The sequence below is a fragment of the Rhineura floridana genome, chromosome 5 (genome assembly GCF_030035675.1).
Source record: "Rhineura floridana isolate rRhiFlo1 chromosome 5, rRhiFlo1.hap2, whole genome shotgun sequence".
NCBI classification, from domain to species: Eukaryota; Metazoa; Chordata; class Lepidosauria; order Squamata; family Rhineuridae; genus Rhineura; species Rhineura floridana.
In genome coordinates, this window is record NC_084484.1 from 2790545 (window position 1) to 2933930 (window position 143386).

Below are 143386 nucleotides of genomic sequence, written 5' to 3' on the forward strand. Positions count from 1 at the left end.
AGGCAACCTGTGTCACACAGCGAAGATGTTCCCATACCAGTGTTTACCTCACTGCCTGACCTTCCATTGTCAGATGTTGAAGAAATGCTGGACGTGGAGTGTAGCACAGGTGGTAGCCCTGGAAGTGGATATGAAGAAAGCTTTTCAACACCTGAGCAGTTCTCCCAAAAGGAACTCAATGATCTGATACGAGACCTGTCTGTCAAAGCAAGCATCTGAACTTTTAGCATCCAGGCTAATGGAAAAGAACTGTCTACAGCCGGAAGCCAACATAACAGCTTATCGGACAAGAGAGGAGGGACTTCTTCCATACTTCAGCCAAGATGAAGAACTTGTATACTGCAATAACATTCCTGGACTTCTTCTCCAAATGGGACTACCGGAATATCGACCAGAAGATTGGCGGTTTTTTATAGACAGCTCCACCAGAAGCTTGAAATGTGTTTTATTGCACAATGGTAACCGCTATGCATCTCTTCCAATTGCTCACTCAACAAAACTTAAAGAAGAATATGAAAATATCAAAATGGTCTTGCAGAAGCTCTGCTATCATGAGCACCAGTGGTCTATTTGTGTTGATCTAAAGATGGTGAACTTCTTGCTTGGGCAGCAAAGTGGATACATGAAGTACCCTTGTTTCATCTGCTTGTCGGATAGTAGGGCAAAGCGAGATCATTGGAAAAAGTGGCATGGGCTTCAAGGGAACATATGACTGTAGATGCAGCGAACATCATTAACAAGCCATTGGTTGACAGAGAAAAAATCATTCTCCCACCACTCCATATCAAGCTTGGACTGATGAAGCAATTTGTTAAGGCCTTGGACAAAGATGGTGATTGCTTCAAATATATTTGTAGATCGTTCCTTGGACTGACTATGGAAGAACTAAAAGCAGGAATCTTTGATGGTCCTAAAATTCATAAACTCATCAATGATTTGAATTTCACTGACATTGTTTTAATCTTTTTAACATTTTAAATTTTAATGTGTTTTATATTGTTACATGTTTATTGTATTTTTGATGTTTTCTTGTTCTTGTGAACCGCCCAGAGAGCTTCGGCTATGGGGCGGTCTATAAGTTTAATGAAATAAATAAATAAATATGAATGATGTTGAAGCTTCTGCCTGGTGCAGTTAAGAACATTAGAACATAAGAAGAGCCTGCTGGATCAGGCCAGTGGCCCATCTAGTCCAGCATCCTGTTCTCACAGTGGCCAACCAGGTGCCTGGGGGAAGCCCGCAAGCAGGACCCGAGTGCAAGAACACTCTCCCCTCCTGAGGCTTCCGGCAACTGGTTTTCAGAAGCATGCTGCCTCTGACTAGGCTGGCAGAGCACAGCCATCATGGCTCGTAGCCATTGATAGCCCTGTCCTCCATGAATTTGTCTAATCTTCTTTTAAAGCCATCCAAGCTGGTGGCCATTACTGCATCTTGTGGGAGCAAATTCCATAGTTTAACTATGCACTGAGTAAAGAAGTACTTCCTTTTGTCTGTCCTGAATCTTCCAACATTCAGCTTCTTTGAATGTCCACGAGTTCTAGTATTATGAGAGAACTTTTCTCTATCCACTTTCTCAATGCCATGCATAATTTTATACACTTCTATCATGTCTCCTCTGACCCGCCTTTTCTCTAAACTAAAAAGCCCCAAATGCTGCAACCTTTCCTCGTAAGGGAGTCGCTCCATCCCCTTGATCATTCTGGTTGCCCTCTTCTGAACCTTTTCCAACTCTATAATACCCTTTTTGAGATGAGGCGACCAGAACTTTTTGAGATGAGGCGACCAGTTGTCTCAGTTGTCAAGAACTTCTTGGGTAACCACAAAGCAGACAATTATGAAGAATTGGTGCAAAACATGCTCACTAACTTTAAACATTTGGGTACTAATATGAGCATAAAGGTACACTATCTCCATAGCCACTTAGACAGATTTCCGGATAATCTTGGTGATTTTAGTGAGGAACAAGGGGAGAGGTTCCATCAGCATATAAAGGTGATGAAGGAAAGGTATCAAGGCAGATGGGACAGACACATGATGGCAGACTACTGCTGGAGCCTCCAACGTGATTGTCCTGATGCCCCACATGAAAGAAAATTGTACACACAGCGTTTTTCTATGCATTAATTGTGATTATCTGAATCAGCTTACTTTGTTTTAATGTTATTGTACTGAATACAACGCCATTACGTATTTCATGTGTTTACTTTTGTATGATTTGAGACAGTTTCCATGTCATTTGTAGGTAGGCTATGCCTGACCATTAATTTTTTTGAATTTGTTATGTTTTTCAATGGGGGCATCCATTATCTCAAAACTTAGAGCCAATCTAGTAAAACCGATGCCATATTCGGAATCAGCGACACAAAGTTACCCTAAAATCGATCAAACATCATTGGCAATAAAATTAATGTTGACCAGTGTTTTAGTAGTGAAGGTTAACACCTCCTTCAAATCCCCAGTTTTAAGAACAATGTAACATTTGACTGTTAACTAAGAAACAAACAATTATAAATAAGGCTTATGTTTATAGTCTTTATTAGCAAATCAACATCAACATGCAAAAATAAATGCTAAATACAAACTTCTACCATAAGGTTTCAACTACAATGGTTTTTATTTGGAGAGTGATAGGATGCGATTTGTAGCTGTTAAAATTGAACTAATCTCTGGTGAAATGAATACCCTAAATTACATAATTATCCTGCAAGGCATCTTCAACATTTGCCTGACGCTTAAAGTTACCAGCTGATTTTCATGTGAGTACATTCTCAAAGCAAGAAATAAGGCAGTAGCACTAATGGTTTGATACTGAATCCTATGGACATAACTAATAAATGAAGAATTTTAACACTATGGTCAACTGGAAGGACAGACATACAAGCAGTGCATTGTGCCTGTAATGTTCTCAGTTACTTGGTATTTATGTAATCTTCCCAAGGTAGTCAAAGAGTGGAGGGTTTTTGGAAAATAAACCCTTACAGTTCTCTTCATAGGAACTCCTAATTGATCAGAGTGTTGTCAAGCATCTATTGCGGCCCTATTATGATCATTTAAAAGGCAGAGTGTAAGAGGATATCAAACAAAAGGGCTTAGCCAATTGCTAACACAGAAAAAGGAAGCACACAGGTCTATATCACACTTTTGACATTGCAAATGCATTTCCAGTCTATGGGTCTCATGCTGACAACCACATTTGAAAGGGAGATCCACATGTGTGCCCATGCGCACACACTTGAGGCCACAAGGTCAACACATTCAGAGGCTGTGACTGGCCCCAGTTTCCTGGTGCATGAATCACAGATTTGCATATTTGGCCCTTTCAAATAATATGCCCTTCCACATATGAGCACATATTGGTGATGCTGAAAACAGGTATGGAAGTGCAAAATGGCCCTTTGAGATTCATTGTAACTTTTTCCCCCTCAAGTGAAACTGTCCATTTTTGAGTGAGCTTTTGCTGGATGAGTATTTGAGAAACATCCAATTACTGTAACAAAATCCAAACATTCAATATTTGTTCTCTTTAAGTACAACTTTTTAGTCATACATTCCCACTTTCTAAGTGTATATTGTTGTTCATGGATCTTTGGTCGCAATAAAAAATGCCACCAACAAATCTGATCCCCACCCCCTGCTCTTAGCTACACTCAAGATCTCTCTCTACAGGTCATGCCAAAATATATTGTGTCAAATTCCAGCAGCACTTCATTGCATGTACAAGGGGGTTACATAATGTAGACCTTCTCAGCTTGTGAGAAGTTGAAGACTTCTTTGGTTCTTGGGCAAACTACTTTGTCATCTTGACGAACAGAAAGCAAAGACTGGAACAAAAAGAAGATAGATCAATTAAGACAGAACCAAACTGAAATAAAGTATCCATTATTCAGCTTCTGTTATCTTAAAGTTAACTCTAGAGTTTTAAGAGCTGGCAAGGATGGTATGCATCATTAATCCAGGACTCCACAGTGTTCTATGCCAAAAGCACACACTGGCCAATGTCTGTCCAGCCTTTCTGTAATCCTATTATTGTTTTATTTACAATATTTATATTCTGCCCAATAATGAGGATTCTCTAGGTGGTTTACAGTAAAAACTTTAAACCAAGTAAGTGACATATGATTAACAAAATAAAACTTGCAACACAAAACCAAAGTAAAAATCAGCAGCAAATTAAAATTAGCATAAGGATCTAAAAAGCAAAAAACTATTTTAAGATTAAAAAGTATGGGAAAATAAAAAGGCTTCACAATGCAGGCATCAGACAAGCTTCTCTATGGAGGGCATTCCACAACTGTCTGCAGTATAAAATACACGTCTAAGCTAATAAAAGGTACTCCAAGCCACTGAAGCCTCTTACAGCAGTGCAAGAGCAGCCCAAAACTGAACACCTGATCCCTTAAGGCGAGTGCAACCACTTCTAGAACATGAACACCACTCAGTTGGGTAAACAAACCATCCACTAACAGCACCTCCGTCTTAAGTCTTTATTTATTGGTCCTCATTGTCCATTACTGTGCTCAAAACCAAAAACAGAAGGGAAGGCACCTGATGGGGGGGGGGGGAATGCAGAGAACAAGTTCTCAAAGTGCCCAAATGGTTTATGACGTTTTATTCATAATTAAGAAATTCCTTCATCAGGAGCATATTGCACTTCTTACAAGTAGCCTGCAATGATAAACATCTATAGGTTTGTCCTTCGCTGAATTCTATTCAAGGCTTAAATGATTTCTAAAGGTCTTTTGTAGAATTCATCCAGGCCTTTAGCAAAAAGCTAAAGCTTACAGAAGTTTATGGTGGAAGATTCAGTAAATTCGTTTCCAAACCAATTTAGTGCCAATTTAAGAAGTTACACATCACAATACATTGTATTACTCTATAACAAGCACTTACATTGTATCCATAGACATATCCATTTGGAAGCATCATGGGAGGATTATTTTCATTCATCACATCTCCTGAAATCTTGCAGACTAGTCGGGAGTTGGCACAATGTGCCATTGGCAGAGGCTGAGCCAGCTTATTTAGGGATTTGCTACAAACAGGGCAGTCAGGATTTTTTGAACTGCCATCCTCTTTATAACATTGACTATTTAAAAGTGTGTTAAAGGATAATAGTTTGAGAAATTAAACATTTAAATTATAAATATCAGAGAACTCAGTTGTTACATAGACGGCTTTGGGGCTAATATGAAGTTAGAGGATCAGTAAGTTTTTTTCAAGGACAACCAGTTTTATTTTGTGTACTTTTGAGACTCCTAAACAGAACTTCAGATTTACAATACGTTCATTTTCTGCAGGAGATGGAAGGTATCCTTGGATGAGTCCCCCCCACACACACACACTTGCTCTACTGGGCAGGAACATGAGGTAAAGATTACCCTCCAGGTGGCAGGGCAACTTTCCTCAGTTAGCAGATGCCCTAGCCAGAATAACTGGAACCAAAAACAAACAACATGGCAACTCTGGTGATAACTCCTAGCAGTGGCCCCAGATTGGGGCTGAAACAAGAAAGCAGAGATGAGAAGGACAGAAGGACACCCTCCCTCCTGGAGAGAGTTGGAAGCCAAAACCAAATGACTGACAGAGTGGGTAGACCAGAATCCCTCTATCCCCTGCAGAAAATAAATTATCACAGCAAGTCCAATGTTCTATTTTCCTGCAGTCGAGGGGAGAATCCTTGGATGGGATATACCATAGCAATTCCGAGCTGACTGGGACCCCACTGTAGAGAAGGGCAAAAAAGCCCTATGTCCAGGCACCTGCTGCTTTTATGAAGCATAAGTGTCAAGCTTATAATGGAGAAGGTGGAAGCAAATGATCAGATTGCTGCTCTGTATGTCTCCCAACGGGGTTTGGTCCCAGGCAGAAGCACTCCTGGTGGAGTGAGCAATGATCCTCTCTGGGGACAGCAGCCTCCTTGTAACATCTAGCAATGCAGAACTTTATCCAACAAGAGAGTGTTGCCAGAGACCTCCCTCCCCAGCATGCTGGGCTGAAACGAAACTAATAAAAAACCTAGTCTTTTGGAATTCCCTAGTGCAATTGATGTAGGTACACACTGGGTGTCTCACATCCAACAATTTTTTAAAAAGAATTATCCAGAGGTCCCAGCATGGATGGTAACAATTTTAAAACAGATAATTAAAAGAGCTAAAAATAGCCTAAACAACATAACAGAAAATAGGGTGGGTCCTAAAAATAAACACCTCAGGTGTCAAAGGCTAGGGTAAAGAGGTGTATTTCAGTATTCGCCAAAAGTTGTACAATGAAGTTGACAGATGCACCTTGGTGGGGAGGGAGTTCCACAGCTTATGGGCTGCCACACAAATGCCCTTTCCCAGGCCACCATCCCCTGAGCTTCCAAGAGTGGTGGAACCACCAAAAAGGCCCCCTCTGCTGATCTCAACGCTTGAGAGGGTCTAAAGGAAAGGAGGCGATCTTTCAGATATTTAGGACCCAAGTCATTTATGGCTTTAAAACACTAGCATGAGCACCATGAATTGGCCCAGGAATGAACTGGCGACCAATACAGCTGTTTTAAAATTAAGATTATATGAGTTCTGAAGGAACCCCCACCAGTAATCTGGCTGCTGCATTCTGGACCAGTTGAAGTTTCTGAGTTATCTTCAAGGGCAGCTCCACGTAGAGCACATTGGAATAATCCAGTCTGGAAGTTACCAGAACATGGAGTACTATGGCCTTCTCTGTCCAAAAGGGGCCAAAACTGGCAAACCAGTCAGAGATGGGAAAAGGCATTCAGCCACTGAGGCCACGTGAACCTCCAATGACAGTACTGGTTCAAGGAGTACCCCCAGGCTGTGGACCTGCTCCTTCAAGCAAACAGCAACCCCATCCAGAACAGGCCGTCCTCCCATCTCCTTGTGGTGAAATAGGAGGTCGATGGAGCACTGGACTCCGCCTAGAAAACACTTCACCATGGGGTGAGCTTGATGCTTTAGGTAAGATGAATCCCAGAGCTGTCACCTGACGTTTTAAAGGTATTCAGGTGAAGCCCTTAGTCAATGCAAGTCTGAGGAAGGCAAGAATTACTGAGACGCTAGCAGAAAAAGGATCATCCTCCTTTCTTCTACACCACCCAACGAAGGCATGCTTTTGCTGTTATGTGCCTTCAAGTTGATTACGTCTTATGGCAACCCTATGAATCAGCGACCTCCAAAAGCATCTGTCATGAACTACCCTGTTCAGATCTTGTAAGTTCAGGTCTGTGGGTTCCTTTATGGAATCAATCCATCTCTTGTTTGGCCTTCCTCTTTTTCTACTCCCTTCTGTTTTTCCCAGCATTATCTTTTCTAGTGAATCATGTCTTCTCATTATGTGTCCAAAGTATGATAACCTCAGTTTCATCTTTTAGCTTCTAATGATAGAACAAATTAGAACTAACACCCAATTATTGGTCTTTTTCGCGGTCCATGGTATGCGCAAAGCACTCCTCCAACACATTTCAAATGAGTTGATTTTTCTCTCATCTACTTTTTTCACTGTCCAACTTTCACATCCATATATAGAGATCAGGAATACCATGGTCTGAATGATCCTAATGTTACTGTTCAGTGATACATCTTTGCATTTGAGGACCTTTTCTAGTTTTCTCATAGCTGCCCTTCCTAGTCGCTAGCCTTCTTCTAATTTCTTGACTATCGTCTTTATTTGGTTAATGACTGTGCCAAGGTATTGATAATCCTTGACAAGTTCAAGGTCCTCATTGTCATCTTTAAAGTTACATAAATCCTCTGTTGTGGTTACTTTAGTCTTTTTGATGTTCAGCTGTAGACCTGCTTTTGTGCTTTCCTCTTTATTTATTTATTTCATTTCATTTTTAAACCGCCCATAGCGAATAGCTCTCTGGGCGGTGTACAAAAGATTAAAAGTATAGAAATACAAAATATCACAATAAATAAACTGAAACAAAGAGATTTAAAATTGTAACATTAAACGCTTTAAAATGCCTGGGAGCATAGCCAGGTCTTAACCTGGCGCCGAAAAGATAGAAGCGTCGGCGCCAGGCGTATTTCTTCGGGGAGGCTATTCCACAATTCGGGGGCCACTACAGAAAAGGCCCTAGATCGAGTAACTGTCCTCCGGGCTTCCCGATGGGTTGGTACCCAGAGGAGGGCCTTAGACGCTGAGCGAAGTGACCGGGTCGGTTCATAGCGGGAGAGGCGTTCCACAAGATACTGCGGTCCCACGCCGTGTAAGGCTTTATAGGTCAAAGCCAGCACCTTGAATCTGGCTTGGAAGCAAATAGGTAGCCAGTGCAAACGGGCCAGAACAGGTGTTATATGCGCTGACCGGCTGGTCCTCGTCAGCAGTCTGGCTGCTGCGTTTTGCACTAGCTGAAGCTTCCGAACTGTCTTCAAGGGCAGCCCTACGTAGAGCGCATTACAGTAATCCAACCTAGAAGTTACCAGAGCATGAACAACTGAGGCGAGGTCATCCCTGTCCAGATAGGGGCGTAGCTGGGCTACCAACCGAAGGTGATAGAATGCATTCCTTGCCACTGTGGCCACTTGCGCCTCCAGAGACAAGGAAGGATCGAAAAGAACCCCAAGACTACGAACCTGTTCCTTCAAGGGGAGTGTAACCCCATCTAGAACAGGGTAAGCATCCACCATCTGGGCAGGGAAGGCATTCACCAACAGTGTCTCAGTCTTGTCTGGATTGAGTCTCAGTTTATTAGCTCTCATCCAGTCCATTATCGCGGTCAGGCAGTGATTCAGCACAATGATTTAACTTTCATCAGCATTCATTTCAAATCATTACTGGTTTCTGCTAGTAGTATGGTATCGTCTTCATATCTTAAATTATTGATATTTCTCCCTCCAGTTTTCACACCTCCTTCATCTTGGTCCAATCCCACTTTCTGCATATAGATTAAACAAATAAGGTGATAAAATGCATCCCTAACTCACACCCTTTTTGATTGTGAACCAGTAGGTTTCTCCATATTTTGTCCTTACAATAGCCTCTTGTCCAGAATATAGGTTGCGCATCAGGACAATCAGATGCTGTGCCACCCCCATTTCTTTTACAGCATTCCATAGTTTTTCATGATCTACGCAGCCAAAGGCTTTGCTGTAATCTATAAAGCACAGGGCGATTTTCTTCTGAAATTCCTTGCTCCGTTCCATTATCCAACGTATGTTTGCAATATGATCTCTGGTGCCTCTTCCCTTTCTAAATCCAGGTTGGACATCTGGCATTTCTTGCTTCATATATGGTAAGAGCCTCTGTTGTAGAATCTTGAGCATTACTTTACTTGCATGGGATATTAAGGCAATACAGTAGGGCCCCACTCATATGGTAGGTTACGTTCCAGACCCCGGCTGTAAAGCGAAAACCACTGTAAAGCGGAACTCATTGAACAGAATGGCACACAACACCCAAAAACCGTCAGAAAAGCGGAACAAGCTCCGTATGAGTGGGGCTTTAGTCTAATTGCATCTAACTGAGACAGCTGCATTAGTGAAGCCCCGTAAAGCGAAGCACTGTAAAGTGGGGCCCTACTGTAGTTTGGTAATTACTGCATTCCCTGGGATCCCCTTTCTTTGGAACAGGGATGTATATTGAACGCTTCCAGTCTGTGGGCCATTGCTTAGTTTTCCATATCTCTTGACAAATTTTTATCAAAATTTGGACAGATTCAGTCTCAGTAGCTTGTAGCAACTCTATTGGTATACCATCTATTCCTGGTGATTTGTTTCTTCCAAGTATTTTAAGAGCAGCTTTCACCCCACATTCTAAAATTTCTGGTTCTTCATCATACGGTTCCTCCATGAATGAATCTGTCATCCTGGCTTCTCTTTTATAGTGTTCTTCAGTGTTTTGCTTCCATCTTCCTTTTATTTTGTCTCTGTCAGTCAGTGTGTTCCCGTTGATTATTCAACGTCCTTACTCTTGGTTTAAATTTCTCTTTAATTTCTCTAATCTTTTGGAATAGAGCTCTTGTTCTACCTGTTGTCGTCCTCTTCTATTTCTATACAAGAACTATTTCTCTTTGTCCCTACCCACTAGATGCTGTATTGTTGCATTTAGGAATTTAGGATTCTAACCGTGTTTCTGTCTCCTTTTGCTTTTGCTTTCCTTCTCTCTTTCACCATTTCAAGAGTTTCTTCAGTCACCCATTGAGGTCTTTCTCTCTTCTTAACTAGAGGTGTTGTCTATTTGCATTCTTCCCTGATAATGTCTGACTTCACTGCATCGTTCTTCTGGTTCTCTGTCAACTAAGTTAAAAGCCTCAAATCTGTTCCTTATTTGATCTTTATATTCTTCTGGGATGTTATTTAAATTATATTTCAGCATTATGATTGCGTCGTTGTTCTTTAGCTTTTTGATATTACCAGTTCATGATCTGTACCGCAGCCTGCTCCTGGTCTTATTTTCATAGAAAATATGGAACTTCTCCATCTTCTGTTACCAATTACATAATCAATTTGATTCCTGTATTGACCATTTGGTGATGTCCACGTGTACAGTTGCCTTTTCGGTTGCTCAAAAAATGTGTTTGCAAGCAACAAATTATTGACTTCACAGAATTCAATGTCTTTCTCCTGCTTCATTTCTGTCTCCTAAGCCCCATTTCCCCACAATTCCTAATTCTTCTCTGTTCCCTACTTTTGCATTCCAGGCCCCCATGATTAGCACATCTTGTTTTGGTGTGTGATCAATTTCTTCCTGTACTTCTGTGTAAAATCTCTCCAATTCCTCTTCTTCTGCATTTGCTGTTGGAGCATAGACTTGGATGGTTATATTAATAGGTTTTCCGTTTAACCTCATTGATATCACTCGCTCAGACCTTGCGTTGTAGCTCCTAATTGCTTTTGCTACATCACTTCTAACTACCAAAGCAACTCCATTTCTTCTTAATTTCTCATTTCCTGCATAAAATATTCTGTAGTAGCCTGATTGAAAATGTCCCACTCCAGTCCATTTTAATTCACTCACGCCAAGTATTGTAATGTTGATACGCTCCATTTCTTGCTTGACAATTTCTAACTTTCCCTGGTTCATGCTTCTCACATTCCGTGTTCCTTTTGTGTGCGTTGTGCAACTCCAGACTCTCCTTTTGCCTCTGTGCGCATCAGCCTCTGGGCTTCCTTTCGGCTTTGACCCAGCTGCGTCATTAGTCACAGCGCTACTCATACTTGTCCATTCTTCTTCCCCAGTAGCTCAGTGAGTGCCTTCTAACCTGGGGGTCTCATCTTCCAGCACTATCTTGTTGCATTTTGGATACTCTGTTCAAAGGGTTTTCGTGGTAAGAGGTATTCAGAGGTGGTTTATGTTGGAATAAGCAAGCTTGCATGCCCCCCCTTTAATAGGGAGATGTTCCCTCTAACTAGTATTGGGGTTATCTCTATGTGTTTACCATGATGTAACTTCCTTAAAAGGTGGGATTATTTACCTTCTTCCTCCTTTGTCTGGGGATATTGATCCTTTTTGCATATTCTCTATTAACCTCTAGCAGAGGGAGCAGGCAGATGTTCCTTCCAGGAGCATCCTCACCAATGACCAAAAATGGACTGAGACTACAGATTATTTCTGTCTAAGCTAGAGCCTATGTTTTTTTAAACATATGAATGTCGTGAGTAAATATTCTTTTATTCCTTTGACCTAAGAAGATTGTCTCAGTTTAGTTATTTGATTAACTAGTATGTCTGAGAGAAGGTGTGGGACTGGTTATTCTCAAAATCCGCAGTTGCATATATACTTTGCTAGGAAATAGGACTACATAGTGTTCCTATTTCATTTAAAAACCAGTTTACCATTGCCTTCCTCTGAGTTTGGATGCATCTTAGTCTGGTGTCTCAGCTTTGACCATTCTGCCTTGGGTGACCCTGCTAGAAGTTTAGCCTCTTGTTCTAGACTCCTGACGGCATTGTTCTCAGTTTCTGCAACATTCTCAAACCCCCTCACCACATTAAGGTGTTCATCCTAGAGGGGGGAAGGCATGCTAGGTGACATAAATCCTTTGGGTTGATGGCCTCCTTGATGCCAAAATGTTCATCACCACCTGGTTACTAAAACAAAAATCTCTCAAGTGTTGTCGAAGTATGAAGTTGCAGCCAGTCTAAATCTGGATGTAGCACCTCTCCCTGACTTAGCAGTTTCCTTCACCTGGTCCAGCAGTACTCTAGAGACATGGAAGCCAGGTCTCCAAACCACACTCTTTGAAACCAGAAGGGGCAACTAGAATGACTCATACCTTCTCCAGACCTTCCTGAGGGTTCTCTGCAAGACTTCTGTGGGAGGAAAAGCAGAGAGAAGCCTTCAAGGCCACACTGACACTAGGACATCCCCTTCCATCACCCACGGAGTCTGGAAGTGGGAGAAGAACCTGCTTGCCTTCTGACTGTCTAGGCTCACAAACAAGTCCACTTCCAGTGTGTCAAACCTGTCTAACACTTGTTGGAATAATGTCTGGTGGGAGGCTCCAGGGCATCCTCAGTTGTGCTACAGCATAGGGGTGATGGGGTTATTTGGGGAGCCCACATCCCCCATGACAGCCAAAAGCCTCACCTGGGCTAAGGGAGCCTTCCTGTAAGTCCCGGGCCCAATCACTGACAGCATGGGAGTTCATTGACCTTATTTCCCCACTTGGGCCTCTGTTGCTTGTTGGAAGCACAAGATTTGTTTTTTTTTAATGGTTGCAACCCTCAGGCCGTAGATCTGACCAAAAGAAAGAGAAAAGAGAAAAAAGGGAGTTGCCAACTCTCTCAGAGATCCCTGAGCAAAGTGCTGCAGTGGAGCTGGGCAGAAAGTGAATGGGGAGGGTTCTCCTCCCATCTGGAGGGTGACCTTCATTTATATGTTCCTGCCCAGTGGAGCAAGAACAACCCATCCAAAGATCCTCCGCAGGAAAATTTTAAGTTCCTGAAAACAGTGGCCAAATCATTTGATGATTCAAGCTTGCTCACTTTAACCAAGCATGTAAAAATACATGAGTATTTGGAATTCTGATCCACTATATTACAAAAAAAAAAAAATTGAATTCATATCTAAGTACATCATGCAGTCTGTATTCTTCAGCATACAATCTATGAAAGACAGCTACTCTTTTTTAAAAATCGAGTTATTCTGAACATAAATTGCAAAACACAGCTGAAGAAACAGATAGCCTACAAAAAAACCCTGAAGACATACATTTTAAAGACTAACAAGGTTTTAGCATCCCATTGTGATATATCAAAGGATACGGTGTTTTGATAGCTGAAAGCCCAGCCTGGAGTGTTATTGTAAAGACAGAGTTGTTTCCTAGCTGATGCAGCCTGTAGTTATCGTATCTAAATTGCTGGATTAGCATTCTCCACCGGGCAGGGTCCAGAAGATCCTGTTGAGAACACATACACAAAAAGCAAGACAGATTGAGCATCACATATTAGTTTCAAAATACTGAGAATGTAATTATGTATTGCACTTAGCTGGTCCTGGAATTACACCCCACCCCCAGAATGTAAAGAATACATTTCATTAACAGAAAACTGAGTATCTCCATGAACTGTGGGTTTTGCATCTTATAAAAATTCAGGATATATATGCATATAATTTAAGTGAACACATTACAGAAGGGTTGGTATACATGTGTAATATCAGGCCATGTAGAAACATTCTTATACGAACAACATTGTCTTGCATAACATGTATGATATTGCAGTCTTGCTAATTCAATAGAATTTATTTATGTAGGACACAGCAAAATGGTTACTTTCCCCCCATTTCCTGTTTTTAAACTGTATATTTTTAAATTAACAGTTCTTTAAAAAAGAATCTAATCATATTTGACTGGGCATCCTGGGTTCCAAGTATAGCTAACAGAGGTCCACTGAAGGGGAAATATGGGAGTTTTTGACCAACGCAACTATTAATCCAAAAGGACCCAATTCTTAGGGAGTCCCAAAAACATCTTCCAGAATTAAAGTATTTAAAATCTAATAAAAGATAACAAAGATAAACCATAACTCCCATATCTTGCCAAAGTTTTATAGCTTTGAGTGCACTCCCAAATCTCATGAACCAAATATGAATTATGCTCATGACAATGAGCATCACTAAGAAGGAATAATTTGACAGGGCACTAATGAACACAACAGGGTGTTGTTGTTTTCTAAGTAAGCCAGAGATATACATCTAAGGTCGTTACTTTACTAGACCAAAGAATACATTTGCCACAATCTCCAGTGGGAGTAGAATAAGGAGAGCCATTGTGAATGGTTATTCATACTCTACTAATATCCCATTTGGACCATTGCAGTGTGTTGTACATGGTGCTGCCCAGGCATTTTAATTTTAATTTTTGTTAATGTATTGTAATGTTTGAAACTTGATTCTGAGCCTTTGCTGTTTTAGACTGTGATATTTGATTTTAGACTGTGATGTTTTTTGTACCATACTGTATTTTATTGTATCTATGTTCACCGCCCAGAGAGCTATTGCTAGTCGGGCGGTATATAAGTTTTAAAAATAAATAAATAATAAATAAAATGGTCTGAAAACTACCGTTAGTAACCTAGCTGTTGAATTCTGTACTAATAGGGACTGGGCATATGGCACACATCTCACTAGTCTTGAGTGGCCGTTAATTCGGCCAGATAGGCGACTCATAAATAAAATTTTATTTTTATTATTTTCTATAAACAGCTTCACTGGAACCCAGTTTGCTTCTGGCCCCAATTCAAGGAGCTGGTTTTAACTGTCCAAAGTCCTGAATGTCCTAGGACAAGAAGCTCAAGGACTGCCTCCCTCCACACAAATCTGCCCAGTTATCTTATCCTAAGTCCTTCTGGAGGTTCCTGCTCCATATGTGGTAAGGTAGTGTGTGTGAGACCCAGCATAGGGCTTCTTCTATTGTGGTCCCCACCTCTGGAACTCGTTCCCCAGGGAATCTTGCCCAAGGCCATCTGCTATCTTTTGGGGACTAGGTAAAGATTTTCATTCATCTACGCTTTTGGTAATACCTAGTTTTGACTGATGGATCATCAATCAGTGCCAGTGTATTCTCTGGTACTATCTAGGAATCATTACTACATGTATCATTTCCAACATTTTGTAAACTGCTTTGGAAGGTTCTACACCGGAAAAGTGGTGTAGTGGTGCCTAAAAACAAACAAACAAAAATAGGTTTTTCATGTGCCCAACAAGCAGATTTTACACATGGAGTACCAAACTATAGCCAAGAAGGCCTGAATCCAAGCAGCAGCTGCTACTGCCTATGATGAACTATGTCAGTGGAATTTCTGTTCATGCAATCAGTAGAAACACTTTCAGTTTTGATAAGCGTTGGCTACTACGTTCTATCAAATGTCATGAATCCACCCTTGCTTAGCATACAGCAGCTGATCATCTTGCGATAACTGTGGAAGACACCTGATAGAATACTGCAAGATATCAAGTATCTTTTAGAGGAACAGAAAGAAGTCTAAATTAATGGAGTGGAGGAACATCTTGACTATTATAGCAACATATGCTAAAATAAGGATTGCTATTTTGCATTAGGTATGTTAGCAACAGAATTCCTGATAAAAATCACAAGATAGTAGTAACCACAACCCAGTCTGCATGCCAGTGGCTTTCAAGAAAAATCATGACAATTGTCTGTAGACTTTCCACATAGCACTAACCCATGCAATGAGCCCTTGGTATATCCACTGTTCAACCTTGGGTCCCCAAATGCTGTTGGACTAGAACTCCCACCAACCCCAACCAGCTTAGCCAATGGTCAAGGATGATGGGAGTTGTAGTCCAACAACATCTGGGGACTCAAGGCGGTGGCATATGCTACAAAGCCCCATCTACTCTGAATCATTTGTTTTTTGGTGGTAATCATGCTGCCACAGAAACCAAGTAGCTCTCCCATAAGGATATAATTAACCTGCTTCCATCCTTTGGGATATGGTGGGAAGGAATTCAAAATAAAATCCTTGTAGTTTCATTTGTAATTGTAATTACCTTAGAGAACTGAGTGAAGCCTAATCTTTGAAACACTACGCTTAGCAGACTAAGAGTAAATCTTAGTAGCCTTAGTTGACTAATCACTACAGTTAGTAGACTTATTTGGTCCCTTAAATTAGACCCATGTAGTCTATTACAGTCACCCCAGACTAGAAGCAGTTTTTTTTATTATTAATTTACATACCACTTACATGCCAAAATGGCTTCTAAGCAGTTTATATAAAGCCAATTATAAAATCCATACATAATTAAAATACACAATAAAACAATTCCATCAAAACATTAAAAACATCCATAAGTAAAAATTACAATAAAACAAGTCAATTAAAAAAGCACAACAATTAAAACAATTAGAGCGATTAAAACATTTAGATCAGGAAGTGCAAGTTCAGGAGAATGCTTGCCTAACCAGAACCGGCAAAATGCCAATACCAACAGGGCCTGTTATTTTTCCAAAGAGAGGGAAAAAGCCTGTCTCTGTGTTGCCATAAGCTGATAATTATCATCTAACCAGGCTGGGAACAGGAAGACTTTTTTAAGATAACCTGGCCCAGAGTTTACAGCTTTATATACAAGTAAAAAGATAAAGGTGTCCCTGCACTTGTAGTGCGAGTCATTTCTGACTCTTAGGGTGACGTCTTGTGACGTTTACTAGGAAGACCATATATATGGGGTGGGATTGCCAGTTCCTTCCCCGGCCTTTCTTTACCCCCCAGCATCTGCCGGGTACTCATTTTACCAACCACGGATGGATGGAAAGCTGAGTGGACCTCGACCCCTTTTACTGGAGATTCGACTTCCTCCTTCCGTTGGAATCGAACTCTGGCCGTGAGCAGAGCTTCAGCTGTGTTACCGCCGCTTACCACTCTGCACCACAGAGGGTCTTACATACAAGTAGCAGGACCTTAAAACCAGTTTGGTGACTAACAGGCAGCCAGTGCAGACCTCTTAGCGCTGTTGCAATATGTGCCCAATAAGGAGCAGCACTTCCACCCGGGTCTCAGTGTTCTGCACCAGGTGTAGCCTCTGGACTAGCCATAAGTAAAGCCCCATGTTAGTCCAAAAGTGTGGTTGCCAATGCATGTCACTGTGGCCAAGGTATCCCTAGCAGCAAGAGTGCAGTTGATACACTCGCTGAAGCTGGTGATAGCTGCTCTTTGCCACAAAGGCCACCTGGGCCTCCATGGACAGAGATGGTTCCGAGAGTGCCCCTAAACTGCATACCTGTTCATTCAGAGGGAGTGCTACCCTATCTACTACAGACTCCTTATTTCAGGACCTGGGAACCACTTACCCAGTGTCTCCATCTTAGCACAATTCGGCTTCAGTCTATTGGCCCTCATCTACTCCACCACTGCATCCAGACTTAATGGAAAAAGAGAGCTGGGTGTCATCAGCATATTGATGACACTGAAACCCGGGAAAATTGGAAAAACAAAACAATCCCCCCCCTTTTTCCAGAAGCCTTTTTTGTTTTTCCCCAAAAATTGAATTATAAAATATCTTCTTTTAGAATTATGACTTAAATGTTCAAGACAAAGTGTTCGCATATGCACTCCCCCAAAGTATTTCAAAAACCAAATAACAGGAATAAAAACTATGTACAGTATTCGATTGTTATAATTTCTGTACACTGAAGACAAACAAGTCCTGAGTTGTACACTAAGAGTCCAACTCTCAAAGGCAAGAGCAAGATATGTTTCTGCTTTAGGAGGCACTGCCACAAGAGAAGGGAGGAGGATTCAGGGCCTTCTTTGCTTGTGGGCTTCCTCATGCTGGCATAGCTGGTGAATCTGTTTGTCCTCTTGACTAGGCCTCAAAGGACTGGGAGAAAGTACAGAGCATCACCAAAGAACCAGGAAGTGATAGAGAAAATGAGATTGATTAAATTTCATGTAGTATTCACTGAGTCTTTGTTCCCTCACCTACTCCTTTTCTCAGCTCTTTCTAAGAAATGAGTGCTTGACACTGTGGAGGACTGGAGGAGATACAACTTTCATTATACGTAATAATTTTATTTGTTTTACTTTTTAAAAGATGTTTTATTGCTTGTGTATTTGCCACCTTGAGCTCCTTTGGAAGGAAGGGCCAGTTATACTTTTAACAAACAAGTAAATAAATATAATGTTGATGGTTTCTTCTGTTACTGTTTTTGCCTGCTTCTCATAAACTGGAAAAACCAGAGATGCTAGGTTCCTTCCAGTTCACCAGCTTGTAGCTCAATTTGTAACAAAAAATTTAAAAAGTAATTTCAATTTCTTATTGCTGTCTGAATAAACTGTACTTGTGATATACCAAACAAGATACTCTTTTATGGCAAATCAACTTACACATCATACATTTTATATTCCTAAAGTAACAAAATGACTCAATCTGTAAAAGGTGCCAAAAATTAAGTATTGCATATTTTTCCATTTTCCCCAAAATATCCTTAAAAAATCTAGTTTTTTTAAAACATTTCTACTCCCAATGGCTTCATGTGATGTTAAATAGCGCTGGGGACAAAATAGTCCCTTGTGGCATGCTGCTGCTAACCTGCCAAGATGCAGACATATAGTCCCCCAATGCTATTCTCTGTGACTGGCCATACAGGTAAAAGCAGAATCACCATTAAACAGTGTCTTCAACTCCCAATTCACAGAGACGGTCCAGGAGGATACCACAGTCAATGGTATCAAAGGCTGCAGAGAGATCCAACAGCACCAACAGAGTTACACTACCACGGTCTCTCCCTCGTGTTTGAAATCCTCATTATTTAATAATGAGCATCAACTTATCAGAGTTGGTAAACATCAGCGCATTTTATCTGTATGCTGCCACAAAAAATGATATTCTCTACCCTTGTTTTTAGCCAAATTAAATTGAAATATACCTTGTAAGGAGAGATATGAGTATCTGAAGGGAAGGCCAACATTCCCATCACCTGTCGTACCTCGTCCAGTTGACTTCCTTCAGCCTGGCTGAAATGTTTCCTTGCATGTCTGAAATTCAGAATTCAAAATTACTTGCTTCCTCAACACCTCAGTTTCTGCTTCATGATCTTTGTAAGAAGTACCAACCCTTACTTACAGAGAAACATTTTCAGAACAAAATCTTAGAAGCTTGGGAAATTTTCCCACCTATCTATGAAAGTACTACAGTACATTTCTGAGCCACAAGATTTCTTCTCGAATAGAATCAGCAGAACTATGATCACCTGTCAAAACAACGTTTTTGCACTGACTGCAATGTTTAAGCCCTGGGGTGTGTGTGGTTCAAATACAGTGTTAGCACTATCTTCTAACCACGGCTTTGTATGTTCCCTCACCTTCCCTGCCTTTACACATCTGCAGAGATGTAAACACTATAGGAGGTTGGCAAAAAAAACATAGTATGGAATGTTAATATTAATGTGCTAGATTTTTTTAACCATAGCAAAGTCTCTTACAATATAAATTTAAAAAAAGAGAAAAAATGGTTAAGCATGAGCCATCAATATTAAAACTAATATTCTCTGAATGTTCTTGAAATTTGGTTTTTAATAGGCACCTCATTCTGAAAAGTTTCAGAAAAACCCAGTTGATGCTCTTACTTGGATATCCAAAGTAGCTTGAAACAATATGAAAAAATCCAAATACTATTCCTCATTACTAATACAATAAAACCATGATCTTAGAAAACTATGAGATAAATCTCCGTTTTAGAGCAAATTGTTTTATCACTGATTCACCAACCCAGTCCCGACAGGTGCCATTGTGCCTGCAAAAGTCTTCACTGCTGCTGCAGGGAGATGTCCCATATTCTGAGCTTTCGTTTAAAGAAAAAGTAAGTCTTTAGCACTCCTAGAAAGAATGTTGTTAAGTAAATTTTGCAGGTATTCTTCTAAGCAATTTCTGTGAAGTGAGCCAGCCTGGCTGCTTCTGCCTGTCAGTGTTTTGAGCTAATGATTGAAGTTAAAGATGTGATTAATAAGTAAGTTGTTTGGACACCAGGCAATAGGAATTCCAGGGGTCCCAAAGAGTTTGTTTTCCTCTCCCCTTTAGTACACTTTTCCTTCTTTTGTCTTTTCTAGTAGCCTCTGTAGTTTTCTCTTCCTTTTTTCCTACTGACCAGGATGCATCTTTCCTCTGGTGGGTTCATCTGAGATTAGGTACTCCCTAGAACTTATCTTCTACAAATACTACAAAACAGTAAATGTGGGTGGATGTTAATGAATTCCTTCCCCAAATGGCAAATGAAAACTTTGCAAAGAGGCTTAGGCATGTCTCCTACTGTGCAGGTCCTAAAACCAGGTGCTCATTAGGAATGCACTTTATAGTTAACTTACAGTAAAATGCCATATGTCTATTTCAGAAGAAAGTCTTTCTGTTTAATGGGGATTACTCCCAGGTAAGTGGGTAAAGGATGGTAGCGTCGGTTTTGGTTTAGGATTAGCACAGGGGAACCAGGATTGTTGTTTCTTTAATAGCTACATCTCCACAATCAGGACCGGCAGGACATATCTGATTTGCCATGGAAAACATGAGGTTGTCTTCGGGGGTGGGGAGAGAAGTAGTAATGACTTTACTCTCTCTAATTTTGTGTTATTTCACCTTCCAGAAGCCACATTCCCATGGCAGTCATTTTGTGACTGCCACCGTCCACACTCTCTCAAAATTTGAAATGTGCCTACTGGTCCAAAAAAGGTTGGTAACCTGTTTCATCAGGATCCCAAAATCCCTTTAGAACAGTAGTATTTTACAATATGCCAGAAACAGAGGGGACAGGTAAATTTAATGGAGTTCCTAGGGAAGACACATCTAAACCTCAACAGAAGGTTTTACTCCTTCCTTCCTGCCGAGGGTCAATCCCACTTTGTGGAACAGCACAGAGAACAGACCTCAACCATACAAACATTGAAAGGGATAGAAAACATAATACTACAAACATAACAGTGCAATATGAATGCTAACACCCATGTTAGATTGAACACGCACGCACACAGACACAGAGAGAGAGACACAGAGAAGAACGACAACAGTGGCATGCCTGTTCCATCCATCTGAAGTAATATATTTCACAGTTACACACTCAGGCTAGGACTTGGAGACCTCTTGACATCCATGAAGAAATATTGTTTACTATAAGAACACCTATTCCTTCTCTCATGGATAGAGGTCTCCTAGCAGGATGTACTAAACTAAAGCCCTAGGGAAAGTTTCAGACAGACAGAGGTAGTACTCATTTGCAGAACTCTGTGACCAACTTCAGCTCCAGCCAAGGCATATAAATCTATTTTATACTGTTCGTAGATGTACTAAGCACTGACCACATCTCCACCCAACAGATCTCTAAAATTGGGGCATTAGTGGAAAGCACTGCAGATGTGGCTGCTGTTCGTGTGGAATGAACTGTGATGTTTAAAGGAGAAGGTACGTGCAAGGTCTTGTAGGCCAAAGAGATACATGTCTTTATCAGGATGGTATATAGCAGGTAACCGTTTTTCAAAGATGGAACGGTGAAAGGTAGCAAGGTGTCTAAAGTACACCCTGGTTCATTTTACAATCAATGTAAAAAAAAACTGAGCCTGAAGATAGAATACAGCGGAGCTGCATCTTACTTGGGGGTTAGGTTCTAAAGTCAGCTTGTAAGACAAAAATTGCATATAGTACAAATTACCCTTCAAAATCCCTTCAATTGTCCATAAAGTACAGTACAATATACATGGTTTTGTGTATACAATTCTGTACAATATATGTATAATGTACAGTATACAGTAATATATAGTATATAATAAAGAGTACCTATGCAAAATATAATTTCACAGTATTTTTAATTACATAAAAGAGAGTTGGAAGAATGACAGTAGTGTACTGTACATATTCTGATGATCAGTCTTCCTCTTCCCCTGACAACACTATTGAGGGGTCGTCAGGGCTTAATGTCAATCCAGAAGATGATGGGCCAGGCTTAGGCGATGGACAGAGAGTCGTAAGTGAAGTGGTCTGCTCTGGTTCAGTTCGAGAAGTTGATAGCATAGGCTCATCTGCTGCTGGCTGTTTCTTCTTGAAAAACGTGCACATTGGCAACTGTCACTGTTGTCTCTTGAGCCGCTCAGACATTTCTTGGTACAGCCTCAAATTGTCTGTAATACTATGTGTGATTTTGAGACTTTGAACCATAGAGGGATCATATCCAGAAATTACATAATTCAAACGTTTTGTTGCTTGGAACTTTCTTACTGCTTTATTTATTGCATTTATATCCCACCTTTCTCCAAGGAGCTCAAGGTGGTGTACATGGTTCTCCCTCTCTTCATTAATCCTCACAACAACCCTATAAGGTAGGTCAGGCTAAGAGGCAGCAACTGGCCCAAGATCACCCAGTGAGCTTCATGGCAGAGTGAGGATTTGAACCTGGGTCTCCCAGATCCTAATCCAACACTCTAACCACTACACCACCATCTCTAATTCTTCGTTTGTCAATGTTTCACTATGGCCTTAATGAATTCTTCAATTTTTTCCTTGAGGATTTCGAGGAAGCCATCACTACCCACTTGCCTGGCCACCTGAACAATGTGTTCTACTTCTTTGTCAGTAGTCAGGAAACCCTTAAAATCATTCACACTTTCTTTCCGTAGGTTTCACCAACATGCATTGACTGTTTCAGGCTTGATTGCATCAATTGCCTCTTTAATTCAGTGATGCAACCAACAATGTTGAAGGACTTCCAACACTCCACATTAAGATTGGGATCAGCATCCGTAACGTTATGTATCCATGAGAACGTAAGCCTTGTGTACGTGGCCTTGAAACAGCAAATCATGCCTTGGTCAAGAGGTTGGTGGTGGTACTGTTGCGGGGGGAGAAAGATGACTTCAACATCATGTGCAAACTGGAGTGCCTCAGAGTGGCCAGAAGCATTGTCTATAATCAGCACCCATTTTTCAGTCAAGTACTTTTTCTTCGAGGTACAGCTTGACCTCCAGAATTGTCCCATCCAGAGTCGGACCCAAGAGGCTGAGAAGTTGGTGCAAGTAAATCTTGTTTTATTAGAGTAATGGATACATCAAAAGCAGTGCGCTTCATAGAGTTCCTACAATAACTCACTATAATTCCCTAACAACACTTTAGACATGCTCTGCAACGTAAAAGAGAGTTGACGCAACACCCCCCTCCAAACTCAGCAGACTTATATAGGGGAAGTTTTGGAGCACAATCACTCACTCTTTCGTACCCCCGCCCTCTGACCAGTACGCTTTTCCTGCCGTCGAGAGCGAGGTAAAGGGGGGCGAACTTCCAAGGGCTCGTCTGACAAAACAGGGTCCTTATCAACAGACAGGGAAGTAGAAGGCTGGGAAGCATCAGACATCTCTAAGTTACGGGTGGACAAAGGGGGAGTTACTGCTCTTTCGGAATCCTCCCCTAATGGCTCCGAGAGGGCATTTGGAGGCTGAGCACTATCCTGAAAGGGGGAGGGTTCACCTGTGGGAATTGGCGGAGCATCTAACACACTCCCTTCCTCCAAGGCTGGAAAAGACACAACAACAGCTGGACCTTCCGTGCCTTCTGCCCGTGGAGGCGCCTGCAATTCACGCCTTCCCCCTCCCTGCTCGTCGAGAGAGAGCGGAGGCTCGACAAGAATGAAACACTTGTACAACCAATCCAGAAATAATGCTGCTGTCACCCAAGCCCAACTGAGGTAACAGCAGATTCATGTCTCCCATCTCACACTCATTCCGGGGCATATACTCGTTGGGTGGAATGGCAGCTGGAATCGCCTGCACTATTAAAAATTTTCCCCCACGCATTTATAGTTGAATTCACAGAAGTTAAATGTGCATATGACACAACTCCACTGTATGTTGAATCCTCGTGATCTTTTGTCTGCATTCACAACAGATTCACCTTTTTGCTAACAACATGAAGCCTTCTGCATCTGTCAAAGGGAGAAGGAACCTGGCAAATTTTACTACTTGCTAGAGAACTCACAAACTTTGAATTGCATGGTTACCTGGGGACTCCCAAGACCCTGTTAAAGTTAATCAGTTATAATGGTTGGGCAAACAGAAAGTAATGTGAACTGTCTGGGGAAGGGACGTAGCTCAGTGGTGGAGCATCTGCTTTGCATTTAGGAGGTCCCAGGTTTAATCCCCAGCGGCATCTCCAGGTAGGGCTAGCAGAGACTCCTGCCTGAAACCCTGGAGAGCTGCTGCCAGTCAGTATAGGCAATACTGAGTGAGACAGACCAATGGTCTGACTTGGTATGAAAGAGCATCCTGTGGAGAAGTGGGCTAGTCAATAGAAAAGAGTTTTCTGCCACAGCTCATTGCCTGAGAGCAGTTCAATGCTTGGATGGAAGGAACTTGGATCAAGGGTAATTGCCTTCAGAAGACCTTCTGAGTTCTCTGTGAAGCTTCTTGCATTGGGAAAACACTATGTGCCTGGACAGGATTCATTAATTCCTCCCCTGATAAAGAGTCTGAATTAAAAAGAACTTGTGGATCAGGAGCTGGTCTAGACTTTTCTTCATCCTCAGGCAGCTTGTCCTCCTGCCAGGACTCTGAAGGCAGTTGTACGTTCCTGTGTATCTGGCTCTTCTGTGCACCAGCTCCAAACTTGACTGCCTGTGCACTGAGAAGGTAAATTGACTCTTTTACATCAGTGAAGGGGCAGGTCCTTTGGGTTCTGCTACTGCTACCGCGAGGTCTTCCACACAACACACAATTCTTCTTGCCTGCCACCACTACGCTGTTCAAGCAAAGCACGTGTTCCTTGTGCACTCACACCATTACTACTGTGGGGCTGCTCAGGCCATGCAACTAACTGCTGCCTTGACACTCAAAATGGACACTGCTGCCCTGCACCCCAGGCCATCAGCCACGTCAATATTTGCTTGTTTGTTCTGGTGGCTTGTGCTACCACACTCGTCTTCCACCTCTGCTGAGGATGGAGTAGACTCTCTTTTAAGTGCCTTTGGCATGTCACTGATATCATGAAAGTACAATGTAAGCAGCTGAGGAACAGGATAAAAGAGGCAGGAAAGGCCATCATAAGTGGGGAAAATCAAAGGGACTCTTTCTTAAAAATGGAGAAAAACAGGCAAATCAATGCCCAGAATTCATTAAAATAGGAAAGATTGGCAAAATCACAAATGTAATTAATCAAACATGTTAATTGACCAAGGTTGAGAAGATATGGAGACACTGAGGTAAGTAACAGACTCTGAAGGGAAAAAGACCACTGAACTGTCAATCTCACTGTAAAGAATTTAATAAAAAATACCTTTAACTCACAGACAAGCACAAAGATCAAAAATCCTACTACTACTACTGAGTAAAGGTGACAGGCTAGCATAAGAGCAAAAGGCGAATATAGGTCTGGTCCAAGCAGGGCCAGAAAACAAACCAACACATTCATTGTCTGAGGAAAGAAGTTCCTGCTCCCTTTGAATTCATGGCAGCTGAATGGGAGGAGAAGGTGATTGCAGTTATGTTGCTTCAGGCAGACTGGTACACTATCTATGGTTAACTGGGCAGACACCGTCTATGCCCTCAGTGCTACTGCACTCTGAACTGCCTCTGCATCCTTCTGAGTGCTCAGCACCACTTCAGGGCAAAAAGTGCCAGTTTGAACGGTAAAGCTCGAGGCTCTTTCCTGTGCAATGGGTATGCCCTAACATTGGTTTTGCTTGAACATCAGCCAAGATTAGAAGGGCCCTCACCTGGGGGTTCTGAGGTACAAAATGGCAGCTGTTTGGGGACACTGACCAAGGCGGCTACTACTAAGCGGTGTCTAAGAGAACTGAGGATTTTGTGTTTTTAAGTGAAGTTGCTTTTAAGCAAAGAGCCTGGTTACTCGCTCATTTTTTATTGTTCGTCTCTTAATATTTTGATGTTTACATGTTCTACTTTGTATGTCGCTTAGAGTGGCCAGATAAGCGACTAATAAGTCGAATAAATAAATACATTTCTATGCCCAGTCAGAGCAGACACAAAGCAAAACCGGGTTAGAATTAGGGTGGGAAGCTCAGGTACAAGATGGGGCTTTTTTCTTTTTAAATAATTCAGTAGGTCTGGACACAATAGGTAAACATACAGGAGAAAATGGAGGGGAAGAAGTAACAAATAAATAACAAGTGACTGGAATAGAGTGAGGAGTGAGACATCCACAAGAGGATGTGCTCTGAGCTGAGACAGGAAACAGACCAAGCCTCAACAGGAGGGGAGGAAGAGAGCCTTGTGCTGAGGCTTGGTGTTTCCTGTCTCCCAGCTGCATGGGGAGCTACACAACCTATTGTTTTATCATTACTGTACTATTACTATTATTACTATCCTGCCAGTCACGAGTCCTTCCTCCCAGAAGGAGCCAAGGGTGGCAAACAAGGGACAAAACTCTACAAACATCTTAAAACTAAAAATCTTAAACACATTTTTTTAAAAAATCTTTAAAAACAATTCCAACACAGATGCAGACTGAGACAAAGTCTCTACTTAAAAGGCTTGTGACATCCATGAGAGAATAAGCAAAAGGGCCCACAAACACGTAAGGGCTGGCTTACCACATTTTGAAGTAAGTCAAGAATTACCCAATGCCATCGGGGGGGGGGTGTTAAACACAATTACTGTGTATGGTGCAGCCGGCATTTCAACCTCAGTTGGAAGGGGAAAGTACTATTGGCTACCACTGACAGAAGTACAAGTTCGTTGTGCTGCCCTTTCGGTGCACTGAATTCCATTAGAGTAAGTCACACACAAGGCCAACTGTTGTGGTAAATGTAAGCGCACAGCTTCCTCTCTGCTTTTCCTATGTTAGTGGCACTCGCTTATCACTGCGACCCAGCTGCAAGAAGGCACCTACAACGTTGCCATCCTAGCAAGAGCAGTGTGAGAGGTCTTCTTTCGTTTTTCACATAGCAGTCTCAAAGCTGGTGAGGACTGACATGCTATTAAAGTGAAGTGATAAATGCCTCTTTACGAGAGGGAGTGGTCCCGGGCTGTCTGAAAGAGGCAGTGGTGAGACCACTCCTGAAAAAGCCTTCCTTGGACCCAGACAATTTTAACAGCTACAGGCCAGTGGCGAATGTTCCATTCCTGGGCAAGGTCTTGGAACGGGTGGTTGCTGGCCAGCTCCAGGCGCTATTGGATGAAACTGATTATCTAGATCCATTTCAATCGGGTTTTAGGCCCGGTTTTGGCACTGAGACAGCCTTGATCGCCCTGTACGATGACCTATGTCGGGAAAGAGACAGAGGGAGTGTAACTCTGTTGATTCTCCTTGATCTCTCCGCGGCTTTTGATACCATCGACCATGGTATCCTTCTGGGGAGGCTCGCGGAGTTGGGAGTTGGAGGTACTGCTTGGCAGTGGTTCCGCTCCTACCTGGCGGGTCGTCTCCAGAAGGTAGTGCTTGGGGAACATTGCTCGACACCGCGGGCTCTCCAATATGGGGTCCCGCAGGGGTCAGTTTTGTCCCCCCTGCTTTTTAATATCTACATGAAGCCGTTGGGAGAGGTCATCAGGAGTTTTGGAGTGCGTTGTCATCAGTATGCCGATGACACGCAGCTCTACTTCTCCTTTTCATCTTCTTCAGGTGAGGCTGTCGATTTGCTGAACCGTTGCCTGGCCGCGACAATGGACTGGATGAGAGTTAACAAACTGAAGCTCAATCCAGACAAGACTGAGATGCTGTTGGTGGACGGGTTCTCTGATCGGATGGTGGATATATACCCTGTCCTGGATGGGGTTACACTCCCCCTAAAGGACCGGGTTCGTAGTCTGGGAGTCTTTTTAGACTCTTCCCTCTCACTTGAGGCTCAAGTAGCCTCGGTGGTTAGGAATGCGTTTTACCAACTTCGGTTGGTAGCCCAGCTACGTCCCTATTTGAGTAAAGAGGACCTTACATCAGTGGTACATGCTCTGGTAACCTCACGTTTGGATTACTGTAATGCGCTTTACGTAGGGCTACCTTTGAAGACAGTTTGGAAGCTACAACTAGTGCAAAATGCGGCGGCCAGATTGCTGACAAGGACCAAGCGGTCCGAGCATATAACACCTGTTCTGGCCAGCTTGCACTGGTTGCCAATATGTTTCCGGGCTAGATTCAAAGTGTTGGTATTAACCTATAAAGCCTTATACGGTGCGGGACCACGATACCTTGCGGAACGCCTCTTCCGATATGAACCGGCCCGTGCACTACGTTCTGCTATGAAGGCCCTCCTCCGTGTTCCAACTCACAGGGAGGCCCGGAGGGTGATGACAAGATCTAGGGCCTTCTCAGTGGTGGCCCCCGAACTATGGAACAGTCTCCCCGAGGAAGTACGCCTGGCGCCAACTCTGCTCTCCTTCCGGCGCCAGGTCAAAACCTTCCTATTCTCTGAAGCATTTTAAGTTACACTGATTTACTTTTTAAAATGTTTATTGTATTGGATTGATGATTGTATTTTAGTATTATTTTGTTATTCATTGTATTTTTATGCTATTTTATGTTCACCGCCCAGAGAGCTATTGCTAGTCGGGCGGTATATAAATTTAATAAATAAATAAATAATAAATAAATATTAAATTGGCTATTGCAGGAAGAACAAGAATTGTACTTATGGCAGCAATGAGGCACCAGAACAAGAGTCTGGCATTTTGAACATAATTTGTTCCATTAAATGCAATCTTCTCACTATCTCTGCTTTTGATTCTGTGTGACCAATACAGCTAATATGTTTCCAATTTCCTTCCTCACAGCATCCCTTGTCCTTGGATAACACTGTGTTGTGTAAGAAACATGACATTTTGCTGAATAAAGTTATTTTAAAGGCACAACCCATCACTTTGACAAAGCAGCAACAGTACTGTACAACAGTTCTAAAATGGTCTGAAGAAAATGAATATAAATATTTAAGAGCATGAAGTTACAATAATATACCATGAGTCATTGATCCAACTCTAAAAAGCAGGATTCCCTCAATACCACGCCCAAGAGATTATTATGTAGGGTTCTCTGAGAAAATTTGTTCTACTTTCTAGCTCACAGCTAGAAAGAATCAAATATTTTAATGTCCCCTAATTTTCAACAAACTTTAATATTCTATGCCTATTATTTGATGATTGCTTATGTAAACTGAACTGTTCACAACCAATATATGCAACAGTTATATCACACTACACCTACAAATGGCAGATAGGGAACAACTATGATGGGGATTGAATCAGTTCTCAATGGTTCCCACAATTTACTTTTATCCTGTTTATCCTGAGACACAGTTGACAGAGGACAAGTCTTGATCCTCACCACAGTTTGAGTCACTAGGGACAGAAGAAATATTTAACCCCTGCTCCAATGGTGTTCAAGTGTAGTTTCTGATACCTCTCTCAACACATTTGGTGTCCTACAATGGGAATTATTTCTACCTCTTCCCCTTTTCATTATCCTATCATCTACAATGCTACCAACACCCATCCCATATCTAGCAGAAGAATGTGATGGTAATTCTCATGTGCCTTGCAACAAAGGCTTTTCTAGCTCTCTAATATTTCCAGTTGAGGTTAACAGATTTGCTAACCTAGAGTGTAATCCAACTTGTATTTGTGTCGGGCTAGGGGGAGTTGGATGTGGCGGACCCCGGGCTGAGCCAGCAGGCCCCTGGCACTGCCAGGCTCTGCCGGCAGAAGCTCCTCATCCTGGCTAAGCCGTCACGCTGCCAGAACCCTATTGGCCTACCCAGGGATCTGGCTGCCGGAAACCCGGCAGAAGGCCCCAAAACAGGACATTCCAGGGGCGTGGCAGAGGGGAGAAGACTTCTGCTATATCTAATTCCCTTTCGGAGCTCTCCCGTGGGTCCTGATCCATCCAAAATTTCTGCCAGCACAAAGGTCGGCGTAAATAAATAATTACAATGGTGGTCAATGGGGAGCGCTTACTCCCCGGTAGCAGTATTTGTCAGAGCTGGCTTTTATCTTCTGGTCCCCGTGCACAGCTCCCACATGAGCTGGTCCAGCAGCTCCTGAAAGGCAAGTGGATGCCGTGGACCTTCCTGTTGCCCCCCCCCAGCTTCCCATGACTTAGATTGCTTTGCTAGTGTTCAAGTGGCTCTGTTAGCCACCACAATTTTGAGACAATATAGCAAGTTCACCAATACAACACGAAATCCAGACTAGTTACTACTCTACCTGTTAATTTCCCAGATGACTATGGAGCCACTGTAAGTCACTGCTTTTTAATGTCATATGCAATTGCTTCCTGCAGCAGCAAAACGCCCCACTTAAGCCCAACCGTCTACCGTCATCAGCTTTCACATGACACTCTTTAAACATTTTTCAAATTTCCCCCCAGTAATATATACCATGTTTTCCCAGTAATCACAAGAGGCCAGAGCATTAAAAAAACAAGTCAAAATTCTACACCAGGCACAGTATTCTGGTGGCAATGGATGACCCAAACATTTCTTGTGTATTAAAGAACTACCCTGCTCCTGAATCAGACCTAAGGATTTGCCTCCTTTATCATTCTTTAAACTAGGACATACTGCAATACAACCCTGTTAGACCAGTTCCAATATCACTCTGTCCTTTATGGAGTAATTTGGAAGGTTCTCATGGGGAAGCAAGCCATCAAATGGATTCTGCAATAATTTTTCAGGTGCAGAGGCAATTAAAAAAAGTTGTATCTTGCTAAAGCGACTATACATCTCTAATTCACATAAATCTTTTTATTCCCAATTAGTTTTTTACACATGCGTTTCACCCTAAGAATTATTCCACAGTATTCCTATGATGTGTTGAACAAACCAATTATTCCGCTGACAGTGGAATTCAAGGTTACACATAGCTGGAAACTGTACTGTGTATGAAAAACAAATTATCCAAAGTCACAAATAGTAAAACTCTTTGCCTTTTTAGTATGGAGTTCAAAAATGTAAGTGTTCCAGCTTTGTAAAGTGACAGTAGGTGCCTAGAACATTGTTAAAAATCCCAACAGTCAAATATTAATAAAAATCAAAAGTTGATGAACAGCAGTGCTTACTAAATGGAGCTTCTGGGTACTGCTCTAGTTTATTATTTTTTTAAAATGAAGCATAACATTCTCAAGCAAATTGTTTCTAAGCATCCTACTTGCATACCTGACAGCATCCAGTCTCTTATTCTGTCGAATAAGTTCAATGAACTCCTGAATCCTTAGGCTGAACTCCAGACAGCTCTAAGATTAAAGACAAGACAGGGTCTTAGATGCGGCCATACTTAACCTGTGATCTTAGGCATGTTTATTTTACAGTTGTTACATACTGAAATCAATAGGAGTTTTAAGTCAATATATTCAAAAAAGTTTGTTCATCTGGGGAAAACAAGATAGACTGAGATCATCTGGAGGATAATAGATCAAAGTATTTTGTACTGAACTAAGTTCCCTCAACATTTGTCCTTTGTAATGTAGATAACTTGAATAAAGCACACTGAAGCAACATACAATGGAGAGACTTTTTTAAAAAAAGCTTGCAAGGTATTGCCATTTTGTAATTCTTTGTAAAAAGCAATTAAATAAAAGTAATCTTCATTCCACATCAACACTAAAAAATTAAAACAGCAGTTCTGGGCAGACTTGACAGTAAGTGTCCTGGCTCCAGCCTAAAGCATGACGACAGAGGCTTTTACTTGGAAGCAAGGAAGAGATCTTTATTGAAGCAAAGTAACAGGACACACTCAGCAGCAGGCAAAGACTAATGGCAGCCCCAAAGCTCTTCACAGGCCAAGGGGGGGCAGGACTAGCCGGACTAGGAGAAGGAGCCAAAGTGCAAGAGTCCAAGATCAGGGCAAGAAGCTCAAGACCACATGGGAGCTACTGAGTTGTTCCAAATAATTCCCACGCTCAGCCTCCAAACTTTTAAAGTTAAGGCATGATGTGCTTGCGGGATTCCTGTGCCTAGTTGGAATGTGGAGCTTGCAAGGCGTGCACTAGCTGGGTGTTTCTGTTCCTCTCTTTGGAGGTACCACCTAGTCCTGGGAAACAAGACAGAGCCTGTCTCTCATTTCATCTCCTGTCCATCCACCCCAAGCTGTGGATTGATGCACCCCCGATCCAAATTATGCCCTTCCCTCCATGGGAGCAGGAGGGGAGCCAGAACTCCTGCCTCTCCATCAAGAGCTGCTACATTCAAGGAAAGGGCCTCCTTCCACCAGCCTCTGTTCCAGCATTTCATCCTTCCCTCCCCAATCCTCCCCTTCTCCTTAGCCTGCCAACCCAAACCTCAGCCTGATGGCACCTCAGGGGTCATGACAAAAAGTCACATTAGAATAAATGAATCTTACTTCTGAATAGACCCACATAAGATTTGCTTATTTAATTAAGATTAACTAACTAAGGTTCTCTCTACAGCTGGTACAGCACTGTGGGGAGGAGAGCCTGGCTGGGAGGCCAGAGTCTGTGAGTTCAAATCACCGCTTGTGTCTCTGGGTGTCCAGGGCTAGCTAAAGATCACCCCCACAGTAAGTGGCTCAGGGGTTACATACCTGTGCAGCCATGGGGAAGCTGCATAGTCCCAAGGAGCCCAGTTGCCCCCAGCCGGTAGTTGCGGACAATGAAGGGGCTGGCTTGTGCAGCTGTGGCAAGCTGAGCAGGCCCCAGCCAGCTGGGGAGGACTAGCCTCAGGGAGAGACAATGGTAAACCCCCTCTGAATACCGCTTACCATGAAATCTCTATTCATAGGATAGTCATTAAGTCAGGATCGACTTGAAGGCAGTCCATTTTTCAAGGTTCTCCCTCCGTGCAGAGGGAATTCTCCTCTCCCTTTCCTAGTTTTTTTGGGTCACCTTCTATCCCTCACAGCCATCTATCTACCCTCTCCTTTTTCAACTTGCCTGAAAACAAATGTACAGAAAATAAATCTAAAAAGTATCAGCACCCTCTCCCCCCCCTTTTTTTCTGTCCAACCCTATTTCCAAATAAAGCATGTGCTGGAATAGCAGTCTTTACTAGTAAGCAAACCCTCCCATTGAGAGTCTTCCTTTTGAGAACTGGGGCATCTGGATCCATTCCTCCCTGAGTAAGTGCCTCCACCCCCCCACTGCTTCTAGCTCTTCTTTTCTAGTATGCAAAAAGTCCCTTCACTGATATGATTATGTGTCACTGAAATCCTATACTGTCAAAAGAGAGAGGAGCTTGGTTAATAAGATTTCTGCATGCAACTGGAATATACTTTGAACTTGAACAATGAAGCTGTGGTGCAATGTGGTGGCTAAGACAAGCAGCAGTGCATGATGGGGTGGAACTGCCCTGCCAACACCAGCATCACTGCTTCTTACCTGGACGGGGCTGGGACAAAGTAGGGGCTGTGTGTTTGCACCAGCAGCCTCAATACTCCAACTGCCCCATCCATTTCCATCCCAGTGGACAGCAGCGATGCCAGTGTTGGGAAGGCAGCTCTACACCACACCACACATGCCACTTCTGGCTAAGACACAGATATGGACCAAGAGGTATCTCTGCCATGAACTCCCTAGGTAGCCTTATGCAAGCCACTCTCCACTTCAGTCTCCTATGTGCAGTATGAACATAATACTTACAGGACTTCTGCAAGAACAAGGATTATCTATATTAAGTGCACTCATTACTTTTTAAACACTTTAAACCATGAAATATAACTACATGTAATTAAGCTGTCCAAAATAAATTTCCACCAAAGGCACCTTCTCAATATGAAATTATATCTATTTACACCTTCTAATTCAATGCTGTTAAAAAAAACAACCCAAGTTTTTCTACCAGAACTTTTTGTCTTGCTTAGAGAAACCATTTGAGTACAATACAAAATTGTACTTATAAAAGCCCTCATTTTTAAATATCTGTGCTTCTCCATATACTTTCCCAAGTCATTTTATAAACAAAATCTATAACGCTTGTTTTGTTATACAAAGCTAATTTAGTAAATATACTTGAAACAGTAGCTTCCATAATTGGGAACAAAATCAGTTCATGATACAACCATCCCATGGGAAGCTGCTAAGAATTAATTCTTCTCCTATTCATTTATATTTTAAAATTATACCTGCCTCAAGAAGGTAGGTAGGTTACAGCAATTATCTAAAAAAATATATTCCTGAGTGATACTCGTAATTTTTTATCCATTTACCTATGCTCATTTAGAATAAAATTTGTACCTTGCAACCAATAAAGGTTACACTAAATTAAAACACCATCCAGCTTGCATACCTTCATCTTCCTGAGCCTAGATTTGTTGTCATGACACCAAGCTAAACAAGTCATTGTTTCTTGTCTTTCCAATGATTCCTCAACTTCTTTGGCAGTCAGGAACATCTCAATATTTACCAAGTCCTAGAGAGGGAGAGGGAGAGAGTTATTCACCTGTGACTGAGGAGCTACACCATGTCTATTCACAGCTTTCATGACAACCAATCTATGAAAAGATGTGCTTTTCAATATGCCCCAGACACTTTAGTTTTGCTTTTTGGGGTTTGGGTAGGGCAGTGGTAGAGTATCAAGATAAGGACAGTCAAACTCCTTTCCCTAACAAAGAAATACTTCTATACGAAGCCTGTAATTTTTTTTTAATGTCATTTATACTGGTCAAGATTTTATGTACATTCTAGGGCTTAGATACATCTAGAGGGATCTTTAAGTTTTTACCCTTGAGGAGTAGGCCCCAATGATAGATAATGAACTGTTGTTTTAAGACTTCAGTATCCAAGGATTTTGCCTTGTGGAATGGTGGGGGGCTGCTGTTCAGTTGCACAGCACTTTGGTTCTAAGCCTTTAAATATATTCATTAAAAATAACTTGGTTAACATACCTGAATTCAATACAAACATACTACAGTTTACATTCAAACAAAATGAAACCATGACACTCTATCAAACACACTGAGTTAACATCTGCTTTTCTATGCAAGAGCATAAATGGGGGCAAAAATGTGTCATTTTTGAAGTCCAGCACCATAAATTACACAATTAGGCATTTCTTAATGCCAAAAGGATCTCTTTTCAGTGCATGAAAAATACTGTCTTCCCAGTTAATTACTAGCCCTTGCTTCTGGCCAGTTTTGGGCATTCTATCATCAAGTCCTACCATGCATATAGAGGACCAAACAGAAATCTTAAATCTCACAATTGTCCGTGAACTGTATGACCAAAGACTTTGAATGCTTCTCCAGGGTAATATAAAGGCTTTATTAAGTTCCAAAAAAGTTATGTTTTAATTATTCATGCAATCAGTTAGCATAACTAACCATTCAGAAAATATACGAATTAGAAATCTGAAAATTTGATTTAATCAAATCAAATTTTATTATGCAGTCATAGACCCACAATACAAATGATTAAGCAGTCAGTTAAACAAACAAGATTAAACCCAAATACAGTATTAACAATAATAATTTAGCAAGAGGCCAGGGTAGTACAGATTGGCCTTTTCCGTAAAGTCTGGGCTACATAGAGGAACTTCGCAACTAATTCAGTAGTGTCTTTATCCTTGTCAGACAGAAGATATTGCACGAGCCACTCAATAGATCTACCGGGAAAAGCTTTGGTGATTGGAAAGATAAGTCTAGATCGAGCATCCCTGTATAGTTCACAGGAAAGGAAGACGTGTCCAATTGCTTCAACCTCCCCCAATTTACAGAAGCAAAGACGCCTTTCCAGGGGGGTTCCTTGAAAACGGCCCTCTAATATCGCAGAGGGAAGACAATTAAATCTGGCTCTGGTAAACAAGGATCGGTAGTGCGAAAAAGTCAAAGTTTCAAAATAAGCTGCATATTTTGGAAACGAAAATCTCGAGCCAAAATGGATGGGTGAGCAAGATGTATGTGCTCCGGCCATTGAGAATTGAAGGTCAATGTCCTTAATATGTTGACCAACAATATGATTCGTTACCTCAAGGTCCCAGGTTGACAATAGCTCCAGTGAAAAGCCAAGACACCTTATCTTTTCATTAAAGATCTTGGACCAAGAGCTTATAAAGGAATCCCTCCATAACAAGTTTAAGGACCCTAAGGAAGGTCCAGCCTAGGCCACTTTGGCCCAAAATCTAAAAGCCTGGAGCCAGGCTGAGCGCTCGATTGATGTAAAGCCCGCTTCAAGGCGAAGTCCAGCCGCAGAGGTGCAGCGTGGCAACCCCAATATAGCTCGCAAAAAGCACAAAAACACCGCCTCAACTTTGGCGCTAAAGCTTGTAACCCAGATAGGAATTCCATATAAAAGTTGGGGGAGAATTTTTACTTTGAAGATTTGGAGAGCAGCCGGGATATACTGGCCACCTCTAGTATAAAAGAATCGGGTGGTGGCCTTGGAGGTATTATAGGCAGATAAAACTGCGGCCTGGACATGAGCGGACCAAGAGAGTGAAGAGCAGAAAATAATCCCAAGGTATCTGAATTGCCTAACCTGCTCAATCTTTTGCCCATTTATAGTCCATGATTGTTTCGAGAACCTACATGTAAAAACCATGACTTTTGATTTTATAAAATTGATGGTGAGAAAGCTTTTGTCACAGTAGGCCATAAAAGCACGTAAGAGGCGTTTAAGGCCAACCTTCGAAAAGGATAACAACACCGCATCATCTGCGTAAAGCAGAAGGGGGCATCTCGTTTCGGCCAATTTAGGAGGATGGAAATTATCAGCAAGGCAATAACTGCTCAGATCATTGAGGAAGAGGTTAAAGAGGGTAGGGGCCAGGACACAGGTTTGGCGTACCCCTATGTTAGCAAAGACGGCATTAGTTAGATTACCATTCACACCACAGCATACACGAAGCGAAGTGCACTGGTAGAGACGACTAATCGGAAACAGGAGGCGCTTATCTATCGAAGTCTGTGATAATTTGGCCCATAATAGTTCCCTAGGGACAGAGTCAAAAGCAGTCTTAAGGTCCATAAAGGCGACAAAAAGGCCCTTTCTGGAGATACATATATACTTCTGGAGATACATATATACATATATACTTCTCCGCCAGGTGCCATAATACTAGGCAGTGATCGATGGCAGATCTGCTCTTTCAGAAGCCTATCTGCTCCCGGCCCAGAATATCCTCCTCCTTTATCCAGGTTTGCAGTCTTACATTTAGGAGGCTAGCATAAATCTTGCCCACGACTGAGAGGAGGCTAACTGGAAGGGTCACCTCTATCGCCTTTCTTGAATACTGGGATAACCACCGCCTCAAGCCAGGCTAGGGGAAGCTTGCCAGTAAGATTGATTTTGGTGAAAAGATTTGCAAGCAGTGGGGCCCACCATTCAATACAGGTCTTTAGCAGTTCTGGTGGTATTGCATCTATCCCCAGTGCCTTACCAGATTTTAAGTTGTTAATCAGCATGGCTACTTCCGTTTGCTCTATAGGAGGCCAGGCTGGAAGAGAGCTAGGCTCTGCCAAAGTATATATCTGGAATGGCAGGTCCCTGAGGTTAGCAAACAATGCGGGAAAATTGTGTTCCCAAGTAGCAGACGGGATGGTGCACTGGGAGAAGGAGGATGATCCCAAGGCATCGGTAACTAAAGACCAGAAGAGTTTTGAATGGTTATTTAAAGAGGCGTTTATTAAAACCTTCCATCTCTCCTGAATGGCTTGTCTCTTTTTATAGGCAATTAGCTGTTTATATTTCCTTTTGATCAGATAGTATTCGGGTGGAAGAGTGTATGCGTTGGTATTCCTATAGTTGTTATATACTCTTCTTAAATTATGCCTAGTCACCCTGCATTCCTTATCAAACCAACTTGAAGAGATCGATTTTATTGAACGACCAGGTTGATATGATGTTATTAAAGCATTTTTCAGAGCAGAGGACAAAGTAGAATAATCGAGCAGAGCAACAGATATTTCGCTGGCCTCTGTTATACGAGACCTAAGATTTAAGCCCAGGGGAGAGTCGAGAATCCTGGCCACCTTTAGAGAGGTCACTTTATTCCAGCGGGCTCTCTTACAACGGGCCAGATGGACTGTTCGCATATTGGGGGAATGAGGTCAGATATCCCACCCCTGTTATTAGATTAAAGGTCAAGGGAAGATGATCGCTTTCCAACCTGTTGCCGACTAGAAATCTGGAAATCTGATTGAATAAAGGGAGGGAGGTCAACACATAGTCCACCACACTACTACCACGCCCAGAGATGTAAGTGAACTCTGCTGGAGCATCAGCTTTGGTATGCCCATTTACAATTATCAAATTCAGGCGGGCCACCAGTTGGATCAAGCGTGTTTCTGCATAATTCACCTTTTGGTCTTTAGAACTTCTGTTGTACCATGGAATAACTTTTTCAATATCCATTGCCCCCCATAATGGAGATGCTGCCAGGATGTCATTATTAGGGCCAATTCTAGCATTTAGGTAGCCCATTACAATGGGATACACCCTGGGGTATTTCTTTTCTAATTCAACTATGTAATTTTCCAGCTGGTCCCAAAACGGTGTAGAGTCCCGTTTTAAATTTGATTTAAGTCAATTCATCCCAATAGTCACAATTTTCAACTACTCCTCTCCTGATTTCCATTATTAGGTATTATGATTCCATCAGCTTAGCTTCTGTGGCACAAGAGGTGCTTGTGAAAAAATAGGGTACATAACATGAATTCACTAGAGATTTATTTTACTTATTTATTACATTTATATCCCACCTTTCCTCCAAGGAGCTCAAGGTGGCATACAAACATGGTTCTTCCCCTCCCAATGTTATCCTCCCAACAACCCTGTGAGGTAGTTTAGGCTGCGACACAGTGACTGGCCAAAGGTCACCCAGTGAGCTTCATGGCTGAGAGGAGATTTTAACCCTAATCTCCCAGGTCATAGTAGGGGCTTCTTCCACAAGAAATACAATAGATCTAGTGTGTCTAGATTTCAGTAGAAAATCTGAAATAGTTACACAAAAGAAAGTTACTAGAACTGCAACAGGCAGGTTATTAACAGGAGTACTGTAATACTTAAAGAAAAGTCGGAGAGAAGCAGTAATAAAGTGAAAGCTTGCCCTCCCCATAGCATGTGACCCAATTCATTTAGAGCTCTCTGCTTTGAAGGTACCTTTCAACTGTTCACCTTCTCTGTCCTTGGGATTGGTGACACTACACAGGCTGATGAGAATGGGATGAAGAAGCAGTTCTGTCTAATGGCATTTTCACATCTACTACATATTTTGGAAAGTTGTTTGTTCTCTATGCATTTGGACACCACTTATAACATAACCAAATTTTGCATGATGGTTCCTGAGATCAGGGGAGAAGTTTTTGTCTATTTGGATACGGCTGGACACCATTTTGAATCAAGATGGCAGACTGAACCTTTTAAAGCTGCACAGATTTTTTGATTTCTTAGAATTCCTGAGCAACACTGAAAATAAGACTGCTAGTATTTTATATCTGATACATTGCCAGATTAAGACCTTGCATAGAACTGCAATGACTGAATTATTACATGTGCCCACATTCTTCTAACTCCAGTGACTAAGCAAGCAGTACAAATTGCATATTCAAATTCCATTTGGCTGAACAATGTTTATGTAAGAGGAAACAAAAATTCCTGTTGTGACAAACAATCTAGCATTAATCTGTCCAGGGGGAATCTTATTGCCTGTATATTTCCTACTACAGTAGGGCCCCGCTTTGCGGCACTCCGCTTTGCAGCGTTCCACCGATACAGTGGTTGTCAATTGCAGAAAGGCCCCGCTCCTACAGCGCTTGTTCCACTTTTATGGCGTTTTTTGGGCATCGGGCACCATTTTTGACAATGTTTAGTCAATGCGTTCCCCTTTACAGCGGATTTTGCTTTATGGCGGCGGTCTGGAATGGAACCTGCCGTATGAGCGGGGCTCTACTGTATATGATTCCCCTCAAGAAAAAAATGCTACTGAACATGTCAACATTTAAAGAAATACTGTTGCAGACTATACTAAGAAATCCTTTATTTGCGACTTCCGGGAAGGGTGACTTCGCTTGTGCCTGCTTTTGGGACGGGCTCCCGCCTCAAAAGAAGCTTATTCAGATATAAATCAGTCAGAACATTTTTTTTTTGACTGATGAAATTTCTCCCGGGCAGGGAGAAACGTAGAGATCAACCTCAAAAGCCTGTTTTTGTTGGGAGGACTGGATTTCATTAATTTATGAGATAAGGTCCAGCCAACAATGCCGGACGGACTTCCTAACAAGCTCTATCTGCTTAAGCGATACGTTTATCTTTTCTTTAAAGAGAGAACGGACTAACAGGCAAGCACCCTTCTTTCTATTATTTTTTTTACTTGGTTTAAATTGTTGCAGCAAAAGGAGATTTGTCAGATTGATCGGCTTTGGACAACTTCTGGGTGAGATATAGCTCTTCTCTGTTATTCACGAAATTAACAGCTTATCTCTGTTTCTGTCGCAAAAAGCTGTCCTGGAAGTGCATTCTAAAGATAATAAACAGAAGAGGGATTTCTATTCCTGATTTCTATTCCGAGGAATATTATATTGTCTGGGACTATTCTCTTTTTGGTCTATTTTATTTTGACGAATCTGCTTCTTCACGACGCCACTAACTGTTTTGATGCTGGGAACTAAATTTGTTTTGCATTCTTGAACATAGAGAGATAAGGCAGGTTGCTCTGTTTATACTGTGATGTCATCAAGCCTGGAATATTAACCCAATTGTTGCTGAAATAAGAAGTGGTTCTTCTTTATTTTTGTTTTGCTTTGTTTTCGTGGTTTTAAAAATGGCAATCAAGAAAGTGGCTGAGAATCTGGAAGTAATTATGTTTCAGAAAATAATGGATGAGATTGAGATAACGAAACAAACCCTGCGACAGGGTAGTAAGGAGCTGAAAATTGAACTGAGCAAAATGATGCAGGAGCTTAAAGAATTAGGGGATCCTGTGAGAGAGGAGAATGAGATCAGAGATGAGAAAAGAAAAAATAAAGGGAAGATACAAGTCCTGGAGATTGGAACAAATGTGGAATTGGAAAAAGATCTGGAGTTTATGGATTTTAGAAATAAAATCTACTGTTTGGAATTTAACGTTATCTCTGAAGAAATTAATGAAGATATTAGAGATAAAGTTATCAATGGCTTGGATAATCTTCTGGACTGGAATGATGTGATGGAGCTTGATATAGAGAAAATCTATGGAATTAACTGCAGCCATGTGACAATGGAAAAACTCTTAAGAGATGAGCCAGTGCATTTTGTAAAAAAGAAGAACACAGATATGACTTTACAACAGTATTTCAGCAACTTATTCAGAATGGATGGCAAGAAAATATTTGGGATAGAGGAAATTCCCATCAGACTCTTATTATATGACTATGGCTACAACAGCAAGATTATTATGGAATACTGATAATGGAAGATTGGACACTGAAATTACTGGACTTAACAGGACTATTGAAGATGGAAGATGGAACTAATAGGGATAATGGAATAATGGCTATTGAAATTATTGGACCTAACAGATTCTGATGAGATGGATTAATCGAAATGTTTATTTGGACTATGGTTATGACAATAAGATTATTATAATTATTAACGAGATGGATTAATTGACATGTTTATTTGGAGAAAAATTGATAGATATATTTCTTAAAGAACTGAAACCTCTCTGACTTTTTGTGGAAAGAATAAAGTAATGTTTATGAGATTTGATGATTAATTAAGATAACTACTGGAGGAAAGTGATTTTATAATATGATTTAAGAGACAGGATTGTTATATATTGTAGACCTATAACTGATTTGATATGTGACAAATGGGAAGTCAACATTTTATTTTTTTTTGTTTAATCATTTTTGTTTTGTTTTGTTTTTTGTCTTTGAATGTTTTATGATTTTGTTTTCTATGTTTTATGAAAATTTGAATAAAAATTATTGTAAAAAAAAAAAGAAAAAAAAAGAAATCCTTTATTTGCGGTCAATGAATGCAGATTATTTTCTAGATGTGTACACCAATCACAAGATTCGGTATGAACCCCAATTTGGTATTTCAAATAGCGGCTTTTGTGCTGATGCCTTTGAAATTTGATTTTTAAAAAAGGAAACATATAATGCTTTTATTTTGCGGTGGAATTGGATGATATCTGGAGGCAAGATCGCCCCTTAAGAGGGCACGGATCTGGCCAAATTTCAGAAGGATAGCTGGACTAGTTTTCCCACAGTACAGTTTTAGGGGGGATAAAAAAGAAATCACTTCATTTCTCCTAATGTTTTATAGGCAATTTGTTGGAAAATTGCAGGCAGACAAGAGGTGTCCTGGGTAAGAAACCTGCCAAATTACAGACAAATAGGTCTGAGGACGTTTGTGCTAGGCTGTTTTAAAAGCTGATTTTGGGGTTGAAAGAACTAAAATGGATTCACTTTCCAGATAAAGTAATTTGCTCAGATTACAAACTTAATCTGTCGTTCACAATAGAGCTCTCCTCCTGGCCTCTCCCCTCCCCATCCTGGTATCTTCCTTAGCATGGAGATACAAGTTTTGTTCATGCTAGCCTGCTCCTACTAAAGCACAGGGGCTGGAAAATGGTGATTAAAAAATTCCCTTCTGATTACAAGCTAGACCAGTCAGCTGCAAAAGAGAACCGTCTCCTGATCCCAGGGCTTTCTTTAAATGAGAGACATAAGTTTCAATTTTGCAAAGTTACACCTTCCCCTCTCCACATTCGTGTTTTCCTTCTATGGTAAATTTAGAGGCACAGTTTTGCGTCAAGTAGATGTGTGTTTGCAGCATTTTTTTCATGTTTACATCACCAAACATGGTTTACGGGTCCTTGTTTTAACTTGTGTAGCCTCATACAGATCACACTTCTTCCAAAATCCCTCTGGCTCAGCTCAGGATACATCCAAATCCTATATTTACCACTAGTATTTTCAACTAGAGTCCTGGGCGGGATATAAACCTAATTATTTTTATTTATTATTATTATTATTAAGTGTCGCTATCTCACTTGCTTATTTTGAGCTGCACGACAGCATTATGTTGTGACAGTTCAAAACAAGCAATTTAGAAACTAGTAAATTCACTGCACTAAAAAGACCATGATTTCAACCAAATTTAAATTCATGGAAAAGTGCCAGAAATCTTGTAAAATGGAGCACAACAGCGGTCATTCATAATTACTTAAATTAGTATAAATTTAAATAAATCTAAAGGCTTTCTAGTTAAACAGCTCACCACACTGTTAACATGCTTCCTTAACTGTACAGTTCCAGACTTCAAGCGAGGAAACTGTACAACAGCTCCCCAGTATAAAACGTTCCCGTACTTGGAAAACTGAAGGACAAGGAAAAATATTCTAGCTTAGCATGCTCCTTGATAGGCTGTGGTCTTCCATTTGAAGTTTGTGTTTGGTTTATGACAGCTGATCCATTTAGGCATCAGGTCAAAATTCAAGCAAAGGATTTGGGAGGTGTGGGAAGGAGAGGCAATACTAATAGAAACAGCATGTTCCCCCCGTCTGTGTCTTACTATAGCTGATCCAGACAGGAAAACACTTTCATCCATGACATCACCCCCCATCCCAAATCAGGATATAGTTCCTAGGCTGAAAGATCCAGCAGGCATCCCTACCATTGAAGGCTGCCCTGAAAGTTCTGGGACAACCCCTAATTTCAAATGAGAGTGATGCCTGCCTGATAAGAAGCAGTAATGCGTACTCCCAATTTAGTACATGGAAGAAATCAGGGGAAAAATAGTTATCTAGATTCTAGAGCAGTCAGTACCAAATAAACCAGAATTTTGACAGCTATTTCCCCATTGCAAACACCAACCTCAATACCACTTTGCCTGGCTAGCTTTACAGCTGTATTGTAGTAGCCACATCGCAAGAGATGTTCCACCATCATACGATCCATGCGTTTTTTCTTCCACATATTTGCAGCAGCTGGTTGATCGCTGCTGTGCTCTTTCAGATGCTCAATCCTGCGCTTGCATAGTTTTGCACTCTCATCTTCAGCCTGGATTGATTCCACTGCCTACATCAAGAAAATCCTTGTTCAGTTAGAAGTTAACATTGAACAGGTCTGAACTCCACTCAGATTTACTATTCTGTAATGTATATGTAGCAAGATACATACAAAATCCAGGATAATCCTCCCCCCTCCCGCTTTGGTGTCTAGCAACAGTCACAACTCTGTATTTAAACAGAGCTGAAGCATATACTACTCTATCCAGGATTAATCCAGTATCATATTTCAAGTGTTTGTGAACATCCTTGCTGTTAATGGAGATATGGAAAAAATAAATTGTTATGCATTGAATGTGCAAATATGTAACAAAGGAAGTTGAGGCTTCTGACACAGAAGAAAACAGAACTTGACTTTTCAGTTACCCCTACTGCCTATTTTACAGACATCTTCCATATGAAGTTAAAATATTGAGACCAGAACCTTGTGCAATGTTCCTAACAAAAATTTGGAGCCCAAATCCAATACAAAGCCAGGCACCCTAATCTCTCTTAAATCAATGGGTTTAGCTGTATCTGTTCGATTATGGTCTAGAACTCATGAAACATCACGTCCTGAAAAATTCAACATGACTTACTCCCCATCATTTTATCTTTATCTTTTATGTACACCGCCCAGAGAGCCTTTTTGGCTTAGGGCAGTATATAAATTAAATTAAATAAATAAGTAAATAAATAAAATAATCATAAGCAAACAAGGATTAGCATTTTTCCAACCTAGGGAGAAGTACACATATATTTAAAATTGTTTTACTCCTCATTCTTTCTGTATAATGTTACTTCTGCTTTGTTAGGTCATTCCTATGTAGAGCCAATCTGGCAAAACTACCGGTATAACATTCAGATGGCTAAAGAAAAAGCAGCCTTCAAAGCTTTGCATGGGGGGGGGGAGGGAAGGGAAGGAAAGTTATATTTTCAATAACTTAAAACAAAATAAGCAACCTGGACAAACCTTATTTTTATATGTGGAGTACAAACATGAACTATATGGAAGACCAAAAGCTTTCTACATCTGTTCAAAAGTATGTGGGCTATACAGAATACCACAAGTAGCATTTTCCCTAGTTATCATCAGTCTAAGACTAAAATTCATGCTTAGGTAGAATGTAGTACATGCATATTACTTTTTAACTGTGTACGACTGCCTGCATTATCAATACATGATACAGGAGCCAGACATCCTGTTTCTGCCTGGTCACCTTCAAAGTCTCAGTCTCAAGCTGCCATAAGAAATCACTTCCTTCTGGGGGGCTAAAGAACATTAACACCCACTTCCAAACGAACGTTTAGTGTTATTTACATTGAGTCTTCATTAAAAACAAATGTGCAACTTCCTAGCTCTTTCAAGAAATGATGAAATCTCTTGCTAGGCCCATGTGTTTCTGGTGTACATCTCTTCCTAAACATCCCTTCTATAAATGGAACACCAAATAACTGAATACATTTGCATATTTTCTTCACACATAGCATATCATCAATCTTCAGATCCACAGGCTTCACTAATTCTGCATTTCTGAGACTCTATATGTAATAATTCCTACCCTTAACTTGAGCCAGTTAACCTGGAGTGCAGAAAGGCAACTGCATTATGTACTTTCTTGATCATATTCTTTCACATTATAAGAACACAAACAAGCTGTGTTTATCATCAGTACACTTGAGAAAGTGAGATTTCTTTTTTTACTAACTGACACAGTATTTATACCACATTCACACAGAGGCAAGATGCCACATAATCTGGTCTACAACACAGGACCTATTGTGCCCAAAATTCTAGTACAATGGTAGGAAACGTGCAGCCAGAGCTGAACTTCATAAGGTCCTCCAGATGCTGGAAGTTGTGCATTAAGCTGTAGAATAAGCTCAATACGAGAGAAAGAGGGCAGGGAGAAAAAAAGGGGGGAGCTGGATCTGAAACGAATGAAGTGACAGATTGAGTTCTTGCCTTTTTTCCAATAACCAGTTCTACCTTCAGCAGGCAGCCCCCAAGACATTACCCTGAAGGAACACAGACCCTGACAGAAAATAAAACCAAATGGCTTCTCACTCTGTTCTAGTATTTTAGTCTTGAAAATTGAAACAGAGAAGATAAGCAAGATTAGAAAAGTGGTAAACACAAAAGAATAAAACTAGGTAGCAGAGCCAACTTACCTTTCGTTTCAGAACGCTGAGCTTTTCAACTACTCCATCAAGGAGACTAACCACCGAATCCACAGCTGGACAGCTGCTCAGTGTCTTCTCTAGCTCTGCTACAACCATCGTCACATGGCTGGTCTCTCGATCAATGTTTTTCTGAGCAGCTCGGAAACGTTTGTTCAGTGTTTCATATGGTACCTTTAAAAAGAAGCATTTTAGCATCTACATGGAAATCCTTTTTAGCTTAGATTTTTCATTAGAAAGATAGGAAGCTGCCTTATACCAAGCCACACCACTGGCTCATTTAGCTCATTACTATCTACACCAGCCTTCACCTGGTCCCTCCAGATGCTTTGGACCAACTCCCCTCAGGCCTACCCAGCAGAGCACACACACTGTGCGTGAAGGCTGGTCTATACTGGTGGGCAGTAACTCCTCAGAGTTTCAGACAAGTGTATTTTCTAATCCTACCTGGATGTCCTGGATTAGACCTGATACTGCCTAGAACCATGTGCTGTACCATAGAGATGTGGCCCTTACCATAAGGGTGAATAAGGTACATATTCCTCTCTTCCTTCCAGTGGAGCTTCAACTCCTGCAACCTGCTTCCCAACCCCTTGCCCTATGGATTGAGCCACTGGAGGTTGCTGAGCAAGTCCACTTTGCTTAATACCTTTTAACATGGTCACTTTTGCCACTCTCTAGAGCACAAGCTCCCATTTATTTAAAATATTTATATTCTACCTTTCTTAAAATAAATTAGGTTTACAGCTATACTGATCATAAAATTATTTTGCGTAATATATAAAAAAATAACAAAAACAAACTTCTCCTAAAATACAGCACTAAATAATAGCAAGTAAAACATTTTATAATTATCATTTATTATAATTATAACTATAATTATAAACATTTTATAATTATATAATTAAAAATTAATTAATTAAAACAAATATAATTTTACAATTAAAAATAGCTATTTTAAATACAGTAATACCTCAGTTAACAAAGTAATGTGTTTCTGGACATTACTACTTTAATTTCTGTTTAACTTTGGTAGCAGAGGTAGGAATAACATGGAAAGAATAGGGAGAGGTCCCTACACCCACTCATAGATGGGGGGCAGCTTCAACATGAGCTTTAAAGGATGCCTACTCGGCACCCACCCCCTCCTCTCCTTCTCCTCCTCAATCATATTGGATCCTTCCCTCTCCAGCCCTGGGAGAAAGCAAGAGATCTCTTTAAAGCAAAGCAAACACACAGTCTGATCAGTTTCACCCTAATGAAACAAAGGCACAGGTTATCAGTTTACTGATAGCAAAGACACAGACTGATTCGTTTCACCTTAAAGCAAAGGCACAGATTTGAAAGTTCATCCACAGCAAAGCAAAGGCACAGGTTTTAAAGTTTTTCCATAGCAAAGCAAATCCAGTCAATTTCACCTTTTAAAAAGTCTTCCTCAAAAGGATCTTCATTCCTAGAGGATTTATTAACTGAGGTATTACTGTGTGTGTGTGTGTGTGTGTACTATACAGCCACAAGAGTAGCTGTATACTATAGCCAGCATGGATTCTTCACATTCCGCAATGTTAAATTGAAAATATCCCCATGCCATTCTGATGCTTCCCATAAGCTCATTTCAAAACAAAACCTTACAAAACTTAGTCCTGAACTCAGAAATGCTTGCTTAACAACCCTCTAAATTTTCATGGTGATACATAAAACAGTCAGAGAGAACAGAGAGTTCAAAGTCTAAAAAGGGGAGGGGGGAACCCACAGCCCTTTTGGACTTTTTTTTCCTGTCAGAGTTCTCATAACGTGTTGAAAATCAGTCATGTTGACAGAGTACCCGTAATCCTATCACTGAGCTTGCCCCATACTCTGCCCTTCATCTTCAGCAGTTTAAAAGTTTTTAAAAGGCCTTGCTGATTTTTAATTAATTTAAGAAATTTTGCATTGAACTGAATGATAGTGTCGGGCATGCTCAGTAAGAAACAACAGTCAGTGATCTAAAAGCCAGACTCACAGCTGCTTGGGCTTGGCTAATCAGGGGGCCACAGCCACACCAGACTGATTTTGTGATGCCCCTGTAAATGTAATTTCTGTAAATATGATAAGTGTGGGTTTATTAGAGTATATGTGGAAAGCAGACTGAGAGGGGGGAGTACACAGGCTGGAATGTTGATGAGCGCTGTATGATGATTGGCTGAGCGTCTGGGGGTCTGAAGGTATAAATGGGAGGATGACAGTTGTTAGAGGGGGAATTCTGACAGATCTGGGAGAGTTGGAGTGCTGACAGGGGTTTTTGGAGAGTTGTTCATTCTGGGTATTAGGGGGTGGATTGGATTTAGGTGGGTAGTGAGGCAGGTTATTTATGACTAAGAAATATAAAGAGTAACACATCTTATGAAACCACACGCATGTTGACTGAACCTTTAACTAATCCTGTTATTCCCGGTGTAAATAAACAAATAGTTCTTGGTTTACCAAAACGCCTGATCCTTGGCTGGGTTTCACAGACCAGAAGGGTGGGCAGGGCATATACCAAGGTTGGGAAACAGTATCAATGGTGGCAGTGGTGAAGGGATAGTGTAACATCAGCAGGTATCCAAAACAACCCAGGGCTGTATGCTTTATAGGCACAAAGATACAGGGGGGTTGTGGTCTGCAAGTGCACCCAGACACAACGTAGCAATAGGCCAGGAGGAGACTAAGGCACAGTCTCAAGGCAATATTGTTTACAGTGAGTGTCAGGTGGTGGTGCCTAGCAGTGGGATCTTGAGAAATCTGTGCTATAGGGCCAGTGACAGAACAGTTAAGAGACCAGGACCCTGAGGTGGAATCGTGACAGGTGGAGACCATACGAGAGGGGTCCCGACAGATTTCACTTGAGACATTCATGGCTTCACCCAAACAATCCTGGGAAGTGTAGTTTGTGAAGGGTGCTGAGAGGAGACTCCTATTCCCCTGACAGTGCTCCAGTGGCCAGAGTGGTTCAACAGTCAGCCACTCCGATTGAAGGTCTGTGAGGGGAACAGGGCATCTTCTAGCAACTCTAAGCACCCTTCACTAACTACACTTCCCAGGATTCTTTGGGAGAAGCCATGACTGTCCAAAGTGAAATAAAGGCCTGGCGTGGATGTGGCCAGGGACATTAAATTTGGGTGGGAGTCTACATGTGCCTGCTGTAGAATAATGTGGGGGAAATGCTGAAAAGCAATGATACTGTTCACAATGTTTTCCTTTTGGAAAGGAAAGGGGCTCCCCTCTGCCCACTCACCCAATCTCCTCCCCTCCCCCTCCCCTCCCTGTACCTCCCACAGGACCTGGGAGACCAGGGATCGAATCCCCACACAGCCATGAAGCTCACTTAGTGACCGTGGGCCAGTCACTGCCTCTCGACCTCAGAGGAAGGCATTGGTAAAACCACCTCTGAATACCGCTTACCATGGAAACCCTATTCATAGGGTCGCCATAAGTCGGAATCAACTTGAAAGCAGTCCATTTCCAAACATGACTGCACAGAAATAAATCCCATTAAACTCAAAAAGTATGCAATTGATCAAACCCACCCACCCTTCTCCTCCCTCCTATCCCCTCTCTTGCCTCTTCCCTCCCCCTTCCTTTGCCCCTCCCTACCCATCCCCTTCCAATCCCCTCATTCCCCTTCCCCATGGTCAGTTTTACCTATCTTAAGCATGATTGCATGGGAGTTAATACCATTTAAAAGCATGCAAATGATCAAACCTGCCCTCCCCTCCCCCTTCCTTTGCCCCCCTCCAATCCGCTCCTTCCTCTTCCCCCTTCCTCCCCCATGGTCAGTTTTACCTATCCTAACCAAGACTGAATAGGAATAAATCCCATTGAACTCAATAAGCATGCAAATGATCAGACCTGCCTTTTCCCTCCTTCCCCTCTCCCTTCCTCCTCCCCTCCCCTCTTCCTTCTTCCTCCTCCCTTGCCCATGCCAGCCCTCCCTCCCTGTCAGTTTTACCTATCCTAAGCATGACTGCATGGGAGTAAATCCCACTGAACTCAATAAACATGAAAATGATCAAACCTGTCCTTCTCCTCCCCTCCCCCTCCCACCTGCTCCCATCCCCCTCCTCTCCTCTTTCCTTCCTCCCCTCCCTCCTCCTCCTCCCCTCCCCTCCCCATCCCCTATGGTTAGTTTCACCTATCCTAACCTCCCAGAATAAAAAGCAGAGAAATTCACTAATAGGCAACACCTGCAATCAGTCCAAATAATAGAAAGAAGACATGTGCCATGCTGATCTTGTTTTAGCAGAGAAGAAGCAACATTATTAAGTTAGTTGATATCACTCAGATGGTCACTTTAAATATGTCTGATTTACTGTGCAATTTCAGTGAAGTTTCCTATAGGAAATCATTTTCTTTCGCTTCTATTTCTGTGAATATGTGAAGTACAGCAACACTTTGCAAAATTTACACTAAAAAACTCCTCCCTATCTTGGATGCCCCACATGCGGTCTGCATTTCTTGTTGCACAAAACACCTCAAAAGCCACCTCCAGGTTTTTCCATACTAGAGGTGGACGTTACATTCCCGCTGCTTTAAAAAATTTTAAAGCTAAAATACTCTCACAACTTCTTTACGGCATACCGATATGGGTAACAAACTTTAATAGTAAAGTGGAACTAGTGGCATCAAGATTTTTACGAACTATATTTGGCCTCCCAAATTGTGTTTCTTCAGAGGGTCTTCTACTTGAGGCAGGAATTGTCTCAACTGAATGTACAGCCTGGCTGATAGCCTTTAGATTCTGGGTCAAGATGGTCTATTCAGGACCCTCTCTTGGATATCTCCATCAAATTTGGAAAGATCCTTTTGTGAATCTTTGGTCCTGGTCCAAGACCTTTAATGAAAAACTAAACCTTCTAGGGCTGTCCTTGGACCTTTTGGCATCCTGGGACTTACCGATAGCCAATCATACTATAAGTCAACGAATAAAGGATTTGGACCATCAACATCTACTTTCAAAGGCACACACGCCTTTGCATTTTGGTTTAAATTTTCGTTTTCCATTCCCAGCACAATACTTAGAAGAGTTAACTCACACAAGTTACAGATTTTTGTTTTCTAGAGTAAGATTTAATTGCCTACCTTCTTCACTCTTATCAGGTCGCTTCCATGGTATCCCTCTCCAAAATCGTCTATGTATTTGTAAGTTAAATGAAGTCGAAACTATTGAACATGTCCTTTTTGTATGCAAGTTTTATCATGACGCAAGGGCAAAAATTATTCACCCACTAATTACAACCTTTACCGACAAACCCCCAGGGTGGCTAACACAATATCTTCTAGCAGATAAAGAAAAGGTTATTACTGAACAAGTTGCAAAATTATTTTATATAGCCCAGTCTATCTGTAAAAACAAAAAACAAAAACAGGTTCCTCCCTTGGATTTTAGAAAGCAAACAGTATTAAACTCTGTAAATTGTGTATGATTTTAATTATGTCAAGTTTCACACTCCGGATCTATGATTGTATAATAAAGAACTGAACTAAAAAACTCCAAAAATAACTGTGGAATAATGGCACTGACTATTCTGCAGAACAGTCTCCAGTGGATATCAGGAGTGTCTCAGTTTGCACAAGATAAAACAGTGGGAGGTGAAATATATTCTAGCAAAATTCTAGGTGTGCTTTATATTTTTAATTGACCGTGAACACCTTGCCTTAAAGTGGTTTAAACATAGCAGACTGAAAACATACATCCTTCCCCCCCCCCGCAACAGCTAGAGTCATTGTTTAAGTAGCAACATATTGTAATCAGTATGATTTTACATCAAGCTTCAGTTTCAGATTCAACTGTTAATGCACCCAAAATAGAAATACAGTAGGGCCTCGCTTTACAGTGCTTCGCTTAACAGCATTCCGCTAATACAGCGGTTGTCAGTTGCAGAAAGGCCCCACTTTACAGCGCTTGTTCCGCTTTTATGGGGTTTTTTTGCCATTTTGGTCAATGTAAGTCAATGGGTTCCGCTTTACAGTGGGGGTCCGGAACATAACCCGCTGTATGAGTGGGGCCCTACTGTAGAACATAACCTCCAATTTGAAACACAAAAAGCTGTCTTCTCCATCATATGACACTGACCAATAAAAGGCTTTGAAATTAATAAAAATAAATTTGACACAAATTTCTAGGATGAATAATGAGGGAAATAAAATTTTCTAGATTAGATTCTGTAGAAACATTAGTAACACAGGAAAGAAGCAAAGGAGGACACCAACAAACATACAAAAATATAATTCTCCATCTTTGGAGATGGCAGGTGTTCCCACCATTCACCATATGCTCCAAGGCATGTTACCAAATTCTTCCAAGCTACACAGGAAATGGATTGGACTGTGAAAGACCAACCCAAATTGTGTTTGCATTTTGATAAATTTGTAGGGCAGTCCAATATCTCAGAGAGGAGGTCAGGTCTCCTGCTCCCCTGGTGCATTCACTATAGCTGTCCAATTACCCTGCTTTTTAAAGTTTGATAGAAATAGCTATTGGCTATAGGTACATTCTTAAACCGCAAGGTTTTTTGCCTATAGAAAATATTCCTATGGAAATAGGAAAATTTGTGTGATATAATAAAATGGATGTCAAATAGTTTTAATAAGATAAAGGAAAATTATTTCCTTACTTGCTTGAAATGTCTGATATGAGATTTTCACCATAGTGAAGAAGAAGAAAAGAACTGGAAAAAACCAATGGTTTAATAGAAAAGACAGTCATATAAGAGATCATGCTATCTACAGTGTTTTCTTCTTTGGAATTATATAGATGCTCATTATATTGGGATCATAAAAACAGCATGTTTTTTGTTATTAGCAGCTTATTAATGTTGCACAAATTTGTACAACCCCTCTTCCTAAAGTTCCTAGCCCCATAGTCAAACATATGAATCCCCTAACATATGACTGTAACCCACTCACTTAAAATCCATTTCTCCTGTCCTTCCATCAACCCCATTTAACAGTTATGCAACCCACTACTGATTTATACCTTCTGTTTTCATATATTTATATAGAACTTAATTTATTCCAGTCTGGACCTCTCTCCATAAAGGTGCTATAATTGCACACATCCATAAATGTCCTCACTATATCTCCTGTAGTTGTCCTTACTTAACATATCCAGGTTCTTAGAGCATATTGGATGCCAGAGTGCTTTATGTAGCATCTTTTGCTGAATTAGTCTTGATCCACTATCTAACGTCACAGATATAAAGTTGTGTAAAGCTGGCTTCCAATGCACAGGCTGCAATTTAACTTTAAGTTCTGTGTTCCACTTAATTCTCGTTGGATCTCAAATAACTTCAACTATAAAATCACAACTAAAAGTTTTTTAGTTTAATATATTTAAGTATACGTATCATTTAACATATTGACAGAAAACTAATTTATAGTAAGCCTTTCTTCCCCTCCTAATCTTTGAAAAACAATAAAGATCATACTTTATTTGTTTCCTGAAATCTAAGAGAATTATTTGCATTTGTCTTGACATTCTAACTCAATATTCCCAGACTTCATAAATTTGTCTAGCTTAGAGTAGTACAAACTGTACCAAGTCTTGATGCTAGTACAGAAGTGTCAAATAACATTTTCCCAACTGTTATAAAACAGAGAAACCTGCAGATATAGCACAACAACATAAGAAACTTAACAAAGTATTTGCCTATATCATCAACTTTTATCTACATTTTTGAATGAAAAAAATGGAAATGGACTGCCTTCAAGTCGATCTGACCTATGGCGACCCTTTGAATAGGGTTTTCATGGTATGTGGTATTCAGAGGTGGTTTACCATTGCCTTCCTCTCAGGCTGAGAGGCAATGACTGGCCCAAGCTCACCCAGTGAGCTTCATGGCTGTGTGGGGATTCAAACCCTGGTCTCCCAGGTCTTAGTCCAACACCTTAACCACTACACCACAGGGGCTCCCCCAGATTTTTGAACAGTGGTTTGAATATGTTAAAGATGGAATGAGATGGCACCCAGAAGCAATGCTCCTCCAATGCATCAATTGGCCACATAATCCTGGTGCCTTTGCATTCAACGTCTGCGTGAAAGGAGGCCTATGCACATACAGATGGTTCCACAGAGGTCTCTTTCACAAACACATGGCCATGGGGGGGCATGGCTAGTGGGCACGTTGGTGGAGCACAGTTTCTGTGCACAATCCAATAAATTGCTTTTAAAAGATGTGTTTTAAATTTGTATATTTGTTTTAACGTTTTTAGTTACTGTAAACCACCCAGAGAGCTTCGGCTATGGGGCGGTATATAAGTACAATAAATAAATAAATCCACTCTTCCTCACACGTTCAGTGACTCCACAAGGTCACTCATCTAAACAGCTCTATTATTCTTAGGGAATTCTTAGGGAGTTAGGAAAGAAAAGAGACCAAAATAATATTGTTGAGCAAAAAATGAAACACAAACCTATAAATTGTTCCAAGTGCAACTATCTTACGAGCCACCTAAATGCAAGTTCCAGATCATCAAAGGTATTCCACATGCCAAGATACAATCAACAACATCCAGCACCATCTCTCTTTTCCCAAGAAAATGGTGTTTGCATCACAATGGCATGACCTTATACAATGGATACAGCTCAGACTTCCCCCAACTAACGTTAAGCAAGATCTCACACAAGTAGGAGATAAACTTTTGCACCCTTAAACACTCAGCGCTTTCTATCTTGTTGCCATCACTTCAGGTAGACATTAAACTGTAGCAGGGGTTGCCAACATGATACCTGTGAAGGCCTTCTTTGGCACTCCTGGCAGTGGCCCCAGACTCTGAGCTTCCATTCTTAATGGGAAGAAAATTATGAAGCAAAATGTGCATCTGCCTGTCAGTGTTTTTAGCCAATGAGTGAAGTCAGAGCTGTGACTGGAAAGTTAGTTGTTTGAACACCAGTCAAAAGAAGTCCCCACGGTCCTAAAGAGCTTGTTCCCTTAGTACACTTTTCCTATTTCTGTTTTAGTCCTTGGAATCTGCATAGTTTGCCCTTCATTTTTTCCTAGCAACCACTACCACGAAATAAGTGCAGGTGGATGTTAAAGAATCTCCTCCCCAAATAGCTTAGATATGTCTCCTGCAGTGCAGGAGCTAATGTCCAGGGACTTATTAAGAATTCATTGTATAGTTAACTAACAATACAATGGTATACAGTACATGTCTAATTCTGAAGTAAGTCTCTTTTCATTTAATTCGGCTTACACCCAGGTAAGTTTATTTTATTTTTATTTATTATTTGATTTATATCCCGCTCTTCCTCCCAGCAGGAAGTTGGGTACAGGATGGCAGTCTAGGCTTTGGGTTAGGACTGGCACTGGGGAAAACATGGTTCTTTTGCCCTTAACAGCAGTATCTTCACAATCAGGGCCAGCAAGACATAGAATCATAGAGTTGGAAGGGGTCTTGTAGGCTGACTTCCCATGAGGTTGTCCCCACGGAGGAGAACTTGCCATGCTCCCTCCATGGCAGCCATTTTGTGACTGGCACCCTCAGCCCTGTCAAAATTTGAAATGTGTCCCCTGGTCCAAAAAGGATGGTGACCCCTGAACTACAGAGTCTCCAATGGGAATATGCAAACTGAAGTCAGGAGGATTTGGAGGGGAATGGTGCCATGGGACATCAGGTAGTAGGATCACACATCAGTAAAAATGCCCTACAAGTTGTTGTATTTATTTTAAATAAAATATTTTTGAGCCACACTTAAGATTCCAGGGCAGTGGACAGAAGCATGAACAAAAATACTCACAAAACACATAAATTCAGTTAGTAAAGTACAGAGGATTCCCCTGCCATACGGCTGGGCAGTTAACAGATCAAATATGTTTAAATTATTAATGTTATAAGAACAAAGAAAAGCAGGGTTGATACTTACACTAAATAGAATCAGTCAGATAGTTGTTACCTGTTACTATGTCTTTCTTTAAAAAAAGTAACAACTTTTATTACATTTCGTTTATTCAGTTCTTCCCAAAGATACACTGGACCATTTTATCCTCACATTGGTCCAGTAAGGTTGTGTGAATGACTGTTCCAGGATCACCTGATGAGTTTCATGGCTAAGCAAGGATTTGAACTTGGGTCTCCTTGGTCCTAGCCTGACACTCAACCAACTATATCAGGGACTAGAAACCTGTAGCCCTCAGATGTTGTAACCCAACTCTAGCCTGAGTCACTAATTATCAGGGATGATGAAAGTTGCAGCCAACCACATCTGGAGGGCCACAGATTCTCCACCCATGAACTAGCAGTGGCCTTTGCCACCAATGAAGTAAGCTGCCATCTACACTGCAGCATTATTTGAAGTTTTGACTGGAATATCTGGGAAGGGCAGGCATGGAGAGATGAACCAGACAATTCAGCCTAATTAGAGTTGTGGATGAAGGGATGTCTCCTCAGAACAATGCTAAGCATCTGATGAGACACAAGCAGGACTAATTTAATTATATTTCATTATTTTATATGTACGCTGCCTTGAAAAGCTTACATGTAAAGACATGGCAGAAATCAAATAAAGGTAGAACTATCATTCTCTCCACAAACTGCACCAAATAGTTGGTTAAGTGCATGCAGAAACCCCTTCATGAAACAAACTGGAGATAAAAATGAATTTCCATTGTTAAAGTTATTAATTTTTTTTAATCTTTCACATAAAAGTTCCAAAAATGACATAACATAAATATTGCCAGTAACAAAAATGAAACTTACATATAAATTAATCAGAATTCTTTTAAAAAAAATCTGTGCTCTACATATAAATAACTAGTTGTATCCAATATTAGTTCTACTCAGAGTAGACCCACTGAAATTAATGGACATGACTAACTTAGGTCCATTAATTTCAATGGGTCTACACAACCCAAAGGGTGGACACAACCCAAAGAAAATTATAGACCAACAATGAATTATAGACTTCAAGCATTCATGCTATGCCTTATCAAAGAGAAAGAATGTGAGGTACCAACTTGGGATAGTGCAATGATCAAAGATGTTTTGCCTCCCCACACACAACTGGCTTGGGAGGAAGGAACGGCATTGTATTCCTGCCATTGCAACTTCTTGGAACCACTATGCAAGATTGTCCATCACTATTTTATTAATTTCTGCTCCAGACAGATAGCTCAAACTCTAAGTTTCAATATATACAGAACCATTTTAAAATTTCAGCTTATACTACCAAACGTTTGAAATTTTACACTGTTGGGCACTTTACTCATCACTTGTTCCATACAATGTTCTTGAGAACAACTCATGCATTGGCATTCTGGAACACTTGTCATCAATTGAGATCACTATAGGAACCTAAGGAGCATTGACAAACACATTAAAACACTGTTCTTCAACCTTTTGTCCCCAGATGTTGTTGGACTACAACTCCCATCAAGCCCAGCCAGCTTAGCCAATGGCCAAGGATGATGGGAGGTGTAGTCCAGCAACATCTGGGGACCCGAGGTTGAAGAACAGTGGACTACAACACGTTTGTCAAGTAACTGACAACACACAACAGACTAGGAAACATGTAAAATGAAACAAGTTTCTTTATGTGTGCTTTGTTCACAGAAAATGCCCAATGCTGAGATGTTTCAAATATCCAAAATGCTATCACATGGACCATGAGATTATTGATTTGCTTTCTGTTGCATTAAATTGAGGTTTCTTACTCCTGTTTACCCTTTTCTTACACCTTATCTATAAAGTATTGCTACTGATTGTATAGCTAAGTTATCCACTCTAATTTTAAGCTACCTGTTCAAACAGGCACATGATTTTATCAAGTTTATTCTATTAATTAAATGCTAAAAAGAGTTTTGCGTTTTTATTTTGTAAAATTTTAAAAAACAACGTAACAGGAATCCTATACATATTTTACTCAAACATGAGTCCCACTGTGTTTTTTTCATTTATTTAATGTATTTCCTAGACAGCCCTTCAATATAAACTGCCGGGTGGCATATAATAGTCAATAATAACATTACAATAAAAAGCAGAAATGTATCATAAAAGCACAAAAACAGAAGCCATAAAGGCAATAAAATGAGTACAGCTATACCATATGAGTGCTCACTTGGGCTTACTCCCAGGTAAGCACACACAGACCTGCAACCTTAGGCTGCAATCTTATACACACTTTTCTGGCACTAAGCGACACAGAACACAATGGAACTTGCTTCTGAATAGCCTTGTATAAAAATCCAGTGTAAATATCCAAAGTAAATAAATGGTAGCATTTACCATGGAAACAGTAATTTTAACTCTAACCAAGGACAGCCACCAAGAAAGCAGCTTTGAGTAGCCTGAAGTTTGTTTCTTTAAATTTTAAACCTTGCCTTAAACCTTCACTTTCATTGATCCAATACTGAAAGAACTGGAAGCAGTGTATTAATTCTGATGTTTAATAGGTTAGTTGGAATAATCAACTGAAAGTCCTTAATCAAAAAGACCAGCATTTCACCCCACCACCAAACACATACCTCCTCTGGAGCTATAACACAGATGGCCAAAATCTTTAAAACAGGCTGTATTTCTTTAGTTTTCTTTCCATTCCTAATGTATGTGAATTTTAAAAGGTATGTAAAGCCCACAGTATCATGCAGTATATTGATTTGACTGTATCTTTTAATAAATAGAAAAGGTGTAGAAGAAAGGAAAAGCACACAGAAGAGTTCAGCAATAAGAGAGGTTCAAGCAAAAACATGAGTTTTTTTCCAGGCACCTGTGCAAGTTTTTACTACACATTCTCAAGAGATGAGAGTCCTTTCCATGTTTCATTTTATATCATTAATCATAGCAGAATTATTTCCAGCCAAACTATAAACCTCTTATGTTTAATACACAATTTGATTTACTCACCTTATGATACTATGATGACTCAAACCAACATATACAGAAGTACCATAACATAATTATTCACTATGGTGTAATCGGAAGAGCTACGCCTTTTATTAGTAGTTCTCTTCCATTAAATGTCTGTACCTTGTTATCAAGATCCTCTCTAGGCTTGAAGGCAACAACATGCCAAAGAATCATTCACCTCTTTTCTGCAGCCAGTTTAATTCTAAGGAGCTTTGCCCAGATTGCCTTTGGGCTCCCTTTCTGTATACCAACATGAAGAACATGCTCTTTGAAGCAATCTTCTTACACTCTCAATAAAAAAAAAGCTTTTTTTTCTTTGTAACTTTTCTCTATCCTTATCCTAGTCAGGCTCTGCCTCTGTGGGACCCTCAAGGTTCTTCCAAGTATCAGAGGGCCACAAATACAGCCTTTGGAAACACGGTGCTTGAGCAGGTGGTTGCTGTGCACTTGGATGGATTTTCCAATTTTCTACACCCATTACAATCTGGCTTCCAGTTATGGCTTTCAGTGAAGAAGGTGAGTGTACCCTGTTTGTTCTGGACTTCTTGGTGGCTTTTAGTAATCATCCACCAGGGTATCCTATTCAATGTTTGAGGTGGGGAATGGGGGGGGGCTGTTTCCAGTGGTTCCATTCATATTTGCTGGGGGATCACTGCTCTGCCTCACAGCAATTACTCTGTATGGTTTGAGAATCTCCATTCTATCCGCCATGCTGTTCAACATCTACATTGGGAATGGGGAACTTGTAATGCTTCTACAACATTAGCTCCTAGCCAACATGGCCAATGGTCAGGAATGTCAGGAGTTGTAGTCCAACATCTGGAGGGCCATAAGTTCCTCACTCTTGATCTACATGAAACCACTTAATAATGTCATCCAGAGATTTGGGGCCATACCATCAGTCTGTTAATAATCAAAATCTACTTCTTCTTTTCATCAAATTCAGATGATGCTGTGAAAACATAGAATGGATATTTGATATTTGTAATGGACTGGATGAGGATCAAACTGAAACTCAATACTGCTACAACAGAGATGATGTTAAGGTGTTCATCTGATTTAAGAGATGGTGTGAGGCCTCTTCTAGATGGTGCTGTACTCCCCTTTAAGGATGTTTCTAGCTTGGGAGTAGTATTAGATACATCCCCATCTCCGGAGGCTCAAGTGGCACGAAGCACCTTATAGCAAGCCCTGAAAGCAGCACTGGCTCCCAGTCTCCTTTGGGACCCAATTCAAGGTGCTGATTTTTAACTTTCAAAGCCCAAACTTGCTTAGGAGTGGGATGCCTTGAATACTGCCTCTTTCCACTCGAATCTGCTCATATACTAAGTTCCTCATATTGGAGAGCCTTCTGCAGGTGTATCTGAAGCAAGGTGGAGAGCAAGCTAGGATAGGGTGTTTTTTATTATGATGCCCTGCTTTAGTTTCCTTGGGAAACTCACATGGCATATAGTCTCTTGTTATATTTTCAGAGCCAGATGAAAATTTTTATTCCCTCAGGATTTTTAGGATGCTTCGTTTGATGGTTGAGTTTATCAAGATTGTTTAAATGTTTTATTAAAACATCTTTATTGATTCTATACTGTTTTTTTAAAAAAATTGATTTGACAGGCTTAAATCTGAAAAGTGCTATACAAATGCCTTAAACAGATCAATTCACAAGTATAGGTCAAAAAGAATTCCTTGCGTAATTACAAAGACCCCACCTATCAAAAGATTACTGATCTTAAAATAAAGGCTAATATTTTTATATATTCATATTTTAAAAGCGCATCTACAGCTATGAATACTATATGTGACAAGGGCACGGCTGTATCGTGAAGCCTCTCACCATAGACACACACACACACACGCATCGAAGAGATGACGATAATATTGCGCTTCTCTCCAAATTCAGCCATAGATGCTGAACACTGAAACGTTCCGCTCAACTACGCCTCAGAGGCCCATGAACTGCTTCGTCCGGGCCGCCCGCGTCCCTCCAGCTCAGTTACGTACCACACACAGCGGGGAGTGAAGGGAAGAGGCTCGTTTCAGCCGAAAGAGAGAGGAAGGCACCGGAGCGAGGCAGTCTTCCCCGTCTCCCTGGGCACGAACGGGCCCCTTCAGCCCGAGCCCCCGCGGCTCAGAGGGACCTTACAGCGTGGAAAGAGGAAGAGCCCTCTTCCGACCCAGCGCCTCCCCCAAGTGCCTGCGCAGCGGGAAGAGGAGGCCACCCACCTTGAGAGTGGGGTACTCCTGGACCTTCAGAGTCATTGAGAGCTGAGCAGCTGATTCCTGCACCGCCATCTTGGACCGGGCACCAAACGCCGCCGCCGCCGCCGCCGCCGCGGCGCCTCCGTCCTCGTCCTTCTTTCTGGGCTCACTCTTCGTAGAAGCCACAGGAAACCTTTAGTACAGCACGCGAACTGTACCCTGGGAGATAAAGCGCTTCCGCCTCCACTTCCTTGAGCCTCTTCCTCTGGCACACGGAGCCTGAACCCAGCAGGGAGACCGAGAGCGAGCTGGAGCTCCTCCTCTTCCTTCCTCCCCTTCAAAGCTGGATGATTCGGGCCATGGATAGGCCACAGGCTGGCGTAGTTAGAGGAAACAGACGGCAAAACGGAGCGCTGTTTTGCCATCCAGCTGCCTCTCTTTCTCTTTGCGATATTTCCTTTAGGAAAGGGCTAGTAAAAGTAGCTTTGACTGGAAAGGAAATGAGAGGAAGGAAGGGGTTTAAGTTACCTGATTGACATCACCCAGCGACCGCCTGCTATCGCTCTCTCTTTGACCAATCCAAACCTAATGCCCGGAGTGTGGGCGGGACTTAAGGATGCGGAGTTGAAGGCGGCTGTTTTAATTTAATTTAACAGCTCCAACTTGTCAGTTGAAGTGAAGAAGCGCGGATGTCCAAAGATAAAAGTGCAAAACGCCCGGTCTTTCCCCTGTGCTGGATATGGAGGGCTAGTGTGCAGTAACTATAGCGGGTCTCACTGGTTTACAAATGATTCTGGTACTGGAGGAATGAAGTATCTCTGAACGTATGCAGAGTCTCTTTCCAGAATTTTTTTTTTTACCTTCATGGTAGTTAGGTTTAGGGTTATTAAATTTATATATTGCTTCCCACAATGCTTTTGTGTGTGTAAAAGATAAGGTGTCAGTAGACCTATCTTGATAAATTGCAAAATGCCTCTTCTCTGTTCTTCCTGCACCCCTCCCCCTTCTCCGTTAAACTTGTCGATAAGAGTTAATAAACTTTTAATAAAAGAGTTAATGAAAATAAAAAGCTTAACATTTTATATGTGCTTTTTTTACTTTTAAGTTTTAAAGAATTTTTAAAAATGAAAACGGTTTTACTTTGGTAAAGTGTTGCAAGTGCCTGTCATAAAATGGCTGCCATAGAGGATGTGGCATAACAAAATGGCTGCTATGGGGTGTGGTGTAATGTAAAATTAGATTGATCCCCCTTCTCTCACCTCATATTTACTCTGGAATGCTAACTGTGCCCTACTCATCCTGATTGTGAAGATTACACTATTTTTCCACCCCACACATAATGATGCTTGTTTGAATGTCTGAATACTTACTGGGTTCGTCTAGATCACCAGCTATCTTACACACACACACACACACACTTTCCATTTGGGTGTTTTATCAGCTGAAACTCATCCATTAATATCTGTCCAGACAGTGCTCTGAACACCCCTGGTAGTTTACCTATGAAATTTATCTTCACGGTGTCTTACAAATAAGTCACAGTGAGCAACTTTCCAGCACCTTCTTGAGGCCAGAATATAAAAGGTCCATACCACCCAATAAAGATGTACTGGACAATGTACCAAGGATTCAGTGGAGGCAGAGAAGTAATTCTTTGCTACCTTCACTGCCATGAAGTTGGCTCAGCAATGAGCACAATTTGTGTTTGATTGTATTCATTTGGCCTATTCCTCCACTTGCATCCTAGTCTTCCAACCTATTTCATTGCCCTCAGCTCCAGAGTATACCATGGTGCCCCCCAGACTTGACAATGTGGAAGAGAGCACTTGCGCAATCATTCAGCCACCCAGGTAATTTTTGTGTTCCACAAATTAACTGAGACTTCAACACAGGTGCCAGAGCCATCAGCTAGAAAAGACTCCAGAGCCATGTTGAAACTAGTTGGATCCATCAACCCCCAAAAGTTGACCATTCTGATAAGTCCTATAAGTCGCTGACAATCTAAATCTCAACAGGAGACAATCTGACCATGACAAGGGAATGGTGTTAAACCACTTTCAGATCACACACTTTCCCACCAAGAAAACCAGGTCCAGAGCATGGCCAACCCCATATGTTGGGTTGATGGCGTGTTGAGACAGCCCCATGGCTGTCATGGAGGCAATGAAGTCCTGAACCACCCTGGAAATGGCAGCCTCAGTATGGATGTTAAAAATCCCTAGGGCCAGAAGCCTCCAGAATCTCGGACAGAGAGACTTTCAGGTAGTGAGGTGGACCAGTGGAATCCCTAATCTGTGCTGTTTACCCAACACCAGGCACAAATACTTTCAGACTCAGGTCTATTTCTGTAGACCATAACTGCTTCCTGTGATGTTCCTATATATTAGTGTATATATGGTAAGTGCTGGTTGTTTAGAGTATACATGGTAAGTAGTGAAAGAGGAGGGGGAGTGAATGGGCAATAGAATGCTTGATGATTGGCTGAAAGTTTAAAATGGCTGACAGTATAAATGAAAGGATGACAGGTAAATCTGGGTGAATGTGAGGTGGTGAATTGTGGAATCGGGGGGGGGGAGAAGAGAAAGAGGTGGATGTTGATAGGTGGATGTGGTGTGAATTTGAGAGAGTTGTTTGCCAGGAGAGAGTGGAGAAGGAGGGAGGTGGAGTTCGGATTAGTATTGAGTAAAACCATATGCTTATGTGCCTTAAGAAGAAATCTTGTTAATCTTGTTAGCTTTGTTATCTGTAATAAATACTTAATTTGGTTTACCAAAGGCCTGATCCTTGGCTGGGGTTTCACAGACCAGAAGGGAGGGTAAGGTAATGACCAAGGCTGAAGGGGAACTGTAACAAATGGTGGCAGCTGTGAAGAGAATAACAATACCAGTATTCAGAGTCTCTGGGAATACTAGTATTGGGACGTTACTGGTGGTTGCCTAGCAGGGGGATCTGTTGAGATCTGTGCTAGAGCAGGGAGAGAAATCATAAGAGAGTGCGGTCCGGACTGGTGGAGTCCCTGGTGGTGCCTAGAGACAGGCAGTAACCACGAGCAGGTAGGAACTTGACAGGGAGAGCCAGGGAAGGACGCATCACATGTGGTGTCAGTAGCGGTGGGATACGAACAACAGAGAATCCAGATACAGTGGTGTGGCAAACAGAAATAACAAAACAAGATTTCTTGTGAGAGTGACTGGCAAAGAGTGTGTGGCAAAGAGTGAGTGAACTCAAACACCATGGCTGAATACATAAAAATGAAAAGAGAGGAGCTGGTGGAGAAGTGCATAACATTCAATTTACCTCATGAGGTTAAAGGGGTAGATGAATTGAGGGTAGCACTTATAGGATTTGCAACTGCCCAGCAAAAACAACCTGTCAGAGAAGAGACCCCAGAAGGATATTTAAGCAATCCCGCTTATATAGAGTACTTGAGAGAGAAGTTGAGGATGGAAGGTGCAGAGAAGGAAAAACAGAGAGAGTTGGAAGCTGAGAGATTGAGGATGGAGGCTGAGGAAAAAGACAAGCAGAGAGAGTTGGAAGCTGAGAGATTGAGGATGGAGGCTGAGGAAAAAGATAAACAGCGAGAGTTGGAAGCTGAGAGATTGAGGATGGAAGCTGAGAAAATGAGAATGGGGTTTGAGGAGAAGGAGAAACAACCAGCAGTGGATGCCGAATTACAAGTAGAAAAGTTAAAATTTGAAAGAGAGAAGTTTCATTCTGATGAAACAAGAAAGGACAGAGATGGAGCAAAAATAAAAATTACTCCAAAGGACTTTGCTGTCTATGAGCCTGGTCAAGATCCTCAAATTTACCTCAGTACCTTTGAAAAAGCAGCTCAGTTGTGGGGGCTACCTGAAGATAAATACATGCAGTATTTATCAAACCTGATTAAAGGGGAATTGGCTGAGGTATACCAATATTTCCCCTCAGACAAGCCCGTCACCTATGCTGAATTCAAAGAAGCAGTGTTTAAAATATTCAGACTGGGGCCTGATTATTTTAGAAAGCTTTTCAGAAACTGCCAGATACAGACAGGGAGGTCTTTTGTGGAACTGGGAGCAAAATTGATGGATATATTTGGAAAGTGGATGAGTAGTGCCAAAGCTCAGTCTGTGGAGGAGGTGAAAAACCTCATGATATTGGATCAATTATACCATCAGTTACCACCAGAAATAAGGCTCCTGGTCAAAGACCGTTCCCCTACATTGGTGCAGGAGGCCGCAGAGCTGGCGGATCACTTCGCCTCCAATAGAACTGGCTGGGTGGGGAAAACATCAAGAGAGTTTAAACCCAGACCATATAGTGCTGGCAGAAGGGATGTGGTACCACAGCGAGTGAGTCCTCCAATAAAATCTGAAGGGCACAGGACACCCCAGAGTGGATCTGTGTACCCTAAAAGTGAGGAGAAATTATGCTACAAATGTGGTAGACCGGGGCACCTACGTTTTCAATGTGAGGTTGCCAACCCCATTAGTAATCCTGCTCAGACAAGGGCAGTGAAAACAGAGCCCAAGGCTTTAGAAACAGCGAAAAAGGTTCAGTTTTGCCAGATAAACTGGACAGAAGTAACAGACCTTGATTCAAGTCTGAGAGAGGAAGTGAGTGTACAAGGGGCAAATTATTGGGCATTGCTTGATCCTGGTGCCGCTCAGACATTACTGAGGCCAGATTTAATAAAATCTGAGGTAATATTACCTCAGGAAACTGTGACTATCCAAGGAGTGAGGGGTCAACCAGAAAGTTTGCCTGTGGCCCTGGTGGAAATGACTTGGAGAGGCCGAGAGGGCCGATATAAAGTAGGCATTAATGCCCAGCAACAAGAACCAGTAATACCGGGAAGGGATGTAATGGGCGCCCAAGGAAAGATCTATGTAGTGACCAGACAGCAAAATGGCAGAGAAAAAGAAGCCATATTAGGGGGAGCTGAAACAAACAGGGTGGAATCTGTTAACCAGCCTCAGGTCACCATAGCAACCACTAGCAGGCCTGCTGAAGGAGACAAAATGTATCAAGTGGTCTCTGGGGAAGAAGCAGAGCAATTCAGGGAAGAGCTGCATCAAGATATAAGTCTGAAGCAGATAAAGGAACAAGCTCTGACCCAACAGATTCCTTTTACTGACAAACTGAGGAATCAAGTTGTGTGTGAGAATGGGATTTTATATAGACTGTGGATGCCCGCTGAGAGAAAGGATGAATGTGAACCAGTGAAGCAATTGATAGTACCTAGCAAATACAGAACCAGATTGCTAGAGGTAGCCCACGATATCCCATGTGCAGGACATCTGGGAATAAAAAAGACCAAGAGGAGATTGGCTGCACATTATTATTGGCCAAGTATCTCCAAGGATGTAAAACAACATTGTCTATCTTGTGGAATATGCCAAAAGGTGGGAAAGAGTGGAGTAAAGACCAAGGCACCCTTAAAGCCCCTTCCTATAATTGGACAACCCTTTTATAGAGTGGGAATAGATTTGGTGGGCCCTTTTTCCAAACCCACAAGGCATGGCAAGAAATATCTAGTGGTGGTGGTGGATTTTGCCACCAGGTACCCAGACGCAGAAGCACTGAGATCTGTAGAAGCTCCTGTAGTGGCAGAGGCTTTATTAAAAATCTTTATGAGGCTGGGTTTCCCTCATGAAGTGCTGACGGATCAAGGCAGTGTATTCATGGGAGAAGTGATGCAATGTATGTGGAAATGTTGTGGTCTAAAACATCTAAAGACCACTACTTACCATCCCGCCACTAATGGGCTAACTGAGAGATTCAATGGAGTTTTGAAGGGCATGATAAGAAGCTATGTTCAAGATCACCCACAAGACTGGGATGAACGTTTGGGATGCTTCTTATTTGCATACAGAGAAGTCCCTCAGGAGTCAACAGGCTTCTCACCCTTTGAACTAATGTTTACTAGAAAAGTGAGGGGACCTTTGGAACTATTAAAAAATTCATGGGAAGGAACTCTGGGAGAGTACAAAACTTCTGTAGTAGATTTTGTATTGGAATTCCGCAATAAATTAACATCAATGATGGAAGTAGTGAAAGAGAATTTGAGTCATGCACAGGAGAAGCAAAGTTACTGGTATGACAGAACAGCCAGAGAACGTGTTTATGATGTGGGAGATATGGTTATGGCGTTCATACCCAGGAAACATGACAAATTACAGGCTAACTGGGAAGGACCATATACCATCAGAGAAAGGCTTGACACAGTGACGTATGTAATCACCACAGACCAATTAAACAAAAGCAAAGTGGTTCATGTAAATATGTTAAAGCCTTACCATACCAGGGATGCAAAGGTGTTGCAAGTTACCTTATTCCCTGAGGGAAGTGGGCCTGAACTTCCAGATTTGGTACAGGAAAGCAAAGACAAAGGAGGGGTAGATCAAGTGGAATGGTCAGAGGAGGTGAAGGAGGAAGTAAAAGAAGAGATTCTGAGAGTTTTGAAAACATATAGGAATCTCTTTAGCAACAAACCTGGCCGAACCAGTATAGTTATACATTCCATTGATACTGGAGATCATGCCCCAATCAGATCTGTTCCGTACTGTGTGAATGGGAAAGTTTTGAATGAGATCAAAAAGGAGGTGGAAGATATGCTGGAATTAGGAGTGATCAGGGAATCCATCAGTCCCTGGGCCTCAAGTATTGTCCTGGTTCCGAAAAAAGATGGAACGACAGGGTTTTGCATTGATTATCGGCTAATCAATAAAATTACTGTCCTAGATGCGTATACTATGCCTAGGGTAGACGCAATGTTAGAGTTATTGGGGGCAGCAACCATTATCTCTACACTAGATCTCTGTAAAGGATTTTGGCAAATGGAACTAGACGAGCAATCCAGAGCCAAAACTGCCTTCAGTACACCAGATGGGTTATATGAGTTTGTGACCTTACCCATGGGACTAAGGAACTCACCAAGTTCATTTCAGAGGCTAATCAATACTGTGTTGCGAGGCATGTCAGATTTTGCAGTGGCCTATATCGATGACGTGGCCATTTTTAGCAAGTCGGTGCCTGAGCATGTCCAACACCTGACAACAGTATTGGAGGCCTTAAGAAAAGCAGGCCTCACAATAAAAGCTAAGAAATGCCAGTTTGGACTAAAGGAAGTAATCTATTTAGGACATAAGGTGGGGAGTGGGAAAATCACCCCCTTATGGAGCAAGGTGGAGGCAATACAAGCGTGGCCGATCCCCTTAACCAAAAAACAAGTAAGGGCATTTCTAGGTGTGGCTGGGTTTTATAGGAAGTTTATGAGAAATTTTGGGGAAATAGCAACCCCCTTGCATGAATTAACAAAGAAAAAGTGTTCTGAGCATGTGGTATGGACGGATGAATGTCAGAAGGCTTTTGATCTACTGAAGCAAGCCTTGTGCCAAGGACCCATATTAATAGCACCAGACTATGAGAAACCATTCATCGTGGCTACAGATGCGTCGGACCTGGCGCTGGGAGTCGTCTTGCTACAGGAGAGAGCTGACGCCGAGGGAGAAAAACTGTTCGTCGGTCCAGAAGGAGTGCCTAGCGGTCGTGTGGGGACTGAACAAGTTGCGCCCATACGTGTGGGGACGAAGATTCACAGTAACTACGGATCATCGGGCCTTGTTATGGTTGCAGACTATGAAAAACCATAACACTATGCTGCAGAGGTGGTCCTGGGCCCTACAGGACTATCAAGTGGACTTCCAGTTCATCAAAGGCAAGGACAATGTACTGGCCGATGGACTTTCCAGGCAAGTGGCTGGGACTGCAGTGACGTGACCAGATGGAGGAACAAAGAAAGGCATTTTCCCCATAGAGACTTTTATTTGTTAATGCGACATATAAATCCTGGAACAGGAATAATACTCTGCCATTGTTTTAAGGGGGGGGAAATGTGATGTTCCTATATTAATGTATATATGGTAAGTGTTGGTTGTTTAGAAGATACATGGTAAGTGGAGTGAAAGAGGAGGGGGAGTGAATGGGCAGTAGAATGCTAGATGTTTGGCTGAGTGTTTAAAATGGCTGAACGTATAAAAGGAAGAGAGAGTGGAATCTAGAGGGTGGTGGTGGATGAGGTGAACTGAGTGGGTTGCTTGGGGGGGTTTAGAGAGTTGTTTGCCAGGAGAGAGTGAAGAAGGAGGGGGGTGGAGTTCGGATTAGTATTGAGTAAAACCATATGCTTATGTGCCTTAAGAAGAAATCTTGTTGATCTTGTTAGCTTTGTTATCTTTAATAAATACTTAATTTGGTTTACCAAAGGCCTGATCCTTGGCTGGGGTTTCACGGACCAGAAGGGAGGGTAAGGTAATGACCAAGGCTGAAGGGGAACTGTAACAAATGGTGGCAGCGGTGAAGAGAATAACAATACCAGTATTCAGAGTCTCTGGGAATACTAGTATTAGGACGTGACTGGTGGTTGCCTAGCAGGGGGATCTGTTGAGATCTGTGCTAGAGCGGGGAGAGAAACAATAATAAAGGACAGTCCGGACTGGTGGAGTCCCTGGTGGTGCCTAGTGACAGGCAGTAGCCACGCGCAGGTAGGAACCTGACAGGGAGAGCCAGGGAAGGGCGTCACAGAAGTCTCTTAAGCGGTTTACAGTGTTATAAAAATCAAACAAAATTACACATTTAAAACAATATAAAACATTTGAAAAAATCATCTGAAACGTTAACATCTTAACGTTAATCAAAATATTTAATTACACATTTATGGCAATACAAAGCATTTAAAAATATCTTAAACATCAATATAACCTAAAATAACTAAAACAAATCACAATCATTACTAACAGATTAAAACACGAATATACCACAAAGACGAACAGTCCCACCCACCAACACATGAGCGTGTGTGTACAGGTAGCAGCATCACTCCCACTTCTGCTGCTACCACCCCAACTTAGGTTCTCACCAAAAGGTGGGGCAATGCTACCCACTCGAGGAGGTCCCTCCTTTCACCAGGGAGACCCACAATCATTCCACCCCTGCACAACACCCATAACAACAGGGAATAACATTGTCATCCTGTGGATAATGCACAAAGAGTGATCTGTAATAGCACAGGTATGTTCATGGACTGGGATTTGAAGATGGATCATGTTGAAACCATCCAGTGACTATACTTTTCTTCCCCACCAGTAAGTTGTCACGCTCCATTAATGTCAAATAGGCCAGTATCTTGTGCTCGGCTTGTACCCTTGCCAGGCATGAGTTTAAATAGGTACCTAGAGAGAGGGGGAAAACACAGCCTTCAATCAGGGTCCCAGCTGCACTTCCTTTCACTAACACACACACACCACCAGCCCCACTCTCCAGCACTTCTTGCCATATCTAATGCATGCATATACCTCTATACTTATATTCAGCTATTAACTTTGGGAAGAAAGCAAAAAGGCTTCCTCCAGCCAATGCCTTTCTCTGGTAATTGGGTTAAGTTTCAAATTACATTTCCTAGGAAACATCTCTACCTTTCCACACTATGAGGGACATCTCAATCACCTGGCTGTGAGTTCTGATTCACTAGAGACCCATCATGACCTCCCTGAAACTCTGCAGTGGAAAAATCATATGGTTGATGTCTGCTGACAGTTTAGATGACAAAGGACATAGGTAGTAATCTCTCTTTGTTGTCTCTTTCATATGCCTTGACACCTCACCATTCCCACTTCATTCATGTTTTTTAATCCTCTAGCAGGCTACTCTGGGCACTCCCAGACTGTCACTATTTTTCGGTGGAATTCAGTCACATCCTGGCAAATTCAGACTGTGCAATTACAGCTGATGTGGAGCTCTTGTGAAACAAACCGGCTTCTCCAAAAGATTGGACTTTTTCCAAGAAGGCACGTGACAGGAGAATGCAAAAGGAAGCGTGGAATGCTTGCTTGGTGCCAAGTTATATAGTCTCCTCACAAACAAATCAGGATGAATGCTCATATAAGTAACCAACTTCATCTAATCTCTCTTCAAACGAATTGGACTGAATGCCCATTAAGCAGCAGCCACTCTTTTCCAAGCCTGATAAGACACAGGAAGTAGGAGTAACAGGGTAATAATTACCTTTCCTAAGCAAGAGTCCTCATTCCTATCCTCATGAGGCAATTCAAAAAGTAATTGTCAGACCTCTTTTGCGCTGGCCCCGCCACAGTTCCCTCACAATCCTGCCACTAGACATCACTACCTGACACGCTGGAAAGCAATGCTGCCCTGTCTCCTCCTTTAACAGATTGCTATTAAGTGTCTAGGTACACTTTCACTTTCAGGCCATACGCAGACACCCCGTATCTTTCTGTCTTTAAAGACTACAGCCCTGGGTTGCCTTTGGATACCTGCTGCTGATACACTAACCATTCACCTCTGCCACCATAGATACTGGTTCCAGCTTTGGTTTTTGCTCTGCCCACCCTTCTCCTCTGTATGAACCCAGCCAAGGATCAGGTGTGTTGTTAAACAAGATTACATTGCATTCAGTTGTCATGCGTGTGTTTCTATATAAATGATCTTCAACATATTATACTTTTACTTCATATATTTTAGTCCTAAACCTGCCTCACTACCCGTCTAAATATACATCCACCCATCACCCTCTTCAACCCAACACCAGAACCAAACCCCCTGACCAACCGTCATTCTCCCACATATACAACCACCCAGACGCTCAGCCAGTCACAGCATTCCTCAACATCCCATCACGTGTACTCCCCCCTTCCAACTCACTCTACTTACCATATTTAACCTACAAAACCGTCACTTACCATAAATATTATACAAACACTACAGGGGCATCACAGTAGTCCAGCAGCTACGGAAGTGCATTCTTGCTTCATGGAATATGAGTTGAGACCTATCCCAGTCTGCATCAGTGTTAGAATTGCTTTTAATATGTTTTCTTTAATAATATGTTTTTCACCCTTTTTTGTTTTTAAATATGTTTTTAAAGCTTTTTAAAAATGTTTTTAACGTTATTTTCTGTTAATGTATTTTAAGGTGAAAATGGGTGAAAATAAAATCCATTATATTCAGTGAAATTGTTTTTTAAAAATGTTTATATTGGGAGAAATCCACAGTAAAATGCTGATGAATTTTCATGAGGACTTTAAAAAAAGTAGCAAACTCGCTTGGAAACATGCAGAACCAAACTTAAGATTGGACAAATGGAGAGAAAACAAAATTGACATTTGTCCATGTGATGTTCCTATATTAATGTATATATGGTAAGTGTTGTTGTTTAGAAGATACATGCTAAGTGGAGTGAAAGAGGAGGGGGAGTGAATGGGCAGTAGAATGCTAGATGATTGGCTGAGTGTTTAAAATGGCTGAACGTATAAAAGGAAGAGTGAGAGTGGAATCTGGGGGGAAAAGAGAAAGAGTGGGTTGTTTGGTGGGTTTGAGAGAGTGGTTTGCCAGGAGAAAGTGGAGAAGGAGGGGGGTGGAGTTCGGATTAGTATTGAGTAAAACCATATGCTTAAGTGCCTTTTAAAGAAATCTTGTTATCTCTGTTATATAATAAAATACTTATTTGGTTTACCAGAGGCCTGATCCTTGGCTGGGGTTTCACAGACCAGAAGGGAGGGTGAGGTAAATAACCAAGGCTGAAGAGTGGCAAATGGTGGCAGCGGGTGAAGGGAAGAATATAACACCACAAGTATTCAGAGCAAACCAGAATTATAAGCAGTCTGAGTAAATCAAAGGGATTGGGACAGCTTAAGCACGCAGTCACAGAGGTAACCTAATTGAGGGAGACTCAGGCCGAGTCTCTGGGAACACTAGTTATAGGACGTGACTGGTGGTGCTGCCTAGCAGGGGGATCTGTTGAGATCTGTGCTAGAGCGGGGAGAGAAACCATATAAAAGGACAGTCTGGACTGGTGGAGTCCCTGGTGGTGCCTAGAGACAGGCAGTAACCATGCGCAGGTAGGAACCTGACAGGGAGAGCCAGGGAAGGGCGTCACATGTGGTGGTAGCGGTGGGATACGAACAACAGAGAATCCAGATATGAACCAAAGAGAGTCCCAAAGACACGTGGTGACAAAGGAGACTACGTCACAGGTGTTGGCTGTAGCGGTGGTACGAATACTAGAGAATCCCTAACAGTGGTGTGGCAAACAGAAATAGCAAAACAAGATTATTTGTGAGAGTGACTGGCAAAGAGTGTGTGGCAAAGAGTGAGTGACCATGGCTGAATACATAAAAATGAAAAGAGAGGAGCTGGTGGAGAAGTGCATAACATTCAATTTACCTCACGAGGGTAAAGGGGTAGATGAATTGAGGGTAGCACTTATAGGATTTGCAACTGCCCAGCAAAAACAACCTGTCAGAGAAGAGACCCCAGAAGGATATTTAAGCAATCCCGCTTATATAGAGTACTTGAGAGAGAAGTTAAGATGGGAGGCTGAGGAAAAAGACAAGCAGAGGGTCTTTGAAACAGCTGAGAAAGATAAGCAGAGGGAGTTGGAAACTGAGAGATTGAGGATGGAAACTGAGAAAATGAGAGTGGATGCGGAATTGCAGGCAGAAAAATTAAAATTGGATAGAGAGAAATTTCGCTCTGAGGAGACAAGGAAAGACAGAGATGGAGCAAAAATAAAAATTACTCCAAAGGACTTTGCCGTCTATGAGCCTGGCCAAGATCCTCAAATTTATCTCACAACCTTTGAAAAAGCAGCTCAGTTGTGGGGGCTACCTGAAGATAAATACATGCAGTTTTTATCAAACCTGATTAAAGGGGAATTGGCTGAGGTATACCAATATTTCCCCTCAGACAGGCCCATCACCTATGCTGAATTCAAAGAAGCAGTGTTTAAAAGATTCAGACTGGGGCCTGATTATTTTAGAAAGCTTTTCAGAAACTGCCAGATACAGACAGGGAGGTCTTTTGTGGAGCTGGGGGCAAAACTGATGGACATATTTGGGAAATGGCTGACAAGTGCAAAAGCTCAGTCTGTGGAGGAGGTGAAAAACCTCATGATATTGGATCAATTATACCATCAGTTACCACCAGAAATAAGGCTCCTGGTCAAAGACCGTTCCCCTACATCGGTGCAGGAGGCCGCAGAGATGGCGGATCACTTCGCCTCCAACAGAACTGGCTGGGTGGGGAAAACATCAAGAGAGTTTAAACCCAGACCATATAGTGCTGGCAGAAGGGATGTGGTACCACAGCGAGTGAGTCCTCCAATAAAATCTGAAGGGCACAGGACACCCCAGAGTGGATCTGTGTACCCTAAAAGTGAGGAGAAATTATGCTACAAATGTGGTAGACCGGGGCACCTACGTTTTCAATGTGAGGTTGCCAACCCCATTAGTAATCCTGCTCAGACAAGGGCAGTGAAAACAGAGCCCAAGGCTTTAGAAACAGCAAAAAAGGTTCAGTTCTGCCTGATAAACTGGACAGAAGTAACAGACCTTGATTCAAGTCTGAGAGAGGAAGTGAGTGTACAAGGGGCAAATTATTGGGCATTGCTTGATACTGGTGCTGCTCAGACATTACTGAGGCCAGATTTAATAAAATCTGAGGTAATATTACCTCAGGAAACTGTGACTATCCAAGGAGTGAGGGGTCAACCAGAAAGTTTGCCTGTGGCCCTGGTGGAAATGACTTGGAGAGGCCGAGAGGGCCGATATAAAGTAGGCATTAATGCCCAGCAACAAGAACCAGTAATACTGGGAAGAGATGTAATGGGAGCCCAAGGAAAGATCTATGTAGTGACCAGACAGCAAATTGGCAGAGAAAAAGAAGCCATATTAAGGGGGGCTGAAACAAACAGGGTGGAATCTGTTAACCAGCCTCAGGTCACCATAGCAACCACTAGCAGGCCTGCTGAAGGAGACAAAATGTATCAAGTGGTCTCTGATAAGAAAGAAGCAGAGCAATTCAGGGAAGAGCTGCATAAAGATATAAGTTTGAAGCAGATAAAGGAACAAGCTCTGACCCAACAGATTCCTTTCACTGACAAACTGAGGAATCAAGTTGTGTGTGAAAATGGGATTTTGTATAGACTGTGGATGCCTGCTGAGAGAAAGGATGAATGTGAACCAGTGAAGCAATTGATTGTACCTAGCAAATACAGAAACAGATTGCTAGAGGTAGCCCACGATGTCCCATGTGCAGGACATCTGGGAATAAAAAAGACCAAGAGGAGATTGGCTGCACACTATTATTGGCCAAACATCTCCAAAGATGTAAAACAACATTGTCTATCTTGTGGAATATGCCAAAAGGTGGGGAAAAGTGGAGTAAAGACTAAGGCACCCTTAAAGCCCCTTCCTATAATTGGACAACCCTTTTATAGAGTGGGAATAGATTTGGTGGGCCCTTTTTCCAAACCCACAAGGCATGGCAAGAAATATCTAGTGGTGGTGGTGGATTTTGCCGCCAGGTACCCAGATGCAGAAGCACTAAGATCTGTAGAAGCCCCTGTAGTGGCAGAGGCTTTATTAAAAATCTTTATGAGGCTGGGTTTCCCTCATGAAGTGCTGACGGATCAAGGCAGTGTATTCATGGGAGAAGTGATGCAATGTATGTGGAAATGTTGTGGTCTAAAACATCTAAAGACCACTACTTACCATCCCGCCACTAATGGGTTAACAGAGAGATTCAATGGCGTTTTGAAGGGCATGATAAGAAGCTATGTTCAAGATCACCCACAAGACTGGGATGAACGTTTGGGATGCTTCTTATTTGCATACAGAGAAGTCCCTCAGGAGTCAACAGGCTTCTCACCCTTTGAACTCATGTTCACTAGAAAAGTGAGGGGACCTTTGGAACTATTAAAAAATTCATGGGAAGGAACCCTGGGAGAGTACAAAACATCTGTAGTAGATTTTGTATTGGAATTCCGCAATAAATTAACATCAATGATGGAAGTGGTGAAAGAGAATCTCAGTCAAGCTCAGCAGAAGCAAAGTTACTGGTATGACAGAACAGCCAGGGAACGTGTGTATGATGTGGGAGATATGGTTATGGCGTACCCAGGAAACATGACAAATTACAGGCTAACTGGGAAGGACCATATACCATCAGAGAAAGGCTTGACACAGTGACGTATGTAATCACCACAGACCAATTAAACAAAAGCAAAGTGGTTCATGTAAATATGTTGAAGCCTTACCATACCAGGGATGCACAGGTGTTGCAAGTTACCTTATTCCCTGAGGGAAGTGGACCTGAACTTCCAGATTGTGGAACTAAGAAGAAAAAGACAAAAAGATATTTTAAGTTTATCATCTACTTTGACTGTTGAGCTGGTTCCACCCTGTTGGGTGAATACTGCTGATGAATGTTTGTGAGAGGCCTCTGTAGGCCATTCTTTGTTATCTATGTTTCAGCAGTCTTGAGTGGAGGAGGATGCTGATTGAATATAGCCCAACAGGAGAGCTGATATTGAATAACGTTGTGGTGTTGTGGCGGCTAGTGTTTAGCTGAGTTGCATCTGTGACACTCTGTGGGGTATCTGCACTTTCCTGCTTTGGCGGATGCTCATTGACTGTTGCAGATCTGGGCCCTGGGAGTGACGGACACCTATAGATTACAAGAACATCTATGAGGAGAGATACCATCTACAGGCGCCCGTTACATCTTAAACTAAATCTGGCAGAAGCTGGAAGAAGTAGAAGACCATCCGGCAGTTTTAGAAGCCTACAAGAACATCTATGAAGAGAGATACCATCTATTACATACGGACGTTGTCGCTGCTGCCGGGGGTCGTGCCGCTGTCGGGGATTCTGTCGCTGCGGCCGCGCCGCCGCCGTTGCGGCTGTCGGCCCGCTTGCATGCGGGCGTTGTCGCTGCTGCCGTGGGGCGTGCCGCTGCGGGGGACTCTGTGCCGCAGCCCGCGCCGCCATTGTCGCCGCTTGCGCGCGGGGCGTTTTTGCCGCTGCTGGGACCGTGTTGCTGCCGGGGACTTCGTCGCTGCGGCTCGTGTTGCCGCCATCGCCGCCGCTGGTTGCGGGCGTTTTCATCGTCGCCGAGGACCGTGCCGCTGCCCAGGATATTACCACTGCGGCTCCGCTGCCTTCGCCGCTTCTCTGCTCGTGTGTGGGCGCTGTTGTCGCTGCTTGGGGCTGTGTTGCTGTCCTGGTGCCATCGCTGGCGGCTCGTTTTTGGCTGGGGGGCCCGAGACTGCCATTGTTGTTTGAAGAGGACTAATTAATTTTAACATTGTTTGTTCGGTGTGTGTGTGCGTTACTGTTGGGTGAATGATTGTATGATTGCTTGTCTGTGTGAGTTTGTGTATTTTTAACATGTGCCTGGGTGAAAAGATTCCATCCTTCGTGGGGGGGCTTTCGGGGGCCCCAATTAACGTAGTGACAGGTAATGGGAGGTATGGCATTAGGAGGAGAACAGGCCAGGTAAGGGGAACTCGTCTCAGACAAATTGTGTCTGTGCCTTGTTCCGGTTCTCCTCATACCCACAGGTTTGTTGGTTGTCCTATCAGCCAGCTCTAGGATCTCCAAGTGCTGCTTTTGAATGCCAGGTCGGTACATAATAAAACCTCACTTGTCCATGATTTAATTCTGGAGGAGGGTGCCGACCTGGCATGTATAACCGAAACCTGGGTGGCTGATCAGGGAGGAGTTGCTCTTTCCCAGCTTTGTTCACCCGGGTATTTGGTTTAGCACTGTGGTAGATCTGAGGGCCGGGGAGGGGGGGTCGCTGTGGTCTATAGGAGTTCTTTCCCTCTCACCAAGCACCCTGTCCAGATGGCGACTGGTCTGGAATGTCTCCACCTTGTATTGGGCCAGGGAGACAGACTAGGAATACTGTTGGTGTACCGTCCACCTTGCTGCCCAACAGCTTTCTTAGCTGAGCTGACAGAGATAGTCTCGGAGGTGCTCTTGAGATCCCCTAGACTTTTGGTACTGGGGGATTTCAACGTCCATGCTGAGGCTGTCTTATCTGGCGCAGCTCAGGACTTCATTGCCTCCATGACAACAATGGGGCTGTCTCAATTTTCTACCGGCCCAACGCATGTGTCGGGACATACTCTTGATTTGATCTTCGCCACTGGACATGGAGATGGTGATCTGGCGGTGGGGTGTTTTTCATCTACCCCATTGTCATGGACAGATCACCACTTGCTGAGATTTAGACTTACAGCGGCTCTTTCCCTCTGCAAAGGTGGAGGATCTATTAAGTTGATCTGCTCCCGGAGCCGGATGGATCCCGCAGGTTTTCAGAGGGCTCTGGGAGATTTTCCGGCTGATAGGACTGGTGCTCCTGTCGAGGCCCTGGTCGCACTGTGGAATACGGAAATGACCCGGGCTATTGACACGATCGGTCCCGCGCGCCCCCTCCGCTGTAGAGCTCATACAGCTCCGTGGTATACCCCGGAGCTGAGAGCGATGAAACATGAGAGGAGGAGGCTGGAGTGCAGATGGAGGAAAACTTCCAGTGGATACAATCATGCCTTGGTAAGTGCCACCAATAAGTTGTATACAAAAGCGGTAAGGACAGCAAAGAAGCTTTATTTTGCTGCCTCTATTAGATCATCCCTATGCCGCCCAGCGGAGCTTTTTAAAGTCGTGCGTGGGCTCTTACACTCTGGCCCCCACGATACTACAGAAACATCGGAAGCCCGCTGCAACGAAATTGCTGGACACTTTCAAGATAAGATCGCATGTATCCGCAGGGATCTTGACTCCGATGTTGCGACAGATGAATCCATTGAAGTGTCCAGAGCACGGCCTTGTCCTTCATTATTGGATGAGTTTCAGTTGGTGCAGCTCGAGGAAGTGGACAAGGTGCTTGGAATGGTTTGGGCAACCACGGCTGTTCTGGATCCTTGCCCATCTTGGCTAGTGAAAGCTAGCAGGGCTGGGACCACCGGTTGGGCCAAGGAAGTGGTTAATGCCTCCTTGAGGGAGGGAGTAGTCCCTGGTAGCCTCAAGGAGGCAGTAGTGAGACCTCTTTTAAAGAAACCCTCCTTGGACCCAGATAACTTGAACAACTATAGACCGGCGGCGAATGTCCCTTTTTTGGGCAAGGTTTTGGAATGGGTGGTTGCCGGCCAGCTCCAGGCGCTCTTGGATGAAACCGATTATCTAGATCCGTTTCAATCCGGTTTTAGGCCCGGTTTTGGCACCGAAACAGCCTTGGTCGCCCTGTATGATGACCTTTGTTGGGAGAGGGACAGGGGGAGTGTGACTCTGTTGATTCTCCTTGATCTCTCAGCGGCGTTTGATACCATCGACCATGGTATCCTTCTGGGGAGACTCGCGGAGTTGGGTGTCGGGGGCACTGCTTGGCAGTGGTTCCGCTCCTACTTCGCGGACCGTCACCAGAAGGTAGTGCTTGGGTTACATCACTCGACACCATGGACTCTCCATTGTGGAGTCCCTCAGGGGTCGGTCTTGTCCCCCATGCTTTTCAACATCTACATGCAGCCGCTGGGTGCGGTCATCAGGAGTTTTGGAGTGCGTTGCCATCAATATGCGGATGACACGCAGCTCTATTTCTCCTTTTCATCTTCTTCAGGTGAGTCTGTTGATGTGCTGAACCGTTGCCTGACCACGATAATGGACTGGATGAGAGCTAATAAACTGAGACTCAATCCAGACAAGACCGAGACACTGCTGGTGAACGCCTTCCCTGCTCAGATGGTGGTTGTTCACCCTGTTCTGGATGGGGTTACACTCCCCCTTAAAGAACAGGTACGTAGTTTGGGGGTTCTTTTCGATTCTTCCTTGTCTCTCGAGGCCCAAGTGGCCTCGGTGGCACGGAATGCATTTTACCATCTTCGTCTGGTAGCCCAACTACGCCCCTATCTGGACAGGGACGACCTCGCCTCCGTTGTTCATGCTCTGGTAACTTCAAGATTGGATTACTGTAATGCGCTCTATGTAGGGCTGCCCTTGAAGACAGTTCGGAAGCTTCAGCTGGTGCAGAACGCGGCTGCCAGACTATTGACGAGGACCAGTCGGTCTTCGCATATAATACCTATTCTGGCGCGTCTGCACTGGCTCCCTATTTGCTTCCGGGTGAGATTCAAGGTGCTGGTTTTGACCTATAAAGCCTTACACGGCGTGGGACCTCAATACCTTGTGGAATGCCTCTCTCGCTATGAACCTACCCGTTCACTTCGTTCAGAATCTAAGGCCCTCCTCCGGGTACCAGCTCATCAGGAAGCCCGGAGGGTGGTTACTAGATCTAGGGCCTTTTCTGTGGTGGCCCCTGAGTTGTTGAACAGCCTCCCCGAAGAAGTACGCCTGGTGCCTACACTTCTATCTTTCCGGCGCCAGGTAAAGACCTTTTTATGCTCCCAGGCATTTTAATCTTTTAATTTTCTTAATCATTCTACTTTTAACATGTATCCTTCTTTAATTTGTGTTGTATTTCATTTTTGTTGTGCTTTCTGTTGTTTGTTTGTACATGTTTTTGTGATTTTTTACTATGATATATTGTATTTTATCTTGTTTGTTCACCGCCCTGAGAGCTATTCTGCTAAGGGCGGTATATAAATTGAAATAATAAATAAATAATAAAATAAATTTGGTACAGGAAAGCAAAGACAAAGGAGGGGTAGATCAAGTGGAATGGTCAGAGGAGGTGAAGGAGGAAGTAAAAGAAGAGATTCTGAGAGTTTTGAAAACCTATAGGAATCTCTTTAGCAACAAACCTGGCCGAACCAGTATAGTTATACATTCCATTGATACTGGAGATCATGCCCCAATCAGATCTGTTCCGTACCGTGTGAATGGGAAAGTTTTGAAGGAGATCAAAAAGGAGGTGGAAGAGATGCTGGAATTAGGAGTGATCAGGGAATCCATCAGTCCCTGGGCCTCAAGTATTGTCCTGGTTCCGAAAAAAGATGGAACGACAAGGTTTTGCATTGATTATCGGCTAATCTAGAAAATTACTGTCCCAGATGCGTATCCTATGCCTAGGGTAGACGCAATGTTAGAGTTATTGGGGGCAGCAACCATTATCTCTACACTAGATCTCTGTAAAGGATTTTGGCAAATGGAACTAGACGAGCAATCTAGAGCCAAAACTGCCTTCAGTACACCAGATGGGTTATATGAGTTTGTGACCTTACCCATGGGACTAAGGAACTCACCAAGTTCATTTCAGAGGCTAATCAATACTGTGTTACGAGGCATGTCAGATTTTGCAGTGGCCTATATCAATGACGTGGCCATTTTTAGCAAGTCGGTGCCTGAGCATGTCCAACACCTGACAACAGTATTGGAGGCCTTAAGAAAAGCAGGCCTCACAATAAAAGCTAAGAAATGCCAGTTTGGACTAAAGGAAGTAATCTATTTAGGACATAAGGTGGGGAGTGGGAAAATCACCCCCTTATGGAGCAAGGTGGAGGCAATACAAGCGTGGCCGATCCCCTTAACCAAAAAACAATAAGGGCATTTCTAGGTGTGGCTGGGTTTTATAGGAAGTTTGTGAGAAATTTTGGGGAAATAGCAACCCCCTTGCATGAATTAACAAAGAAAAAGTGTTCTGAGCATGTGGTATGGACGGATGAATGTCAGAAGGCTTTTGATCTACTGAAGCAAGCCTTGTGCCAAGGACCCATATTAATAGCACCAGACTATGAGAAACCATTCATTGTGGCTACAGATGCGTCGGACCTGGCGCTGGGAGTCGTCTTGCTACAGGAGAGAGAAGGCACCAGACATCCAGTGGCGTACCTGAGTCGCAAGCTGACGCCGAGGGAGAAAAACTATTCATCGGTCCAGAAGGAGTGCCTAGCGGTCGTGTGGGGACTGAACAAGTTGCGCCCATACGTGTGGGGACGAAGATTCACAGTGACTACGGATCATCGGGCCTTGTTATGGTTGCAGACTATGAAAAACCATAACACTATGCTGCAGAGGTGGTCCTGGGCCCTACAGGACTATCAAGTGGACTTCCAGTTCATCAAAGGCAAGGACAATGTACTGGCCGATGGACTTTCCAGGTAAGTGGCTGGGACTGCAGTGACGTGACCAGACTGAGGAACAAAGAAAGACATTTTCCCCATAGAGACTTTTATTTGTTAACGCGACGTATAAATCCTGGAACAGGAATAATACTCTGCCGTTGTTTTAAGGGGGGGGGAAATGTGATGTTCCTATATTAATGTATATATGGTAAGTGTTGGTTGTTTAGAAGATACATGGTAAGTGGAGTGAAAGAGGAGGGGGAGTGAATGGGCAGTAGAATGCTAGATGATTGGCTGAGTGTTTAAAGGAAGAGTGAGAGTGGAATCTGGGGGAAGAAGAGAAAGAGTGGGTTGTTTGGTGGGTTTGAGAGAGTGGTTTGCCAGGAGAGAGTGGAGAAGGAGGGGGGTGGAGTTCGGATTAGTCCAGAGCTTGGAAAAGTTACTTTTTTAAACTACAACTCCCATCAGCCCCAGCCAGCATGGCCATTGGAGTGGGCTGATGGGAGTTATAGTCCAAAAAAGTAACTTTTCCAAGCACTGAGTAAAACCATATGCTTAAGTGCCTTTTAAAGAAATCTTGTTATCTCTGTTATATAATAAAATACTTATTTGGTTTACCAGAGGCCTGATCCTTGGCTGGGGTTTCACAGACCAGAAGGGAGGGTGAGGTAAATAACCAAGGCTGAAGAGTGGCAAATGGTGGCAGCGGGTGAAGGGAAGAATATAACACCACAAGTATTCAGAGCAAACCAGAATTATAAGCAGTCTGAGTAAATCAAAGGGATTGGGACAGCTTAAGCACGCAGTCACAGAGGTAACCTAATTGAGGGAGACTCAGGCCGAGTCTCTGGGAACACTAGTTATAGGACGTGACTGATGGTGCTGCCTAGCAGGGGGATCTGTTGAGATCTGTGCTAGAGCGGGGAGAGAAACCATATAAAAGGACAGTCCGGACTGGTGGAGTCCCTGGTGGTGCCTAGAGACAGGCAGTAACCATGCGCAGGTAGGAACCTGACAGGGAGAGCCAGGGAAGGGCGTCACAGTCCATCCCTAACTTATATACCCCTTTCTGATCATTTCAATCCTTGGGAGAAACATGCTTAGTCGTGCTGTTTTCAAGGTTCATTTTATGTCTACCAGAAGCAGAACCTTTCGTGTGGTGGCACCTTCCCTTTGGAATATGCTTCCAATGAATATTGGGCACCTGCTTAAAGCTCATCTGTTTGCCCAGCCTTTCCTGAGGGATAATCCAACTATAGTAATCTGATCTACTGATTTGTGATATATTTGTACTTACTTTATGAATGTAATTTTATTGTAGATTTCAGGGCTGTAGAGTTGGAGTCGTGGAATCGGACTCGGAAGCGATTTTGGTTGGAGTTGGAGTCGGTAGAAATGTACTGTCCCCAAACAGAAGCCAGGTTGTATCTCAAACTAAGATGAGAACAGGTCAGCTGGATCAGTCAGATCTGTAGAACTGGAGGCAGAATTAGAAGTCCACCAACCCAAACCCCAGAATAAGAACCAGTCCTGACCCACATCCCAAACCCATCAGGTCAGCAGCTCTTGAGAAGGAGACTATGAGTTGGAACCTCTGGAGTCTATACATCCAAAGCCCACACATTCCCCTGAGGAACCAATCCCCTTCCAACCCCTACTGGATCAGGCCAGTGGCTCATCTAGTCCAGCATCCTGTTCTCACAGTAGCCAGCCAGATGCCCTAATGGGAAGCCCACAAGCAGGACCTTGTCCAGCTATCACCAAGCCTTGAAGACCTGGCTGTTCAGGCAGGCCTACAAGATTGGGACAGATTAATTTTATGTTATAACTGAATTAATGGATGGTTTTTTAGCTTAAAATTTGATTATGTTGATGTATATGGATTGTTTTTATTCTTGCTGTTCGTCGCCTAGAGTGTCCCTAACCCAGACAGATAGGTGGCTGAAAAATAAAATTTATTATTATTATTGAGCACAAGAGCACTCCCCCCACCCCTACAGTTTCCAGCAACTGGTATTCAGAAGCAAACTACCTCCAATTGTGCCTACTATGAATCTGTCTAATCCTCTTTTAAAGTCCTCCAAGTTCGTGGCCATCACTGCCTCCTCTGGGAGCAACTTCCATAGTTTAACTATGAGCAATGTGAAGAAGTACTTTCTTTTGTCTGTCCTGGATCTTCCAGCATTCAGCTTCATCGGATGCCCATGAGTTCTAGTCCTATGAGAGAAAGAGAAAAACTTTCATTCTGCACAATATAGGAAATGGACCTTTAGTGTGGTGGCACCTACCCTGTGGAATTCCCTCCCCTTGAATATTAGGCAGGTGCCATCTCTGCTATCTTTTTAGCGCCTTTTGAAGACTTTTCTCTTTCAACAAGCCTTTTAAGTTGAGACCTATTCCAGTCTGCGTCTGTGTTAGAATTGTTTTAATATGTTTTTTTAATAATGTTTTTAACCCTTTTAAAAAGATTTTTTTAAAAAATGTTTTTAATGTTTTGTTTTAATGTATTTTAAGGTCTGTTTTTATGATGTTTTACAGTGTTTTTAGCGCTTCTGTTTGACGCCCTGGGCTCCTGCTAGGAGGAAGGGCGGGATATAAATTAAATAATAAATAAATAAATAAAAATAAAACCAAAATGGGGACAATAGTCAAGAAATCAGAAGAAGGCTAGGACTGGGGAGGGCAGCTATGAGAGAACTAGAAAAAGTCCTCAAATGCAAATGAGAGAACTAGAAAAGGTCCTCAAATGTATCACTGAACACTAAAGTCAGGATCATTCAGACCATGGTATTCCCAATTTCTATGTATGGATGTGAAAGTTGGACAGTGAAAAAAGCGGACAAGAGAAAAATCAACTCATTTGAAATGAGCAGTTGGTGGAGAGTTTGTGCATATCATGGACTGCGAAAAAGACAAATAATTGGGTGCTAGAACAAATTAAACCAGAACTACCATTAGAAGCTAATATAATGAAACTGAGGTTATCATACTTTTGACACATCATGAGAAGATATGATTCACTAGAAAAGACTATAATGCTGGGAAAAACAGAAGGGAGTAGGAAAAAAGGAAGGCCAAACAAGAGGTGGATTGATTCCATAAAGGAAGCCACAGACCTGAAAGATCTGAACAGGGTGGTTCACAACAGATGCTGTTGGAGATTGCTGATTCATAGGGTCGCCATAAATAGTCATCGACTTGAGGGCACATAACAACAACAACAGTAATAGGATTACAGGTACTCTGTGAATATGGCTGATTTTTAATTAATTTCAACAAATTATGAGCATTCTGACAGAAAAAAGTCCAAAAGGGGTATGGGTTTTTTCTCTCTCTTTTTAGACTTTGAACTCTCTATTCTCTCTGTTTTGTGTATCACCATGAAAACTTAAAAGGTTGTTAAGCAAGCATTTCTGAGTTCAGGATTATAAGTTTTGTAATGTTTTGTTTTGAAATGAGCTTATGGGAAGCATCAGAATGACATGGGGGTATTTTCAATTTAACATTGCGGAAGGTGAAAAATCCATGCTGACTATAGTATACAGCCACTCTTGTGGGTGTATAATAAGGTGCTTAAGCTGTCAGACTGCCAGTGAACATTCAATTGGATTCCGATCTTTTAGGGGTTCACACAGAAGGTTACATGCTAGTCAGAAGACATTAAATTAGAATACACCATCCATTTCCGTAGTAGTCCTACTTTTTTTGCTTTTTCCAGTTCGTAAGATCAAAGAATAGACACTCAGTTTCTTAATAAATATTTACTTAACCATGAGGTTCCTTTGGTTGGCTTACTGGCCTTGAAAATGAAAACAAGGGTTAGAATGAGGATGGGCAACCTGTGGCCCTCCAAATGTTTTTTGGACTCTAACTTCCATCAGCCTCAGCTACTATGACCAATGGCCAGGAATGATGGGAGCTGTAGTCAAATAACATTGGAGGGGTGACAGGTTCCCCATCTCTGAGTTAGAGGAATAATCTCGGGGTTCTTGGTAGCATGTCAAACAAAACAAGTCTATGCTAACATTAGAGAAATGGAAAATATAATACGTCAGGAAAGAATCATTCTAACTTTCTATAAAGGGGCTGACTGAATTTTAATGTTGTAATATGATTTGGTCCTCTTCTGTTTTCAGGTAGTTGTAGTTCCTTGTAAAAGTCTTTCTAGTGTCTTAAAGCGAGAGCTCTCTCACCCAGGCCTGGAGTTTTTTACCCTAATTTTAGAGGGAAAGGCTTAGCCAAACGAAGGTTTTTCTTCTGAAATCCAATAGATGGTGCTAGCATATCACTTTAATTATACCTGGAGGGTAATATTTTTCTTCCTCATTAAGTTGGCAACCCTAACACTTAAAACACCTAAGTTGGGATAGCTAACACAATGGAAGACAGGAATAAAATCCAAAGGGACCTGGATAGACTAGAAAATTGGGCTGAAATTAATAAAATGAAATTCAATAAAGACAAATGCAAGATTCTGCATTTATTTATTATTTATATTTATTTATTTATTTCTTAAACTTATATACCGCCCGACTAGCAATAGCTCTCTGGGCGGTTAACATAAAATTTAGGCCACAAAAACAAAATGCACGGGTACAGGATGGGAAATACCCGGCTTAGCAGTAGTGCATGTGAGAAGGACCTTGGAATTGTAGTGGATCGCAAGTTGAACATGACCCAGCAGTGTGATGCTGCGGCAAAAAAGGCAAACGCGGTTTTGGGCTGCATAAACAGAGCTATAGTTTCCAGGTTGAGGGAAGTAATAGTCCCACTATATTCTGCATTAGTCTGGCCTCATCTGGAATACTGCGTTCAGTTCTGGGCGCCTTATTTTAAGAAAGATATGGACAAGTTAGAGCAGGTTCAGAAGAGGGCGACGAGGATGATAGCCGGCATGGAGAACAAGTCTTATGAGGAAAGGTTGAAGGAACTTGGCATGTTCAGTCTGGTGAAGAGAAGGCTGAGGGGTGACATGATTGCACCCTTTAAGTACCTGAAGGGCTGTCACATAGAGGAGGGTACAGATTTGTTCTCTGCTGCCCCAGAGGGTAGGACTAGGTCTAATGGTTTTAAGTTGCAGGAGCGTAGATTCAGATTGGACATTAGAAGGAACTTCTTGACAGTAAGGGCAGTTTGGCAATGGAACCGACTGCCTAGGGAGGTGGTGGGATCCCCTTCGCTGGATGTCTTCAAGCAGAGGCTGGACAGCTATCTGCGGGAGATGCTCTAGCTGTGGATTTCCTGCTGTGAGCAGGGGGTTGGACTCGATGGCCTACAAGGCCCCTTCCAACTCTATGATTCTACTTTTTTCAGTTAAAACCTACCTACCTTCATCTTGAGCAGAGCTCTAGAGATGCCATCACAACAACTGTGTTTGAGCTCTGGTCCTCATCCTTTCATCTAGGTCTGCACCATCTCTTAACTAAATGGTTATTTGGCAGGTGGCTGCCTAAAACGAGAATTGCCCTTTTGAGAGCTTATTTTTGCAATTCCGCTGGTTAATATGGGTGCAGTGGGTTTGAATGTTGTGCAACAGAGTTCTGTAGGGCTTGAAGATGATAGGGTGAGCTGCATCTTACTGTTGCAGTCTGTGTGCTGACAGGGGGGAGGGAAACGGGGAGGTCCCGTCGGGACCTTGACTCCAATATTGTAACAGTTGAATCTAATGAGGTGTCCAGAACACAGTCTTGTCCTGTTTTATTGGAAGAGTTTCAGTTGGTACAGCTTGAGGATGTGGACAAGGTGCTTGGACAGATACGGGCGACTACTTCCGCTCTGGACCCTTGCCCCTCGTGGCTAATAAAAGCTAGCAGAAATGGAACGGCCGGCTGGGCCAAGGAGGTAATTAATGCCTCATTACGAGAGGGAGTGGTCCCACCTTGCCTGAAACAGGCGGTAGTGCGACCGCTCCTAAAAAAGTCCTCCTTGGACCCTGATAACTTTAACAACTATAGGCCGGTAGCAAATGTTCCATTTCTGGGCAAGGTTCTAGAGCGCATGGTCGCTCGCCAACTCCAGGCCCTCTTGGATGAAACTGATTATCTGGATCCATTTCAATCCGGCTTTCGGCCCGGGTTTGGTACAGAAACAGACTTGGTCGCCCTGTATGATGACCTCCATCGGGAGAAAGACAGAGGGAGTGTAACTCTGTTGGTTCTCCTTGATCTCTCGGCGGCTTTTGATACCATCGACCATGGTATCCTTCTGGGGCGACTCGCGGAGTTAGGAGTTGGAGGCACTGCTTGGCGGTGGCTGTGCTCCTATCTTGAGAATCGTCTCCAGAAGGTGATGCTTGGGGAACACTACTCGAGTCCCTGGGTGCTCCAGTATGGGGTCCCGCAGGGCTCAGTTCTGTCCCCCATGCTTTTTAATATCTATATGAAGCCGCTGGGTGAGGTCATCAGGAGTTATGGAGTGCGTTTCCAGCAATATGCTGATGATACACAGCTCTATTTCTCCTTTTCATCTTCTTCAGGTGAGGCTGTTGCTGTACTGAACCGCTGCCTGGCCGCGATAATGGACTGGATGAGAGCAAACAAACTGAAGCTCAATCCTGACAAGACTGAGATGCTGCTAGCTGGGGGGCCCTCTGCTCAGATGGTTGATGTCAGACCTGTCCTAGATGGGGTTACACTCCCCCTAAAGGAACAGGTCCGTAGTTTGGGGATCTTATTAGATCCGCTTCTGTCACTTGAGGCCCAGGTAGCCTCGGTGGCACAAAATGCGTTCTACCAGCTTCGGCTGGTAGCCCAACTACGACCCTATCTGGACAGGGAGAACCTAGCCTCAGTTATTCACGCTCTGGTAACCTCTAGATTGGATTACTGTAATGCTCTCTATGTAGGGTTACCTTTGAAAATGATTCGGAAACTTCAGCTAGTGCAGAATGCTGCGGTCAGAGTTCTTACTGGGACGAAGAAATTCGACCACATAACACCTATTCTGGCCCAACTGCACTGGCTTCCAATATGTTTCCGGGCCAGATTCAAAGTGTTGGTCCTTACCTATAAAGCCCTTAACGGCACTGGACCGCAATATCTGATGGAACGCCTCTCCCGCTATGTTCCTACCCGTATTTATGCTTTTAATCTTATTTTTTTTAGTTTTCTTTCACTTTGTTTATATAATGTTTATATTGTCTGTGCAATACACACTTGCTATATTTTAAATATTGTGGTTTTATCATGTTGTACACCGCCCTGGGAGCTGCTAGCTATAGGGTGGTTTAGAAATGCAACTAAATAAATAAATAAATAAATAAATAATAAATAAACATTGCATACCTCTCAGGACTTTTCTTTTTAAAGTGCATGCTTGAGAGTATCCAAATAATCTCTGTTCCAACATCCCTACACTCATACCAAAACAAGGTCACCAAGAGGGTCCCTGCCTAGCAATGCAGCCTCTTTTGCACTCTGCTTGAAAACTCTGTTTATTATACAGCCACGAGAGTGGCTGTATACTATAGTCAGCAGGGCTTTTTCGCGTTCTGCCATGTTAAATGAAAATACCCCCCCACTCCTTTCTGGTGCTTTGTATAGTCCCAATTCAAAACAAACACAAGTCTTATACTGTTGGATTCAGAATCGCTTGCTCTACAACTCTGGAAGTTTTCTTGGTGATACACAACCCCCCCATGGAGAATCCACAGGTTAAAGTGAAAAACAAGAGGAAAAAAAACTAGAAGCCGTTTGGACTTTTTTTTCTTGAAATTGACATAATCTGTTGTCATTGATTACAACTCAGAGATGACTGTAAGGTATCCCTAATCAAATCCCTGAGCTTGCCCCATACACAGTACTTCATCTGAAGTAGGTTTAAATTAAAAAATGGCATGGTTTATTTTTAATTAAGTGATTAAAAATGCTTTATAGTGGGTTATAACGTACCACATGCGCAAAAGAAAGACTTATTTCGTTTCACTCTTTCTTCCCCTCCCCTTCCAGTTACTTGGAAGAAGCAGGGGAAGTCTGCTCCTGTGATTGGTGGGCAACAGACATGTGACTCACACTGGCCTTCTGCTGAGCTTGTTCTGTGTGATTAAGCAAGAGAGAGAGAGAGAGAGAGAATGGCTGACAATGGAGGGAGAAAGCAGCATCAGATGGGAGGTGAGTGGAAAAGAGTTAAAAAATGGGGGAAGGACTTTCTTTCTGTTCTTCTCCAGTCCTGTTTTAAAGCAGTTAGGCAGGGCTTACTTAGGTATTACAGTTTTTTATTATGTAGGAAACTAATACTGATTTGTTTAAAATTAATACTGATTTTTTGCAATGACCAAGTGGTTTGACAATAAAGTATTATATGGGCTGTATGTATTTATACATCTGCAGTGTGTGTATGGAGTCTTTCCAACAACTCTGTGATTGGGTTGGTGATTGGAAACCAAGACAACTCACAACAAGAAATAAATCCCTTTAAAATCCACTAACCAAAAAGCAAGAATAAACAGTTGGAAAACAGCCTAAAGAGGCATGATTCTGAATTTTGGGTTGGGTGAATGAAGTTTATTTATTTATTATTTGATTTATATCCTGCCCTTCCTCCCAGTAGGAGCCCAGGACGGGAAACAAAAGTACTAAAAGCACTTTAAAACATCATAAAAAACAGACTTTAAAATCTATTAAAACATCTTTGAAAACATTTTTTAAAAGCTTTAAAAATATTTTTTTTAAAAGAAAAGGCTTAAAAAAGCAGTTCCAACACAGACTCAGACTGGGATAAGGTCTCAGCTTAAAAGGCTTGTTGAAAGAACAAGTTCCTTATCACTTGAGGCTGTAGTTCTCTGCACACTTCCCAGTTTAGTAAGCCCCATTGAATACATTGGGACTTGCTTCTGAGTAAACAAACATTGGATTGCACTATAAATATCAATTACAGATTGTGTAATTAATAAACATATTTGATAGTCATGTTTATATAAATATTTCTTCATACTGTGTCCCAATGAGTATTTGATTTCACACTATGGTTGTATATGATTTTTTCTCTACATTTTAAGTGTGCCCTTCTTCCTTGGGGTGGCCATGGTACTCTGTTGTTTTCATATTGAGGGGAGGATAGGCTGAGAGATGGTGAGTAGCACATGGTCACCCAGTATACTTTATAGCTCATTTCCATTTTGAAAAATTAATTAAAACGATTTACATGCAGGCAAAGTTGATTAAGTAGATCAACACATTTAAAGCACATCCAACTCACATTTAAAGCCCATGACTTCGCCTAAAGAATCCTGGGAAGTGTAGTTTCCCCCTCACAGTTATAGTTCTCACCACCCTTAACAAATGAAAATTCCCATGATTCTGTGGTGGGATTCATGTGCTTCAAATGTGTGTTGAATGTGCTATAAATAAATGTTGTAGGTATGATGTGCATTCAAGAGTGAATTGCAAAGAAAATTTTTAAAAGATACTTTTTTAAACAGGGGGAGGGTTGTAGCTCATCGGTAGGGCATATGCTTTGCATACAAGGTCCAAAATTCAATTCCTGGAAAAGACTATTGCCTGGAATCCTGGAGAACCGATGCTAGTCCATGTCATGAGTACTGAGTTAGATGGTACAAAACGGCCTGAGTCAGTATAAGGCAGATTCCTTGGTTCCTAAAAGTGAGAAGAGACTCAAGGGCCACAGTGACTCCAACATTTATTGATGTATTTTTATTTGCAACATTTATATACCGCTTTAGTGTAAAAATTCTCAAAGATGTTTACAGAAAGACTTAAAACAATAAAATTATTGGCAAAAGCATTAAGGACAGATATTTTAAAAAGTTCAAAATAATAAAACCAACAATGAGTTAAAAACAGATTTAAAAGCACAATAGCTTCCACATGCCTGGAGAGGCTTGCCTCAAGAAAACTGATTTTAGCAGGTGCTGAAAAGAGGCGTCTGCCTAATGTCAGTAGGCAAGGAATTCCAAAACATAGGTGCTGCCACTTTACAGGACTGATTTCTTACAAGGGCAGAACAAGTACTATGTGGCACCCATAACATGGAAAGCACAGCTTGAACTTGGCCTGGTAGCAAATCAGCAACCAATGCCGATTTCAGAGCAGAGGTGTAATGTGCTGTTAGGATCTCACTCATGTCAGCAATCGTGCTGCAGCATTCTGCGTTAACTGCAGTCCCCAAGTCAGGTTGTGCTGCATGGGGATTTCTGTGAGCTTGGCTGACTGGCTGCTAGAATTTTTTTAGTTTGGGTTTTTGGTTATGAATCCTGACTGATTGTGGGATGCGGCGTTTTCTGCCTTATTCGTAGGAATCTTGTTGTGGTTGGTATGGTATTGCATTTAGGAAAGTGTTACTGGCTTTTGTGTTGTTGTTTTTTCTATTTGCATTTCACTTATCTTTAACCTCACTCCGTTACAGCCATAGAAGCAACAGCAGTGGTTCCATGTGCTCAGGACAACCTCCTTAAACCCATTGATGATGCAGGGGCATCAAATATTTGCAGTTAGTGTAATACCATGTTACACTAATGAGGTGGCCAAGTGGTTTTTCTGTTTATGACCAGTAGTGCAGTAGCAAATTAAAAAGTGCAGGGTCTCTTCATGATAGTCACAGCCATGCCCTCCTTCTTTTTTTGCTGCTGCATTGAGAATAAGATCCTTTTTAATGCCTTCTCCTATAACAATAGACGTCCCTAGCTCAGTATTGACTGACAAGATTTCAGATAAGGATCTCTCCCAGCCCTAATTGGAGATGCTGGGTATTGAATGTGGGGACTTTTGCATGCAAAGCATGTTCTCTGCCACTAAGCCATGACCCTCTTGTAAAGATAAAGGCATTCTTGATGGTAATATAACATTTAAAATACACTGCTGAACTATTTCTGTTTCTGCTGGTGCTAATTCGCACAGGATCCCATCTCTTACCTCCCGGATTAAAAAGCAGGGAAATTCACTAATTGGCAAAAAACCTTGCGGTTTAAGAATGTACCTATAGCCCACAGCTATTTCTATCAAACTTTAAAAAGCAGGGAAATTGGGCAGCTATAGTGAATGCACCAGGGGAGCAGGAGACCTGAACTCCTCTCAGAGATATTGTAGTGCCCTACAAATTGGTCAAAATGCAAACACCATTTGGGTTGGTCTTTCACAGTCCAATCCACTTCCTGTGTAGCTTGGAAGAATTTGGTAACATGTGCCTGTGATGTTCCTGTATTAGTGTATATATGGTAAGTGCTGTTTGTATAGGAGATACATGGTAAGTGGAATGAAAGAGGAGGGGGGAGTGAATGGGCAGTAGAATGCTGGATGATTGGCTGAGTGTTGAGAATGGCTGAGGGTATAAATGGAAGGATGACAGTTAAATCTGGGTGGACGGTGAACGTGAGTGGGTTGTTTTGGTGGGTTTTTTGAGAGGAGATTGGGTGGAGAGTTGGTGGATGTGAGGAGAGTGTGGAGTTCGGATTAATACTAAGACCAGTACCTCAGGGATAGATGAAACCATATGCTTAAGTGCCTTTATAAAGTAATCTTGTTATCTCTGTTATTTAATTAATATATTTGGTTTACCAAAGGCCTGATCCTTGGCTGGGGTTCCACAGACCAGAAGGGAGGGTAAGGTAAATACCAAGGCTGAAGGGTAACAAATGGTGGCAGCGGTGAAGAGAATAACACCACAAGTATTCAGAGCAAACCAGGATTATCTGCATTGATACAAAGGGATTGGGACAGCTTAAGCACGCAGTCACAGAGGTAACCTGATAGACAGACTCAGGCAGAGTCTCTGGGAATACTGGTTATAGGACGTGACTGGTGGTGCTGCCTAGCAGGGGGATCTGGTGAGGTCTATGCTAGAGCGGGGAGAGAAACCATAAAAAAGGACAGTCCGGACTGGTGGAGTCCCTGGTGGTGCCTAGTGACAGGCAGTAACCACGAGCAGGTAGGAACCTGACAGGGAGAGCCAGGGAAGGGCGTCACAGTGCCTCTGAGCATATGGTGAGTGTTGGCAACACCTGCAATCAGCCCAAATAACAGAAACAAGACATGTGCTGTGCTGATCTTGTTTTAGCCGGGAGGAAGCAACATTATTCAGACAGTTGATATCGTTGAGATGGTCACTTTGAATATGTCTGATTTCCTTTGCAATTTTAGTGAAGTTTCCTATAGGAAATCATTTTCTTTTGTTTCTGTTTCTGCGAATATGTGTAGTACAGCAACACTTTGCAAAATTTACACTTAAAAAACTCCAAACATAATAATGGCACTGACTTCTGCAGAATAGTCTCCAGTGGACCTCAGGAGTGTGTCAATTTGCACAAGATAAAACAGTGGGAGGTGAAATATATTCTAACAAAATGCTAGGTGTGCTCTATGTTTTTAATTGACCGTGCCTACCTTGCCTTAAATGAAGTGGTTTAAACATAGCAGGCTGAAAACATGCATCCTCTTTTTCCCAACAGCTAGAGTCACTGCTGAAGTAGCAACATATTAGAATTAGTCTGATTTTACATCAAACTACAGTTTCAGATTCAACTGTTAAAGCAAAATAGAAATAGAACATAACCTCCAGTTTGAAACACAAAAGGCTGTCTTCACCATCATATGACACTGACCACTAAAAAGGCTTTGAAATTAATAAAAATAAATTTGACACAGATTTCTGGGATGAATAATGAGGAAAATAAAATGTTCTAGTTTAGATTCTCTGTAGAAACAGTAGTAACACAGAAAAGAAGCAAAGTAAGAAGAACACCAACAAACATACAAAAATATAATTATCTTTGGAGATTGCAGGTGTTGCCACCACTCACCATATGCTCAGAGGCACATGTTACCAAATTCTTCCAAGCTACACAGGAAGTGGATTGGACTGTGAAAGACCAACCCAAATGGTGTTTGCATTTTGACCAATTTGTAGGGCAGTCCAATATCTCAGAGAGGAGTTCAGATCTCCTGCTCCCCTGGTGCATTCACTATAGCTGCCCAATTTCCCTGCTTTTTAAAGTTTGATAGAAATAGCTGTGGGCTATAGGTACATTCTTGCCAATTAGTGAATTATATATTGAATTCACTTACTTGACAAGTGTCCTGCCCTGTTCTGGCTTCGGAACCTGGCTGTTAGTAAACTGACTGTAACTGGACCTGACTGTACTTTTTATATTTTATCTGCAACTCAAACACATTCAGCAGCTTTTATTAATGCTGTACCAAAACATCTTCCCACATTTTTTGTAAGAAAAAAAATAGTATTTGAAAATTATCAAAGATGAGAGAACTTGTAAGTGAAATTCTCATGGGTAGGGTTTGGGGTTTTTGTTGTGTTTACCTTACTTTCAAGTTGCAGAGGTATTTGTGAATGACAAATTCTACAAATTGTCTCTCCATTAGTCTGTACTCTGCAGCCTTTCTGGGGGCCTGTGCTTCCTGAAAACCCCATGGCATCCTTGTCTGCACTTTCCTGTAAGCATAGGAAGGTGGAGAGGTTGGCTACCATGTTCCTGATAGCTGCATGTTGTTGTCTTTTTATATTTAAAGAAATCAGTATAGAGAGTAAGCTTACGTTTAGTGATTTTACATATTTGCTATTCTTACATTATTTGTTGAAGTTGTGAAGGTGTTACTGCCATCACAGAGTTTTTCATTCTTTGGGCATAAACGGTTATTGTGATCACCTCCAGCACTTTCAAGCAAATATGGTGCTGGATTTGCAAAACTCTATGATCAAACAAACAACATTGCCTGTTGGAGGAGTAGTTAATAGATGTGCTATTGTTCATGGTATTTTTGGTAGGAGAGGGATGGAAAGAAGAACTGATTATTTTTCTTCTCTGATACTTAGGCGTCATGGTCTTAGAAACCCTATCAAGAAACATTGCCTAGCTTTCGGTATTGTCTCATGATTTATTTATTTATTTATTTATTGCATTTGTATACTGCCCCATAGCCGAAGCTCTCTGGATGGTTTACAACAATTAAAAACATTAAAAACAAATATACAAATTTAAAAACACATTTTAAAAAAGCAATTTAAAAATACATGCTAAAATGCCTGGGAAAAGAAGAAAGTTTTGACCTGGCGCCAAAAAGACAACAGTGCTGGTGCCAGGCACACCTCTTCAACAAGACCATTCCATAATTTGGGGGCCACCACTGAGAAGGCCCTTTCCCTTGTTGCCATCCTCCGAGCTTCCCTTGGAGTAGGCACCCGGAGGAGGGCCTTTGATGTTGAGTGTAGAGTGCATCCACCCGCCTAGGATACTGACAGAGCAAAGGCAAAACCCACGAATATTAATCAGGGTGCGACCCCTTACCTGAAGGCTTTCCTCCCAGATCCGGGCTTTTTCCTCTTCTGAAAACGCTTAAAACCCTCAGCTCTAGAGCAGCCGGTAAAAGGATGGGAGCCAGCGCAGATGGAACACTCATTAAATTTTCTGAAATAAGCAGTTCAGGTTTGAGCCGTTAGCCCTGATCTTCAGATACTTGTATACAACAAGACATTCCATGTGACTTGGACCACAGGCCAAAAACAATGTACAGTGACACAGGCATCAAATATGTTGTGAATAATTGTTGGGAAGGTACATCCTAACCTATTTTGTCTGAGGTTTCTTGAGTCACACTGACATATATGTGGCAAATATGGACCACTCCTTTCCTATGAGGACTTATGAAGAGGATAAACCTCTCATCTTCCTCTCACAGCAGGATTCTTGTGGGTTTAAGCACTTGTTCCACATGCAGAAAGCCCTTGCTGCAGGAATAAGCCAATAATTGGATTCAGCAACTGATTGTGTGCTTATTTATATACCATGACTCTAGCTTTTAAAATGTTTGGAACAGATTCCAGTATCAGTTCTGACACCATCTCCGTCTCAGGCTTGTTGTTACATTTGGCATCTCTGAGTAAGGTTTTCTCTTTTTGTTTTTTCCTCCCCCAGCCTTTGGATCTGAGTACTGAGCTAAGATACAGTTGGCTAGCAGACAGTGGTAAAAGCTTCTCATTGGTCTTGTGTATCTACTTCATATTTTCACAAAGAGTATGTTCTGGCTGGAGGACTGAAGGTGTGTGTGTGGGGGTAAGGTTTGTATTCCCCTCCCTTTTAATTATTTCAGATTTGCATGGTTAATATTTGCCACCAGACGCCTTTCTTTCTGGTTTTCTGACTTGTTAGTATGTGTCAGAAGTACATTTTATGGAGGAAGTTTGGGGTGGCATACATACCTCTGGTCCTATGGTGGGCTGTTCTGCTGTGAAGGTATGCTGTAATAAGGTTCTGCTATGAAGCACAAGCTGTGTCAGCATAAAAGCTGCCGTTTCCAACCCCATCCAGCTCTGAGGTTCATGTTTGTGAAATATAAAGAGACTTAACTCTGCTGTTAATCACCACAGTAACAATTTACAGTATGCTTGGAAACACTCAGATTTTGAAGGGATTATTTATTTTTGAAAGGATTATTTATGCCTCTATGAAGATATATAAAGGCCATTGTTGGCAGTAATTTGCCTGCCTTCAGGGTGGAACCAGGACATCCCTATGTAAAATAACAGCAGGGGCTCATCCTTTCTCCCTTGTGGGGACTGTGGGTGCCAATAAAAAAATATGAAATAACAGCAAAATAAACTGTGGGTGTCAGTGGTGCCACTTACTGAATGCAAGTTAGGAAGAGTATCTTTACATGAATATGAATTTGATAAAGAAATGTATATGGTATGAACATTGTACAGTGCAGCTCTCATTCTATGGTAAAGGTATCACATGTATGCCTTTGAGGTAATAGATTTCCTATATTACAATACGCATCTAAAAACAATTGAACCAGGAATTTACACTGCAATCCCAATACACACTTACTTGGGAGTAAATCCCATTGAACCCAATGGAGCTTACTTCTGAGTAGACATGTATTGGATTGCAGCCTTAATCAGTAATACATTTAAGCATGATTTAATTTTTTTAATTTATAGGCTATTCTGTCACAATGATCCATAACAATGTTCAGAAATACTTAACACTCAAAAAAAAAAAAAGGGAGTGGTTAAGTCCCTTAAAACCTTTTTTGGCTTCATTGCACAAAACAGATTTGGGCTGTAATCCCAGGGACTCTAGGCTGCACACACACACCAAACATTTAAAGCTCATTATTTTCTCCAAAGAATCCTGGGAGACTATCATTTGTTAAGGGTGCTGGGAATGCTAGTACTGTGAGAGGTAAATTACAGTTCCCAGGATGTGTTTTAAATATGTGGTATGTAAAGAACTGGGAGTAAGCTACCTTGAATACAGTGGGGCTTCCTTCCTTCTATATAATAGATTGTGCTGTACTAATTATTTTATACTGAATATTTTATCGCAGATGAAAGAACTTTGTTGAACATTTTGTGTTGAACACTAGGTATATTTAAAGAGAGAGGAAACCATATTAAACTGAAATAAAGGAGGCTTTTGTATGATGTAATATGTTTATGATTATTTGAGGATCCATTTCATCCTTTTCCTTTGTCGCCCATCACATTTTTCCAGATATTTGACAACTTGTAGGGGCTAGTCTCTGATTTAATTTGAATAAATCTCACAAAGGAACTTTTGAACTTAGTTTTTTTATATTTTATATTTATTATAATGAATACATTTGATGGCATGCCAGCTTGCAGATAATTCTGAGGTAATATGTCTGTCTGACATTCTGCTTGAAATACATGTACAGTAGCTGGATTTTGACCTGCTAAGGCTAGCCCAAGCTTTCTTTGTTCTAGTTTTCTAACTGCTCCAGGTGAATTAAAATCCCTCTTCATTTTATTGTATGCTGAGGGGCATAACTGTAACCCGCTGTCCTGCCCAGAGCCCGAGACATGAGACGGAGGCAAGGCTTGGTTTAATTCTTCTTTTATTAGGGTGATGGTTACATCCAAAGCAGCGCACTTCATAAACCTGGCTACTCTAGCTCACTACTTTCTCTAGCTAAGCTACCTAAACAGTCTCTGTAGCATGTGGGGAGAGTTGAATTGGTACTAGAGCCTGGAAGGGCACCTGCTTAAAGTAGGGAAGGTCTTCGCCCATAAATGACGGCTCCTCTGAAGTTCCACCCTCTCAAGGTCCCTTTTCTCATGCCATCTCGTGCAGGGTGGGGGGGCAAGCCTCCAAAGGCCCATCTTACAGCAGGGCTTCACTAGGTGACGGCTCAGCTTCAGGGAGCGGGAAGCTGGTTGGCGGGGAAGCGTTTGAAGTGCCAGGCAGGGATTCCTGCGGGGGCATGGTTGGTGCGTGTGAGGGGTCGCTTCCTAACAGCTCAGGCGGGGGGCTCGCAGGCAGAGCGGGAACTGCCTCGATGAGGGGGCTGGCTGATGGAGTCTACAGGCTGACTGCGCCCCCCTTCCTTCTACACTCCCAGGGACCTTGTCCTCATCTGACTCCTCTCCCTGAGCTAACTCCTCTTGCGCCTGGGGCTCAACACCCACTGAATGATCCAGAGTTGATTGAAATGCATTTTTTTTTAAAAAAATGCCTGTAACATCTTTACTTCTTGCTCTTTACAACCTTTTACTGCAGTGTCTTCCCCAGATTCCTTGCTACTGTTACATTGTGCTTGGTTTAAGGGGATATCAAACAAGTGATAAGCTGCCTCTGTGTGCCACCTTCAAAAGTGGCTCTCCTACAGACATTTAAGCTCTATTCAGATGTGTACAGGGAGCAGAGGTGTTGGACTATCTCTGTCCATGCTGTGCCACATGCTAGCATCCCCCCAGCCGATGGGTGATTTGTTCAGTTTGAAAGGAGCTGCTTTAACACATGTAAAGTTTCATTTACAGTCTCCTGACAGTTAAGTGTTGAGCAATTCCAGATGAGCACCTATATCACCTAAGTACGGGGGGGGGGGGAAACAAGCAAGGATCACAGCACACAAATAACATGATGACGACATTAAGAACATAAGAAGAGCCTGCTGGATCAGGCCAGTGGCCCATCTAGTCCAGCATCCTGTTCTCACAGTGGCCAACCAGGTTCCTGGGGGAAGCCCGCACGCAGGACCCGAGTGCAAGAACACTCTCCCCTCCTGAGGCTTCCGGCAACTGGGTTTCAGAAGCATGCTGCCTCTGACTAGGGTGGCAGAGCACAGCCATCATGGCTAGTAGCCATTGATAGCCCTGTCCTCCATGAATTTGTCTAATCTTCTTTTAAAGCCGTCCAAGCTGGTGGCCATTACTGCATCTTGTGGGAGCAAATTCCATAGTTGAACTATGCGCTGAGTAAAGAAGTACTTCCTTTTGTGTGTAAGCATTCATCTGTGGCATTGCTGCCTGGGTTGCAGACACTCAGAAAACATAAAAACATGCAGAAATTACAGTTGACAAAAGATCTTAAGGTGTTTGCATGTCCCACAACCATGAGATGTGATTGCTATATTACAACAAAAGCTACAAGAGCATTACTACCCAAGTCAAGCCAGACCAGAGCCACAAAACCACTTTACCTCATACACAGTGATGTGTATGGCCCACACTTGGAGGCGACAGATACATGGTGACTTTAATAGATGACTATTCCCCGTGGCGCAGAGTGGTAAGCAGCAGTAACGCAGTCGAAGCTCTGCTCACGGCCGGAGTTCAATTCCAACGGAAGGAGGAAGTCGAATCTCTGGTAAAAGGGGTCGAGGTCCACTCAGCCTTCCATCCATCCGTGGTCGGTAAAATGAGTACCCGGCATATGCTAGGGGGTAAAGAAAGGCCGGGGAAGGAACTGCCAATCCCACCCCATATATATGGTCTTCCTAGCAAACGTCGCAAGACATCACCCTAAAAGTCGGAAACGACTCGCACTACAAGTGTGGGGACACCTTTACCTTTATTCAAGGTATGCAGTGATGTATGATATGAAAAGTAAGGATGAAGTTTTTGAAAAATTACAGGACTATGTGGAGTTCATAAGGAAGGAAATCGAGGAATTTCTGAGAACCCATTGAACAGAGTACCAAAAGACAGTGCCATATACGCCTCAGCAAAATGCGGATGCTGAAAGAAAAAATAGGACCTTAACTGAAACTGTAATATGTATATTAACAGACTGAAAACTACCAGAAAACCACCAGGAGAGGTGTAGTCACAGCTACTTACTTACAAAATTGATTGTATTCCAGAATACTCAAGAAAACTGCATGTGAACTATGGCATGGAGAAAAACCCAGTATCAGGCATATCAAAGTATTTGGCAGCAGGGCATATGTACCAGAAGAGAAATACAACTAACTATAGCACAAAGTGGAAGGAATTCTTGTTGGGTACATTCCAAAGGCTACAGAATCCTGAATCCACACAGAGACAAAGTGACCACCAGTAACAGTGTGACTTTTGAAGAACAGCCAGTTTAGAACACAATGTCTTCACAAAAACTATGACAAGAAGAACACCAAGACACAGATAGAATCACTGAGACAGAAGGACTGAGATAGAAGGACTGTCTGAACATTTAGTTGCAATCAATAGGCAGCCAGTTGGAAGGCAGGATCAATCAATACCGGCATTGAGAAGGAAAAGCCACTGAAGAATTAATGTATTTAGGCCCAGCAAATTGGGTGAGCTTCCTGAGTTGTGAGTTTAGTTTCTCTTTCCCCTTTTATTCTTGCTGTATACAGTAACGGCTGATGTTCTTAAGTAAAAGATCAAGTTCAGACCTTACAGATGTGTCTGTCTTCCTTGTGGTGAGCTGTAGATATCACGACACAGTGAGACACGGTGAGACCAGAGTTCAATTTCGGAGCCCCCCTCGTAATTCTGGTCTCCGCTTTTATTTTACCTCCGCCTGGAGGCGTGGATTATTTTTTCTCCATAAACAGCCTATGACCTTTAACTATTGTATAACATCACGTACATACATAGTACAACAGCATTATCTACGTGGCAATATGCAGGCAGTTATTTAACCACTACAGATGTCAGTATCGTTTACAGCCATAAAGTTAACCACATCCTGTTTTTCCACTGGTCAGATCGCAATGTCTTGAGAGATAGTGTACTGAGAACAGCAGCGTGGTTTGCCAACGTATGCTGTTCATTCAGTCCACCCCACATCTCCCCCTTTTTTATTTTTTAGCAAAAAGTAATTACTACGTAATGGTCGCGGAGCAACAGGTGTACACGTCTGGAAAAGGTATTGTAAAAAACAGCATAAGCCTATACTTAAAATGAGTAAAAGAATAGCATATCTAAGAATCTGACTTAGCCATCCAGTGGGCAGCCAACTCCAAAGCCACTGCCACCAAGTTGTAGGGGCGTCCTGCAAAATGTTATTAGCTAGATCCTTCAAGTTTTTTACCTGTGCTCTGATTTCAAAACTGTTGTCAGTTAAATTAAAACAGCACATATTCTTTATAGTTTCGCACCCCAACTGATGTTGTAATAGCAGGTAATCTATAGCTGCACGATTATCCAAGATAGCTTGTCTTAATATACCCTGCTCTTCATTTAACAAAGCAATGGCTCGAGAGGTGGCATTTATCATCTTAACATAATTACAGGCTAATTTATGTAATTGATTGCTGTTACTTACTGCCAATGCAGGAAGTCCAACAAGGGAGATGGCTAGTGATACACTTTCTGCTTTATTAAGCAATTCCACCTTGTCATTACAATCAGCCGGCATGGCAACAGCTTCTCTTTTCCTACGTTGGGCTAGCAACTCCCTTTTATGAAGGAAAATGGGAACCAGTCGACTCAGGCAACAGATGGTATCAGAAATATTAGCGGGAACATAATTAAAAGTGGTTTCTCCACATGTCCAAAACCATCCACCTGGTAAAGGAATGTGTCCGTACATACTGGATATGTTAATGTGCTGTGTACAATTCCATGTGGGTCTCCCAACCTTTAGACATCCCTTCTGCACCTTATGTCGACTACAATTAACCATCCGAGCACACGTATTATTAATGGAATTTGCAACATGTGATGTAAATAATTGAAAAGCATTAACAGGCAGCTGGAAGGTTGGAGTTCCCCAATTCGAAACAGTATGATATTTAATCTCTGAAGTATTCATGAACCGCCCAAGTCCTGTAATGTTCCCAATATCCCCAGGTGCTTTGCATACGGGTATTAAACATGTTCCCAACATACCCATTTCCTGTACATGTTCAGTCATGCAAAAGTCACTCACATTTGTCATTCTTGCTAACTGAACCCAGATATTGTGTTGAAACCGCATCCCCAACTCCTGCCCCAACCTGTCAGCCCCGGCGCTTCCTAAAATCCAACAAATGCAAAGTACAAAAATAGAATTTGTATTTAAAGACGCAATTAAAGCAAGAATGGTATTCTCAGTTGTCTTGTCCACCCCGGCTTGTTCCATTGCTTTTTCTGCTTGTGTTGCTAAGTTCTTTATTTGGCCCCAAGTCACGGGAGGTTGCGGAACATTCCGACCACGCTTCCTGGAAGACATCCCAGTATCCTGAAGTTGCAGAGAAAAATTAGGGATGGGATTCTTAAGATTATCGTGCCAGGACATCGTCTTTCCAGGGCCGGATACACCTAGCAGGTACCCACACAGGACCGTCAGGCGTAGACACAGCCGCGTAACCTCGACCCCACGTTATAAGCGGAACTGGGCCTTTCCACTCTGGATTTGGTAGTTGCCGAAACTGCACCCGCGGGGCAGGTAGAGACTCCGACTGCTGAAAATGCCGCTGCGCTCGAGTAGAAAAGGAAAAATGAGTATTGGGAGATTGAGACAAATTTAAATGATTAATGGTAAACAACACTTGTGCCAGCCACTCCTCTTTGGTGGCCAATCCCAGTGGTACTCCTCCTTTTTGTTTTTGTTTAAGCAAATGCTCTTTAAGGGTACGATTGGTACGTTCGACGACAGCTTGACCTGTAGAATTATAAGGAATACCAAACAAATGTGTAATGGACCACTTAGTGCAAAACTGTGCAAATTGCTGTGAAACATATGCAGGGCCATTATCAGTTTTTATCGTCTGAGGTTGGCCCATGATGGCAATAGAACGAATGACATGATTAATAACATTCTTAGTTTTTTCCCCTTTCTGAGGAGTTACCCAGATGTATCCGGAATATGTATCTACTGTAACATGCAAATACTTCCATGGGGAGAAAGTAGGAAAATGTGTAACATCCATTTGCCACAACTGGTTAACTATGAGACCTCGTGGGTTCACTCCTGGTTCTGGGGATAGAGTTAACTGTGTGCATTGGGGACATTGTTGAATAATGGCAGAGGCTTCCTGGGCAGTAAGATGGAATTGCTTCTGGAGTGCTTTAGCATTTTGATGATGAAGGGCATGACTTTCTATGGGTGTGCAAAGGAGGGCACGAAGAGCCTCCACTTTCCAGATTTCTTTTTAATCACAAACACTGGGGTGTTATAAGGGCTATTACTTTCTGCTATATGATCAGCTTCCAGTTGCTCCTTTACCAGTTGGTGCAGAGCTTCTAATTTTTCTTTGGGTAAGGGCCATTGTTCTACCCAAATGGGTATGTCTGTCTTCCATTGTAAAGGAAGAGCTGCCTTTTGTTGGCTAATCATTAATAACAATGGTGGTCTGGAATTGCTCCAGTAAATCCCTTCCCCACAGATTTACTGAAATGTCCAAAATACAAGGGCGAATGTGGGCTATACGATCACCATCAAGAGCAACAACTTGTATCCAATCCTTACTCCGTTTTGAATCCTGAGCTCCGCCCACTCCCCACACAGAAGGGGCCACTTCTACTGGCCAAGAGGATGGCCAGTTATGTTCAGCAATTACTGTGACATCTGCCCCAGAATCTATAATACCTTCAAAAAGAACATTGTTTAAACAATACTTACGAACCGGTTTCTCCCTGGTCACTTCTGCCAGTACTGCAGCTACCTGTGGATGGAAAGGATTACCTGAAATACTCACACTCGGCGATTTCGTCCTTGTAGATCCGAATCCACCAGTACGTTTTTGGGAGGAAGTGTTCGATGTGAAAAGACGATATGGCAATAACAATAGTTGCGCAAAAGAATCTCCCTTCTTCAACTGAAGGGGAAGGTGACTCCAATACTGAATATAAATAATTCCCTGATAATCAGAATCAATAACACCAGGTACCACCATTATATTATTCTTGGAAGCAGAGGATCGCGGTAGTACAAGGCCTACGGTGCCTTCTGGTAAAGGGCCAGTGAGTGTGGTAGGCATTAAAAGAACTGCTCCAGGCAAAGGAACATCTTTTGACTCTGCATGTATTAAATCAATTCCAGCGCTTCCTTGAGTAGCAGGGGTGGGTACACTTCCTTGAGATTCGGGGCTGGAAGCCTGCCCCAAGTTCAGTTTCCCTCAATAGGACGGGAAGACACATTGGTATTGGTAGTGGGAGCTGAACGACACTGATTAGCCCAATGATAACCCTTTTTACATTTCGGACAGATCTTCTTTGGCCGGTTTGTAACAGTGCCCCCACCTTTAAATGCTCCTCCGCCAGGAGCCCGACATTCCCTTCTGAAATGACCAGGCTTTTGACAATTAAAACAATTGCCTGTAGGTTTGTTACCCTGTCTTAATGCCCCAGCTAACAATGTCATGGCATGAACATGTGTACCTACCTCTGCACAAGCTTGAATCATGTCTCCCAATTCATATTGCGGTCTATGAATAATGTTTTTCAAAATCTTTTTACAGTCTGTGTTAGAATTCTCGTAAGCTAATTTTAACAATAATTCCCCTTGTGCCTGAGGGTTATCAACCTGCCGTGTCAGAGCCCCTTTCAAACGGTCAACAAACTGAAAATAGGGCTCTGTTGCTTGCTGCCGTACATTCGTAAAAGAACGTAAGGGTTCTTTCCCAGCAGGCACCTTTTTAAATGCTTTCTGTATACACTCAGCAGTTCGATGAAATGCGGCTTCAGGCAATACCCCTTGTTGTGCTATGGTAGCAAAATTACCTGACCCATAAATTTGCTCGGGAATGATATTAGCATCCCCAGCTGCTATAGCAGCATGTCTAAATTCTTGGTCCCAAACTACATATTGCGAAGGAGTCAAAATCATCCTAAAGAGATCCTTCCAATCTTGAGGGATCATGTTATATCCAGTAGCTACTCCTTCCAACATCCCTTGTACATAATTAGCCGTAATCCCATATTCTCTTACTGCCTTATTTATTTCTCTAATAACAGAAAACGGAAGAGCTGTCCAAGTTGCTATGCGATTATTAGCATTATTAGGATCTGGCTGATATGTAACGGGAAAAGCTGAAATTGTACCCTCCCAGTCTCCCATTTCTTCCATAGATAATAATCCTGAGGCTGCAGCCTGAGCTATGGCTGCTTTAACCTTCCCAGTAACCTGTTCTTGTTGGACTGGAGGGCTATATGGAGGAGCATTTACAAATTTCTCAATATCCTTTTCAGGTGTAGGTAAAGAAAGTTGGGGATAAAGAGGAGTTTTCTGGTCAGAATTGGCAAACAGCGATGTCTCTTTTATCCCTAAATGACTAATGGCCTCAGCACACTTTTGCCATAATAAGAGATGGTGAATAGGTGCTCTTGGTTCTTCATGTAATTTTCTCCCTATCTTTATCCAATCTGACTGACGTAGCGATCCTTGCTCTGGATACCATGGACATTGACATTGAATTGTTTTTAACAATGATTCAATGTGAGAACGACTTACAAAAGCTGAGGTATCCTGTTTTAAAATTTTTTGTAGCTCTTGTGCATGAACCTTCTGCTGAGCTGACAATTCCCCCCCCATACTCACGAATGGGAGCTGTACGCTGAGGTGCACCGTTGGCTGATCCGGCCAGTGGGTACGAGGGTGTTTGTTCTGAATCACGTCGGGGTCACCAGATGTAGATATCACGACACAGTGAGACACGGTGAGACCAGAGTTCAATTTCGGAGCCCCCCTCGTAATTCTGGTCTCCGCTTTTATTTTACCTCCGCCTGGAGGCGTGGATTATTTTTTCTCCATAAACAGCCTATGACCTTTAACTATTGTATAACATCACGTACATACATAGTACAACAGCATTATCTACGTGGCAATATGCAGGCAGTTATTTAACCACTACAGATGTCAGTATCGTTTACAGCCATAAAGTTAACCACATCCTGTTTTTCCACTGGTCAGATCGCAATGTCTTGAGAGATAGTGTACTGAGAACAGCAGCGTGGTTTGCCAACGTATGCTGTTCATTCAGTCCACCCCACAGTGAGCTAAAAAACCTACTCTTCAACAAGCTGATGGGTACAAAGACAGGAATCAGTTCTGCTTTGGCTGTGCAAACAGGCTCTTGCAGCCAAAACAGGATTTAGACCCTGTTTATCAGCTCATGAAAAGGGGATAAATCCTGCTCAGTTTTGCTATGCATGCCTGTTCTCTACTGGAAAGCAGCCCCAATTTTTTGCACACATCAAGCTGCCGGCAGGACTTCTTCTGCCCACTGCCTATGCTGGTAAACTGCAACTTTCTCCCCACTAAATGATGAAGGGAGAAAGATTTTGTGCCTTTTGCAAGCATTGTGCCTTTTGCAGGGATTAATGGCTCCAAGGAGCCGTGTGTGGCCATTTGCAAAGCCCTTTGGAAGTCATTTCACCCTGCTCCTTTAAACTTGTGAAATCGAAGGTTTAAAGCACAATGCAAGGAAGGAGAAGCCGTTTCAACTGACTGGAAACTGCTTGCCCCTCCTTTATCAAGGTGCAAACCTGCCTCCAAAGGGCTTTCAAAAAACCCAGTGCTGCACTTTGAAATCCCAAAAATCGGGGCTTCAAAGCGCAACATCACCTGATGACACTATGATGTCAGGTGTTCGACCCCTCCTGCCAAGGTGTGGGGAGATTCCAGTCTGGCCTATTGGAAAGAAAAAGTTCCCCACCTCTGTTCTAGAGGCTTATAAATGAGGGACAAATGAATGAGGGATGCATAGCTTTGCTAAGTGGGGACGCTCCAGCCTGCAAGATGCATTGGGCCTATTAGACCTCCCCATTTAGCCTGTGAAGCCATTTCAGCCAAGCCACACCCCTTTCCCTAAACTTAACAACATATATGGTATGGGGCAGGTAAGGATGTGGCTCAGCTAAAAGCAGAGTTTGCAATGCCCTATGTGGGCAAAGGATAGGGATGGGTGAGAATTTCAATTCAGTTCTGGTTTCAAGCAGAATTTATCAAATTTGCAATTTCTGAAACAATATAGAACCGAAACACAGCCATCCTTTGAAAATCGCATTTATTAGAATTTTGGGATGCAGTTTGCCAACTAAATAACATTTACAAAAATGCATATATTAAGGGAAAATGCATAAAAATGAAAACATGAGTGAAAATAACATGCAAAAAGGCATGAAATGATGAGAAATGGCTTGCAAAAATGTGTACCTTTGTCAAAACTGCCCACAAAAATGTGTTTATTTGGACAAATTCACACTACAATGGTGGGGAATTTTCATGACCATTTTTTAAAAATCGCAGATTGCTGTAGAAATGTAGAAACTGAATTTAACATTGGAAACATGAGAAACTGAGGGAACCGAGACAGACAGCTCTGTCCATCCCTAGCAAAGGAGCAGCATTTTGCAAGAGGCAACAATCAGCTGTCCTCAGGAGCCCTTGCAAAGCCCTGTGTGGTTTGACTTCAAATCATGTGGGCAAAGGAAAGATTGACATGTGGGTGGCCCCACCCACGTCAAACTTGGTCCATGTTGTTCAGGAGAACTAAGGATCTGGCCCACTAGAAGGATCTACTTCCCCACTCTGGTTTAGAACCTGAAAAGCTTCCTGTTCTTTTTAGCAGTTATTTTGAACAGGGGAAAAAAATACAATTATCGCTTTTTCAGTCACTATTCCAGTGTGACCTGATAACTCTGAAGGGGCAATGGGGGACTGAATTTCACATACTGATTTGAACTAACCAATTAGTTATTTTCTAATAATAATCTTATGTTGGACTGAGCTTTTTTTATTTACAGTTAAAAGTTAACTCTATACTTCTGTGGTATTCGACTAGTTTAGAGCTGTTTTTAGTGTTTTTATTGCAAGTAGACAGATGGTGATATTTGGTTTCCTGTCAGTTTTAATGAATATGGATAGAAGCAATAATATTTGTTTAACAAACTTTTTGTGGCTTTTAATTAATGAAGTGCTTATTGTTTTGTTGCTGTTTCATGTATACAGTGTGGTTAAATCTTCCACAACATTTTTTAATTATGTACGCCGCCTAGAGTGGCCATTCATTCGGCCAGATAGGCGGCCTAAAAATAAATTATTATTATTATTATTATTATTATTATTATTATTATTATTATTATTATTATTATTATTATTATTATTATTATGTTGATAATGAGGAATTGAATAATGGCTTGCTTTGCCAATGCCCAATAAATGAATGAATAAAGTCGAGTCTAAATGAACACAATATAGATATACAAAAATTTAAAACCTTTACAAAAATAGGTCTATAGCTAATAGGCAACATAAATATGCTCTGAAATGTCTTGCTGTGCTGGCAAAAAATGTCTTACAAATATTAATTACACCACAGCACAAGAATCCAAAGGTATGATAGCACGAAACCTTGACATCCAGAAGGTGGAAATTACAAAAGATGTATTTCAAGTAAACTGCCAAATGCGTTATGACTTTTTTTTAAAAAAGCCTTTATCTAGTTGAACATCTCTTTGTGCATAGTCTCATATAGTCAGTTCCTATGATGTACTATGCTGTTGCAGGTTCAAAATATGAGAAAAATGATTTGAAGTGCTTCTGCAACACAGTACTATGAGAGCCCCAGCAACTCTCCATCTTCACTTTTGTCAAACATACACAGTTTATACATTGCAACAGTAGAATACAGCGGTTCCCAAAGTTTGTTTCCCATGGACCACTTGAAAACTGTTGAGGATCTTGGTGGACCACTTCATGATTTTTCTGCCTGTTGTAGTAATTGTAATGCACTGTACTAGATTGTGTTTTTATCGCTTCTTTTGTTTCTTATATTTTGACAATATAAGAAGTAGAAGCAGCAATAAAAATACAATTAAAGAATCAATATGAATATTTAATGTGATGGTTGTGCCATCTTCAACCACAAATCCACAGACATGCAGCCGACCACTCGAATGAAGCTCATGGACCACTGATGGTCCACAGATCACAGTTCAGGAACCCCCGGCATAATACATTATAGGAACTGACTATCTTACCCCACACACAAGGAGATGCCCTTCTGGTAGACGCCACTAATGAAGACTTTTAAAAAGCAAAACATATGAATAGGGTTTTCATGGTAAGCAGTATTCAGAGGGGTTTACCATTGCTTCCCTCTGAGGCTAGTCCTCCCCTGCTGGCTAGGGCCTGCTCAGCTTGCCACAGCTGCACAAGCCAGCCCCTTCCTTGTCCGCAACTGCCAGCTGGGGGGCAACTGGGATCCTTGGGACTATGCAGCTTGCCCACGGCTGCACAGGTGGCAGGGCACGTAACCCCTGACCCATTCGCTGTGGGGTGACCTTTAGCTGGCCCTTGACACCCGGGAGACACAAGCGGGGATTTGAACTCACAGACTCTGGACTCCCAGCCAAGCTCTCCTCCCCACTGTGCTATACCAGCTGTCCATATTTTTAAAAGACCCTGTCATATAGGGGTAGATTGCCAACAGCAGTTGTGAGACAAGGAGAAATAAAAATACTATTTAATATTAATAAAGTTCACTGTAGTTAGCAATTGGAAATAATAATTCTTAACTCAGAGTGCTGGCAAATGGTTAATATACCCACAAGGTTTGGCTGGCTGATGATAATACATGTGTAACCACACAAGCTGACTGCTTCTTATTGCTTATGGGTAGCAACTGGAGGATGATTATGATAACTGAATTCAGAAAGCTCTGGCTAAATATGCCCACAAGGTTTAATCATAATTCTTAGCAATCAGAATCAATTAAAAAAAACACACAGAGAAAACAAACATTTTTTTAAAAAATATATGTAAATAAGGATGGGACTGTGATTGATTTGGAAAGAACAGAATATGTACACAAGCTGAAAAAATGCCATCCAACTCTCACTAAACACTTCTAAGAGACAGAATGTAGGAAAACCCCTTCCAAACACTGGGATTGGAGAGTGCTGGGTGGGGTAATGACATTCTAGCCGTCCTCCCTCTCTCCCTACCCTGGTGTTCTCCTTTATGGTGTTGTAATTGCTCCATTTCATAGATACCCTATCTGAGTTCATTAGAGACTGTTTTGAGCTACAGATCTGTGCAAATCGATGTGGGACTAGTTGATCCTCTCTGTGGAGCTTTGTAGCTGCTTCAACCCGATTTGGACAGAATATAAATCGGCACTGTGTGGTTTGTTATTATGGTTTGTGCAAATACAATGTACAGCCCTAATTGAGTTTTGAAAAATAATTAGGGAGGTAATGCTAATAAGTTTTTTTTATGAAATTGTTTTTATGGAGGGAGCATGACGATTTAATTAGATTGTTAGTCTTTAATTTGTATGCTGCTTTTGCACAAGACAGATTGCATTCAAAGCAGCTCACAATATACAGGCTAGAAATAGCAATACATAATGCTTAATATCAACATCAGTGATCATATCAGTAACAGTAACATTTCCAATAATAATTCATTTTGTTACCTCTTTTGCGGACTAGTCTACCCAGGAATTGGGAAATTTGTTTAGAATGATTAAATACGAGTAAAGCCATCACTTAAAAATCAGGACTAATATAAACCCCACTGCCTCACAGTGTACCTGAGCTGACAGAGGTGGTCTTTCTGTTGAGGACCCTCAGGATGATGGTTCTGGGGGTTGTCAATATCCATGGTGAGGCACTGCACCTGGGGCAGTTCAGGATGTCATGGACTCAATGAAAACTATGGAGGTGTCCCAATATATCGTTGGCTGGAAGAGGGTGATCTGAGGGTGGGATATGTTACAATTCTTGCCATAGTTTCATCATTTCCTGCTGAGATTCAGACTTACAGCAGCTTTTCTCCTTTCAAAGGCACATTAAAATGGTTCATCCCTGGCCCCACAGAGGATTTTCTGGAAGATTTGACTGATGCTTCTGTCAGAGCTCTAATCACTCTGGAATGCAGAGATGTCCCACACAGTTGACATGATTGCTCTCAAGTGTCCTATTGCACTTTACAGAGCCCAAAGGGCTCCATGGTATACTCTGCAACTGAGGGCCATAAAGCAAGCTGTGAGATGGACTGAACACAAGTAGAGGAAAAAGGATGAGTACAATTGATCGCTAGTAGATCATTCTCGAGCCTTCTGAATGGCTGTCACATCTGTCACATCTTCTCAGTGTTATCCAGTGAAGCTATTCTGGGTGGTTTGGTGCCTTTTAAATTCTGGAACCCTCAGTAGCTCACTGTGATCGCTCTGCAAAAAAATTTGATGAGAAAATAACTGGTATACATAATGACTTAGACCCCACAGTTATGCCCATGGAGATGTCCAGAATGCTGTCTGGCCTCTTTGAAGGATGGGTGCAGTTGATACTGCTCAGGATGTGGACAATGTCATGGGAAGATGGATGAAAATGACACACACAGCATCTCTAATAACCATCCCAGCAAACAATCCTTGCATGCTGCCCGCCAGGCATGTCCAACACATGCATGCCCAAGCATACGGCTGCATGCGCCAACTCTGTTACACAGTGTGGCCAGGTAAACAAACCCATGTGGAGACCCTGACTGCACAGAGTGCTGCCTCAGGCTCCAGCTTCCACAAGCATTCCAAACATGCACGGGTAGTACCAATCATCCACACCATACCAAGAGAAGCAAAAGGAAAGTTTATTGCAAGCACCGAAAGAAATACACATTGCAAAAGGCACAACAGGCACAGAGAGAGGGAGAGGTATGCAGAACACATTCACTTGCACCCCTCACAAGCAACCACAAAGCTAACACTCATGGGTGGGTACAGCAGGCGCAACCCCAGCCACATACAGCAGACAACCTTTCCTCTGCTGCCTCCTGTTCCTTGGCCACCTCCGCAGCAGCTGCAGCATGAGTACAAGCACCAGTAGTCCCTCCTCTCTGGCTACAGCCACTTTGGCCTCCATGAGCAGCTCCCAGGCCATCCATTACCTGGATCAGATCACCAAGGAGGGCATCTCTGCAATCCCCTCTGCCACTGCAATCATGTCCTGGTGGATCTGGACCACACTCCCCTGGAGGGTATCAGACTGGACACATGTTCTGCCAAAGGGTCAGAGGTTCTTGGATGCTGGTAGGAAATGAAACACCAGATTTGCTCTTTAACCGGTTTTATTCATAGGATGAGGGTGTTTGGGTACTATCAAGCATGCTTCTGACACCACAGATACATAGCTTCCTATGTTCTTATGACCTACTACTAGGAATGCGGGAGACATTTGATTCATAAGAACCAAGAGTCTGCTGGATCAGACCAGTGGCTCATCTAGTCCAACATCCTGTTCTCACAATGGCCAAGCAGATGCCCATGGGAAGCCTGCATGCAAGAGCACTCTCCCCTCCTGTGGTTTCCAGCAACTGGTACTTGGAAGCATATCACCTTTGACTATGCAGGCAGAGCATGGCCATCATGGCTAATAGCTATTGATAGCCTTATCCTCCATAGATCTGTCTAAGCCTCTCTCAAAGCCATTCAAGTTGGTGGTCATCACTGCCTCTTGTGGCAGCGAATTCCATAATTTAACTATGCACTGTGTGAAGAAGTACTTTTGTTTGTCTGCCCAGAATCTAACATTCAGCTTCATTGGATGTCCATGAGTTCCATTATTATTGGAGCAACTTTGCTATATATACTTTCTCCATGTCATGCATAAGTTTATACACTTCTATCATGTCATCTCTTAATTTGCTTTTTCTCTCAAATAAAAAGCCTCAAATAATGCAGCCTTTCGTCACAGGAGTTGCTCCATCCACTTGATCATCTAGGTTGCCCTTTTTTTGAACCCTTTCCAACTTTACAGTGACCATGATTGTCTGGACTGGGCCATGGCATCTTTACAATAAGCCAGGACCATTTCCCCATGACATTGTTGCCAACATGCACCACGACCACTGACTCCTCCCCACCACTATCTGCCAGGCTATCTAGACAATAGGCGATATCCGCAACCTCCGCACCCAGCAGGCAAATCACCCTGTAATCTGCCTGCCCATCACACACCCCACCATCTATTGCATATTCCTGATTATCAAATCACACACTACCATTATGCCTCCACACACCCTGAAGTGGTGTGGCCTGGCCTCCTTGCCCTGCTGCCAAACTCGCTCTGCTGCTGTCCTTGCCTTGCCACTTTGTCACTGGAGTAGAGATGCTTTGTTCGCTGGGACGCCCTCTAGCTCATGCAACAGTCAGTTCATATTTTAATTGAAACCACCCTGATTTGCACTTTCCAAACATGATGGGAACCAAATAGAACTATCCTTCAAAATGTTGTGAAGCAGTTCTCCAAATAAATCAGGTGTACATAAATGTGTATATTAGGGGCAAAGTGTGCATAAAATGCATATATCTATCGAAATAAAAATGTATGTGTCACACTGCAGTTTGCAACACCACAGACAGGTAGTGCTGTAAAGTGTATTGTGAATGCTTCCCCCCTGCACTCCCCTTGCACTGCCTGCCTCAGCAAACAGGCAAGGTGGAAACAGCCGGCACGCTGCAGTGTCTATCCAGAGGAAGTGGTAGAGTGGGGCAGCGATGGTGGCAGTGGAAGCCTGGGCACACAACTTACTTAGAAAAAAGAAAAAGCAAGCCTTTGGTTTACTTTGCAAATATTCTTCACATGTGTGCATATGTGGGTGTTGTGGCTGATTTTATGCATGTTGTTTTTTTAAAAAAAAGGATTCCCCCAGAATTATGTTTAAAAGTCTGCACCGGAACAGAGGAGGGTGTACTTTAAGACATTCATATCCAGAACCAGGATTGGATAGACTGGGATAGTTTTGTCCATCCTTTTTTTTTTTTTTTTTTCAATAATTTTTATTCAAATTTTCATAAAACATACAAGACGAAATCATAAAACATTCAAAGACAAAAAACAAAATCAAAAATAGTTAAAAAAAAACAAAAAAAAAAACAAAAATAAAAATAAAAATAAAAAATAAAGAGTAAAATATTGACTTCCCATTTGTCAAAGATCAGATCAGTTATAAGTCTATAATATATAACAATCCTGTCTCTTAAGTCATATTATAAAATCACTTTCCTCCAATAGTTATCTTACTTAATCATCAAATCTCATAAACATTACTTTATTCTTTCCACAAAAAGTCAAAGAGAGGTTTCAATTCTTTAAGAAATATATCTATCAATTTTTTTTTTCCAGATAAGCATATCGATTAATCCATCTCATTACTAATTATGATAATCTTATTGTCATAACCATAGTCAAAATAAACATTTCAATTAATCCATCACATCAGAATCTGTTAGGTTCAGTAATTTCAGTAGCCATTGTTCTATTATCCCTATTAGTTCCATTTTCCATCTTCCATCTTCTGTAGTCTTGTTAAGTCCAGTAATTTCAGTATCCAATCTTCCATTATCAGTATTCCATAATAATCTTGCTGTCAAAGCCATAGTCATATAGTAAGAGTCTGATGGGAATTACCTCTATCCCAAATATTTTCTTGCCATCCATTCTGAATAGGTTGCTGAAATACTGCTGTAAAATCATATCTCTGTTCTTTTTTTCAAAATACACTGGGTCATCTCTTGAAAGTTTTTCCATTGTCACATGGCTGCAGTTAATTCCATAGATTTTCTCTATATTGGGCTCCATCACGTCATTCCAGTCCAGAAGATTATCCATGCCATTGATAACTTTATCTCTAGAATCTTCATTAATTTCTTCAGAGATAACATTGAGTTCCAAACAATAGATTTTATTTCTAAAGTCCATAGACTCCAAATCTTTTTCCTGTTCCACGTTTGTTCCAATCTCCGGGGTCTCCTCTCTCACAGGGACCCCTGTTCCAGTCTCCAGGGTCTCCTCTCTCACAGGGACCCCTGTTCCAGTCTCCAGGGTCTCCTCTCTCACAAGGACCCCTATGTCTTTAATCTCCTGTGTCTCCAAACAATAGATTTTATTTCTAAAGTCCATAGACTCCAAATCTTTTTCCTGTTCCACGTTTGTTCCAATCTCCGGGGTCTCCTCTCTCACAGGGAGTTTTGTCCATCCTTAGTGCCATGTTCAACATTCTCTTTTAATTTTTCTTGTGGAATGAACCTTTTTCAGAAGCCTCAGAGTGCATTTGTGTGTGCTGGGAGTAGAGTGGGGATCCAGTGTATCTAATAAAAGAGACACTGTGAGAGTTCCTCAGGCCTTTCTGATGACCAGAGGCTGGGAAGAGTGGGTTAAGAGACAGAAAGAGCAACATCTTTGTGGGAGAGAGCACTGGGGTGTGTGATCTCAACTATGACCTGCAGCAAGGCCTGTTACCTGCTAGGCAGTGTGGGTCTAGGAAGCAGGACAGCTGTTCCCTTTATACACAGTCTGCAGGACATTTATTCATCAGATCATAACTTGGAAGGCAGGGTCCCCGTCTCCAGCATCCTATGAGGCTATCAGCATGAAAGTCTGCTAATCGCTGAAGAACTTGCTTCCTTGTCATTTCCTGAAAATCCTATGAGCCCATCAGAGCGAAATGAGTTCCTGTTAGTTTCTACTTCAAAAAGCCAAGTTGTGAGAATTCTGTAACTGCAGAATTGCCATTCCCAAACATTTGCTTTTGACTTGCTTAATGGGTAAAACATCTAAATATATATAGAATAGTAACACAATAGTAACTTGTATTTAGATTTAATTTTAGGTTTAGCAGGAAAAACTCAAAATGGGCATCTAACAGAACTCACTGAACAAGAAGTATTTAATGTTAAATTGTTCTCCTTTAACAAACACTCTGGGATTTATTCCTATGTAGTCACTCTACATGTATAGGGAAAAATACAACCTATTGTACAAGAAATGTACAGATTTTATGCTATTTAAATGCTGTTTTCTATTAAGCATGAATAGATAATAACTCAGTAGGTAAAAGTCCTTTTGAGATGTATCCAATTATTAATTATTGTTGTTTAAATCAACTATTCCTGTTGATCATATTAGACATACAAAGGTTGGATGATTTCTCTTTTTCCTTTCACAGAACGGTGGTTAGAATGTTTCTGGATCTTCGCCAAAGACTTCTGAGGAAGCTTAGCAGTCATGGAATAAGAGGAGAGGTCCTCTTGTGGATAAGGAATTGGTTAAGAAGCAGAAAGCAGAGAGTAGGAATAAACGGACAGTTCTCCCAATGGAGGGCTGTAGAAAGTGGAGTCCCTCAAGGATCGGTATTGGGACCTGTACTTTTCAACTTGTTCATTAATGACCTAGAATTAGGAGTGAGCAGTGAAGTGGCCAAGTTTGCTGACGACACTAAATTGTTCAGGGTTATTAAAACAAAAAGTGATTGCGAAGAGCTCCAAAAAGACCTCTCCAAACTGAGTGAATGGGTGGAAAAATGGCAAATGCAATTCAATATAAACAAGTGTAAAATTATGCATATTGGAGCAAAAAATCTGAATGTCACATATACGCTCATGGGGTCTGAACTGGCGGTGACCGACCAGGAGAGACACCTCGGGGTTATAGTGGACAGCACGATGAAAATGTCGACCCAGTGTGCGGCAGCTGTGAAAAAGGCAAATTCCATGCTAGGGATAATTAGGAAAGGTATTGAAAATAAAACAGATGATAGCATAATGCCGTTGTATAAATCTATGGTGTGGCCGCATTTGGAATACTGTGTACAGTTCTGGTCGCCTCATCTCAAAAAGGATATTATAGAGTTGGAAAAGGTTCAGAAGAGGACTCCCTTATGAGGAAAGGTTGCAGCATTTGGGGCTTTTTAGTTTAGAGAAAAGGCTGGTCAGAGGAGACATGATAGAAGTGTATAAAATTATGCATGGCATTGAGAAAGTGGATAGAGGGACTTCCCAGGAGGATTGCTCCGCCTGTGACTGCCTCTGAGACGAGCTCCCATCTCAGAGGAAGCTTTTTCAGTTTTAAAACCAGTCAGAAGAGCTCTTTGACTGGTAAAAACTTTCTCCCAGGCAAGGGAGAAACGAAGAGATCATCCATAGAAGCTTCGTTGTGTTTGTTGGGGGACTGGAATTCATTAGGATTGCCTATGAACGAAGGTGCAGCCAGCAGCGTCGGACGGAGACAGGAATTTCAAGCAAGCTCCCACTGATTAAGCAAGACGTTTTTCTTTTCTTCAAAGAAAAACAGATTTCAACAGGCAAGCATTCTTCTGTCTACTTTTATCATTTGGCCTAAATTGTTACAGCAAAAGAGATTTGTTAAAGAATCAGCAATAAAGAATCTCTGGGTGAGTTATACTTTTCTCTTTTATACACGGAATTAAGGAGGAAGAAAATCGAAATAGCTTATCTTTGTTTTTATTGCAAAAAGCTGGCCTGGAATTGAGCATTATAAAGATACAAACGGATGAGGGGCATCTAATCCCAGGAGAAAATCTGATTTATATGAACTTTTGAGTATTATATGTTTGGGACTATTTTTTCTGGTCTACTTCATTTTGACGAATCTGCTTGTTCTTTATGCCACTAACTATTTTGATGCTGTGAACTAAATTTGTTTTGCATTCTTGGACACATAAGAGATAAGGCAGTTTGTGCTGCCTAGATTATGATGTCATCAGGCTTAGAATATTAACTCTTTTGTTGCTGGAAAAAAATAAATTGCTCTTTGCTTGGGAATAGTGGCTATATTGGAAATTGAAGGGGTTTTTTTTTCTCGGTCTTAAGAATGACAATCAAGAAAGTGGCTGAGACCCTGGATGTACAGGAAGGGGTTCTCTCTCTAAATATGTTTCAGAAAATAATGGATGAGATTGAGATGGTGAAACGGGAGCTGAGACAGGGCAGACAAGAGATGAAAATTGAATTTGGCAAAATGAAGCAGGAGCTGAAAGAAATCGGGGATTCTATGAGAGAGGAGGTAGATGAGATCAAAGATATAACTGGACAAGCAATAGAAGATGAAAGAAAAATTAAAGGGAGGATGCAAGTCCTGGAGATTGGAACAGATATATCAAATGTGGAACTGGAAAAATATTTGGAGTTTGTGGATCCTGGAGATAAAGATTACTGTTTGGAATTTGGCATTGTCCCTGGAGAAATTGATGAATATATCAGAGATAAAGCTATCAATGTTTCGATGGAATTTCTGGACTGGAATGATTTGATGGAACTTGAAATAGAGAAAATTTATAGAATTAATTCCAGATATGTGACAATGGAAAAACTATCAAGAGATGTGCTAGTGCATTTCGTAAAAAAGAGGAACAGAGATATGACTTTACAACAATATTTCAGCAACACATTCAGAATTGATGGCAAGGAAATATTTGTGATGAAGGAAATTCCCATCAGACTCTTACTATATGACTATGACTATGACAGCAAGATTATTATGGGTGCAAGGATGGAAGTTGGAAGATGGAATTAACACTGATAATGGAAAAATGGCTATTGAAATTACTGGACCTAGCAGACTTGATGAGATGGATTAATTGACATGTTTATTTGGAGAAAAATCGATGGATATATTTCTCAAGGAGTGGAAACCTCTCTTTGACTTTTTGCTGAAAGAATAAAGTGATGTTAATGAGATTTGATGATTAATTAAGATAACTACTGGAGGAAAGTGATTTTGTAATATATTAAGAGACAGGTTTGTTATATATTATAGACCTATAACTGATCTGCGACAAATCGGAAGTCAACATTTTATTTTATTGTTTAATTTGTTTCTTTTTTGTTTTGTTTTGTGTTTGAAAATTTGAATAAAATTAATGATAAAAAAAGAGAAAGTGGATAGAGAAAAGTTCTTCTCCCTCTCTCATAATACTAGAACTCGTGGACATTCAAAGAAGCTGAATGTTGGAAGATTCAGGACAGACAAAAGGAAGTACTTCTTTACTCAGCACATAGTTAAACTATGGAATTTTCTCCCACAGGATGCAGTAATGGCCACCAGCTTGGACGGCTTTAAAAGAAGATTAGACAAATTCATGGAGGACAGGGCTATCAATGGCTACTAGCCATGATGGCTGTGCTCTGCCACCCTAGTCAGAGGCAGCATGCTTCTGAAAACCAGTTGCCGGAAGCCTCAGGAGGGGAGAGTGTTCTTGCACTCGGGTCCTACGTGCGGGCTTCCCCCAGGAACCTGGTTGGCCACTGTGAGAACAGGATGCTGGGCTAGATGGGCCACTGGCCTGATCCAGCAGGCTCTTCTTATGTTTTTATACATGTGAATATGTTGTCATGATATTAAAAGCAGGGACATTTTGCACAGCTGCTGCCAGCCTATAAGGAATGCAAAGCAATAGCTTGGTACTCTAACATTATGTGACACTCAGTCTGTCAAAAATTCTATGAATATTCAATGAGAATTTTAATGTATTGTAATCAAGGAAGAGTTCAGGAGAGAAATCTTAAATACATTGTCATCTCATTTTAAATGCATTGTTTTGCCCATGAAGTGACCTTAGGGAATTTGATGTTTCTCTTCTCTGTGTAGCTTACACCAAATGTTTATTAGGAAAAATTCTGATAAAAGTATATAATCTACTCCAAAGGAGGAGGTAGATTTCTTCTAATGAAAATCAGCTTTTAATCCCTCAGTTTGTTTTTCTAATTTACTCTAAAACAAAAATGAAAGTAGGCGTTTGTAGCCTGACCCTTGGATAGCTGAATCTTGCCGTGTTCTGTTTCTTTGATGCATTTCAACATCACCATAATGAAATTTGCATTTAAATGCCCATGATTTTAAAAAATCATTTAAAATTTTTTTAAAAAATGTATTACATTGGGCCTCTTTGCATGGGTATAGCTGAACATTTTTTTAGATTTTGTGTCCTGATTTTCATATAAAAGAGTCAACTTTTGGTTGCTGATCAGTAAGACAACAATCCAACATTCTGCATATTCATTCTGTTAATTTTCTACAAATATATATAGTGATGAAACAAAAGATTTGTGTATTGTGTATCAAGTTGTCTTATAATATTTAGATTTTTCTTTAAAGGTGTTTTTAATGTATTTTATACTTTAGACTTTAAGCTTAAAAGGTAGGCTATCTTACTGTATTGTATTTTTGTAAGCATCATGCTACTCATGAATGCTTCTGCACAGGTGCACGCCTGCACTGAAGTGTTTACAGGTAGTGTGATGCTTACAGTTGTGGAGGAAAGGAGAGGTAAACTTTGGCTGCAATGGCAGGGATGGCAAGGGGGAGACGAGGGCAACGACAATGACAAGAAGGGCAACGAAGCATACAGCCCTGGGTTTCTCTGTGGGACTGGATACACTTTCCTCCGATCCGCCACTGCCACCATTCGATACAACTGTTCAGCCTTGGTTACTTTGCTATTCCCCCTGGTATGTGTTTCCAGCTGAAGGAATCAGGCTTATGTTTAACCAAGAAAGTATTTATTAAGAATTAATATTATTAGAAATAACAAGATTACTTTTAGAATGTTTCACAAGCGTATGGTTTCATCTATATTCTGTTAGGTACTTGACTTCTTACTAATTGCCTCAGAACTCCGACTCACTCTCAACTCCACCAAACCTCAAATCTCCAACCTCTCTCTCAACCTCTCAAACACCACCTCAACCTCAACCTCTTCTAACACCACTCAGATTTAACTGTCATTCTTCCATTTATACTCCCAGCCATTCAAACGCTCAGCCAATCATCCAGCATTCTACTGCTCATCTACTCCCCCCTCCTCTTTCACTCCACTTACCATATGTCTTCTATATAAACAGCACTTACCATATTTACAATATAAGCAGGAACATCACATTTCCCCCCTCTTAAAATAACAGCAAAGTATTATTCCTACTCTAGGATTCATATGATGCATTAATAATAAAAAACAAGTCTCTAGGGGGAAATGTCTTTTCGCACCCACGTCTAGGTCACGTCACTGCAGTCCCGGCCATCTGTCTTGAAAGTCCATCGGCTAATACATTGTCCTTGCCTTTTATGAACTTAAAGTCCACCTGGTATTCTTGTAAAGCCCAGGACCACCTCTGCAGCATGGTGTTATTATTTCTCATGGTCTCTAACCATAGCAATGCTCGATGATCCGTTCTCACTGTAAATCTTCATCCCCACACGTATGGGCACAACTTGCTCAGTCACCACACGACCGCTAGGCACTCCTTTTGGACCAACGAATAATTCTTCTCCTGCGATGTCAGTTTGCGACTAAGATACGCCACTGGATGTCTGGTGCCTCCCCTCTCTTGCAGCAAGACGACTCCCAGCGCTAGATCTGACGCATCCATAGCCACGATGAATGGTTGCTCGAAATCTGGTGCTATCAATACAGGCCCTTGGCACAAGGCTTGCTTTAGAAGGTCAAAAGCCTTTTGACATTCATCCGTCCACACCACACACTTAGCAAACTTTTTTCTTGTTAGCTCATGCAAGGGGGTTCCTATTTCCCCAAAATCTTTTATAAATTTACGGTAAAAACCAGCCACACCTAAAAATGCTCTCCCTTGTTTCCTGATTTCCTCAAGCACTCTTTCATTCTGACTCACTCGTTTGTGTAATGAGAAAGAAATAATTGGGCTTGATTCCTTTAAACTACTGGGATGCTTGGGTAAGGTACATGTTATGTCTGCACCATGAGGCTTTTTAACCCCATGGAATATTTTTTATTTTATTTTATTTTATTTTATTTTATTTTTATTTTTATTTTTTATTTTTATTTACTGTTACTTAGGAATAGGCCTGCCTGTTGGCAAATAGGAGGGAGCTATGTGCAGACTGGAGGGGGATAGTGTGGGGGTGGTGGTGAGCCACAATATTCAAAGGCTAGGCGGCAGATTCTGGAGAGGCGCGGGAAACAGGCCAAGCTGGCATCGGGGAACCAGGGATAGATGCTTAATATCCATCCCTTGTTCTGGGCCTGTTTACCACCAGAAGATAACTGGGGGAAGCAGAACTCCATCCAATCTTCGATTGCTGTTGTGCAACGCCAGGTCTGTGGTACAGAAAACATCACTCATCCATGATATGATCATGGATGAGGACATAGACCTGGTGTGTATTATGGAGACATGGCTGGATGAGGCCTCAGCTCCTATACTTGAGGCCATGTGTCCAGCTGGTTTCCGATATGCACAGCAGCCGAGGATTGGTAGGCGGGGAGGGGGAGTGGCAGTCATCTATCGGGAATCTTTGTGTTTCGCCAGACCCACGAGACCAAGTTTGTTGATTGCATGTACTGGAGGTTGGGCCCAAAGGGCAGTTTAGGGATTCTACTTGTGTACCGCCCACCCCGCTGCACAGCAGAATCCCTGACTGAGGTGCTCGAGGTGATCTCAGGCGTGCGGTTGCTCTCCCCCAACCTTGTGGTGATGGGGGATTTCAATGTACACGCCGAGTCTGTCCTCACAGGAGCCCCTCAGGATTTCATGGAAACCATGACTTCTTGGAATCTGCACCTTAGTAATATAGGGCCTACCCATGTAGCCGGTCATGCTCTCGACCTTGTGTTTGTCTCGGGAGGGGAGGAAAGTGCTCTGAAAATGGGGATGATTTCTTCTAACCCCGTGTCATGGTCAGATCACTATCTGGTGAATATAGATCTCTTGATGCCACACGCCCTCCGCAGGGGACAAGGACCTATTAGAATGGTCCGCCCCAGACGCCTGATGGAGCCCAAAGGATTCCTGAATGCGCTGGGGGATATGGAGCTGGCTGAAAGACGCCCGGTCGAATCCCTGGTGATGGAGTGGAATAAGGAGGTCACTAGGGCGGTGGACCGGGTGGCTCCGAAATGTCCTCTCCCCCTGAATAGAACTCAGACAGCACCCTGGTATACACCACGGTTGCGGGGTCTGAGACAGGAGGTGAGACGACTTGAGCACCGGTGGCGGAAATTTCGCACTGAAGACGATCGGACACGGGTTAGAGCAGCAATAGCTGCCTACCAGGTGGCAACAAAGGCAGCAAAGAGAAATTTCTTTGCTGCCTCTATTGCGTCGGCAGAGTGCTGTCCCAGGAGATTGTTCCAAGTGGTCCGAAGCCTGGTCGGTCTAGTTGCTCAGGAACCCATGGAACATTCTAAAATCTCCTGTGATAATTTTGCTAAACACTTTGTCGATAAAATCGAGCACCTGAAGAGCATGCTTCCGCTCGCCGTGGAGACAGGAAGTGGGCCAGAGTCGGCCAGTTGCAATCCGGTCTATTGGGATCAGTTTCAGCCTCTTCTCTCTGAGGAAGTGGACAAGGTGCTCGGTACTGTGAAGCCAACCACTTGTCTGGTTGATCCTTGCCCTTCATGGCTCATTATGAGCTGTAAAGAGAGACTGAGTGAAGGGATCAAGGCGGTGGTGAATGCATCCTTGCAAGAGGGTGCAATGCCATCAGCCCTCAAGGAAGCGGTGATAAAGCCCATCTTAAAAAAACCGTCCTTGGATCCCCAAGAGTTAAACAACTTTCGCCCAGTCTCTAATTTACCATTCTTGGGCAAGATGATTGAGAGGGTGGTGGCTGCGCAGTTACAGACACACTTGGAGGAAACGGATTATCTAGATCCATTCCAATCGGGTTTCAGGACTGGCCATGGAATGGAAACAGCCTTGGTCGCTCTGGTAGATGATATGAGGAGGGCATTGGATAGGGGTGAATACATCTTCCTTGTCCTCCTGGACCTCTCAGCAGCTTTCGATACCTTTGACCACGGTATCCTTTTAAATCGCCTAGAGGGATTAGGAATAGGAGGCACTGTTTTGCAGTGGTTCCGTTCCTATCTCTCGGATGGGCAGCAACGGGTGGCATTGGGAGATGAGGTTTCAGACCCTTGGCCTCTTCATTGCAGAGTGCCACAGGGTTCTATCCTCTCTTCCATGCTATTCAACATCTATGTGAAACCGCTGGGGGCTATCATCAGGAGTTTCGGGCTGCAGTGTCATCAGTATGCAGATGACACTCAGGTCTATCTCTCATTTAAGTCCTCACCGGAGTTGGCTGTGAACACCATGTCCAAGTGCCTGGAATCCATAAGTGGATGGATGGGAGAGAATAGGCTGAAGCTGAACCCCGATAAGACTGAGGTATTACTTGTGGGAGATAAAAGCAGGTTAGGAATTACTGACCTGATGCTTAATGGGGTGAGTTTACCCCTGAAGGACCAGGTCCGCAGTCTTGGGGTCATCCTTGACTCCCAGCTGTCCATGGAGGCTCAGATTACAGCAGTGAGCCGAGCAGCTTGGTATCAATTACATCTGATACGGAGACTGCGACCCTACCTTCCTGTTCATCTGCTCCCCCAAGTGATACATGCCCTGGTCTCCTCTCGCTTAGACTACTGCAATGCGCTCTACGTGGGGTGACCCTTGAAAATGGTCTGGAAATTACAACTGGTGCAGAATGCGGCGGCTCGTTTGATTACGCATAGCCGTCGCTGGGATCATATCACCCCAGTGTTATTAGATCTTCACTGGCTACCAGTTGTCTACCGGGCCCAATTCAAGGTGTTGGTGTTGACCTTTAAAACCCTATACGGTTTCGGCCCAGTGTATCTGAAGGAACGCCTCCAGAACCACCGATTGTGCTGCCTGATTTATTTTATTTATTTATTTATTTATTTATTTATTTAATTTATATACTGCCCTAAGCCCGAAGGCTCTCTGGGTGGTGTACATAAAATAAGAACAAGAGCAATATATAAATACAATAAGTACAATGAATCAAAAACCAAAAACAGACAAACAATACAAGAACCAAACAACGTCAAAATACAAAATACCTTCTCTCGGTCCCACCTGTGAGAACAGCCAGGCTGGTATGGACCAGAGAGAGGGCTTTTTCTGTTGTGGCCCCCACCCTCTGGAACTCCCTCCCTCTCGATCTCAGACATGCTCCCTCCTTGTTAAGCTTTCGCCGAGCCTTAAAGACCTGGCTCTTCAGGCAGGCCTACAAGATTGGAACAGATTAACTCTATGTTATAATGAACTGAAGGATGGTTTTTAGCTTAAATTTGCTTGTGTGATATATATATATATGTATTGTTTTTTTAATCTTGTTGTAAGTCGCCTAGAGTGTCCCTAGCCCGGACAGATAGGCGACTGAAAAATAAAATTTATTATTATTATGATGATGATCTAGAGTCATTAGGATTTTTACTTCTGTAGACAGACTAGTGAAGAAATCCTTCAAGAACCCCAGGGTATCCTGATCAATATTGAGACGAAGTGGCACTAATGACACTCGTAAACAACACTCTTGTGATCTGCCCAACTCAGGACACACCTGCAATGCTTTGACTGTCAACATATTAGAATGTGCCTTTCTAAACATTTCTTTACTACAGTAAAGGTATAAAAATGTATTCATCTGAGATGTATCTAAACGATCTCTGTTCTCAAGATCTTGAACCACAACCACTTGACAAGAAACTGGTTGCTTTAACAAGTTGACCTCACATTCTGATTCGCCAGATGGATATACTTCAGGCTTGCTCTCACCCTGTTTAATTGTATTTCCATCAAGAAATCTGGGTCCCTTCCTCTTCCCCACAGGATGTATTACACCCATGCGTTGTGGATGTATAAGAAGGAAAACTCTGAAGACTAATGTAGTTTTTAACCAAAGATGTAGGTGGTGCATTTCCAAAGTCCTTCCCCCCATAAAAGTACCAAATGGGTGAGGTTTCTTTCACAGCATAGCACACCAATGGAATAGGAAATCTCAGTGGAGCTTTTGTTTTTACCCCACTTTTTCCCACTTTATGACATACCATACTTGATGAACAATATTGTTTGACATCTTCAGAAATGTTTCGCCAATAATAGTGTTCAGGCAATCTTTTCTTGGTCTTCTTTATTCCAAGATGCCCTAAACATGGGACATCATGGGCTACCTCTAGCAATCTGGCTCTGTATTTGCTAGGTACCACCAATTGTTTCACTGGTTCACATTCATTCTCTCTCTCAGCAGGCATCCACAGTCTGTACAGCACACCATTTTCCCACACAGTTTGATCCCTCAAAGTCTCTGTAAAGGGGATTCTGTGTTGGAGGGCTTTTCCCTTCATTATACTCAAACTGCTATCATTTTTCAGCTCCTCCCTGAATTGTTGTGTCTCTGTGTCAGAGACCATTCGAAACAGTGTATCTCTCTCTGCAGGCCTGCTAGGGGTTGCTATGGCGACCTCAGGCTCGATAACATGTTCCACCCTGTTTTCTTCAGCCACTGTTGAAATGGCTTCTGTTGCTTTGCCAAGTTGTTGTCTGGTTACCACATATATTTTTCCTTGTGCCCCCATAACATCTCTTCCCAATATCACTGGTTCTTGTTGTTGGGCATTAATACATACTCTACACATCTCCTCCTTTCCTCTGCACTCTAATTTTATCAGGGCCATGGGTATGCTTTCTGGTTCACCCCTCACTCCTTGGATTGTCACCGTTTCCTGAGGTAATACTTCCTCAGATTTTATCAAATCTGGCAGTAACGTCTGAGCGGCACCAGTATCCAGCAATGCCTAATAATTTGCCCCTTGCACACTCACTTCTTCCCAAAGACTCGAATCAAAGTCTTGCACATTTGTCCAGTTTATCTGGCAGAACTGAACTTTCTTTGTTTCTAACTCCCTTGGTTCTGTTTTCACTGCCCTTCCCTGAGCAGGATTACCAATGGGGTTGGCAACCTCACATTGAAAACGTAGGTGCCCCGGCCTACCACATTTATAACATAATTTCTCCTCCATTTTGGGGTACACAGATCCACTCTGGGGTGTCCTATGCCCTTCAGACTTTATTGGAGGACTCGCTCACTGTGGTACCACATCCTTTCTGCCATCATTATATGGTCTGGGTTTAAACTCTCTCAGTGTTTTGCTCACCCAGCCAGTTCTATTTGAGGCAAAGTGATCTGCCAACTCTGCTGCCTCTTGAACAGATTTAGGGGAACGGTCTTTGACAAGGAGCTTTATTTCTAGTGGCAACTGATGGTATAGTTGGTCCAGTATCATGAGGCTTTTCATCTCTTCCACTGATTGAGCTTTGGCACTTCCCATCCACTTTCCAAATATGTCCACCAATTTTGCTCCCAGTTCAACAAAAGACCTCCCTGCCTGGATCTGGCAGTTTTGAAATAACTTCCTGAAATAGCCAGGTCCCAGTCTGAATCTTTTGTACACTGCCTCTTTAAACTCGGCATATGTGACGGGCCTGTCTGAGGTGAAATATTGGTATACCTCTGCCAATTCCCCTTTGATCAGATTTGATAAATATTGCATATATTTATCCTCCGGTAGCCCCCACATCTGAGCTGCCTTTTTGAAGGTGTTGAGGTAAATTTGTGGATCTTGTCCAGGTTCAAACACCGCAAAATGTTTTGGTGTAACCTTTATCTTTGTTTCATTTCTGTCTTTTCTTGTTTCATTGGAATGAAACTTCTCTCTTTCAAATTTTAACTTTTCCACCTGTATCTCAGCATCCAATGCTCGTTGCTTCTCCCTCTCCTCAAACTCCATTCTCATTCTCTCTATTTCCAACTCCCACTATTTTTCTTTCTCATCAGCCTCCATCCTCAATCTCTCAGTTTCCAACTCCCACTGTCTTTCTTTCTCATCAGCCTCCATCCCCAACTTTTCAGTTCCCAACTCACGTTCCCATCTTAACTTCTCTCTTAAATACTCTATATAAGCGAGATTGCTTGAGTACCCTTCTGGGTTCTCTTCTCTGACAGGTTGTTTTTGTTAGACAGATGCAAATGCTATCAATGCTACTCGCAATTCATCTATCCCTTTACTCTCGTGAGGTAAATTGAATGTTATGCACTTCTCCACCAGCTCCTCTCTTTTCATCTTTATATATTCAGCCATGTTTTAGGAGTTCACTCACACTTTGCCACACACTCTTTGCCAGTCACTCTCACAAGTAATCTTTGTTTGTTATTTCTTTTTGCCACACCACTTTTAGGGACTCTCTATTGTTTGTATCCCACCGCTACAGCCACCGCATGTGGCGTCCTTCCCTAGCACCACCAGTGAAGCTCTCACTTGTGGCTACCAGCAGACAGGAACGTCTTGTTTTCTTCTTACACTTTACAGCTCTAGCACAGATTTCAACAAATCCCCCTGCTAGGCCTTACTACCCCACACTCTGTATCTCTTATAACCTTTAGACTGTACCTAGTCTCTGCCTGGCTGTCTCGATACCTTGTGTCTATGGGTATAGGTAATTCACAACCTCCCCCCCCCGCAGCCTCTTGTCTCTGAAGCATACAGCCCTGGGTTTCTCTGTGGGACTGGATACACTTTCCTCCGATCCGCCACTGCCACCATTCGATACAAGTGTTCAGCCTTGGTTACTTTGCTATTCCCCCTGGTATGTGTTCTCAGCTGAAGGAATCAGGCTTATGTTTAACCAAGAAAGTATTTATTAAGAATTAGAAATAACAAGATTACTTTTAGAATGTTTCACAAGCATATGGTTTCATCTATATTCTGTTAGGTACTTGACTTCTTACTAATTGCCTCAGAACTCCGACTCACCCTCAACATCACCAAACCTCAAATCTCCAACCTCTCTCTCAACCTCTCAAACACCACCTCAACCTCAACTTCTTCTAACACCACCCAGATTTAACTGTCATTCTTCCATTTATACTCCCAGCCATTCAAACGCTCAGCCAATCATCCAGCATTCTACTGCTCATGTAAAATGTAAAAATGTAAATTTAATTTTTAGGTCACCTATCTGGCCGAAGCCACTCTAGGCGACGCACATATTAAATTTCAATAAAATACAGTAAAATACAGTAAATACAATAAAATATGATATACTCAGCAATAACAAAAATAACAACATATGCAGTACATAACAACAGGCATTCAATATGTAAATTAGCCCACCCCGGCGGTCCCAAAGGCCTGTCCAAACAGCCAAGTTTTTAAGGCTTGGCGGAAAGTATCCAGGGAAGGGGCATGCCGAAGATCGAACGGGAGGGAATTCCAGAGAGTGGGGGCCGCCACTGAAAAAGCCCTCTCTCTAGTCCCCACCAACCTAGCCACTGTTGTTGGTGGGATTGAGAGAAGGCCCTGTGTATTCCCCCCTCCTCTTTCACTCCACTTACCATATGTCTTCTATATAAACAGCACTTACCATATTTACAATATAAGCAGGAACATCACATTGTATATGCAACAACCTCCAGGTTTCGTGAACCAGAAGCAAGCACATCTTGTATGCAAGCTTAAAAAGGGCCTGTATGGACTCAAGCAAGCTACAAGGGCCTGGAACGAGAAACTGGATAAAATGCTCAAGGAGCTAGGCTTCAAGCAAGGTGATGTAGACCAATGCCTGTATACCAGAAGCAAAGGTGGACATTTGACATATATTCTGATTTATGTCGATGACTTGATCGTGGCGATGCAAAGAGATCAAGACTACAGAGAAGCTGTACATCATTTGAACAAAGAAGTTGAAATCAAAGAGCTAGACAGTGTAACATACTACCTAGGCATCCAGATTGAAACGGAAGCAGATGGCTCCTACCTACTCAACCAAAAACATCTTTTAGAGACTCTAGAACTCAAGGATGCCTATCCTGTAGCAACGCCTATGGCAACAGACTTTCTTAAAGACAATGATGTAGGCGAACATTTACCAAATAATAACAAGTACAGAACAGCAATAGGGAAGCTTTTGTACTTGACCACAAACACCAGACCTGACATAGCAAGTGTAGTAGGGATCATATGTAGGAAAACTAGCACACCCACACAAAAGGACTGGATTGCTGTCAAAAGGGTGGCTAGATACTTGAAAGGGACTATGGACTTTAAGCTGAGATTGCCAGCTAATAGTGATCCAAAGCTTGTGTGTTACATTGATGCTGACTGGGCTGGGGATAGCTCAGACTCCAAGTCAACTAGTGGCTTTCTGTTTATGTATGGAGATGGAGATGTATGGAGATCTCCTGGGCTAGTCACAAGCAAGACATAATAGCATTTTCTTCCACAGAAGTTTAGTATATAGCTGCTGCAGAAGCCTGCAAAGAAGCCATTTGGCTCAACAGACTACTAAAGGACCTTGAAATTTATTTTATTTATTTTTATTTATTTATTCAGCTTCTATCCCGCCCGACTAGCAACAGCTCTCTGGGCGGCAAACATGAATATCATAAAATCACAAATGCAATAAAATCACGCAGTGCAATGCAACAAGTAGTATAAACAACACAAACTAAAATCAATACAACATTACCTAAAGTAAAAATTAACTTAAACTAAAATTAAATTAACAATGAAATTAGAGTTAAATTAAAATTAAATTAAATTAAACTTAAAATGCCTCGGAGAAGAGGAAGGTTTTAACTTGGCGCCAAAAGGATAATAGTGTCGGCGCCAAGCACACCTCCTCGGGGAGACTATTCCACAATTCGGGGGCCACCACTGAGAAGGCCCTAGATCTTGTCAGCACCCTCCGGGCCTCCTTATGAGATGGGACCCGGAGGAGGGCCTTCGTAGAAGACCGCAGTGTACGGGCCGGTTCGTACCGGGAGAGGCGTTCCGACAGGTATTATGGTCCCGTGCCGTATAGGGCTTTATAGGTCAATACCAGCACTTTGAATTTGGCCCGGAAGCATATTGGAAGCCAGTGCAGGCGAGCCAGAACAGGAGTTATATGCTCGAACCGCTTGGTCCTAGTGAGCAATCTGGCTGCCGCATTCTGCACTAGCTGTAGCTTCCGAGCTGTCTTCAAAGGTAGCCCTACGTAGAGCGCGTTGCAGTAGTCCAAACGCGAGGTTACCAGAGCATGTACAACTGATGTGAGGTCCTCCTTACTCAAATAGGGACGTAGCTGGGCTACCAACCGAAGTTGGTAGAACGCATTCCGTGCCACCGAGGCTACATGAGTCTTGAGTGAGAGGGAAGAGTCTAAAAGGACTCCCAGACTACGGACCTGCTCCTTTAGGGGGAGTGTAACCCCATCCAGGACAGGATATGTATCCACCATCCGATTAGAAAAACCATCCACCAGCAGCATCTCAGTCTTGTCAGGATTGAACCTCAGTTTGTTAGCTCTCATCCAGTCCATTGTCGTGACCAGGCAATGGTTCAGCACATCGACGGCCTCACCTGAAGATGATGAAAAGGAGAAATAGAGCTGCGTGTCATCAGCATACTGATGGCAACGCACTCCAAAACTCCTGATGACCGCAACCAACAGCTTCATGTAGATATTAAAAAGCATGGGAGACAGAACCGACCCCTGCGGGACCCCACATTGGAGAACCCACGGTGTCGAGCAATGTTCCCCAAGCACTACCTTCTGGAGACGGCCCACTAAGTAAGAGCGGAACCACTGCCAAGCAATGCCTCCAACTCCGTGAGCCTCTCCAGAAGGATACCATGGTCGATGGTATCAAAAGCCGCTGAGAGATCAAGGAGGATCAACAGAGTTATACTCCCTCTGTCTCTCTCCTGACATAGGTCATCAAACAGGGCGACCAAGGCCGTCTCAGTGCCGAAACCAGGCCTGAAACCTGAATGGATCTAGATAATCGGTTTCATCCAATAGCGCCTGGAGCTGTCCGGCGACCACTCGCTCCAAGATCTTGCCCAGGAATGGAATATTCGCTACAGGTCTGTAGCTGCTGAAATTTTCTGGGTCCAAGGAAGGTTTTTTCAGGAGTGGTCTCACCACCGCCTCTTTCAGGCAGCCAGGGACCACTCCCTCTCGTAAAGAGGCATTTATCATTTCCTTGGCCCAGGCAACTGTTCCATCCCTGCTAGATTTTATTAGCCAAGAGGGGCAAGGATCCAGTACTGAAGTGGTCGCACATACCTGTCCAAGCACCTTGTCCACGTCCTCCAGCTGAACCAACTGAAACTCATCCAATAAAACATGACAAGACTGTGCTCCGGACACCTCACTAGGATCAGCTGCTATAAAATGGGAGTCTAAGTCCCGGCGAATGCATGAGATCTTATGCTGGAAGTGCTCTGCAAACTCATTACAGCAGGCCACCGAAGTGTCTAGCATGTCCTGTAGGCCTGGATGGAGTAGCCCTTGGACAACTCTAAAAAGCTCCGCTGGGCGGCAAATAGATGACTTGATGGCGGCAGCAAAATGTTGTTTCTTCGCCATCCTCACCGCGCCTACATACAACTTGGTGGAAGCACAAACCAGCGCATAATTGCATTCGTCGGGAGTTCGTCTCCACCTCCGCTCAAGCCGCCTCCTATCTTGTTTCATCGCTCTCAGCTCTGGAGTATACCAAGGAGCTGTATGAGCTCTACAGAGGAGGGGGCGCACAGGAACGATCGTGTCAACAGCCCGGGTCATCTCTGCATTCCACAGATTAGCCAGGGCTTCAACAGGAGCGCCAGTCCTATCAGCCGGAAAATCCCCCAGAGCCCTTTGAAAACCTTCAGGATTCATTAGTCTCCGGGGGCGGACCAATTTAATAGGTCCCCCACCCTTGCAGAGGGAAGAGGCCGCTGAGAGCCTAAACTTCAGCAAGCAGTGATCTGTCCATGACAAAGGGACGGATGTAAGATCCCCCACATCCAGATCACTATCCCCATGTCCAGTAGCAAAAACAAGGTCTAGGGTATGCCTATCCAGACCTATCCAGGTGATGGAAGGCAACCAAAGTTGTATTAGATTTTCTCAGACTGAGAGAATCACTCCACGTACTAAACATGTAGCTATAAAATACCATATTGTATGTGAGTTGACAGAGAAAGGATTCATCAAGATGAACTACTGTCCAACTGCAGAGATGACAGCTGACATCTTGACAAAGCCATTACCAGGAGACTGTTTCCAGAGACTTCGTGTCAAAATGGGCTTGTTAGATTAATGTATGCAAATTAGAGGAGGAGTGTTGGAATAGGCAAATATTGCATGTTCACTTTAAGGGATATTTGGGCAATATCCCATGTACCTGTTTACCATGATGTAACTTCCAAATGGGTGGGGTTTCGTTACCTGACTTCCTCCTCCTTTGTCCTGGGGATTTTTGAATATCCTCCATTGCTGATCTTCCTACCTTAGAGAGAGGCCGCATGGCACAGATGCTCTCTCTGAGAGCATCCATTACTAAAGACCAAGATGGACTGAGACTATTTTTTCTTTCATTTAAGCTATAGAGCCTATGTTCCTAACATATCAGGTTGTAAGTAAACATTCTTTTTCTTTTACCTAAAGGATTGTGTCTGTTGTTATTTATATAGAGAAAGGTGGGGCTGGTTTATTCTCATTCTGCTACTTGTATTTTTACAACTCTGCTAAGAAATAGGACCAACCAAATTAGTTCCTATTTCTGTGTGTATTTTTATAATACCGGACAATGCATTCATTAGTGAACTGAAAAGAACAATATTAAAATATACTTTTTTAAATGGGGGAAAGGCTGTAGCTCAGTGGTATGGCACATACTTTGCATGCCAAGGTCCAAAATCCAATATCTGGAAAATACTATTGCCTGGAATCCTGGAAAGCCAATGCTAGTCCATGTCACCAGTACTGAAATAGATAGTACCATATGGCTTGAGTCCATATAAAGCAGATTCTTTTCTTCCTAAAAGAGGAAAGAGACCGAAGAGCCACAGTAACTCTGAAATTTATTTATGCATTTTATTTACAACATTTATATACCTCTTTATTGTAAAAAAAATCTCAAAGTGATTTTCAGAATAAATAAAAACAAAACAATTATTGGCAAAAACAATGAAAAACAGGTATTTAAAACATTCAAAATAATAAAACCAACAAGTTAAAAATAGATTAAAAATGTAATAGCTTCCACATGGCTGGGTAGGTGTACCTAAACAAAAATGTTTTTAGCAGGTGCCAAAAAAGGTACAATAAAGGAACCTAATATCAATAGGCAGGGAATTCCAAAGCGTAGGTGCTGTCACACTAAAGGATTGATTTCTTACAAGAGCAGAACAAGTACTATGTGGTGCCCGTAACATGGAAAGCACAGCTTGAACTTGGCCTGGTACCAAATCGGCAACCAGTGCAGATTTCAGAGCAGAGGTATTATGTGCTGATAGGGTCTCACTCATGTGAGCAATCATGCCACAGCATTCTGCACTAACTGTAGCCCCTGGGTCAGGCTGTGCTGAATGGGGATTTCTGTGGCCTGGGCTGCCAGGATGTTTTTAGTTTTGGTTGGGAATCCTGAGTGATTGCGGGATGCTGAGTTTTCTGTCTTACTCATAGGAATCTTGTTGTGGTTGGTATGGTATTGCATTGATAACTGTCTTTTTCTGTTTGCATTTCATTTATCTCTGATAGCATTCCCTTACATCCATAGAAACAACAGTGTTTCCATGTGCTCACCCCAACCCCCTTAAACCCACTGAGGATGCACCTTGTTGGTTGCATATTGGTTTGTTTCTTGCCCAATAGTGGTAAAGGGGAATTCACATACTGGAAAGTGTGGCTTCAGCTGCTGCTGTTCCCAAGCTACTGCCTGTAAAGATAGACCAAACCATGTGTGTTTTTTCTCTGTCAATTATTACTCACTGGAATTGCGTTGGTTGTCAAAAGTGAGTTTATAGCAGCCCACAGAGTAGGCAGGAAAGGGTAGAGAATCTTCTTAACTCTTACTCATTTCCCAAACCTCTCTCTGCAGTGAAGGGTCAAGTCTGTAAAGAAGTTTGGAGTAGCTATCTTAAAAGGCAGGCAGGGCATTCCAGGCAAGAGGTTGCCAACCCTGCTTTGATATTGATATCTTTGCAGAGGATCCTTAGCCAAGCCTTACCAACAGCACAGTTCTAACCATATCTACTTAGAAGTAAGTCCTGTTGAGTTCTATGGGGCTTAGTAATTGAGCTTAGAATTGCAGGCTTCAGGGGCATCCATCTTACTTCCTAAGTGCTCCCATCTAACATCTTCACAACCCTAGGATCTCTTTTTCCTATAATGACCTTCTGGTGACCGGCCTGGCCTGAGAGCACTTAAACCCTTCTTGCAGAAGTAAGTAAACTAGATTAAATGTTCCCTACCCAGGCTCCCTAAGCAGGTGGGAAGAAATGATCTTGTCACTTCAGCTGGACCTGGGAATACCCTCATTTGGCTAAGATTTCTATCTTAATTTCCAGTCAGAGATTTTTGTGTGTGTGAGTGATATGCTCCAAGCAACTGTGGTTGATGCTTAATGTAGAGTGTTTAATGACATCATTTGGGCGCACCCCTGTGACACCACTAGGGGCCGCCCCTGAAATCTCAGTGTTTGAGATGCTTCTTAATCCGGCAATCCTATTTATATTCACTAATAAGCAATAAAACTTGCAGTTTAAAAATGTACCTATAGCCCACAGATATTTCTATCAAACTTTAAAAAGCAGGGAAATTGGGCAGCTATTGTGAATGCACCAGGGGAGCAGGAGCCCTGACCTCCTCTCTGAGATATTGTACTGCCCTACAACGTTGTCAAAATGCAAACACAATTTGGGTTGGTCTTTCACAGTCCAATCCACTTCCTGTGTATCTTGGAAGAATTTGGTAACATGTGCCTCTGAGCATATTGTGAGTGGTGGCAACACCTGCCATCTCCAAAGATGGAGAATTACATTTTTATATGTTTGTTGGTGTTCTTCTTACTTTGCTTCTTTCCTGTGTTACTAATGTTTCTACAGAGAATCTAAACCAGAAAATTCCCCCCCTCCTTATTTTATTTATTTATTTATTTATTTTGTTGCATTTATATACCGCCCATAGCAAGTAGCTCTCAGGGTGGTAAACATAATAGGATAAAATACATACATCATAATAATAAAATCACAAAACATATAAGACACAATGAAAACAAAATACAATTAAACAAAATATAAGATGATAAAAGGATTAGTATTACAAGATTAAAAAAAAAAGATTATTCATCCTAGAAATCTGTGTCAAATGTATTTTTATTAATTTCAAATCCTTTTTATTGGTCATTGTCATGTGATGGTGAAGACAGCCTTTTGTGTTTTATATTGGAGGTTATGTTCTATTTCTATTTTGGGTGCATTAACAGTTGAATCTGAAACTGCAGTTTGATGTAAAATCAGACTGATCACAATATGTTGCTACTTCAGCAATGACTCTAGCTGTTGGAAAAAAGAGGATGCATGTTTTCAGCCTGCTATGTTTAAACCACTTTATTTAAGGCAAGGTGTTCACGATCAATTAAAAACATAGAGCACATCTAGAATTTTGCGAGAATATATTTCACCTTCCATTGTCTTATCTTGTGCAAATTGAGATACTTCTGAGGTCCACTGGAGACTATTTTGCAGAAGTCAGTGCCATTATTCCACAATTACGTTTGGAGTTTTTTTGGTATAAATTTTGCAGTGTTGCTGTACTTCACATATTCATAGAAACAAAAGCAAAAGAAAATGATTTCCTATAGGAAACTTCACTAAAATTGCAAAGTAAATCAGACATATTTAAAGTGACCATCTCAACTATATCAACTGTCTTAATAATGTTGCTTCCTCCCGGCTAAAACAAGATCAGCACAGGACATATTGTCAGCTCTACACTGCCTCAGCAGTGTCAGGGGGGGCTGGAAATTCCTGGGTCTTTGGCAGGGAAGGAAAGTCCTTAGCCAGCAGTCGGGTTGTAAATCTGCCAGGCCTATCCGAAGCGTACTTGCCGAGTCAGAAGTCCAGAAGCGAGGTCAGTGGAGGTCCGGGATCAATTGCCAAGGAGGTCAGTCAAAGAGATGCTGCAGGGAAACTAGGAACACACAAGGCACACCTGACGTTGCAGTCAGCAACAAGCTGCAGCCAAGGTGTGCCTTATAAAGAGCAGGATGGACAGCAGGTGTGAGCCCTCAGCGTTTGGGCCTTAAGGAGACAGGCCTGCCTCTCTTCTGCCTGACCTTCTGCTGTCTACGTTCTGCAGGTGAGGGGGGAGTATCTTGTTCACTGTCTGTGTCTGGCTGCAGGGCCTCTGCTGTCCCTGGGGTGCTCTGCAGCTGAGGAGCAGAAGGAGCTGGATTCTCAGGAGGCTCCTCCGTGTCTCCTGCTGCTCCTGGGTCTGCTGCTGTTACTCCCGAGTCGTCCTCATCTGAGGAGTCCTCTGATGGGGCCATGACACTATCCCCCGCCCCACAACCAACCCTCCGCCTCCCGCCGGGGCCCGGCTTATCCGGGTAGCGCTGGTGGAAGCGCCGGACCAGACGAGGGGCATGCACCTGCGCCGCATCTTCCCATGAGCGTTCCTCAGGGCTGCACCCCTGCCAGTCTATGAGGTACTGGAGGCGGCCCCGATGCCTCCGGGAGTCCAGGATCTGCGCCACTTCGAATTCCTCTTCCCCGTTGACTTGTATCAGTGGTGGGGGCCGTGGTTGACTACTCAAGGGGTGAGGTGGGACAGCGGGAGTCAGCAGTGATCTATGGAAGACAGGGTGAATGCGGAAGGAGGCAGGGAGTTGGAGCCGGAACGCCACCGGGTTAATTTGCTGGGTGATCTGGAAGGGACCTGCATTCCGAGCCGCCAGCTTGTGAGACGGCCGTTGCGACCGCAGGAATTTGGTTGAGAGCCATACCCGGTCGCCTACCTTCAGCAGCGGGCCTGGTTGGCGGTGGCGGTCAGCAAAGCGCTTATACGTGTCCTTGGCCTGCTCCAGCTGCTCCTTCAGGACTGCCTGCAGGGCTTGCAACTCCTGCAGCATGACATCCGCAGCGGGGACCGGCGACGGGGGTCGCACTGAGGGGAAGAATCGGGGGTGGTAGCCGTAAGAGGCAAAGAACGGGGTCTGGCACGTGGAGGCATGCACGGAGTTATTATACGCGAACTCCGCCAGCGGTAACAGATCCACCCAATTGTCCTGTTGGAAGCAGGTGTAACACCGCAGGTATTGTTCGACGGTGGCATTGGTACGTTCTGTTTGTCCATCTGATTGAGGGTGGTGGGTGGAGGACAAGTGGATCTGGACGTTCAGGGCCTGAACCGGGCGGTGAACTGGGCTCTTCGGTCAGAGATCAGGTGGTCAGGGAGGCCGTGTAACCGGAAAACCTGGGTCAAGAACAGTTGCACAGTTTCTGGGGCAGAGGGTAGGCCGGCACAGGGGAGGAAATGGGCCATCTTGGTGAACAGGTCTACGACTACGAGGATGGTGGTCATTCCCCGGGAGGCCGGTAAGTCCATGATAAAATCCAGGGAGACCGAGTGCCAGGGCCCGGGGGGGGGTAGGCAGTGGGAGCAGGAGCCCCGGGGACTTGCCGGGGTGGCTCTTGGCTCGCTGGCAGGTATCACAGGCCGCTACATAGTCCTTGACGTCCGCTTGGACCTGGGCCCACCAGAAATCCCGTAGGACCAGGTGGAGGGTTTTATACGTTCCAAAATGCCCTGCCGGCTGGCTGTCATGGCAGAGGTGGAGCACCTCTCCCCGCAGAGCTCCCGGGGGAACGTACAACCGGTTCCGGTGATACAAGAGGCCCTGGTGCAAGGAAAAGGGGCTGTCCCGGGCGGGCATCCCGGACTGGAGCTCTCGCTGCTGGGCCAGGGCGTAGGGATCCTTTTGCTGCTGTTCCTGCACCCGGTCCAGGAGGGGTTGTGGCTGGTGGGTAGCAGCGAAGTTCTCTGGGCGAAGAATTGGGTGAAGGGGGCGATCGACCTGCTCGGCTCGGTATTCTGGCTTGCGAGAGAGCGCGTCTGCTAGGGTGTTTCGGCGGCCAGGGAGGTAGGTGACCGTGAACTGGAACCGGGAGAAAAACAGGGACCACCGGATCTGGCGTTGGTTCAGCTGTTGGGCACTTTGCAGGTGCTCCAGGTTTCGGTGGTCTGTTCGTACCTGGACTGGATGGCGTGCCCCTTCCAGGAGATGACGCCAGGTCTCGAAGGCTACTTTGATGGCCAGTAACTCCTTCTCCCAAATGGTGTAGTTCTGTTCCGAAGCGTTGAGTTTCCGGGAGTGGAACGCACAGGGGAGCAGGGACTGCTTGCTCCCCACCGGCTGAAGTAGGACCGCTGCCACTGCCTTATCCGATGCATCAGCCTCCACTATGTAAGGTCAGGTAGGGTCGGGTTGCTGGAGGATGGGTTCAGTTGTAAAGGCGTGTTGGAGGCGCCGGAAGGCCTGTTGAGTGGCCTCGGTCCAAACAAACTTCTCTTTGCCTCGAAGCAGGTCTGATATGGGCGTGGTGAGTTCGGAGAAGTGGGAGATGAACCGGCGGTAATAGTTGGTGAAGCCCAAGAAGCGCTGCACATCTTTGGGGCTTCGCGGAGCGGCCCAGTGGAGGATGGTCTCAATTTTGGCGGGGTCCATCTGGATACCCGAGGGCGAGATCCGATGGCCTAGGAAATCCACGGTCATGAGGTCAAAGGTGCATTTTTCGAGCTTGGCGAAGAGGCGGTACTCCCGCAGGCACTGCAGCACCGCTCGAATGTGCTCCTTATGTTCCGAGGGGTTCTGCGAGTAGATCAGGATGTCATCCAAGTAGATCACCAGGAAGCAGTCTAGGAGGTCCCGGAAGATGTCGTTCATGAAGTGCTGGAAGACGGCAGGGGCGTTGCACAAGCCCAACGGCATCACGGTGTACTCAAAGTGCCCATACCGGGTGCAGAAGGCCGTCTTCCACTCATCGCCCTCCTGCATATGCACCAGGTTGTAGGCCCCTCTCAGGTCTAGTTTGGTGAAAATGCAAGCGCCCCGCAGCCGCTCTAACAGTTCTGGGATCAGGGGCAGAGGGTAGCGATTCCGAACTGTAATCTGGTTGAGGGCACGGTAGTCATTGCACAGCCGGAGTTCCCCACATTTCTTTTTGACAAAGAGGACAGGGGCGGCTGCAGGGGACGTGGAAGGGTGAATGAACCCTCGGCGCAGGTTCTTGTCGAGGAACTCTCTGAGGGCTGCCAGTTCGGGTTCTGACAGGGAATAAAGCCAGCCCACGGGAATCTTGGCTCCGGGGAGCAGATCAATGGGACAGTCGTAAGGACGATGGGGCGGCAACAGGACTGCCTCTTGCTTCCCAAACACATCCGCGAACTCCCGGTACTGTTCCGATAAGGCCTCGGGCACGGAGCTTGCCTCCTGGGTCATCAGGATGCGCTCCTTCGGCCTCCAGCAGTTGGCTTGGCAATGGGGGGATCCGAGGGTCAGTCGGCCCGTGGACCACTGGATGATGGGGTCATGCCGCTGGAGCCATGCCAGGCCCAGCACGACCGGGAAGTGGGGTGCGGCAGCCAGGTAGAAGTGGAGGCTTTCCTCGTGCTCCCCCAGGGCCATGTCGAGCGGCACTGTCTCCTGTACTACAGGGCCCTAGGCGAGAAGCCAGCCATCAATAGTCTCCACCAGGAGGGGGCGGTGAATGGGTTGACTAGGAACCCGGTGGAGCTTGGCAAAGGACACGTCCATAAAATTGCTGGTGGATCCTGAGTCCAGCATGGCGGGTACTTGTAGGGTCCCCCTTCCGGGGACTGTCAGTGCGATCAACACGGTCAGATGCTTGGGCGAGGAGGAACTGAGGTGGCAGGCCCCTTGAACCATGAGGTTGCCCCGGCTCAGGGGCCTGTGAAGGCCGGGGCATGGGCGTTTCCCGAGGCAGGGGCTGTGGGTCGTTTTGCGGAACACTGGGCTGCAAAATGTCCCGGGGCCCCGCAATACAGGCAGAGGCCCTGTTGCCGGCGTCGCAGCTTTTTTGCCACAGAGACACGTGGCCGAGCCCCTCCCAGCTGCATCGGTTCTGCCGGGGGTGTAGGGTCCTTGCCGACAGGCTCCAAGAGCCCAGCCACTGGGGCTGATGTTCTGTAGACTGGCCGGGGTCGGTTGGCAGCACGCCTGCTTTCCAGCCTCCCGTCAATCTGGAGACACAGGCGTATGAGGGCTTGCAGGGTTCCAGGGCGCTCCACCCTAGCTAGCTCATCCAGGAGCTCATCCGACAGCCCCTCCTGAAACTGGTCCATGAGAGTGGCTTCGTTCCAGCCCAGGGTTTGTTGCAATAGACAAAAGTCTGTTACATATTCCCCCAAGGAGCGTCGGCCTTGCCGCAGCCTGCGTATCCGGCGGTTGGCTGTGGCAGATTGGACTGGGTCCTCGAACATAGCCTTCAGTTCTCTGGTGAAGGCGGCTAGGTTGTTGAGCACGGGGCTCCGCTCAAGGAGCAGGGGCGTGGCTCATCTAGCTGCCGCCCCGGTGCAGAGGTTAATCAAGAATCCCACCCGGGTCTTATCATCTGGGAAGGCCTCTGGGCATAACTCCATGAAGAGCTGGGCCTGGGCCAAGAAGGTTGAGAGCTGGTCGGAAGCCCCAGTAAATTTCTCTGGGAGAGTCACAGGGCACTTGGCTCTCCCTGTAGGGAGAGGGGGTGGGGCTGCTGCTAGCTGGGTTTGCAAGCCTTGGACGGCCAACAGCAGCTGGTCTACTTGTGAGCGCAGGAGCAAGTTTTCCTGCTGGAGTTGCTCCATGGTCAGCACTTCCCCCACTCCTTTGTTGCCTGCTTTGTTTTGGGCTGACTGCAAACTGTCAGCTCTACACTGCCTCAGCAGTGTCAGGGGGGGCTGGAAATTCCTGGGTCTTTGGCAGGGAAGGAAAGTCCTTAGCCAGCAGTCGGGTTGTAAATCTGCCAGGCCTATCCGAAGCGTACTTGCCGAGTCAGAAGTCCAGAAGCGAGGTCAGTGGAGGTCCGGGATCAATTGCCAAGGAGGTCAGTCAAAGAGATGCTGCAGGGAAACTAGGTCTACACAAAGCCACGCCTGACGTTGCAGTCAGCAACAAGCTGCAGCCAAGGTGTGCCTTATAAAGAGCAGGATGGACAGCAGGTGTGAGCCCTCAGCGTTTGGGCCTTAAGGAGACAGGCCTGCCTCTCTTCTGCCTGACCTTCTGCTGTCTACGTTCTGCAGGTGAGGGGGGAGTATCCTGTTCACTGTCTGTGTATGGCTGCAGGGCCTCTGCTGTCCCTGGGGTGCTCTGCAGCTGAGGGGCAGAAGGAGCTGGATTCTCAGGAGGCTCCTCTGTGTCTCCTGCTGCTCCTGGGTCTGCTGCTGTTACTCCCGAGTCGTCCTCATCTGAGGAGTCCTCTGACGGGGCCATGACACATATCTTTTTTCTATTATTTGGGCTGATTACAGGTGTTACCACCACTCACCATATGCTCAGAGGCACGTTACCAAATTCTTCCAAGCTACACAGCAAGTGGATTGGACTGTGAAATACCAACCCAAATGGTGTTTGCATTTTGACAACTTTGTAGGGCAGTACAATATCTCAGAGAGGAGTTCAGGTCTCTGCTCCCCTGGTGCATTCACTACAGCTGCCCAATTTCCCTGCTTTTTAAAGTTTGGTAGAAATATCTGTGGGCTATAGGTACATTCATAAACCGCAAGGTTTTTTGCGTATTAGTGAATTTCCTTGCTTTTTAATCCTGGAGGTAAGAAATGGGATCCTGCGCAAGTTTGCTGAGAATGGATTGATCATTTGCATGCTTATTGAGTTCAGTGGGATTTACACACACACACACGGCAATCATGCTTAGGATAGGTGAAACTG

At 42.9% G+C, this 143386-nt stretch overlaps 1 protein-coding gene across 2 annotated transcripts; it reads right to left on the reverse strand.

Annotated features, from left to right (window-relative positions):
- Positions 1 to 2512: 2512 nt before the first annotated feature.
- On the reverse strand, positions 2513 to 61582 carry MAEA (macrophage erythroblast attacher, E3 ubiquitin ligase). 2 transcript variants are annotated; one of them, XM_061629832.1, is made up of 9 exons: positions 61066 to 61582; positions 45973 to 46155; positions 43628 to 43831; positions 34117 to 34239; positions 31033 to 31109; positions 18836 to 18944; positions 13212 to 13345; positions 4891 to 5086; positions 2513 to 3821 (listed from the first exon to the last, which is right to left on the reverse strand). In XM_061629832.1, the coding sequence occupies exons 1-9, from the start codon at positions 61132 to 61134 to the stop codon at positions 3726 to 3728; spliced, it is 1191 nt and encodes a 396-aa protein (XP_061485816.1). In that variant the 5' UTR covers positions 61135 to 61582; the 3' UTR covers positions 2513 to 3725. The 2 variants fall into 2 exon arrangements, with proteins under 2 accessions (XP_061485816.1, XP_061485818.1); XM_061629834.1 differs by lacking the exon at positions 61066 to 61582 and adding an exon at positions 60844 to 60924.
- Positions 61583 to 143386: the final 81804 nt, after the last annotated feature.

Excerpts from the sequence above, each read along its gene's own strand:
- MAEA (XM_061629832.1), bottom strand. The coding sequence starts at position 61,134 with ATGGCGGTGCAGGAATCAGCTGCTCAGCTCTCAATGACTCTGAAGGTC. Across the intron at positions 46,156-61,065 it reads AGGAGTACCCCACTCTCAAG|GTACCATATGAAACACTGAA; the intron begins GTGGGTGGCCTC and ends TTCTTTTTAAAG. Across the intron at positions 43,832-45,972 it reads TCAGCGTTCTGAAACGAAAG|GCAGTGGAATCAATCCAGGC; the intron begins GTAAGTTGGCTC and ends TTCTTGATGTAG.